General features: G+C 49.1%; 2 protein-coding genes across 4 annotated transcripts in view; one reads left to right on the top strand and one right to left on the bottom strand.

Annotated features, from left to right (window-relative positions):
* Positions 1-12629, top strand: part of ADRA1D (adrenoceptor alpha 1D) — a 47615-nt gene extending 34986 nt beyond the window's left edge. The window contains exon 2 of the mRNA XM_062640120.1: positions 10977-12629. Within this exon, the coding sequence (XP_062496104.1) occupies positions 10977-11545 (569 nt within the window). The 3' untranslated portion in view covers positions 11546-12629. The remainder of the gene's footprint in view (positions 1-10976) is intronic.
* Positions 12630-37409: 24780 nt separating this feature from the next.
* Positions 37410-97803, bottom strand: SMOX (spermine oxidase). Of its 3 annotated transcripts, none has more exons than XM_062640118.1 (7): positions 97694-97803; positions 64327-64561; positions 59143-59369; positions 50399-50572; positions 43881-44604; positions 38632-38792; positions 37410-37903 (listed from the first exon to the last, which is right to left on the bottom strand). In XM_062640118.1, the coding sequence occupies exons 2-7, from the start codon at positions 64532-64534 to the stop codon at positions 37766-37768; spliced, it is 1632 nt and encodes a 543-aa protein (XP_062496102.1). In that variant the 5' UTR covers positions 64535-64561; positions 97694-97803; the 3' UTR covers positions 37410-37765. The 3 variants fall into 3 exon arrangements, with proteins under 3 accessions (XP_062496102.1, XP_062496101.1, XP_062496103.1); XM_062640117.1 differs by lacking the exon at positions 97694-97803 and adding an exon at positions 93668-93828; XM_062640119.1 differs by lacking the exon at positions 97694-97803 and adding an exon at positions 93668-93828 and having other exon boundaries at positions 43905-44604.
* Between the last annotated feature and the right edge of the window lie 46376 nt (positions 97804-144179).

Here is a 144179-nt window from a genome sequence, read left to right as displayed (position 1 = left end):
CACTGGTGAGACAGGAATGCAAGCATCAGGAAGCTAAGAATATAGTCTCCTACTGCAAAGAGTTACTGTCAACTGAAAGAGAGCATTATCCAACCCAGCAGTAATGGACAAAGTTAACCAAGGCCAAGAACTTACATAGTTTGGTGTCATACCAGCAAGCTCACACAGGACTTGACTAAGCAACATAGAATCACAGAGTGGTTTGGGTTGGAAGGGTCCTTAAAGCTCCTCCAGCTCCAATCCCTGCCACGGGCAGGGACACCTTCCACTAGAGCAGCTTGCTCCAAGCCCCTGTGTCCAACCTGGCCTTGAACACTGCCAGGGATGGGGCAGCCACAGCTTCTCTGGGCACCCTGTGCCAGCGCCTCAGCACCCTCACAGGGAAGAGCTTCTGCCTTATCTCCAACCTGAAATTCCCCTGTTTCAGTTTAAACCCATCACCCCTTGTCCTATCACTACAGTCTCTAATGAAGAGTCCCTCTCCAGCCTCCTTGTAGCCCCCTTTAGATACTGGAAGCTGCTCTAGGGTCTCCACGCAGCTTCTCTTCTCCAGGCTGAGACCTGCAGTAAGCAAAACATCTTTGCTTACTATTATTTACAGCCTATGCCTATGGTTGGATTTCTGCCCATGAGAAGTTCTACCTATGGCTTACTCCTGCTGCAGGTAACAGCTAGCCAGCTTGCCCGTAAATGCTTCCCTTCCCCAAGAGCTGGTCATGCTGACTGCACTACCCAGCAGCATGCCTGAGATGCCATCATGCAGAGCAGACTCTCAGCCTCAGATTCAGTAGGACCTTCACGCTCAGGAAGCCATGGGAATGCTCCTCTCTGACTGACACGCTGCTTTGTGCATTGCTCTGGAGGGAACCTAGCAACCCCACAAGGCCATTGTGTTCATCCCCATCCCGAGCCAGATAGAACGTTTCTTTTCACAGCATGTTTCCTCTGTTGAACCATACAGGGAATAATCTCACTGTGGTCTCTGCTGTGCTTACTCTATAGTACATGGATTCCAGTCTCCCTGCTCACACAGCAAGACCAGAGCTCTTGACACGCGACTGGGATACCCTGACTTTTTCCTTCTCTCAGGAGACTCTTATTCTCCATTAGCATCTGGCAAATAAGAACCTTCCTGAGATGTTCCTTTGGATTCAACAGATTGGCCGATCTTCCAGGCATTATATTATTATTATTATTATTATTTTATTTATGTCCTTTTCCTGAGTCTCATGATCTACAGATTTGCTTTAAAATCCCCTTTGGGACTGGAGTCAGGCCCCAAATCTGGAGTCAGAGTCACAAAAATCTGTGAATTATTCAGGAATAGGCAGTTGGATGCATATACGTCTTTCCCAAACATAGGAAACCCTGCAAAAAATATTACCTTTAAGGGAATTTGTATTAAAAGCCAGATCAAAAAAGCCCACGTATTCATTTTGTGACTCCAAAGCCCACCTTACTGACCCTTGTGTGTTCAGCATTGTCCGTGGCCCTGAATCTACTTCATCTTGGAGGACGAACCAAGCAGCTAAAAAGGCAACCCCTGGGCAAGGCAGGGTTGCTTTTACAACATGCTTGTCTTTAGGGCATGGTGAAGGCAATGTCTAACACCAGGCTTGGACGTCCCAAGCCTCCTATGCAGTCTCCTGTCAACACTGAACCAGCCATGCTCTTCACCACAGAGTAAGAAGAGCACTCATGGTGATGAGTGGCCCACAGTTAATGGTCATTAGTAGTTCTTAGACAAAGCCCAGGTCCTGGCTTCACAACAGGCATGAGAAAGCTGATGTGCCAACATTGCCTTCCACAATGTGAAAAGGAGATACTTGGTCCTTCTCTTCATTCTCTCATGAAAGCATTGCCTTAACCATCTTCAAAACCTTGTCATTCACACCCACATGAAAGAGTAGCCATGGATAACTGTAGTCTATACCCTTGACAAGCTGTGGCACCCTCTCAGCAAGATCTCATACCGTAGCTCCTGGAAGGCAGCATGCCTACCATGACTCCGCATCAGGCCAGCAGATGCGCATCTCAGTGCCCATACAGAGTCACCCACTACCAGCACTCATTGTTCCCTTTGGTGGCATCAGTGTGTGCTGCTGGGGCAGTTTCTCCTTGAAGACCTTGCTCGTGGGGGTCTACAGCTTTTAACGTTTCATGTCTAGTTTTGGTACTAATGTTGGAGGGCAGAGACTGAAGCAGAGTCCTGCTTTCATGGGTTGCCAGGGTCCAAGGTGCCTCATTCTCTGTGGTGTTCACCACAGGAGCACGGTTGAAGGGAATCCATTCTTGGCCCTTCTACAGACCCAGAGCTCTATATATCTATACATCAACCCCTCTGCAGTAGCAGGCCACAATCCCTTAATTGTTCCTTTATTATCTTGAGCACAACTTTCTCCTTTATAGATCCTGAATGAAAGATATTCAGTATACCCAAGGCACTGAAGCTTTGTGTGTAGTGCTAACATGGGACATTGGGGTCCTTGGAAAGAGAACGCAAGAAATGTAATGACCTTCTGGGGATTTACCGCTGCTGCTTTCAGCACTGTGTTTCCTAATGAAAGGTCAATGCCCTCCCAAGAAACATGGCATATTTAACCTTCTATGGGTCCCCTCGCCCACCTACATAAGCACATTCCCAGTGGTATCCAGCAAATGAGTTTAGCTACAGCTTGCTCAGGAGCCAAGCTAACTTCTAGGGGTTATTTATATTGCTGAAACAACAGCAACAAGGAAATAGAGAACAAAAGAGCCAATTTATGGTCACAATCCCCCAGAGCAAGGGCTGCAGAGCAGACTGGCGCAGAATAAGTCCTTCATAGCTGTTGGCCTGAAGGCTTTCTTGGGCCCCATGCAGTCTCCCAATGGTCCTACAACATAATTACTCTCTGGTGGAGTTGTGAGTCTCTGGAAGAGCAGGGGGTGCTGTGTGGCAGCCCACCAGAGTGGATCTGTCCTCTGAAACACATGGTTTGCATTGCGCGTCCTGTGATGTGGCATGAGGGCATCTGGAGGTGATTAAGGATGCTGGGACAATGTCGGAGGGCTGCAGAGTCGGGTCCTTAAAGCTTTTTGGGAATGGTCTCTGAAGTGAACTGTTCCCTGGACCAAATTCATCTGGAGAGGTCTAGCTGGACCATACTAAGCTGTGCACAACCCAAGACTAGCTAGGTTTCTGTTAGGTATTAGTGTAGATGTACCTGTGTGGCTCTTCACTATGTCACTCTTCACCACTATGGCAGGCTCAGTGATGAAGCTCTTCCACTGATGAAAGTCCTATCCTGCACAGGAGAGAAACTGATGCATGAGAAGTTTTGACAACTCCTCCTAAGAGCGGAGACCAATGACATTAAGGGTGAAACCCATCAAGAGTAACTTTGGATGCCCGTGAGCCAGGACTCTGGCATCTTCTTAGATGCCTAAATTCAGTTTGGTGGTTCACAAAAGACCCACAGTTTTCAGGGTTTTGATACCTCAGAAACATCCCCATGGCAATGACTCCCATCAGAGGTCCAGATTCATGGGGTTGCTTTGAGAAAAGCTCTAAAGTGAGCTTTAATGGGAATGAAGTGCAGAGGAATGAAGAGCAATTTCAGTCAAGTCCTGCTGATGTGCTGCAACTTAGAGGAAAGCTTTGGAGACGTCACTAGGACTGTACTGCCTAGAGGTTAGGGGCCAGTTTGGTTTGGGGACCATGAATTAGACCAGTAGATGATCAAAACAAGGCTCTACTGCATTATCCTTCTGTTGCTGCCAGGCAAAGCCACATTCAGACCTCAGCTTTGAGATCCTGCTTGAGAGTGTTGGTGTTTTCCATAGCTCTTCACCCCCTCCCAGTCTGGTCTCTCCTGCCTTTGCAACCACACCACAGGCTGCCCTCATTCCCCACAGGGCCCATGCATTCCAGATAAGCACACCCTACCATGGACTTTGGCATGGCCAGGGAAAGCCTCTCCAACCATCAACTTAGGACAACACAACACTGCTGAGAAGGTCAGAAATAGGCAGGGAGGGGTGGTTTACCCCTGGTTTTGGCCAGTCAGGGTGCAGAAGTTGGATCAAGACAACTGGTAGGACAAGGGGTGATGGGTTCAAACTGAAACAGGGGAAGCTCAGGTTGGAGATAAGGAAGTTCTTCCATGTGAGGGTGCTGAGGTGCCGGAACAGGGTGTCCTATCCCTGGCAGTGTTCAAGGCCAGGTTGAAGGGGCTTGGAGCAAGCTGCTCTAGTGGAAGGTGTCCCTGCCCATAGCAGGAGGTTGGAACTGGATGAGCTTTAAGGTCCCTTCCAACCCAAACCATTCCATGATTCTATAATTCTATGGTTAAGCAGGCAGTCTGTGCACATTGGGGCACACAGGCAGCTCACTGCAGCTTTCATTGGCGTGATGGAAGCTGTCACTTAGCTGTGACACTGTTTATGCCGTCAGCTGAAAGGCTCACAGGCCTGAGGAATTCTGCCTAATATCCCAACACCATCGTCCCATGGGGAAAACGCTGGAGTCACTGTGAACATGCTGTCCTCCTCCCCACGCCAAGCAGCTCTTGGATCCGTCCTGGGAGGGCAGTGAACTCCCTCATTGCTCCAAGACACACCATTAGCTGCAAGGAGGTGTTAACCCTCTAGGGACCCTGAGATGTACAGTGGAGGTGGTCATAGAATCATGGAACGGTTTGGGTTGGAAGGAACCTTAAAGCTCCTCCAGCTCCATCCCCTGCCACGGGCAGGGACCCCTTCCACTAGAGCAGCTTGCTCCAAGCCCCTGTGTCCAACCTGGCCTTGAGCACTGCCAGGGATGAAGCTGGTTGACAGTGGATGGAGGAGAAGGTCAGGAAGGACTGGTCAGAAGCTCAGGCTCCCAGTCCCCCCCACAGGCAGAAATCAATGCTAATGTCCAGCCCATCCTCCCATAGCTTGGCAGCTGCATCAAGAAGCTTGTCCATCATGGGAGCCTGGGAAGGAGCTGGCAAGGCAGGATGCAAGCCAGATGATGACCGTAAAGTGGCAGCTTGTGATTACTTTGGACCAGATTTAATTATTTTTTGAGAACCAGAAGAAAAGAACAAAGAGAATGACTCTTTCTTTGGCCAGGAGAGCCCACAGTGAGCTTCGGCAGCTACAGTACCTCCTGCACCAGGGTTTTTCCTATACCAGCTGAAATTCTCTTAACTTATTGCTCTAATACATCCTGAGGGAGTCCTCAGAGCCCTCCTGACCTTTGAGGCCACATCCAGGAGAAGCTTGGGCGATGGAACACTTATGGCCTAATCCTACATATGGATTTCTGGAGCTTCCTCACTCAAGAACAGAATGGTTTGCACCTTGGGTAGATTTTCCTCTTTTCCATGAGTTTTGCCTATCATTTTTTAACATCAACAGTCATGCAGCAGCAGGGACATCCCCAGCTGAGCAACATGCTGCGAGATGAACTCCCTTTTCTTCTTTGCTTTTAACCTATAACCCTAGTCTCCATCTCCTGTGATGCTGCTTGCTGTGGAAAGGTAGTGAATGATAGATTTCTATTTACCTTCTCCATGGCATTCCAGCAACACCCGCAAGGTCCAGCTCTCCATAAGCTACTTTTGTCCAGGGGTTGATACAAAGCTATCCTGATAAGGATAAAGGGTTCCTGATACAAAGACCACCCCAAGCAACAGCAAAGCCCCTTGTCAGTGTGAACAATCCTGCTTGTCCTCACATTTCCCATATTCCTGATGGGACAGCACTGGGGCATGACTTTGGCACGTTGTTTTTCTCACCTGCTATCACGTCTGCAGCATTTCTGTGCCATGGACTCCAGTACATGCTCTAAAGCAGGGACCTTTTAAAACAAGGATGCCCTTGCCAACTGCAGCACAAAGCAAGCCTGCTCACAGATTCTGGCTGCGTACTGAGAGCCAGGGCCAGAATTTAGCTTGGACTGGGTCCATTTTCATTTGTGCATTTGCCTTTTCTTCTTGTTTTGCTTCATTTTTCGGAGGGCTGAACACTGGGACCAGCAACTCTCCAAGCAATCCAAGTGATATCACCTTCGAGTGAGTCATGGGGAGGGCAGGGTGGAGAAGGGCAGGCAAGGAAAGATCATGAGATTGTGCTAAGTCAAACAAGCTGAAAAATAAATGGGATGTGTGTTTGGATACGTGGAGGGGAGATTGCATCCTGCATCCATTCCCAGCCAGTGCAGGGTGCAACAGTGATGGGGACCATTTCCATGGCTTCAGAGATGTGTACCTGGATGGTTTTGCCCCAGATGTGAGTCGAGTGGTATTAACTAGGGGAAAAAATGCATAGGCACACACAGAGCGTATCAACACATATGTCCTGTGCACACACACGGTAAGGACAGCAAATAAATCACTCTTTTGCTTTCACTTCAGAGCACATACTTTATCGGCTCAGCTTTGGCATCACCAGGAGAATGAAATCCAATCTTCAGCTCATGTTTGGTCTGAGTCCAGTCTCTTTGCACAGTGCAGGATGGTTTTCCCTGAGCTCATCTGCAGCTTTCTTAATTTCTTAGTGATCCTGAGGGAAATTCTCTAGGGTTACAACAGGACCCGCAGCTGATGCTCAGACCAAGCTCTGTCACCAGGATTCAGGCTTTGAAAGATGTGGAATGAACTCCTATAAACTGATGAAAGTTATAAAGGCTCCAAATTGACTTTCAAGCCCCCAGCAGTATTAGAATCATAGAATCACAGAATAGTTAGAGTTGCAAAGGACCTTAAGATCATCCAGTTCCAATCCGCTGTCATGGGCAGGGACATCAAACACTAAACCATGTCATTTATAAGAAGACAAAGTCTTCAGCAGGATCTCATAAGCCAACATGGAGTCATCTCAATAAGGCAGTGGAGAATGTAAAGGATGAGGCTCTACATCCTATCCTACATGATAGTATTCTACGTTGAGATACAACCAGGATCCTCCATCCACCAGGAGAACAAGCATCACTAGGTGGTCAGTCAGGGTGGAGAAGGTTCACTTCTGAGGGTCTGTCCCTACTCCCCAGGCTGCCTCTGTGTTAAACATGTGGGTTTGATTAGGTTGGATGTTGAAGCAGAGCAAAGACAAGCCAAGTCTCTGTTGTCTTCTCCCTGTGAGGGCTCTGGGGTCCCAGATGCTCCAGCACGGCAGGGGGTTGTTGGATCCCAGCACATATACTGCATGTATTGTCAGTGCTCATCACACCAAGACCACCCCACGGATGTCCCCAAGGTGTGGGTCAGCATCTCCTCCTTTGGAGAGCACACAGAGCTTTGTCCACGTGTTGAGCTGGATGCTCAAGAGAGGCGTCCAGAGGGCTGATTATGAGTGAGCAGGAAGAGCTCCTCTTTGAAACAAGACCAGGTTTCACAAATCTCTTTGATGATCCCAAACAGCATCAAAGCCAGAACAGGGCAGTATCAAAGAACGGGAAGAACAAGTACTGTAGGACTGTGACATACAAAAGTGCTCTTACACTGAGATATCTAGTGCTGGTGCAACACTCTCTACTCCTGTACCTGAGGTTTTACTCATATTTTCTATTTCTGGACCTTGGACTCATCCAACTCCTCCTGAGCTCTTCAAGTGCCCATTACTCCACACAGTCTTTCATGAATCCTAATAATATCTATGCTGTAACATAATAACTGTTAAAAAGCCCAGCCCAAAACCTCTCCCTCTCTCAAAATGCTGTCACATAATTGTGTACATGAAATAAAAAGCTAATTTCTTCCATTCTTTACTCATCCCCTAAATAAGTCCCTTCAACTCTTCCTTACGTGCAGCCTCCCAGTGCCTATCAAGAGTCGGATGCTCCAGCATATACAAAGTTAGCAGCCAAGGACCTGTTCTGAGGCACCCCCTGCCTAGTTCTGTCCATCCCAGTGTGATCAAATGGCAAAACTATGGATGCACTCAGCACACGTCTCTTCCAAGGGGCACGCTTGTTTGCATGGTAATGAGGATGGCAATGAGCCCCTTGTCTTCAGATGAACACAAGGTTCTAGCCAGTGAAAACCAGCCAGAGCTGAACTTCAGAGAATACATAGAGTTGGGTTTTAATTCTTTTCAATTTGTGGGTTTTATCTGGACAAAGCTCGTACAACAGAAACTTCAAGGAGCTGCTAAACACTGGATGTGTTCTTAGTTTAGCAACCATCGGGCTGCTTAAGCAAGCACCAATCTCTTAAGTAGCCCGGCTCAAGCAGTAATCACCGGTCTCATTTCTAAAGGGACCCTTCTTTTATTTGCTTTGTTACCATCGCTTTTTGTTTTCTTTTCCTCGCTCTGAAAGTTGAAAAAATACTACATAAATCTGCAGCTCCTCTGAGAACCCAGTGTGCGCTGCAAGCAGGGCTCACAGCAGCGCTGCGAGAGGGGTTATGGTGATTAATACCCTTTTCCAGTGGGGAAACTGAGGCACAAAACCTCTCCCTGAGAAAGGAATGAAAAGGATTATGTGCTTAATGAAGTCCTTCACCTGCTTTGGCTCCAAACACACTGAGCTATGGAGGGGGTCAAGCTGGGACAACGCAATGTCAGGACTGAGAGACAGGGATTGCCTTGCAGAGAGCACAGAGTAGAGGCTGGTAGCAGGCAGGATGGAGAGGGGGAGTCTGAGCAGGGAAACAGACCCATTCGCTATTGCCAAGACCTGAGATAGAATCCCAGCCTGGTTTGTGTTGGAGGGGACTTTAAAGCCCATCCAGTTCCAACCCCACTGCCGTGGGCAGGGACACCTTCCACTAGAGCAGCTTGCTCCAAGCCCCTGTGTCCAACCTGGCCTTGAACACTGCCAGGGATGGAGAATTCAGTTTCATTGGGTACCCTGTTTCAGTGCCTCACCACCCTCACAATGGAGAGATGGAGGAAAGGAATTGATGTCAGGCTTGGAAAACCACCATTGGTCCTCATTGCCCAAAGCATCAGATGGTGCTTGTAGGTCCAGGGTGATGGGCTGGGGACAGTGCACAACGTGAGGAGGCTCAAAGCCATGGCTGGATGAAGAGCAGAGGAGATGCTATATGCAGCACAAAGGGGGATTATCCCTAGCGCCACTGGGGTGTTTAAAAGCTCCTGGTTAAACACTCAGGGGTGCTGTTTCTGCTTTGGATGTGGTGATCCAAGCAGCCTTGCACCAACCTATAAAGCTCATCACTGCACCAGAAAGAATAAACCCCTTTAATCAAACACAACCAAGGTGGGATCATTGCCTCTACAAAACCTAACCCCGGTGCTATTGCTTTGCTCATAACCACAGGCTACACCACCAGAGGCTGCTCATTTAACTGCAAATACCATTCATTTCCATGAAGACCCCAGGTCTTGCCAGCACAGAGACATCAGTCCTGCTTATTGTCTTTATCCAATGCCTCCTCAGCACATATTGACACCCAGTGTGTACTCCAGCCCTAAGACTTAGGTTGGCCTTCAACATTCTGCATGGCTCCATCTATGCTTTCTCTCCTAACCATCAGTAAATGCCAATATCTCTCTGTCTTCTCCCACATCCCCGTGATGGAGTAACCCACATACCTAATGCTGAGTCTGGCTGCAATTTGGCCACTTTTTAGGGACGAGTGTAAGGAAGCTCTGCTGGAACCAGTGCTCTGGGTTTCCTGGATGATGTTTTTCCCGCAGCAGTCAGCTTGGAGAGCTTTTATGCAGTGTCAGTCCCAAATTTCTTGTTCGTGGCACTTGTTTGACTGTTTTGACACCAGGCTTTTGAGCGCAGGGCAAATAATAACGATATCCAGAGCTAATGTTATTTACTAAAATACAAATTAACGCTCGGTCACATGGCGGCACGATTTGTCATCCAGCTAAAATTACAAGGAATTAAGGCTGAGTCAGAAAGTTGTTTCAGATGGGAGTGGGGAATGCTGAGAGCGATGGGGCCATGCGGGAGCAACACTGACATCTTCTGGCTGCAGGAAACACCTCCTGCTTTTCCATCAAGGAAAACCCACCGGGAACCTCCAGCGCTAAAGCATAAATAGGGGTTGGAGTGGATCAAGAGTTTACAAGCAGCAAGTACGAGTGGTGGATCTGAGCCCACTTTAACGGTATACATTACCATCCATATGGAATTTGAACAGAGGGTGTGTGACAGTGATGACCCAAAATACATATAGGAGGTGAAGAGGTGTTGCTCTTAGATCCATGAGGGTGACAGGGCTGTATCAACCTTTTTACATTGCAGGGTGAACTGTGCAGTGCAACAGGTAGGAAAAGCAGGTACCAAGAATTGATCCATGCAAAAAAGCCAAGCAACAATTTTCTGTCTTATCTGCAATGGGACGGGGCCTGTTGGCCTTGTGCTGATAATCCAGGGAAGTGTGGGGACCACTGAACCTGTTCCCCGATGTGATGCCCTCATCCCTGCTCTAAGGTCTCAGGAAGCAGCTGGCACACAGGCATGGAAGATACCTCTTGGGTACAAGCAACCTGCATCAGTTCAGAGCAGGATGGCTGAGCCCACGGTGATGCAAACAACTTTGGCTATGGGGCTGGTGGGTCCTGCACCAGGACCTTCTCCCCTGGAGTGGATCCCCTTCAAAACACAGTGTGTGCTGGACTGGGGAGGGCAGTAGCTGGATGGTTATCTGGAGAAGGTGTGAGAAAAGTCCTCCATCCCCACCCCTCATACTTGTGAAACAATTACCAGCCTCCCTCCAAGCTGCATGTGGTTGCCATGATGGCTCACAGATGTATTTGAGGGTGCTGGGTCCATTGCTAGCAGCCTTTTTACAGTGGGGACTAGGAGGCTCCTGCCAAAGACATAGTATTACCTGTTCTTATCACTTTAGGGTTGATGCCTTGCAGTCCTGCAGTGGCCAGCTCTTCACTGTGGTTGTAGGCAAGGAGCTAGTGTCAGAATCACATCTTTTTCACAGGCCTCTCCTCTTCCAGACTGCTCTGACCATACCCTGCACCGCCATCCCCTTCCCCTTCCTCTAACCGTATTTCTTGTCATCTCTTCCAAGGTTCTTTCTTCCCATCCCTGAAGCCCTCCGAAGTTGTCTTCAAGGTCATCTTCTGGTTGGGATACTTCAACAGCTGCGTGAACCCCATCATCTACCCGTGCTCCAGCAAAGAGTTCAAGCGAGCTTTCATCAGGCTGCTCAAGTGCCAGTGCCACCGCAGAAGAAGACCCATATGGCGCGTCTATGACCACCAATGGAGAGGAGCCTCCATGAACAGCTCAGTGCAAGACTCTGAGACAGACCTGAGGCCCAGGATTAACACCCTGAACAGCTCGTTCCTATTTAACTCCTCCTTGCAGGAGAGACCCAGTAAGAGGCGAACGCTCAGCTTCAAGGGCTGGAAAATGCTCACTCCTTTCCAGAAACCAGCGTCCACCCAACTGAAGGAGAAGATGAACAGCCTTTCCAACAAAATCCGGGGTGGCTCCAGCAAAGGGGGGGTGACAGCCACCTACAAAACAGAGGTGGAGTCTGTCTCCATTGGGATCCCTCATGACTTCACGGAAACCATTGACTATCAAACCTATGACTTAACAGACTGCTGCGGGCTGAGAGAAACAGATATTTGAAGCCACTGGGCCAGCTTTTGATGGTTTCTTTAGAGGTATCTAGCAGGAAGGTGAAGGGATACCATCTGTGGGTCTGCCAGGTGGACTGGAAGCAGCAATCAGGTATAAAATGCAGTTGCCCAAAGGTTATCAAAGCATCCCCCACGCAGAGGTCAGCTCCTTCTGTGGGATCATGGGCTCCTCAAGTAAGAGCCAGTGGCACATCCCATCTTAATGAGCTGCAGAGGGAGAGGAAGATGTGGGGTGGATATGGCCTTAGGACGAGAGCTGTTTCCTCCAGTGGATGGTTATCTTTGACTCTGGAAGAAGCTGCGTTATGAAGGGAAACCAGGATGTCTCCTTTGCCTTAAAAACACCACCATCAAATCTAATGGAAAGATCGAACCCCAAAAGACGCCAACCCTGCCTTAGTACATAGGGTCATGTTCCTACCCAGAGGCAGCACCCAGAAAGGACACTGCTGAGCAGAAGCTGGCAGCTCATCCTTTAGATAATGGGTTGGGAGCTTGCAGGTCTACGGGGTTGGATAGGACCTCCAGGAGAGGCCTTTGTTTTGGGGGACAAGAAGACTGTGGTATTCCCAAGCAGGATGGGGTATCCTGACTCTCTGCCCATCGTTGTTTGCAGTGACCACAGCTTTGCCCCTTACACGTAACCTGGTTTTAGGCCAGAGGAGCAGTCCAGATGTGTACACTGATGCCAATGGGTGTGCAGGTCTCTCTTCTGTAATTTCAACCTGTGATGCATTTCTCATTTCACTTCCAACTGAAACACTTGCAACCCATCTTGCTCTAGTGCACATCTGTCTGTGATACAGAGAGAAAGCAGCTCCTTTTGGTATTGGTCATCCCCAACCTTTTCTGTCCCCTTCTTGCTCTTGTTGTTGTTCCTCCCAGACAACACAGAATAAAGGTGTATCCCAGGGGCTTCTCTCAGGTCTGTAGTCAACCTGCTCTGTGGCTCAGGAATGGTGGGATGGCTCACTCTGAGCCCTCTACTGCCCATCTAAAATGGAGCTGAGGTGCACTTGGAGCTCCTTCATGTAGATGGATCTTTTCCCCCATCAGGGTCATGCTCATGACCCTTCTCCCATAGCTGATACATCAAAGCCTTTGGTGGCTGTCAACAATGGCCCTTGGTTATGGCCGTTAGCATGGTCAAAAGCAATGTCAATAAGGTGGGGTTTTGCCCTGCTCACAGCCCTAGAGTGTGAGTTGTCCTCAGGAGGACACCATGGTCTCCTGGGGGACCTCAGGGAGGTTGGAGCCATGACAGCCCCACCTCAGCCAGGCTCACACAAGTAGTGCTTTGCAATTCAGAAGATCATCCAAAATCGACTTGACCCTGTATTGCAGGCACTGGTTTTGTCACGTTCCATACATCAATGAGCCACAAAGAGTGATCATCAGATTAAGCTGTGAGCAGAGGCAGGAGGCATATAGGTGATGGAGGCAAAGTCTGGATGTGATGTGCAGTGTGTCAAGACAAGTGACTAAAGAACAGGAATATGAAGTTGAGGAGTGGAAACATGCAACTGAATGTGTCCTGGATGGAAACTCATCCACACTAGCACTTTCCCCAAACCGCATTAGGAGTCTTTCATGAACGTGCCTACAGCGCATCTAGCTAAGAGTGGCTATCAAAGGAGGATGAAAGGCTCCTAGGCACAGCACAGAGAATGACATCTTTCCTTTTTCTGCTTTAAAAGAAATCAAATCATAGGAAAAGTCAATCTTTGGTTTCTTACTTTTATGTACAGTGCATACTGAGACGTGACGTGTGGAGCTGGCCCTGTCTCAACACCCTTAACACCCTTCTGCCCTTTCCTCAAGGCAAGACTCCAAACTGGACAAATTACTGCACAAAGACCGGCAGAGTTTGTCCAAATATCTTCATCCCAGCAGCAAATCCCACCAAGGCACATGGGCAGCATTGCACTTACATTGAACCCAGACTCCTTACTGCCTGCATATTGCCCAGTGTCTGCAGAGGCTGCCAGCTAGACAGGTTCAACCCTACTAAAAGCAAAGGTCTGACACTCCATGGGAACCTCCATGGGGAAATGCATCTTACTTGTCCCTGTTACTTTGGATGCCAAGGGAAGTGAGACCCTACAGAGGTGAGGGGGTGACACAAAAGTCATTTTGCAGTGTAAAGACTGCAGATGCTGATGGTTTCCTGGGCTTTTTTGGGATCCTGATGGGAAAGCATGCTGCTGGCACTGGGGATGTAGCAGAGAAGGCATTAGGGAGAGAACAGAGATGCCTGGAAAGTCAAGGTGAAAGCATTACTTCTGCCTTCCACTCACCTCTCAGGGTGCTTGTGCACAGATGCCACTATCAGAGGGAGTAAATGCACCCAGATCTGCATGTCTGGACCCTGTTCTGGTGACAGTGCTTTGCAGGTCTAACACAGGCAAGTGCGCAGTGTAAGTGCTTTGGGGCAGAGTTTAGGACAAGCTGATGCAGGTATTATCAGAATTGAAAGTCTATTCAAGGGGGAAAGATGGACATTTGCCATTAAATGCTCTCTGATGCTCAGGAGTGGGTTTATCTGGTGTCTCTCCACAGCCAGATGTCCACAGCACATGGTAACATCTGCATCCATGACCATAAAGATACACACACACACTTTACTATATATATATGTCACCTCCAAAATAGCACATTCTCCTCTAGATGGGCAGACATCCTATAAAGGGAGAACTTGCAGGGGCTTTTAGCAATTGCTGGCAAGCAGTTCATTCCCATGAATGAGTTGACATGATTGCTTCCATTTACAGCCTCCAGCCCCTTGAAAGCAACCAGAAGGGAAATAAGGATTAGTCTGGAGGTTTACTGCCTCTCCATCTCAATTCCTTACAGACCTATGAGGGAGAAAATGAGGATAAAGGCAGTTTAAGCACACATGCATATGCACACATAAATGACCAAACTGGCTTATTTACTTACTGCATCTGATCTGGCACTGAGATATACCCTAGAAGATGCTGTAGGGAAGTCTTGAGCTCTGCTGTGCTGCATTCAGGCAAAATGCTTGTTTCTCACCTAAGGTAGAGCCCCCTCATTTAGCATCTTTCATCAGAAGAAGCAATGCCAAGACTAGACCCTGAGGCTGTTCATGTAGAGCTTCATTTAGAGTAGACAGGGTTGCCTTTGCTGGCAGGGAAGGAAGGACAGTGTTGTGTGAAGGATGACCCGAGCATCTAAAATTGTGCATTTCTCTTTGATTTTCTTTATCTCCAAACTCTCCAAGCTTGGAAAAATGGGCTCAGACTTTCAGGAGGTAAATCTGGTCTGATCCCACTCACTTCTCTGGGCCCACAGTGGTGTGACCAGCCAAGGGTATGGCCCCGTTTCTCCAGCTCTACCAAGCAGGCCATTCCCAAAGCCCGCATACCTTGGTTATCCAGCAGCTCCCACCACATTGCACTGGCTTTGTGTCACTAACATCACCATCAGACCTCGCTGCTTCAACAGACCAAGCGATGAGGATGGTGAACAGCAGCTTGTGTGTCAGTAGCCTCTCGCGAGTCCTATTTCAGGGGGAAGGAAGGTCCCTGTCAGCCTGAGCTGGACTGCTGTTGGGTTGCATTCCTATTGTTTACAGTGTGTATATAAGTGTACATTTTCTTTAGCAGACATTGGGATTTTTTATGTCTAGAGTTTTATTTTTCATCCCCAGATGTATTTATTAGCCGGCGTCTTTCTGTTTTGTGATTCAAGTCTTGTCAGATTGATGTAAGCTCTATGAACCAGAATGCACATATTTTTGTTCGTTTGTACCAAATACATGCACAAACCTGTCTAAAACCTTGCTGTGAGTTGTGGCCGTGTCTTATTTTCACAACAGAGGTTGTGGGGGATGAGGGAAGAAGGGAGAGAAACCTGCAAATTATCCAATATTGGTTTTCCTTAAAGACTTTTATGCAATTTCACAAGGATAATTGTTCCTACATGCAAGGACTTATGGTAAGAATACACCAGAAGAGGACACTTTCAGCTTTATGCTGTACAGGGATGAAGGGATGAAGCCACATCTTATCCCAGATGATTTATGGAGCAGGAAGAATCTGAATGCAGCCATGAGCAAGAAGGCAGAGAGAGGGGAAGCTTGTTGTGTAGTTGGTGGTCTGAAACAAGCTCTTGTGAAAGGATTTCCATGAAAGTAAGGGTTTTAGTTGAAAACTGAGATTTTAACTCATCGAACATTTCATTTTTCTTCTAACATTAAAATCTGAGCATCACTCACAAAACCACTACTCGTGGTGAAATGGAAATAACATTTCCTATTCACCCACCTCACTCTAAGTGATTCACAAGATGCAGCCTGATGGCACCTCTGGATACGGGCACTGGTGTCTCAGGGCTGGGTGTCAGGCAAAGGACTCAGAGTGGAAAGCCCAAAGGGGAGAATGGCAATAGAAGACAAATCACCTCTAGGATGCTAAAGCAATGTCATAAACTGCTTTAAGTAAGGGGAGAAACAGAGCTTTGGAAACATGCAAGTACCCATGAATATCTCTTTGCAAAACAAATGACACACACAGCCCAAGGCTGGCTCATCCTTCGGGGATGGCTCCAGGCAGAGGCAAAACATGCACCATATACAACTACAAATACATATACAAATATAACTCATCAGCTCCAGGGAAGATGATTGTCATGACTTCACCCTGCATTTTGTAATGCTCATATGTGGCTGAGTCAGACTGATGCTGGGGAAGGGGGATGGATGCTGTGTTCCCTGGTGAGCCCGCAGCAAAGGATGCTCCTGACGGATGCTGCTCATGTAAAAGGGATTTCTTTCCCTCCTGTATCACTGTCAAGCCAGGCTGCTGCCTCGCTTGGATGCCACGAGGAAAGCCTCAGGTGCTTTGCTGTTGAATTCTCCAAGGGTATGATTAGAAAGACCCATGCCATGGCCACAAGGACTGAATGAGCCTTTGGAGCAACACAGGCATGTTGTTCTTGGCATCCTTCCTTGTCCCAGGTTTAATGCATGAGAACATTGTGTGGCCTGAGCTATGCAGACAGGATGAGGGGCCATGGCTACACAGTTCTGGTGTCTGTCAGACCCTGGGCTGGTGCTGGGCTGGCTCAATCTCACCTCACAGCAGCCCCCAAAAGCCCATGCATCTGTTAATGCACCCATCCAACCTGGCCTTGAACACTGCCAGGGATGGGGCAGCCACAGCTTCCCTGGGCACCCTGTGCCAGTGCCTCAGCACCCTCATGTAATATATGTATTTATAATAATATGTATTTTTATGGTACATATCTGAGACAGAAAAGGGAAAGGCAAAAGGGAAAATCAAAAGGGGATATAATATGGAAACATTGGATCAGTATTTGATAACAGTCACAGACAAAAATTGCATGCTAGGGAATCTGGGAAACAAAACAGAGAATGGAAGAGGTGGACAATGACCTTGAAAATATCTTTGCATCTCTGAATATATCAAAGATGTAGATGCGATTTGACTGCTGTTTGCTTTTCTGATCAGCCCAGGTTAAAAATGATGGAATGGGCTTAGAAAGGGTTCAGAAAAGGCTGATGAAGATGACCAAAGATATGGGAGAGTTTCCATCCAAAGAACAATTAAATCAAAGGGCACTTTCCTGGAACACAGATGGCTGTAAAAGAACACGATGGAAGTCTATAAAACCTGGATTGTCAGGGAGAAGACAAACAGTGGATGATCATTCAGTTTCCCATAATACAAGAAGAAATGACATCAAATCCAATTATCAAAATGAACAAAGGGAGGTGATTCTTCACACGGCACATATTGAAACGGCAGAATGAGATACTACATCTGCCAAAAGTCTATAGAGGTTGGAAGAGCAATTAGGTGCCTTCATGACTGAAAGTTCTATATCATCTCTGAGCTGAGCCCCTGAGGCAACGGTTGTCAGATGGGAGAATATTCCAGGGGATATTCCACTGTAGGCTTTTTCTTTACTTCTATCCCTTCCTGATGTTTCCGTCATCAAGGAGCAGGGACTCAGATAGAAGGACCCAGGCTTTGCACTGGTACAGACCTTTGCACACCCTTCGTCTTCATGCTGGGTAGCCCATCCATGCCACAGCTACATCATTCAATTCTCTGCCCATAGGTTAAAATCTGAAAACCATAGAATCATAGAATAGCTTGGGCTGGAAAGGACCTTAAGGACATCCAGTTGCAACCATGCTGTGGGCAGGGGTGCCTCACACTAGACCGTGTCGCCCAAGACTCTACACAGACAGCCCAAAGTTAAGTCTCCAGTGCACATTAAATGAACGAGTTCACACCATTCTGCCATCACTGTGTGTCAATTCCTGCTACTGAACGCCACTCACCAATTGAAAACCATCTTCTCAACAGACTGACTTTTAAGATCTTTCCATAGCAATCTGGGAGCTGCCCAGAGATTTCCCAAGAAACTTCAGTCATCTTGCAAAGGTTTAATTTCTTTCCCACTTTCAGACCTCTAAATGACCCTCCATAGAGACACACATCATGAATGGTGGCATTAAGGCCGCTGACAAGTAGGTTTGCTCTTCCTAGGTACCTTTAGTGGGATTCAGCTCACAGACTGGGACATCTCTGTTCCGATAAGGTGTCCATGTATGAGCCAGGTGTTTAAACTCATTATGGAGCTCTAGGGCAAAAGAACACTGTTCCCTGATTATAGCTGTTTCATGCTGTTTGAGCCATCCTAGGCTATCCAAGACATCTGCACATGGCTAGGAAATAGGACAGAAAACCTCTTGTGCAAAATTTACTCAGGAATATGACAGAAAGACCCATCTGTACACTGGGAGCAGAAGTAAATGTTGGGCAAAGAACAGGCAGAAAGCGAAGGTCTGATCCCCCCTTTTCCCTAGGTGAAAAAGGACACGGGATATCTACTGTGGTTGAATAGATCATCAAAAGTCAGACCAAGGCTTGACTTGCAGGAAGGACCACACCACCCAGTCCCTCCGGCATCCTGGGAGACAGAGTCCTGCCAAGAGGGTGGGGAGATCAAGTCAGAGGCAGTGACCTATCCTGAAGCCCCATGGGGCCAGAAAGAAAAGGGTTTATAGCAAAATGTCCAGTTCTGTTCAGTTCAATAAACCAAACTTAGCCAGCTGTAAAGGCTTCCTGTGTGCCATGTTGGTGGATAACGGATGTCTTGGGGTTTGAAGGGCAGGGTGTAGGCATCGAAAATAATTTTAATGCATTTTCTGGAAACCTTCTCTTGCATTTATTATGCCCAGCTCTCCAGTTGAATTTTCACAACGCAGTCCCAATAGGGACATTTCACGCAGTTTGGAGATTGCTGGGCTTGCTGCACTTCTTTCCCTTCAAAAAGACTGAGGCAAGGAAGGGGCTTTGGCCATGGCAGGTCCAGTTGACCACTGTTAAGTATCTCACTAAGACCTTAAAGAAAGCATTTGGGTACTGCAGAATCAAAGCCCATCCCACCTCCTGTGCTGAATATTTACTCTCTAGATGGAAAAGTAAAATCTCTTAAGATCTATACTTATTTTAGTTATTATACTTATTTATATATACATATATTCAGAATAATATGTTTTTATAGAGATAAATAATATATCTAATATCTATTAGATATAACTGTATATAATATATATGTACTAATATCTAACAGTATCTGAAGGGGCCTACAAGGATGCTGGAGCTGGACTCTTCATCAGGGACTGTAGCAATAGGACAAGGGGTGATGGGTTCAAACTGAAACAGGGGAAGTTCAAGTTGGATATAAGGAAGAAGTTGTCCCCTGTTGGGGTGGTGAGGCACTGGAATGGGTTGCCCAGGGAGGTTGTGAATGCTCCATCCCTGGCAGTGTTCAAGGCCAGGTTGGACAGAGCCTTGGGTGACATGGTTTAGTGTGAGGTGTCCCTGCCCATGGCAGGGGGGTTGGAACTGAGTGATCTTAAGGTCCTTTCCAGCCCAAACCATTCTGTGATTCTATGATTCTATGAATATATATCTTCAGAAATCTCACTGAAACCTGACCATAACAAAGTAGCAGCATCACTGCTCAGAGAGCCAGTATTGCCTGTTCAAACCCTTCTGCTCTTTCCTAGCAGAGCTGTGGTTTTTTTTAAAGCCTGATAGAATAGCACATGGATCAGGAATCTGAGTTCTGCTACAGCAGGAGGGTGTTTTTGGAAAGTGAAGCTTCCCAAAGCCTCATCCACAGCCAAGAGGCTTCAGGTGGCATGGTTAGAAGTGGAACACCACTGCAAGAGCCTTTCTCCTTGTCAATAGAGACTTTCCAGTTCCAGAGTTCCCCAAAAGGTGTTTGAAATACAGAAACCTGATAGGAACCCAGGACAGAACAAGGGATGATGGGTTCAAACTGAAATAGGGGAAGTTTAGGTTAGCAATAAGGAAGAAGCTCTTTACTGTGAGGGTGGTGAGGCACTGGCAGAGGCTGCCCATGGAAGTGATAAATGTCCCATCCCTGGCAGTGTTCAAGGCCAGGTTGGACAGAGCCTTGGGTGACATGGTCTAGAATGAGGCATCCCTGTCCATGTCAGGGGGTTGGAACTGGATGATCTTAAGGTCCTTTCCAACCCAAACCATTCTGTGATTCTAAGAAAAGACCCCCAAAGCCCCAAAACCAAGCATACACCGATTAGAACACGCAAAGCAAAACTCCACTTCCATCGAGTTATCCCCAAAAGCTCTTTGCCATTTCCAAGTTGCCTTGACAGATTGGAACTTCTCCACAAATCCTTGAAATCATGGGAATGCCCTTGGGTAACCTTTGTTTTTACCACACAAGGTAGTTTTATGGATTTAAAACGTTTGCTACTTTGACAGCACTAATATTAATCCGCGAGTAAATTGCCACTAGTTTATGCATGGTTATTACTACAGCCTGCAAGAGATGATTCACAGCAGAAATCCAATTTAACTGTGATTGCTGCAGTGCTTTCATTTCTAGCCTGTTTTAGACTTGCAAGTTTAAATGACTTCTCAAAGCTTTATGTTATGGGGGGTTTGGCAGGGTATAAATACGGGTTTATGCAAGTGAATATTCATCTATATGCATTAATAGATATGGCTACATAGATCTATACAGACACACATACAAATATGCATAAATTTTATCCTTCAAATACTTTTTTGTGCTCTCTCCTGTTGTCTGTGGCTAACTTCATACCCAGGCTGTGTCCCATCTCCTCCAGAGCCAGAAGCTACTACCCCAAAGCTCACATGTGGAGTGCAGGTGCTGAATGACTTTATGGTGATGCAGAAATCAATAACTAGCTGTCTAATATTCCATTACTGAAATCAGTTACCCAGAACGGATGTGGCATTCCCATCACTGGTGTTCAGGCAAATATTTATCTTAGGCACCATTTTAGATACGGTACCTAAGCAGAATGTGTCCTGCTGCAGGTGGTGGGGCGATTTCATCCTTCTGAGGTTCCATAGAATAGTTTCAGTTGGAACGGACCTTAAGGTCATCCAGTTCCAACCCCCACCACCTCCAGCTTTTCAAACCAGGCAAAGATGAATAATTGCACTAACAAACTGCCTGCAAAAAGGAACAAATATTCCCCTGCTGATTCATTTGCTGGTAGACATGGTTTAGCTTTTCTTTCCAGTCTCCAATTTCTCCTATTAGCCTGAAAATGATCATCATAGCAGCCTTTCAATATCTGAAGAGGGCCTACAAGGATGCTGGGGAGGGACTCTTCATTAGGGACTGTAGTGATAGGACAAGGGGTAACGGGTTCAAACTGAAACAGGGGAAGGTCAGGTTAGATATAAGGAAGGAATTCTTCCCTGGGAGGGTGCTGAGGCGCTGGCACAGGGTGCCCAGAGAAGCTGTGGCTGCCCCATCCCTGGCAGTGTTCAAGGCCAGGTTGGACACAGGGGCTTGGAGCAAGCTGCTCTAGTGGAAGGGGTCCCTGCCCATGGCACAGGGCTGGGACAGGATGGGCTTTAAGGTCCCTTCCAATCCAAACCAGTCTGGGATTCTATGTTCTTTCCTCTGGCACAGTGCTATTCGTGACAGCCTCACATGCTTCAGTTGAGCCCCTCACTCTTGCAGAGCACACCTACAGCAGTGACCTCTTGGGATCTGGTTCAGCAGGTCTGTCATTCAAGGACAAGGAAATACACAGGCAAAGGACTGGGAAATCCACTGTCAGGAAGGTGAGATTGGGCAAATTGACATTAAAAGCAGAGTGAGCACGGGGAGCATTTAAAACATGGAGCAAGTGTTCTCCAAGATGTGAGGGGTTCCTGAAGTGCAGAACTTGGGAGAGATGAAAAGAGAGAATTGCTTTATAATGCATGATCTGGCTCAGGGAGAAGTAATGGGATCAATGTAAAAGTTTGCCCTCATGCCCTGCCTAGACAGGAGGTCAGCCCAAATTATCAAAATATGCTGTCTGCCAATGAAAATAAGTGGTTTCTTTCTGCCTGACTTGGCAAGTCCTGATGAGCTTAAAATACTGCCCAAAGAGTGTACCTGGTTTGCTGAAAGGAGAAAACACAGCATGCTGGATTGAAGGAACATGAATGGGAAACCATCTCCTCTTCTCTTATCCTCTCTTATCCTCTCTTCTTCTCTTCTCTTCTCTTCTCTTCTCTTCTCTTCTCTTCTCTTCTCTTCTCTTCTCTTCTCTTCTCTTCTCTTCTCTTCTCTTCTCTTCTCTTCCTCTTCTCTTCTCTTCTCTTCTCTTCTCTTCTCTCTTCTCTTTTCTCTTCTTCTCCTCTCCTCTCCTCTCCTCTCCTCTCCTCTCCTCTCCTCTCCTCTCTTCTCTCTTCTCTTTTTTTCTCCTCCCTTCTCTCTTCTTTCTCTTCTCTTCTTTCTCGTCTCTTCTCTTCCTTCTCTTCTCTTCTCTTCTCTTCTCTTCTCTTCTCTTCTCTTCTCTTCTCTTCTCTTCTCTTCACTTCCCTTCTCCTCTTTTCTCTTCTCCTCTCCTCTCCTCTCCTCTCCTCTCCTCTCCTCTCCTCTCCTCTCCTCTCCTCTCCTCTCAGTAATCTTTTATTCCTTACTTTATTTTTAGCATCCCTTTTGCTTGCATTACGTGTTTCTATCAAGGGCCCCTGCAGTCATTTTTAGCTGGTGGAGATTGGCCAGACAAGTTGTTTTTTCACTCTTTTCACATTCAGCTATTTGTTTTGGAGGGATATTTTACCTGACTGACGGCATGAGAGGTCTCTCTTTGTCCTCTCTTTAAGCCAAGGAATTGGATTGTGACACTCAGGGCATGTAAAGACGTGGTCACCAATGGGCATCAGATTGCTGGATTCTTCTAATTCCCTTTTTATCCCATGTCTATTTTCAGCTTCCAAGACACCCTCTGGCATTAACTTCTGCCAGTCATAGATGGGTTGCTCAGTGCTTCTCCACTCGTGACCTCTGACATGAGATGAATCACTGTTGCTGCCTGATGGCTATAGATGGGTGTAATTTCACTGTTTATACCATCATGTGCTTCCTCACCATCTCTTTTCTGATGAAGGACTGCTACCCTCTTCAGTCTATCAGAAAATGATCCAGATCTCTTGATGCTTTCCTTCCTTTCCTAGGTCTATCACATCCTTTTTGAGAGTGTGTGGCCAAAGTTAACCTGACTATTCCTCTTGTAGTCCCAACATGGATACCATTAGGTGCATACCATCATCACACATAGAGCATGCTGATATTTTCCTTTATTCTCAATTCTTTTCCTAGTAATTCCTAACATTTTATTGGCCTTTTTGACCACCGCTGTGCACATTTCTGCTATTCACAAAAATTCAGCATCTCTTTCCTGAATCCTGATGGCTTCTTTTATGAGTGCATGACCCCCTATGCATATTTTTTCCCTCATCTACATGATTTTGCATTCATCAGTATTAAATTCACCACCTGCTCATCCAATATCATGACGTCTCATCCACAAATACTCACATTGAGCATTAGCACTGACTGCTCTGGGTAATGAAGGTTTGACAGCAAAGTGTCACCAGCCTATTTACACCTTTCCCCAGATCCTTTTTGGAATACAGTGACCCAGCATCAGCATTGCATTAAGGAACTTCACAATAAACTGCCTTCACTCTGAGAAACAGCTGTTTAATCACACTTCTTTGGCTTTTTCCCTGTTTATTCCGTGAGGGTGCTGAGGCGCTGGCACAGGGTGCCCAGAGAAGCTGTGGCTGCCCCATCCCTGGCAGTGTTCAAGGCCAGGTTGGACACAGGGGCTTGGAGCAAGCTGCTCTAGTGGAAGGGGTCCCTGCCCGTGGCAGGGGTTGGAGCTGGAGGAGCTTTAAGGTCCCTTCCGACCCAAACCAGGCTGGGATTCCATGATTCTGTTCCACCCATTATTAAACCACAGGAATTTTTACCTTAGCCCATAAAAGCTTAGAGAGATAGGAAGTTTATCAGAATAGACTGCTAATAACAGATGCAAGACTAAACACTATGAAACCTTCATAAAAGAAGGCAATATTGACTGCATGGGAAAGAGAAGAGGAAGAGGAATGGATGATACCACTGGAGGGGAATGTGCAAAAGCCACTAGTGTGTGGATGCTGTGCACAGTACGTGCCACATGCCAATGTCACCAGAGCAAACACGTTTTTCCATGGGAGCGATGGACAGCCTAACAGCAAAAGTCAATGTGACAGGGAACTGCTAAGGAAAAGGGTCATGCATTGGTTTTAAGCAAGAAAATGGTGCTTGTGCCATTGTAGTCCCAAAAATACTGTTAGCAGCAGAGACATAAATAAGTCCTGAGCATTGAAGAGATGCAAGTCAGGCTTTGCATGAATTAGTTTATTCCTATTAATAATTCAGGCAAATATGAGATAACAAAATCCATAACAGCAATAGGTTAGAAATGCCTAATGTAGCTTAAAATAATTCCAACCCTTAGGACTCTTTAGGAGGTAATATCTAATGGGGAGATCAGGTACCAAAACAACTGAAACAGTACTTGGAAGTATCTCCAAATGCAACTGGAATCTCTCAGTTGAGTGCAGAACAGAGACAAAGCTTTCCTGCTCTATAGCTTACTATGAGAAAGGCTGAAAGAGGACTTGGATGAACCTCTTGCTTTGAAAGTCTTGGATCAAGCAGGGCAGTCAGAATGTCACCAGTAGTTGAAAAGAAAAGGGGAAAAAGTAAAAAGAGAGGACAAAAAGTGACCTTTGCACAGGCCATAAATAATTAATCAAGGAAAAGAACAGTTAAATAAGTATTGTGGTTCCTCATCCAGGGCAGAGAGTGATCCCGATGCATCAGCACATGTCTGGATGTCCCTGGGATCCATCAGTTAGGGGAGGGCTGTCAATTCACTGCCCTGCAAGGGGACCTGGGCAACAGAGACCAGGGGAGGCCACAGTAGTGGTCTGGGGTCTGGAGCAAGCACACAAGGAGATGCTGAGGGACCTGGGTTCATTCGGCCTAGAGCAAAGAAGGGTTTAGGTGGGCATCTGGTTGCTCTGCTCTAATGGGGTTGCAGAGAAGACAGAGCCAGGTTCTCCTTGGAGGATGCAAATTCCTCTACAGTGATAGCATCCATTCCTCTTCCTCTTCCCTTTTCCATAGAGTCAATATCCCATTAGATACCAAGTAAGAAAGATTTCCTCTAAGCACAGTGCATCCCTGGACCATGATCCAGGAAGGCTGTGCAGCCTCCATCCTTGGAGAGACTTGAAATTAGACTGAAGGAGACCCTGAGCAACCTTGAGGTTAACCCAATGTTGACCAAGAGGCTGAAACAGAAACTTCCAACCTTGGTTATTCCTCAAGTTCCTGCAGAAAACAGATCCTATATGTGTAAGGTTTCCAGCTGTCCCCTTCAGGAGATGCTTTTTTGGTGGGCTCCCATTTGTGCTGGGTTAAATTCCACTGAGGAATGTCATCCTGTTTTCCATGGCATGCAGAACACAGAGCTTTATAGCTGTCGTTTTGCTCAGGAGAGGAGCAACAGGAGGATGTGATTAGAGGCTCTGAACAGCCTTAGAAGAAACTGCTCCAGAGTAACCACAGGGACACCCCTCAAACAGCCTCCGAGTTGGCTGGGCACAGTTTTTAAAGACATCTCATTGGGAAACATTGAATATCCAGGATATTGAAAACATAATAAAACCTAAAAATGCTGGTTCAGGTTGGTTTGTACCAAGGGGAAAACACAGTCCCTGTTGTTTCATTTCAGATGTGCTCTGAACATCGGCACACCCTGCGCTCCCATGTTGCTCATCATCTTTAATGACCTAAGTTTTCATCACCCCGCCTTTGTTCTGGCTGATTACAGCTCTTCATTCCATCTGTCCTGTCATCAGAAGGGCCAGCAACAAAAGGGACACTGAGGTCAAGCCATGTACTTCCAAGGGAAATCCTTTGCCCATCCTGACACCCCAGGTTTTACTGGTTAAGTCTCACCAAGGGGGGTACCGGGAGAGAGGAGAGGAGGCAGTGATGCACAGCACAAGCTGGTTGTGACCCATATCTCCAGGACACCCCACATGGGTGACAGCCAACGTCTCCCAGAGCTCATGCTTTTAAGCTCAGCAGAGCCTGGGAGTCATTTGGTGGCATAAATAGCATTTACCCAGATAACAAAGTTAACCAAAAAAGCCAGTTTTTGCTGAACTCACTCCAAAAGTTGTGTAACTATCAGCAGTTAGGCAAAAATTGCTGATGACTGGAAGTGAAATTTGCCATTAAAAGGGGAAAATAAATGGGCTGTACTCACAAGAGTCACTTTTATGCTGATACACCTTCATCAGCCCTCCCCAGGGAATGTGCGCAAGGGTCTTACTCCTTGTCGCTGAAGTTTATGATAAAAGAGCTTTCATTTTCTTTGTGTACATAGCAATTCAGAGAAAAAAAAACTTGTTTTCTCCCCCTTTTTGTTCTCTGTGACCTCTCCTCATTCTTTTCCCTTTGGAAAGCGTTGCTCTCAAGCAAAGAAGAGATATCTGCTCAGCTGTAGAAAGGCAGAGGTTGGCCCAGGTGGGTACCACACCTCCATCTGCCTTGTCCCTGGTCACCTGGGTGACACTGATTGTGCCTCACTGCTGAAATGCACAACTCCATCTTCCATGGCTTTCTTCTCTTCATGCTCCTCTTAGTGACTCTGAGCAGAGAAGAAGAAAGTTGCAATTACTGCAAAGCTGTTACTCTCACATAAAACCAGTTCTGGTTTAATAAGGTTGAGGGCAAAATGCACCCAACTTCAAAACTCTGTGTTCCACAGTGGCAAAATCAGCTCCAAAGGAAATAGATATAAATCCCACAGGTGTTCTGACCTGCCTGGAGGGTTGCCTTGCGCATTCCCGTGTTGAAGTCCACTGATCCTGCAGCTGATCTCTCCTAATGCTTTACATCTCTTAGTTGTGGCTGGCTCAGATCCCCTTCTCACCAGGAGTGTTATGAACCCCATCAGCATCAATCCTCCCCTCTCTACCTCCTTTCAACAACCTTGACTGTGGTCAGAGTACCCTTGGGTCATGCGGGGATTGGGACAACCTCCCCACTCCCAAACCCCCTTCCCCACCATGTCATTTAACCGTCCCCTCCACCATAGCAAAGACATCTGCTCCAGGCCACCATCCCTGCCTAAGGACCACATTAATGACCTGGAATTCATTCAACCTTGACAGATTTATAGTCTCCTTGCACCACAGACCAAGCAACCCATGGGCAACTTGGATGAGCATGGAGACAACCGCCCTTCCAAGTCCCAAAGGTGTGTGTAATCCCACTGGGATTAGTAGGTCCAATGAGCCCTTCTGGGATCCTTCCTACCATGGGCATCACCCTTGGTGATGCACTCCCCATCATCATGCACATTGGGTATGTTCCCAGCTCAAGAGCAAAGATGTCCGAGCATCTCTGCTCTTGCCCTGGCACAGAGATGGGATGAAACCAGAGGATACAGCAGTGCCAGGACCTGGAAAGCTGTCTTGTGTCTCTGTTGGACACAAATGTCTCTCAAGGACCTGCTGAAGACCTAATGTGAGATGGACATCACAAAAAGGCACCAGATTAAGCCGGAACTGCTGCGTTCCCTGCCAAGCACGTGGGAGGGATTTCAACATTCTGATTGCACCCACATAGAATCATGGAATATTCATGTTGGAAAGGACCCATCAGGATCATCGAGCCCTGCCCAAATCCATCAGTGAAGGAAGCTAAATAATCACACATGAAGGGACAAAATCAAGAGCAGATCCACCACTAAGCGCCTACATCAGAGAGAAAGAGCCAGCAAAGTGCATTTTTATCCCTCTGGGAATGACTTTAAACATGCAGAGAAGCTGTTTCATATGGTTGTTCCTACCAGAGGTTCTGATTTTCTGGAAGAGGGACGTGGCTTACGGCCAAGCATTTCAAAATGGAACTTCTATGGCTCGTCTATGGCTTTGCAGCTGCCAGAAGCAAACAGGCTGGACCAAGGAGACATAGGGATCCACAGGGGTTGTCACCATCAGCGTTTGGAAGCTCTGAGACACCAAGTCCCAGCACTCCTGCGATCTTCAGCATCCTGTGACCCCAAGCAGTCTGCATTATTTCATCTGTGTTCACAAAATACCCCCTTATTTGTGCTGTAAATAACACAAATGCTTTTAGTCTCTCCCCGTGAGTTGTACCTAAGCCCTGCATTCCAGTTACCAAATCTGGGTGACTTTGCCATTACTTGTTTGAGGACCACACCGTGGTCCTCATGTGAAGGCACCATCACTATGAGGCAGCATCTCAGCATTTATGAAACATACTCTTCTGTTGGCTTTCTTGACTGCAGCTATAGAGTGGAAAGAGGTTTGGATTGAACTGTCTGTCCTGACACAGATGTCACTCTTGACCAATGTGCTGAGTTTGGTTGGGATAGAATCATAGAATCATAGAATAGTTAGGGATGGAAAGGACCTTAAGATCATCCAGTGCCAACCCCCCTGCCATGGGCAGGGACACCTCACACTAAACCATGGCACCCAAGGCCTCGTCCAACCTGGCCCTGAACACTGCCAGGGATGGAGCATTCACAACCTCCCTGGGCAACCAATTCCAGTGCCTCACCACCCTCACAGGAAAGAACTTCCTCCTTATATCCAATCTAAGATAGAGTTAATTTCCTTCACTGTAGCTGGCATGGGGCTCTGTTTGGATTTCCAAGGGATGCTCCATAGCATACAACGTCATGATCAGCATACAAAGCTGGGGAGGAAGGAGGAAGGGGGTACATTGGGAGTGATGGTGTTTGTCTTCCCAAGTCACCATTACTCGTGATGGATCCCTGCTGTGCTGGGTACGGCTGACCACCCGCCTGCAATGGGAAGTGCTGAATGAACTCCTTGGTTTGCTCTCTTTGTGCACAGCCTTTACTGGTTCAACTGGCTCCATCCCAACCCATGAGTTCTCTCTCTTTTACCCTTCCCATCCTCTTCCCCATCCCATTGGGGCAGAGTAAGTGAGCGGCTACACTGGGCTCAGCTCCAAGCTGGGGTTAAACCACAACAGCCAGGCACAGGTTATCTTTATCCCAGAACCCCATCCAGCTCAGGCTTTGCTTTATCTCTCCTCTCTTCTGTGCTGGTTTGCTTTCAGTGGTGCTTAATTTCCTCTGCTATGGTGATGCTAACTCCCATGGCTTGCTTAGGTGTCTCTGAAGCTCATCCTTGCCTTTGACTACCTACATTAGTGCTCTGTCATCAATGGATTCACCTGCCTCTATCTCCAAGCCACGTATCAGCACATCAACCAGTACAGCACGCATGGGACTAAGCACTGAACTGTGACCTTGTGCCATAATTGACCATTTAACCCTCTTTGCTTCTCCTCAGATAGCTGTAGACCCATGGCAACAGTTTCCCTCTCATCCCATGACCCCTGAGCCGCTGGACCCATGCTCTGTCAAGAGCCATCTCCCTGAAACATCATTATCCCGCTTTTAAATGCGATTTCCAACTGATTTCCCCAGGACATGTGTAGGGAAGGATGACCTCTAATTCTCCTAGTCTCACCTTAAGGCTCATTGAATATAAATGTAACCTTCCCTATATCCCGTCCCTGCTTCTTTTCCTTAAAATTCAATCAAATCCTATTTAAATTGCTTTAAAATGCCTGCCCAGACAATGCTGACCTTAGGAAAGGCCTCCTGGGATAATCTGGGGATGTTTGAAGCTCATGGCTGGGTTCCTCCCTGGTGGTCTAAAGGCAGGTCTACAGGGCAGATGTGTAACATACCCACTTCATCGACATTTAACCCCAAAATAAGACTGTCAGAGAGCCAAGAGTGAGCCAGCTCATCCCAGAAACCATGCTGGAATATTAGTATAGAGCAACGTTCCTATATTATCTTACTGTTTGGTCTGTCTTTCCCCTTACCCACAGAGAAACACCATTGGTTTCCCCTGGAATGACTGGCCACATCCATCCCAACCCATACCCTTTAGCACAAGGGAACCTACCGCAACCCAGGATGAATTGAGGTGGGTTGCTTTAGGATGAGAAGAGCACATCTCAGTTACCCTCAGAGCAGCAGCGATGGGTAATGAGCCTCACTTGGCTCAACAAAGCTCCTTCTCTCCCACTGCTGCCTTTCCCAATGGAAGTGTTTGTCCTGGAGCAGGCACGGCCGCAGTGATGCTGCCGCACTGCACAGTGCATGGGCTGGAGGGTGGGGAGTGCAGGGCTGGAGCTGGCGTGGGGAGGGATCCTCATGGACAATGAGTTCAGGGAGTTCTGATGGGTTCAAGGTCAGGCAGACACTTTAAAGTCTGTTGTGTGGGATAGACTCTGCTTAGGAGAGGCCTGGGAGTGAGGGTCATGGCAATTATATATATACATATTACACATATATATACACATTATCCAAATACATAATTACATAAATATATATGAAATAAAACAAATATTGATGAAAATATAAAGAAATATATATTAAAATGTAAAGATACATATAAAATACATAAGTTTATATGAAGACAGGCTGAGGAAGTTGGGGCTGTTCAGCCTGGAGAAGAGAAGGCTGCGTGGAGACCTCATAGCAGCCTTCCAGTATCTGAAGGGGGGCTATAGGGATGCTGGGGAGGGACTCTTCATTAGGGACTATAGGGACAGGACAAGGGGTAATGGGTTAAAACTGAAACAGGGGAAGTTTAGATTGGATGTAAGGAAGAAGTTCTTTACTGTAAGGGTGGTGAGGCACTGGAATGGGTTGCCCAGGGAGGTTGTGAATGCTCCATCCCTGGCAGTGTTCAAGGCCAGGTTGGACAGAGCCTTGGGTGCCATGGTTTAGTGTGAGGTGTCCCTGCCCACGGCAGGGGGGTTGGAACTGGATGATCTTAAGGTCCTTTCCAACCCAAACTATTCTATGAGTCTGTGATTCTATATGAATATATTCGGTCTTTATATGTGCATATATATACATAATACATATTTAATATATATATATTCATCAAGGTGATTTAGTTCAAGGAAATCCAACTGTGACTCAGCTGCAGTGACAACTGTGTGCAGGCCCAGATAACTTTAAGGGCATTTTACCCACATCCACCCTTTCCACCCACCTCTGACCTGTCTTTATCTATTCCATCCCTCTTCCTACCCTGCTGCTTCTTGTTCATGCACAGATCATCAGAGAGGACCATTCAGCTGAAGGCAAGCATCTTGTAGCAACTCTCTCATGGAGCGAGGCTTTGTGCAGTGTTCCAAATGCAGCTTTTCCACCTAAAAATGTGGCTCTGTGAGGTGCAGGCCAGAAATGGGTCTGCCCAAAGGAGCTGTTCCTTGCCACACACAATATAGCAACGGCACTGCCCCCAGACGTGACTCAGGCCTAAAATGAATCCTTGCCTGAAAAGGTGTTACAGGTAAAAGCTGTCATTCCTCTGTCCTGATTGTGCTGAAAGCCTGGCCCATTTAGAGCCAGCTGTGGCAATAGGCAGCTTGATGGTCCTATTGTTGGGGATGGGAAAGTTTTCTGCTGTTTAACTGTTATAGGAGAAGGGTTTCCTTGGGCTCAGCATCGCCAAATGACCCAGCCCTTCGCAGGAGCCTCATTGAAGGCAGCTACATGGGGATTAAATCAGTGTTTGAAGCGACAGGGCACTAGGAATTGGAGGAACAAACCTTTGTTTCTTTGTTTTTAAGCTGTAAAAAGGATGCTCTGCTTGGGAAGGGGGAGATGATGCACGAATGTTCCTGTTGGTGCATACATGAGTCCTGGCCCTGTAATGAAGGTGATGGGCCTGGGCATAGAAGGAAGGTATCAGGATCTGACAGAGCCATGATGAGAGGGTGATGGATGAGCAGGATGGGTGCAGCCCCATGCACTGGGCCCAACAGGCATCATTGTGTGGGCCCAACTCATGACAATGGCAGCCATGTGTCATGCTCAGACATGTGATGGGACATTCCTAAAAGGCAGGATCTGAGTGCAGCTCCTGTAGGATACAGCCCCTTCCTTCTCCATGCTGGATGGGGCAGCCACAGCTTCCCTGGGCACCCTGTGCCAGCGCCTCAGCACCCTCACAGGGAAGAGCTTCTGCCTAAGAGCTCATCTCAGTCTCCTCTCTGGCAGGTTCAAGCCATTCCCCTTGGCCTGTCCCTATGGATATGCTCAGGTTAGGAAGGAGCAGGCAGGTATGGTCCAGATCAGAGCAGGCAGCGATATGGGACTGAACAGGAGCACAGCTTCTGCTCCTCCCTTCCTACCACAGAAAACACAATGGTCGTCATCACAAAAGGAGGTAAAATTTCCACCCATTCACCTGGGATACAGCAGCATAACCAGGAATAAGCAGGCTGCTGCACAGACTATGAGCAATAGCAAGTCCGGCTGTTACCAAGGTGGTCTGAACATCCCCAGGTCAGGCAGAAAGCATCAGTTTGGGCTTTGGAGCCTGCTTAAGCGTGAGCAGTGAATTGAGGGTTTGCAGCCGTGCTGTAAACGCAGGGAGCCCGGGCAGGGAAGAGGCTTTGCACGGAACTCCTGGAGCCTGAAGGCCCTCAGCTGGTGAGCCTCAGCACAGCGCTGCTGCGGGCACCCACGCTCCCACCGCAGGCTGTGGGTCCGCTGCGTGCTCAGCTCCCACCTCCTGCATCCTCCCCTCAGCATCCACCAGCTCCTCCCGCGTTCCTGGTGCCCCTCCAGCTGCCCAAAGAGGGGAGACTGAGATGAGCTCTTAGGCAGAAGCTCTTCCCTGGGAGGGTGCTGAGGCGCTGGCACAGGGTGCCCAGAGAAGCTGTGGCTGCCCCATCCTGGCAGTGTTCAAGGCCAGGTTGGACACAGGGGCTTGGAGCAAGCTGCTCTAGTGGAAGGGGTCCCTGCTCGTGGCAGGGGATGGAGCTGGAGGAGCTTTAAGCTCCCTTCCAACCCAAACCGTTCTAGGGTTCTATGGATGTTTTAAGTTAACGTTTGAATGCCACAAGATGGCAGCAAAAAATCACCTTTCCCTGCTTTGTGTTCTGCTCGCAGCTCCCCTGACCTCGTGCTATGGAGAAGTCAGCAAACACCCAACCCCACCACGGCCAGCACCCACTCTTTTCATCACTTCACCATCTGCAATGACAGCGTCCGCTCATCGCAAGTCCTTTTGCTGTATGTCCATCACGCATTCAAGCACTCACCTAATACCTCCTCAGTGACTCTAAGCCTGGGTTGGACACCCAGAGACTCCTCATTCCACCCCACAGCACAGGTGCTGGAGGAGCCAGTTTGATGCGTTGAGGGGTGTGAGTCACTGCAGGTGAGGCAACCAAAGGCCAAGGGCATTACTGTGCATGGGCATTACTGTGCAGGACTTCATAGCATCACAGAATCAACTGGGTTGGAAAAGACCTTTAACATCATCGAGTCCAACCATTACCCCAGTGCTAAGTCCACAGCTAAGCCATGCAGATCAGCCCTGAGGACACCCCAGGAAAGCTGCAGCTTCCACCATGCTGGGTTTGTCCTTCTTTTTTTTTCCAGTTTTCCATCTTCATGCAGGAAAAAAGCCTCCAAAAGGGGATTTGGGGGCTCAGAAAGAGGAGGTGAAGGCTGCAGCAAGCCCTGAGCAGCCACATATACATGAGGCAAGGTCACACACAGGGGATCACACCACCCCCTCCCACTGCAACAGAAGCTTTGAGCACTCCAACTGCTCAAACAACCCCTTCTGAAGTGTTGCTTGCCACCGAGTTCAAGGACCAGCAGGGAATGGGCAGCCTGGGGTAGATGTGCACATCCCTCCACGGCATCATCACTTGTGGGGCTATGGAGACATCTCCACCAGCACCCTGCCCTTCCCACCACTGCATTCCTGACTTGTAATTACTGCTGGGAAAGTAGAACCCATGAATCCCAGCGGAAAGGACCTCAAGGATCATCTCATCCAACCTTTCCAGGCAAAGCATCGCCTACACTAGACGGCCCAGCACCTTGTGCAGCCCAGTCCCAACAGTGTCCAATGTTGGGGAGCCACCACTTCCCTGGGGAGATGATTCCAACGGTTGTCCTCACTGGGAAGCATTTTCCTCTTGTGTCCAGTTGGAATCTCCCCAGGAGGAACTTGTGCCCATCACCCCCCATCTTTTCCATGGGACTCCAAAGGGAGTCTCCATCTTCTTTGTAGCCACCCTTTAGATACAGAACAGCATTTATTAGGTCTCTTACCATCGCAGCACCACGTCTGTTTTGTACCAGCCTGCATCCTGATGATGTTCCCAGTGGATGCTCTGGAGACATGATGCAGGCTTTGGAGAAGGGAGAGAAGGGACCAGCCACAGGGGGTGTCACAGAGCCCTGTGGTGATGCCAGCTCCCCTCATCACATGCTCCAGTGGCCTCTGCTGCTGATTTTAAGCATCCCTTAGCAAACAGCTGCTGAATTTAGAGCATCTGTGAAAAACAGGAGCCTCATGTAAAGGCTGGGGTGGTGGTGGTGATGGAGGCAGAGGTGGAATTGTCCTGCAAGGTTGATCCTGAGACACCAGGCAAAGGTGGGTCCATAGAACCGGGTGCTAAGAGCAGCACAACACCCATGGGGTGAGTGTTGCTCACGGGGTGTACACCAGGACCCAGAGCTCAACGGCACAGAGGGAAACAAGCCACGGAGGGAAAACCCTGTATAAAAAGCCATGGCCCAAGGACATTTGACTCTGGGTGTTTGAGGTGCATCAGTTGAGTGAGCACTGACATAGATCCCTCCTTAGCGAACCCAGGCACCACCATCATCATATTGTAGGCACAGAGTGGAAATAGGAGCTTTGAAACCCTTACCAGCACAGCAGCTTGTCTGGGATATATCCATGACAAAGAAGCCATAGGAGAAGGCAACCCTTTGGCTTGTCCTTACAGGCCCAGAAGGTTTGGTTTCCTCCTGTGCTTCCACTCTGCAATAGATCTGGCTGCTGCGACACCAACTCTGGCCACGGGCAGGGACACCCTCCACTAGACCAGGTTGCTCCAAGCCTCATCCAACCTGGCACATATGGCAGTGCACGAGGCCAAGAGCTTGTTGGTGGTGGTTCCTTCCAACCCCAACCGTTCCATGATCCTATCACCCGGAGAAGCACACTCTGCGTCTGCTGTGGCTGCTAAACAGGGCAGTGCCTCAGAGGCAGAAGGAGTTATCCAAAGCTTTCTCTCTCATCCCACACAGCTCAGGGGCTCCCACCCCTGATGATGTGGGAAGTCTGTGAGTTTCCCAGCTCCTCCTCCTCAGGACACATTGGGAATTGGCTGCCATTGGGCTTACGGTTTATCAAAGGAACATATGTCTTAGGAAATACGTGCCTACACAACTGGGGAACTCTCTGAAGGAGGCAAACCCTACACACACACACACATATGTGCTTCAGTGACTAACAACTAGAGCAAGTTAGCTTCAGGAAGCCTATTTGGGTCAATGGGGAATTCTGCCACTAAACCGAGGTGTGGCGTGAACACAGCACACGGTGGTTTCCCATTCAACACAGTCCCATCAGCCCTGCATTAAGCAGTGCTCTGTGGTCCAGAGCATCCTGCTGGAACAGGAGAGCTCCAGCTCTGAGAGATTCTGCCATACAAACACCATTTATGTGATGGAGTTCAAGACCGGGTTGGATGGGGTTTGAAGCAACTTGCTCTAGTGGAAGGTGTCCCTGCCTGTGGCAGGGGTTGGAACTGGATGAGCTTTAAGGTCCTTTCCAACCCAAACCATTCTATGATTCTATGACCTCAATTCATTCACCCCAAGATAATTCTCAATGATTTTTCCTGTTAATTTCCCCTTTTTCATCCATTTTATTCCTAGCCACTTCTTCAAGCAACTCCGAAGGCATTTTCAAGCAGTTCTCAGCCATTGCAAGTGGTGTCACTGCCAGAGATGCTCTTCAGATGAAGATGTGCTCTCCAGTTCACACAAGGAGAAGCTGGAAGGCTCATGAACAGACCTTGACAAGTATTCCTTACCCTTGGCACTGGTGTTTAGTCCTCTTGTGGTTCGTCCCAACGAATACGCCCAAAACATGGATGAGAAGCTGCTTCCACCCAAGCAAAGGAAGCAAGGACACCAACTCAATGAGCCTGCAGTGTCCCCCAGCCTTTCCCTTTACTGCAGAAATAGTTTAACGTAAGAACGAACCTTGCTGATAAACCAAGCACATTTATACATATCTAGGCCCAATCTGGACATAAAGGAAGGGACACTGGGATACACAGCGTGTATGAGAGGTTCTGGGGTGTTACCTCCCCCCAGACAAAGTAGAAATCCTTTTAGTGTGAGATGCAGCATCCCACAGGGAAACTGAGCTTTCCAAGCTGTATCCTAATGTCTCAACTCTTCAGGGACAACACAGCTTCTATCTGGACTAAGAATAAATGAGGGATACCTGCATTTAGGCAGTTTCAACTGAAGGCCATGTCAGGTACTACAGGTAGGCTCCATGGAAACGTACTTTTTACTCACATGTAGTATGACTGAGTCCAGCTTTCACATTCCTTCAGAATTCCTTATTAATGGGAATGGTTTTGATCTCCCTGTGGAAACTCTTCAATATCAGTGGTGATGTTGGACCTTCTTTTCTGGAAGCAGGGGGTGAAAACCTCACCTGTTTTGGGTCCTGATGTCCAAAAGATGGAGTTTCATCACAGAGGCAGTTCAAGAAGGCTGCTTCATGATTCTCCTTCTTGCCCACACTCCCACATCACTCTGCATGCTTTCTCCACGTGGATTGGCTGCCCCAATTCCAGTGTAGAGTCCACTACAGCTCTACCTGCATTACCAAGGCAGTTTGGGGCTTTATTTTGCACTTCGATCTTGTGCATAGACATGAACACTCCTTCCACAATGTGGCTGTGGCTGAAGGATGGTTGGAATTTGATGTTCCCTTCAGAGACCGCACCAGCTCCCAGAGAAGCTCTCCTGGCTTAGCTTCCTTAAAGAAGCTTAATTCCCACACATCCAAACCATGCTGTGACCCAAACCAAGCTTTAAAAAGCAGGAGTGACTGGGGCACTCCCTTCAAATCCAAGATACTATCCCAGACCAGACAGGGACAGTTTCCAGTGCTGCTTTCATCAAGGCTGTTTTATCTCTCTGCTTTGCAGCGCTGTGATTCCTTTGACAACTTCCCATGGATTGAGAGAGCCCAGAGGGAAGATAAATTCCTCCATGAAATCATAAGCAGACTTCCTGAAGCGCTAAGGCCCACAGGAGCTGACAGGCAGGTGACACACAGAGTTAAAGATAGCGTGAGACACGTTTCTGGGAGGATCTGGACAAGGGAAATGACTGTGGCTTTAAGGCAGAATTCTTGGTGTGAACCAAGATCAAGCAGAACATTGAGTACCCACATTTACCTTAAGATTCTCCTACTCCAAATGTTCTAGGAAGGGAGAAAATCCCTGTTGTTATAATGGGTGAAAGAGTTGCAAGTCACTGAGTGAAGGGTCCAGGAAGTACCAAAGCACCCAGTGTTTTTATGACAACATTTATTTTAGTATAGAAGGCACTTACAATACAGAAAGAAAACAAAACATAAACTAGGATAGGCACCAAAAGTGAAGTTAGAATTCAAATGACAAAGAAACAGTTTACCAGACAAAAGGAGCACCCTTCCCTGTTAACAACAGAGCACACAGAAATGAAGCTATTGATGACTAACTCTTTAAACAGATAGGACTTTAATAGAAAAAGATAAAGACTGTTCTACTGAAATTAAAAAGGAATCCCTCCACACCTGCACAAGGGACTGGGAGGTGGTGGTGGTGGCAGTGGTCACAAACATGGGGCTTTTCAGCTCTGGCACTGCAGGAGGTCCTGGTACATCTCGATGAGGTGAGCGGCCTCTCTCTGCCCAGAAAGCACAGCACCGTGGGTAGTGGAATAGTACTTCCTGTGAGTGGCCTCCCCTGAAAACATCACCTGCATTGGCTGCAGAGGGGAAGAGAAGCAGAAAGCTCAGCAGTGCCCATGGGAAAGCTAAAAGGAGACAAAACTTTGTCTCCTCCCACATCCCCATGAGCTGACGGCGGTGTTTTAGAGCGCTGGCTCCTGACATCCCAACGTGGTGCACTAAGAGCACAGCGCACCTCTACCTGTGTCATAGAACACAGAACACTTTGGGTTGGAAGAGAGCTTAAAGCTCCTCCAGCTCCAACCCCTGCCACGGGCAGGGACCCCTTCCACTAGAGCAGCTTGCTCCAAGCCCCTGTGTCCAGCCTGGCCTTGAACACTGCCAGGGATGGGGCAGCCACAGCTTCTCTGGGCACCCTGTGCCAGCGCCTCAGCACCCTCCCAGGGAAGAGCTTCTGCCTAAGAGCTCATCTCAGTCTCCCCTCTGGCAGGTTAAAGCCATTCCCCTTGCCCTGTCCCTACAGGCTAATGGTTATTAAATGCAGAGATCACAAAGATTCCAAAGCCACGTGGATGAGCAGCTCTTGATAACTTCAGAGATAGAGGGATCCCTGAGATGTTGGCATTCCAAACAATTGAAGAGGTAAAATCCTACACACATCATTTGTCCAGATATTACAAAACCTGGAAAACACATTATTGGAGGCCTAACCACAGATTGTCTCTTTTGCCCTCCCTCCCTGAGAACCCACCACCCAACACCACGTTACCCTTATTGCCACAGAACTGATTTGGGCCATACTTACAGTAGTTTTGGAGCTTTCAGCGTAAGGCAGTGGTTTAGCAAGTTTCTCTACATCAGCCCCACTAGACCCAACTTGGGTGTAAGAGTAGGATCCCCGGAAGTAGGGATTGCTGCCCCAGGAGGACCGCAGGATCCGGCGAGGTTTCGGAATGTTTGGATTTCCTGGGTGGAAAGCAGAAGACAAGAAATAAGACCATGTCCAGAAGAAAACACAGCAATGCCTCTGCAAGGTGTGGGTGGCACGATTTCAGCCTGGTTTATTGAGAATACAACCTAGCAGAGCCCGCAGGCTACAGGGAAAAGGCTCTAAACCACAACTCTTTCCTATTACTGAGGATCTATACAACAGAAACAGCATCCCTTTAACCTTAGCTGCTGTCTTCCACTGTGGGGAAGATCATTAGCCTGGTGTGAAGTGTGCCTCCAAAGAGGAACAGAGATAAGGGGTGTTAGAAGGCAAATCCTCATTATGCAGGGGGACAGGAAAACGTGTCAGGAAGTTCTCAGAACCTGTATTATTCACTCCAATTGCTACCCACTAGCCCCCCAGACGAACCTAAAATCCAACAAACCCATTCTGTGCAATGCCCATGGCACAGAAATAAGGCTTTTGAGGCTAGAAGGGGGATTTCAAGATTGCTGTAGGATTTCCACTGCTAAGAGGATGGAGGACCTAGAGGTGAGCAGCACTGGAGTGCACCAGTGGTAGGGCTGCTGTCCCCATCCTAAAGAGTACAGGGGCAACCTCACATATCCAGGCAAGGTTCAGCTACTTGGGTCGAGCCTAAGTCTTCTTCACTGAAAGGGTTGTCAAGCATTGGAACAGGCTGCCCAGGGCAGTGGTGGAGTCACAGTCCCTGGAGGTACTTAGAAGACATGAAGATGAGGTACTTCGAAGACATGAAGATGAGGTACTTAGAAGACATGAAGATGAGGTACTTAGAAGACATGAAGATGAGATACTTAGAAGACATGAAGATGAGGTACTTAGAAGACATGAAGATGAGGTACTTAGAAGACATGAAGATGAGGTACTTAGAAGACATGAAGATGTGGCTCTCTGGGACATGGTTTAGTGGTGGCCTTGGCAGTGCTGGGGTAATGGTTGGACTCGACGATCTTCAAGGCCTTTTCCAACCTAAATGACTGTGATTCTAAGTCTGTAAGAGACTGTCAGCACAAGAAACAAGAGTACTGAGAAGTGTCTGCATCTTGCACAGCCCACGTGCCAGCTTCAGGGCCTGACTGTAACCCTTGCAAGCTATGAAGATGATCCAAATTCCCTCACAGCTTGGAGAGGGAGACACCCAACTGTAAAGACTCGTCAGGCACTACATCACTTACTTCTGCTCCACAATCATTTAGTCATGCCTTCAATTCCTTCAAACCAGGAGCAGGCTACTCCTCTGGGTCAGCTATTGCTTTCAGGAACATCCTGTCTCAACCACAACTATGAAGTCCAAGGCTGAAGCAGAGCAAAGGCACCTGGATGACTCAAACAACACTGTGAGCACTGTGTAACCACTAACCCCAGCTCAAAATAGCAGTGGCACAGAACAGCAAATAAATACACCCTGCAAACAAAACACATCCTACAACTGAATGCTGTTTCAGGAATAACAACTTAGCATAACAAAGGCTCTAAATACCCTCCTGCAAGGATCTTCAAAGCCTAGGATGGAAGTGAAAAGCCCAAGGGAGTGTGAGAAAAAGGAGCTCTCAGATATGGCAAGGAAGTAAGTTATCACGTTTTAGTTTGAAGGGCTGTGGGAAAGCCCAGGAGAACACACCATGAAAGCTGTCAGATAACACAGCACCAACCAGGGATGGAGCAGTCATCCATCACATCGCATCGCATGACACAAAACCAAAGGCACAATGATGTCTTTGCACATAAAAGAAGTCTCTGCAGTGGGCTGGTGGGGCCTCTTCCGTGGCTGGTGCCTGTTCTCATGTTCCTGTGTCAAGGAACCCTGAAGATTTTCAATACAGGAGACAACAAGATGTTGATAAAAAGGGGATTAACATTAGGAACTCACAGTGTTACAAGCAATGAGATGAGGGCTTGTCAGCCTGTAAGGCCACAGATCTGCTAAAAGACTGGTATTTGTTAACAAAAGGGGCTTGTGGAGTCATTACCCAATCAACAGTTGTATAAATCCAGCTATCCTTCATATCTATCTATAATAAAATCAGCTCACAGATCTAAATTAGACACCCGAATCCAGCTGCCTACCTGAGAGCAGGGTATCTAAGACCCCATCCAGGCAAAGAGAGATCTGTGGTACTACACACGCATTAGTCTCCAGCCACTAGAGACATTAGGGTACCCCAGGCATCCCATGGGGCTGGTAGATGTGATGCAGGACCTAATAGAGAGCCATTCCCCTCCAGAGAAATAGCTGGGGTATGGGGAGGACAACTACTGCCTCCTAACACTTGAGCTCAGCCAACAAAGAGAGCAGAGCAAGGCTTGTAATTGTGCACAGCCAGCCCATTTGATCAGATTTAGAAGACACCACTTTTCAGTTGTGAAAAGCAGCTGTTGTCAATGGTCCTTAGGGTAGAACAATCCTCAGAGCTTTCCACAGCAAAGCCAGATCCACAGCACTGACCTGCGTGTGAAATGTAAGTCACCTCTCAGTGGGAGTCTAAAGAATGGATTTCACGTAGGATTTAACATCTTCTGAGGCCAGAGCAAAGGCCTCCATGAGCAATGGACTAGAAGAACAGAGCTGAAGATGGGAACCCACCTGGTAATGAATTAATTCTTTAATAGAAGAAGAAGAAATAAGAACCTGGGGGACTTTAGATGCAGAACACGGAAGCTACAAAAGGCAAAGTGAACACTAAAAGGTTCATACTACCTGCTTTCATTACTGAATATGAAGCTCTCTTTAGACTTCATAGAAAAAGCTGCTTCAGAAGATGTCACAGAGCACCAAGCGAGGTGTGGAAGATCCAAACTGCCTTATGGAAGAGTCTTTCCAGTCAGCTTAGAACCCTAGGTTCTAAGGACTGGTTTCCCAACAGAACCTACATGAAGTTGGGTACTGGGAAATGCTTCAAAAGCTGGGTTTGAAGACAGAAGATTGCTTTGTGTCCCCCCCCAGCCATCCCCTGGCTGGATTAACCCACTCTCCCACTCCCAATGAAACAGATGAGTGGAGAAGACATTAGGTGCATGGAAAGCTTCTGTTCTTTCAGCCTGCCTGGCACTTGGCCCAGGTTAGCCACGTATTGCTTCTTCTGTGAGCCTGCTAGGGAAAACAGGAGCAAGGGCAACAGGATAAACCCAAGCACCTTAGCAAGGCCATCCTGGAAGATCTATGGAAAGGTTTTCTATAAACTAGCAAGTTTTGGGGGGCAGAAAGTGGAACGTGTTGTGTAATGGCTGCTCCAAGAACAGGTTTTTGTCTCGCAGTTTCGGGGCCACCTCTCAGCTTATGTACAAAATGATTACTGCAGGGCAAGGCCTTGGGAAGTTCAGTCTAGAATTCTCTGGGGTTAGATAACCAGGATTAGCAGAGGGCTGAGGCAGAGCCCATAGTGTTGCTGAGTCTGATGGACAGTGATCAGGTGCAGCATCAGCTGGAACAGCAACTGTAGCACATACCCATGACCCGGTGCCAACAGATTTCCATCCTCGGAGGAAGAGAGGAACATCCAACACATGCAAACAATAACAATAATGAAGGAGCCCAAAAAGGAAGAAGGAGATTATGTTCCATCTGCCACAGAAAGACCCAAAGAGCCAAATTCCCACTAATGAATCAAGATGGCTTAAAAAAACAAAGGTCTTGAGCAAGAAGAGCTGCACAAACCAAGTTGTTTATACGTTCTGAGAGACGTCAGCACTGGAAAAACTTGGCCTTGAAGAGAGGAGCCTCCTGTTCTGCTTGTGTGAAGCAGCTGGGCTGCTGAGGTCAGGAGGAAAGAGCTATGTACGGACAGTGCAACGTGACGTAGGGACACCAAACACCACTGAAAACAAACAAGCTGCCCCAGTCCAGTATTCACTGTTTCATTCTACTTGTCTGTGAGCTGCAGGACAGCCACAGGTTCATCATCCAACACTGAACACGATTCAGTTTTGGTCACTGCACTGAGGCTTCTGAACCTAGTGCCTATCCTATGGACTCTGAAGGGAGTAATAAAACCTTTGTTGGCAGTAGCCAGCCACGTAGGTGGTCCTTAGCTTCCAGAGCCCCCTCTCTAGATCTTCACGTTGCATTCAGCAAATGGTCTGTAAGGACAGGGGAAAGATACACTTGTGAAGGCAAACTTCTTCAGTGGACAAGAAGTAAGGCTGGAAACCCACTGAGTGTTGAGATTTGTTTAGCACGAGGCAGCAGGCAGATATAAATAGCTTAATCACAGGACTCGTCTCTAGAATAGCTTCAAATACATCTAGTCTAGGATGATGCTGCTCTTATAATTGCTTATAACTATGTGCAAGTTCAAAGTCCTTATTTCCAGGCTGAGTCAACCACTGTTTCTTTCAGCATTGCTACCTGACAGTTGTGCTTGTACAGTGCCTTCCATAAGGGGATCTCAAAGACTCCATAGATACAAAAACCCCTTTCCATGGGAAGATGTGCAACTCTAGGGCAGTGACTGGAGGCAAACTAAGGCCCCGCATTACAACTTTTAGTGATTTCATCTTGGATTTTCTCAGTGCAAGACACCTAAGATCTGCCTTGCTCCAACTGCTGCCCTTAATGTGATGCATGCCCAGTGAATGTGAAACCTGTGAAGTCCAGAAGGTTTAAATGAGGTAACCAGAATGTGGGAACTCTTAAGATCAATGGATTCTTTGAGAATTAGGCCAGAGAGATTTCCATATAGCCTCGGGTTCAACAGAAGTCGGGGATGTGATTCAACCACCACATCTCAGCTGATCTAAATTAGTTCAACTCCACTGGCTCTGAAAGTGCTGCTTTCCACCCCTGAGATCAGCCCTCAGGAGTACTGAGCCTGACAGCTCCAGCTGCTGAAGAGTTACTTGTGATTAAATAGAGCAGAGGATGTGGAATCCTCAAGCACTTCTGCCCCCCACTTCCTGAGCTGGTTATCAGCCCCTCTATAAATAGCTTTCAGGCACACCCGAGCAGGAGGGATGCTGGAAGCAACAAACACAGCCTATTCAAAGGGATACAGAATGCCAAAGAACTAAAATTGACTTGCATGCATTTCCTTCCTAGTGGCTATTCAACACCCTGGCCCCATCTCCCTCCCCTCTCCACTCACCACAGGAACCAGAGCATGGCTGACCTGTGAATTTACGTAGCATTTCGGTGCAGGTTTCTGCCACAGTTTCATCATCACACTTCTCCATGATGAGTGCCTCCTCTCCACAGATCCAGCCACTCAGGACATGGCCATACCTCTCCGGTGGGTAGAGTACATCGAAGCTGCAGATCTTCTTGTACCACAGCTCCTCAGGGTAAGTCAAGCTCTCACTCTCTGCCTCATCTTCCCAGACAAACTGGATGCTGTTGCATTCAGAGCTCCAGAAAGGCTCTTCAAACTCCAGGAATATCTTGTCAGTCGTATTGATTCCCAGTTTCTCAATGGCCATCACCTTCTCCTCTGGCAAGCGGGGATGGAACAGGCTTTCATGGCGCTTCTTCAAGACTCCCAGGGACACGGTCACAATGACGTGGTCAGCTGGGATGAACTCACAGTCCTCGCACTCTACGAAGACATTGGAGCCCTTGTCCTCCTCGGGGAGGTCACTGTTGTGGTCAGCCACCCTCTCGATCTCCTTGCTGACCGACTGGTTCCAGTGGATGCACTTGACCGGCTTGCGGAGCTGAATGACAGACTCGGGGATGGAGCGGGCCAGGAGCTCCACGATTTTAATGAAACCACAAGGAATGATGTGATGAGCTCCAGGGATTTCGGTCCATTCCCCAAATTCACTGAGTGACACTTCATCCATGCTGTGGGAGCTGCTCTCGCAACTCTCTACCTGAGGGAAAAGCAACACAAAAGCAACGTTGCCACAGAGCAACTCATTTTGCCTCAGGACAGCATCACAAGGAACACAGAGCTGCTGCTGGGAGTCCTGAATCCCACTCTTACTCCACATTATGCAGAGAAGAGATTCAGAGCAGCCCTGCAGAGAAGGACTTGGGGGTGTTGGTTGATGAGAAAATGAAAAGGAGCCAGCAGTGTGAGCTTTCAGCCCAGAAAGCAACCGTATCCTGGGCTGCATCAAAAGGAACATGAGCAGCAGGTTGAAGGAGGTGATCCTCCCCCTCTACTCAGCTCTCATGAGAACTCACTTGGAGCATTGTGTGCAGTTCTGGTGTCCTCAACATAAAAAGGACATGGAACTGCTGGAACAAGTCCAGAGGAGGCCATGAGGATGATCAGGGGCTGGAGCACCTCCTGTATGAAGACAGGCTGAGAAAGTTGGGGCTGTTCACCCTGGAGAAGAGAAGGCTGCGTGGAGACCTCATAGCAACCTCCCAGTACCTGAAGGGGGGGCATAGGGATGCTGGGGAGGGACTGTCGTGATAGGACATGGGGTAACGGGTTAAAACTTAAACGGGGGAAGTTTAGATTGGATATAAGGAAGAAATTCTTTACTGTTAGGGTGGTGAGGCACTGGAATGGGTTGCCCAGGGAGGCTGTGAATGCTCCATCCCTGGCAGTGTTCAAGGCCAGGTTGGATGGAGTCTTGGGTGATATGGTTTAGTGTGAGGTGTCCCTGCCCATGGCAGGGGGGTTGGAACTGGATGATCTTAAGGTCCTTTCTAACCCTAACTATTCTATGATTCTATGATTATTTTTGCTACTAAAGGAGTGTTTGGCCATAGGACCTTACACAATCAATCCTCAGCCTTCTTTCCAACCAGAGAAAGCATTTTGTCATGGTAAGAAGCTGCATCAGCTTCAGTTGCACTGGCCAAGTGTCCTGGGTTCGGCAGTAGCAGTCATTTTTCCCCTTCTTGGTAGCTGGTGCAGTGCAGTGTTTTGACCTTCAGCTCTGGAACAGAGCTGATAACAAGCGATGTTTTGGTTTGGCCAAGGACTTTGTGAGCCTCATGCTCTGCCAGGGAGGAGGGGAAGCCAGGAGGAAGCAGAGACAGGACACCTGACCCAAACTGACCAAAGAGGTATTCCATACCACAGCACGTCATGCCCAGGATGTAATTGGGAGTTAGCTGGAAGGGCTGGGAGACTGCAGGGTTGGAGGAGGTATCGGTCAGAGCTTGGTCGGGCTGGGGGGGCGATTTATCAGTCGGCTGGTGGTTAGATGATGTATTCTCTTCCCTTGTTATTTCCTTTATCATTATTATCATTGGTGGTAGCAGTAGTGATTTGTGTTATACCTTAGTTACTAAACTGTTCTTATCTCAACCCGTGGGAGTTGCATTCTTTTCGATTCTCCTCTCCGTCCCTCCGAGAGCAGGGGGAGGGCAAGAAAGGGGGGGAAGTGAGCGAACGAATTACCTGACTGGGTTTAAACCACGACAGTTCTTTTTGGCGCCCAACGTGGGGCACGAAGGGTTGAGATAACGACAGATCTGACCAGATTAATAGTCACTCGTCACAATGCTGATTTATTGGCTCTCAGAGTTGTTTTGCTTGATCTCACAGCTTCAGAATGTTGTAACTTACGTAGAGCCGGTATTTGCTGTGATAGTGTTTATCAAGTGTGGGGCCTGGGCTAAGGTTCTTGTCTCACTGTGCTTTATGGCAATGGCTTGTAATACGGGCGGGCTCCAGCAGCAGGGCGGGACGGACGTGGCCGTGGACTTGTACCTGGCCGTCCGGCTGCTCTTCACCGTCCTGGCCCTCACCCTACTCTCCATCTTCGTGAGGCTGCGGGGAGCCGAGGGGGAGCGGCCCCGGGAGCCGGCGGCAGCCGAACCGGCCCGGGAGAGCGGCCCCGGGGACCAAGCGGCGGCGGGAGCGGGGCCGGAGGCCGCGAGGGGACGGCTGCCGGTGGAGGAGGTCGGGGCGGTCGAGGAGAGGAAGGAAGCGGCTGCCGAGCAGCGGGAGAAGGCGGCGGAGGAGCCGAGCCCCGCGGAGGCGCCGAGCCCCGCGGCCGAGCCCAGCCCCGCGACGGCCGATGGCATTTCTCGGAAGCCGCCCGCCGAGCCCCAGGAGGATGCAGGAGGTCACGCAGCATTTCCCAGCAAGGCAGAGGAGGAAGAGCTGGACTCAGGAAAAGAGAAGCTGGTGGTGGGAGAGCCGGCAAGCACAGCGGCTACACCAGCCCCAGTGACAAGTACAGCAGCATCAACTGAGAGTTCTGAAGGTTGTGAATGGCCTTTGGGTGTCCTTGGGACCTGCCTGCTGATTGTGATGGGGATCAGCATGTTGGCACACACACAGACTGTGTTCTACCCGCAACCATTTTGTCTGATCTCAAAAGTTAAGCAGAGTCAGGTTTGGGTCTTGTCTGGGGTTAGACGAGGATATGGGGGGACCAAGAGGTTTTCCCCAAGGCTGGACAGTCATGAGTGGCAGGGTGTGTGGGACAGTATGGGCAACTATCTAGTCCACTGGGCCCCTCCAGTGCTTTGGAAGCGTCGGAGATGGAAGGCAGTTGTATGGAGTCCCCAGCAACAAGCTGCAGAAACTGCTTAAGGGGACAGTGAATTATTTTAAGCCTGGTGGGCCCATGGCACTTCAGGCCATCAGAACAGAGATGCAACATGGAGATGGACTCATGATCGAGGGGTGGACTTAGCAATGGACACTATTGCCCAGGTTATTCACGAGTGTGAACACTGCACACAGTCTCTCCTGCTCTGGAAGACTGTTACAAGAGATGGAGCCTGACATGGACCAGATGGACTCAGCAGCTTTATAGGGACTGGTCCATGCACTAAGATAAGAGTGCACTGAGATAAGAGTGATGGTATATTGAAAATGTGGGATCTGAGCATGACGTGAATGGTATGGAATAAGGGGTGGATAATGTCCTGGGTTCAGCAGTAGCAGTCATTTTTCCCCTTCTTGGTAGCTGGTGCAGTGCAGTGTTTTGACCTTCAGCTCTGGAACAGAGCTGATAACAAGCGATGTTTTGGTTTGGCCAAGGACTTTGTGAGCCTCATGCTCTGCCAGGGAGGAGGGGAAGCCAGGAGGAAGCAGAGACAGGACACCTGACCCAAACTGACCAAAGAGGTATTCCATACCACAGCACGTCATGCCCAGGAGGTAATTGGGAGTTAGCCGGAAGGGCTGTGGGACTGCAGGGTTGAAGGAGGTATCGGTCAGAGCTTGGTCAGGCTGGGGGGGCGAGTTATCGGTCGGCTGGTGGTTAGATGATGTATTCTCTTCCCTTGTTATTTCCTTTATCATTATTATCATTGGTGGTAGCAGTAGTGATTTGTGTTATACCTTAGTTACTAAACTGTTCTTATCTCAACCCGTGGGAGTTGCATTCTTTTCGATTCTCCTCTCCGTCCCTCCGAGAGCAGGGGGAGGGCAAGAAAGGGGGGGAAGTGAGCGAACGAATTACCTGACTGGGTTTAAACCACGACACCAAGGTTGCATCATCCAGAGTTCAGAGATGACATCTTTGCTTCTGCATGATTTGTGGTTAAAGCTCTGACTGGTTTCTATCATCTAAACCCCCCTTCACTGGCTGGAGACTGGCCTCTTGGTGCTCCTACAACACAGGCTGGAGCTGTGTTAATCAGATGCTTTTTCCAATGTTAATAAATGTTCCCATGAGGAGCCATGGAAAACTTTTGGCAGCTATTCCTGCTGTCTGCAGCTTTCAGCAAGCTGTCATACAGCAATCAGCAAGCAAACAATCTGCCAGAGGCGAGAGGACTCAACAGAGAAGGAACTGAAGGAGACAGAAAAGGGAAATGCCAAGATATGAGAGACCTGTGTTTGATTCACTTGATGCGATTACCAAAGCTTTAGATTCAGGACTTGTTGGTTAATGTTTGTAGGAGTATCAGGCATAGCTGCAGCTTCCAACAATCACTGGAACAAAGGCAGGATGTTTGGCCTGTCCTGTGATAAGTTTCTAATGATAATACTGATGCATGGGACACAGTGATCTTAAAATCTTCGAATCACCGGAGTCATGATGATTTGCACGCTCCAATTCTTTAAGCATTTTAGGCTTAAATTACATTACATTACAATTCCTTGCCTTCCCCTTTGGCCAGTTTTCCAGGCCTTTCCACACTTTAATGACCACATTTTGGAAGCCTGGCAAGCTTAGACCCCTCTCCCTGTGGGGCGTCTTGGTGCAGGGCAGGAATCTCTGTGCTGGGCTAAGCAAACAAGTCAGAGCTGTTCTAGGAGTTCACAGGCTGTGACTGTACTGACAAACAGGGGCTGCCCCTTCCTGGTTGTTGCCCCCTGACTCCAGGCACAGCTCTTGGGCCACATCCCTTCTTGAAGACCTATTCTCTGAATCTGCTGTGGTTGCACCCCATCTGATGGCTGAGCAAGCACTCACAGCACTCGCCCAAGATCATTTTGGCTGGTCCACAGCACAAACCCTGCACCTTGGGTCTTGCAACAGGCCATTCATCCCGCCTGGATGCTCCAACAGGACACTCCACATGCTGAACACAACAAACAGTGGTCGCTATTTGATTCAACCACAAAGGACAAAAGCCAGGAAGAAAATCAGGGAACTACCAAGACCATACTTTGCCTGAGACACCAGTTAATCCTCATGCTCTCAGCAGCTCCAATCTGATAGTCTTAAGCACCAGAAGCTTTGTTGTTCTCAGGTATTTACACATGAGAAGGGATTTACCAGGCCTGCAGAAAAGTCTCTGGCTGTGGCAACCTATAGCAACCACAGAAGAAACCACCAGGAAAACCAGAGCTATACCAGACTAACATCATCTGCATGGGTGATGCTCCGTGGATAACACAATCGCTAGTCCATGTGGCAGCTGTGGAGACTCCCAAGCTCTTGGGTTAGACACTGAGATACCAGAACAGCACTCAGGATGCCTGAGCTCGTATCTCAGCTTTATCACAACCCCCTGTGAGGATCTTTAGATCTTTCTCTTTATTTCAGCTTCCTACCTGTATGTAGTGAATATCATACACTTCCTCACATCACAGCATGCTCCTTGCCTCCCCTGCCTCATTTCATAAACCTTTAAGTCATTATAATTGAAATAGGAATGACTGTTACACTTTACTTGTGGAGTGCTTGATGGAGCATTAAGTCCTCATCCCACAGAGATCTCATTTAGGCCAAAGCATCAAGGAGATAAAAAGAACTAGGGAAGCTGTGAGGAAAAATGATTACGACATGGGTTGATACAATCAACCTTTGATTTTATTGCTTTACCTTCAAACTGCTTTCTAGGGATTCCTTCAGCAAATTACCAGTATCAAAGTTACATTTCTTCTGGCCTCTGAGATATGGACAGATGTGGAAGGGAATGAAAAACACTCAGGAAGGATTATGGTGTCCCTGGTGTAAGGCACAAGACATTACTAAAAGAACCTGACAGTCAAGTTAGCTTCAGGTAGTAAGAAAACATTAAATCACACCAGAAAATTTAACAGGGCCTAGGAAAGCCCCTTCTAGGTAGAAAGCTGGAAGTTTAAGGTAAGAAGATAAAAGAATAAAGGTATTATTTCTTGCAGGACACTCTGCATATGCCTCATGAGGAAAAGTTGTCCCATCTAAACACAACCTGCCCCAGCTGCAAGAGACGACAGTGATTCCCCAGTGATGGGCAAGGCTTAGCAAGGTGTCTGAGGTTCTAGAACTGTCTGTTCTTAGTTAAAACAAAATGTGCACTCACACATACCTTAAGGTACTGCTGGATCATGGCTAGTTTCAGCCTCTTGATGGCCTCTGTGTCATCCGGGTCGGCCTTGACGCGCTTGCGCACTACATCCCGTGTGAAGACACCCACACTGTTCTGGCTCTCAGCGTTGACTGGTTTACCTCGTTGGAAGAACTCCTGAGTCAGGTTATAGACCTGCCAGAGACAGGGCAGAGAAATGGACAACGTGATTCACAGCAGAACCCAAGCAGGATGCTTTTTCCTCCATCCAAACCCAGCACATTCATCACCTCCTCTTGCCAACTCTAATAGCACACTCTTGCCTCAACACCATGTCAAGTTGCACCCACAGCTATGGTGATAAGAAGGCAGGAAGCAACATTTCCCTGCAGGCAAAGATAACCACCCTTACTTACCTGCAATAGCCCAGTTACTATTGTTAAGTTGCTATTAACTTACTATGAGTTATTTTTTAACTCAAGCATGTCCATCCTATCACTTGCAGAACACCAAGACCTTCATTCCATTCCCAGTAGCTAAACCATGTTGTTCAACCAAATGTTTAGATGCTGCAGCTGCATTTGCAAGGCAAGTTAAGTGCAGACTGCAGAGCACCTCTGCAGAACAGCTTTGGGTTTGCTCTGCGTGATTCTGGGCTCTGCTGAACAGTATCACAGCCACCAGTCTCTATCCAAAGCCTACTGGGAGTTGAACTCAAGCAGTAGGAGCCATGTGCTTCCTCGCATCTGGCAACCAGCACCAGCTCTTCTCACAGCTCAAAGTCTCAGATGCAATCCCAGCCCATACATTTGACTGCTCTAACCTGGAACCAGCCCTTCCACCCTCTCCATTATTTAGGAATAATGCCCAGGAACCCACCAGGAATTCAGTTTTATAGCTGCTTTTCTCTTGTCCACTGAAAATTAGGAAGCAACCCACACAGGCTTAGCAAAGGAATGATGTATGCACACAGGTTTTACTTGTTGAGTAAAAGACAGGGACAGGCATAGATTCATGGAAAACCATGACGTATCCCACTACTCTGAGAAGGGCCCACAAGGAAAATCCCCTTCTAAGAAATCAATGCTCTTTGGAGATCTTCCTGACATATTTTTAACCCCAGTTTTCCACCCTAAAAGCTACTTAAAAGCAAGAAAACCACCATCCACCTTGACCACCTGCTTGTGGCTGTCTGAAGCAATCACTGTTTCTGCCTGTGATATCACCAGAAGAGCCCGAGATGGAACCACGGCCTTTCATTTCCATGGAAAAACTCTGAGGAATCTTTTAACACAGGAAAGCTTTTAAAAGATGCCTCTCAGAAGTACAACTCATGCCATTAGTGACCAGAATGAGTCAACTTCCCATTTATATCATGGCACTTGGGTGCACAGTACTCTTTGTACAAAGAGAGAGGCAATATCCCTGCTTGGGGAGTTTTTCCTATCAAAGATGGTTTGATTACAGCTTATGATCCTTTCTGTGGAGACAGATTAGTTGGGCATACTGAGTTCAACTCAAAAGTAAATGCCTGGTAGGAAGCTGTGGGAGCCTCTCCCACAAATGCTCCCAGGGCTTCCCATTCTCTGCTGATACAGATAATCCATCATGGGTTAGTTTCTTCCTGTTCTGATGCTCCCCAGAAGCTTGATTTTCTCTTGGGTTTTAGCAATAACGTGAATTTGAGGAGGCAAAAGAGAGGGATGATGAGGAAAGGAGGTGCTGAGGAAAAATGCATGGCAGTGGTAGGAGTAAGAGGAAACAGGTCTGTAAGGGAAGGAGGAAGGTGAGTAGAAAGGGACAAGTAAGGCATGAAGAGGAAACTGAAGAAGACAATAAGTGAAACAATGAAAATAAAAGGGGAAAACTACAAAACCAAGTAAATAATCACAAGGAAAATGAACAGAAGTGGTGAACAGAATTGCACACACTGACTGGGACACAGCCTTTCCAAGGAGATTTCCAGACAAGAAAGGTGGAGACCAATGCCCTACATGAAAGGAAGGAAAGGATATAGAACCTTCTCTGTTCCCCAGTGCCAAGGGCTCTTTGGCAATTTTAATATCTCACAGCTCTCAGGCCCACCAATTTATGAGGCTCAAACCACTTGCTGCAGGCACAAGGCGCACAGACCCTTGCGTCAGCACAATGCAGTTCAGCTTCCATAAGCTGATTGCATGCTATAAGCAGATAACAAATTCACAAGACAAGCAAAGCTGTGTTAAAATCCAGCTCCCATTTGGCAAAAGGTTAAGTGAGCCTTTTGGTTTTATTAACCACTGTATTCCTCATTGCCCAACAGAGAAAAGAGCAGCAATGCAGAGTTATCCATGCTGTAAACATCAGGTAAAGCCTTTCCTCTGTATGTCATCCCATTGATCAGCCAGCAGGTAAGTATAATCACCATTAGGATTTAGTATTTTCTCTCGGAATCCCTGTCACTTCATTACTTTTTCTCTTCTTGGGGGTGCTGAACCATCTGATGAGGAACAGAAGGCAAAGCTGTTGTAGGCAAGAAGCAGAAGGAGAAACAACAGCAAGTCCTACATTAAGAGATACATCGGCATAATGAAAGAATCAAAAAGACACTCCATATGTATTAATATGCACATGCAGCAAACACATCCTATGTAAGAAACTGTGGGAAAGGTTCACTGGAAGCCTTGATTTAAGGTAGGTTTCCAATGAAGCAGGAGCAGAATTGCACTGTCTGGAGCTGGGGTTACCTAGGCTTTCCTTCCCTAGGTGGGAAACTGCTCACATAACAGAAGCCTTCATCACACCTATGGACCATCTCTGAAGTCACTGGAAACAGCATTTGTGAGGTCTGAAAACACCTTCTCCTTCCATCATCTCATCATGATGTGATGACAGAAGGGATCCCAAGAGTGTTCAAGTGGGCTTTATCTCAACGATCCTGCTGAAAGTAGCATTGAGAATGACCTGAAAGATGGCGCTGATCTTCCAGTTAACCCTGCAAATACCCATGCATCCAAACTGAGAGTGCTGTGCCCATCAGCAAGGAAACCTACACCATAGAATCACAAAATTATAGAACAGTTAGGGTTGGAAAGGACCTGAACATCATCCAGTTCCAACCCCCCTGCCATGGGCAGGGACACCTCACACTAAACCATGTCACCCAAGGCCTCATTCAACCTGGTCTTCAACACTGCCAGGGATGGAGCATTCACAACTTCCCTGGGCAACCCATTCCAGTGCCATGTACAGCCCTGACTCATCTCCCTTTCCTAGTATCACAGACCTGACACAAGAAGGAAGGAAGGAAAAAAAGGACAGACTCCATCACCTCCCAGCTGCCACCACTGGCAAACACATCCAAGCACAATGATCTGACTGCTTCTCACCCTAAAGCTCCTCTGGGTTTGGGCAAAACAACTGCCCTTAGAAGCCTCTCTGAAAGAACTACCCGCAGAAGCAAAAGACACAGAACATCTCAAATGACTATTCATTCCAAGCAGACTTCCTTCCCTAATTCTGAGGGTTCACATACAGTCCTTTTGGGAAATAGGACTGAAGGTCAGGAATTCAAAGGAGTTAATCGCATCCTTCATCTTCTTTCTGACCAACTCTGGGGCATCCCACAACCAGGCTGTCTGCAGAGAACATAGGTTCCACCCGCATTATCCTCTCTGCTACCTACAGGCTTCCACCTACAACGTCTTTACTACATACGTGCTCCTCCACCATGGGACGAGGCAGGCTCTTAGGAAGAGCAAATCTAAATAAAGCAGTTTCTCAGCTCTGAAGGAGGTCAGGAAAGCACATCCCAATCCACACTCCTTCCTGTCAGCGCCGCTGACGAGCCACAGCATTGTCTTTTTCACACTTGGCTTAAAAACTGCAGTGACTTAATCCCTGGTCAGTACAAAAGCCCTGTTGGACATAGGTCCGTGCTGTTACCAGGCCAGACATCTGTCAGTGCAATAGAGGGACAGGGAAGGAACAGTGACACTCGGTGGCCCTTTGGTCCTGCTTTCGATGATAACACAAGGCGCTGGAGCTTAATTGGGGATGGCACAAAGCCCAGCACAGGGTGGGGGTGAGAAGGGTGGAAAACTTTGTCATGCTTTGGCTGCATCCCTGCCCCCAGAAGCTGTGCAAGTACACAGGAGTAAGCTGATTGTTCAAGGGAGGGTTCCTGTGAAGCAGGTCTTTAGGGACCAGATCCTTACTGGAAAGCCCAAGTAAAAATAGGCAGGTTTTGGTTATCAGGCTGGCTGATGGACTGTGACATTCCTGGGTAGGCAAAGAAGGAGGATTTTTCACTGCATTTAACTTATCCAGCTCACCACTTCCCTCCCACACTTCACTAATACCTGGGCTTTAAATACCTCTTTGGGGGGAGACGTGAGGACTTAGCAGGGACAGAAGAGCAACCCTGAGATGGATCATCCCTATTCACATTTTCCCAGTAGTTATCTGCACACACAGACACTGATGTCTGTGCAGATGCTACCCTCAAAGATAACATTTCCATCACTTTGAGGGGTTGTGCAGATGTGGCGTAAGCAGGCTCATCCAGTTCCACTAGAGCAGGATGCTCCAAGCCCCGTCCAACCTGGCCTTGAACACCGCCAGGGATGGGGCAGCCACAGCTTCTCTGGGCACTCCCCCAGTTATCTGAGCAGGAGTGATGAGGAGCATGGGGATATGATGAATACATGGCATGGACATCACTGTAGAACCTTCCAGTGGTGGTGCCCCCTTCCTTTGAGAGACTAACTAAACAAACCGATGGGGACCCTGATCAGTGCCAGCTCCACACAGCACACAGCCTAAGGATCATCTTAAAACAGCAGTGGATGGAGAGCTGTCCTGCCAACAGAAGGCTCGATGCTGTTTCTCATACTGCATCACTTGCCAACGTGTGGTTGGAAACCCAGGTAGCAGTTCTGCAGGACTGGAGACCTTCTTTACAGGCACTGCTCACTTTGCTGGTGCTCTCATATGGAGGAGGAATAGTCACCTCATACACAAGCTCTTGATAGATCTTGACTGACTTCAGTGCAGTGCAACAGCCTCTTGTAGAGCACTTCCCGCTACAGAAAAGCAGAGCTGAACACTTACACTGCTCAGCTTCCATGTAACCAAATAAAGGCTCCTGTGAGGCATCCCTACAGCTATTAACATTCAGGCTACGGCAAACAAAAAGAAGCCAAACTTGAAGTAGAAGAAGCAGCCAAAAAAGATTGGACACGTGCCTGGAAAAAGCACAAGGACTCCAAATGAACTAGTGAGGCAAAGAGATGGAGGTACTGGGGAGCTCTGCCCTTCACACCAGGAAAACTCAGCACACATCGAGACCTCTCCTGGCTCCCGCATCAGCAACTTCACATACCCAAGTGAAACACTCAAGGGAGACCCTCTGCACTTGGCACTCACTGAAGGTGGTGTCCAGGTGACAAAATAACTGGGGCTAGAAACAGACTGAAGACTAAATTCCTACTGTTACTGCCCAGCACCCATTTCATCACCAGTTAAAGAAAGAGCATTTGCCAGCTAGGGTGAAACATGAAATGATGGAATGGACTCAAATGAAAATGCAAGAAGAAATGCTGGGGAAGTGAGGGACAACAAAACACAAACCAAAAATGCACCAGGCAGACTCAGCCTGTGTAAAAAGAAACATTCCCTGCACTTTATGCCAGAGGAAAATGGCCCCAAAGCCACATGTGTCTGCAGCACATGCTCCTGACTAGTACCCATGGGTACTTGTGAACTGGAGATGTTCAGATCATGTAGCTCACCTTAATCCCCACTTTTCTTATGCAGCACAGGGAAGAAACTACCACCACCTGTTTTAATCAATAAAGACAGTCTAATCTGACACCCCAAAGAGGCTGGGACGAGAAACTCAATCGCTCTTGCAACCAGCACACTTGGAAGGAAGACAGTGAATGCACCTCCTAACAACTACAGTTAGGAACTGGCTGATGTCCTCTTCTTGGCTTAAGCTGTCCCTTACATATTTTTTATGACAGACAGTAGCTGCAGACATCTTTACAACCCACAAATGTGAAAGCCTTTTCTATCTCCTAGTGATAGAGACACCCAATGATAAGCTAACAGTGTGCTGCGTAAAGAAGATTAACTTTCAGTGTGGTGTTCTCTCCTGTTGCTGGCTGCCCCCCTTTTCTCTTGCTTTAAAAGAAAGGGCAGATTTACCAAATTCATAATTTCTCAAAAACTGGGCACCTTGTTATAGCCTTTATCACATCAGTTGCATCTCAAAGCTACTTAGCGCTCATCTTTGTGTCCCCGTTTCAGTCTACTTGCCTCTACAACTTCCCTTTGCTGGAGATTTTCCTACCCTCTTTGAGGCAGGATGCTTACCAAGCAGCACATGCGGCTTGGTGGTGTTCCACTTACATAAATAATGCTGCCCACTGCAGTATTTTCGCTTACTCCTTCTCTCCTCTTTACTCTCAGTTGCTGTTCATCTTGCTCCCTGTAGCCTGGAGAAGAGAAGGCTGCATGGAGACCTCAGGGCAGCCTTCCAGTATCTGAAGGGGGGCTATAGGGATGGTGGAGAGGGACTCTTCATTAGGGACTGTAGTGACAGGACAAGGGGTAACGGGTTAAAACTGAAACAGGGGAAGTTTAGATTGGATATAAGGCAGAAGTTCTTTCCTGTTAGGGTGGTGAGGCACTGGAATGGGTTGTCCAGGGAGGTTGTGAATGCTCCATCCCTGCTGGTGTTCAAGGCCAGGTTGGACAGAGCCTTGAGTGCCATGGTTTAGTGTGAGGTGTCCCTGCCCACGGCAGGAGGGTTGGAACTGGATGATCTTAAGGTCTGTTCCAGCCCTAAGTATTCTATGTGTCTATGATTCTGTATCTCCCCTGGCTTTATCTGGCTCTGTCTTCAGTCAGATGTTCAGATGAATTCTCTCCACCTTTGTCCAAGAAGAATTCCCTCCCTGCCATGGGTTGCTAAATTCCTTCCATAATGAGGTTTCTTTGAAATTCCTATAAGCCTTCTCTCAAACTGGAATAATTCTGTGCCATCCCATTACAGATTCCAGTTCAGAGACCCCGGACAGCATCAAAAGTCTTTTCAAACAAACAAAAAAGCCATTTCTGCTCCCTATTCAATTCTTGGTAATCCCTTACAGGCTACAGTGACTTTTTGGTGGCTTTCCAAATGCTCATAGGCATATTTTTAAACATAAAGTATGCAAGAGTAACCTGAATCTAGGGCGTGCTTAGCCAAGCATTAGATACTGGTGAAGTTCCAGCCCTAACTATTCTACGATTCTATGATTCCAAGTTCACTCTCAGATGAAAATCTGAAGGTTTTAGGCATGGCTACAGCATGATGAAAATCACAGAGTTTTGTTCTATTTTATACCTGCTTTATAACCAACCAACATTATAATCAACTGACAGATCCCATTACCTGGAGGACTAAACATTCTGCATCGAACCCCTACAGGTATTTCATAAGAGACATGAATAAAAGGTAGGAAACAGTTATCATGGAATCATGGCATGGTTTGTGTTGGAAGGGACCTTCAAGCTCATCCAGTTCCACCCCCTGCCACAGGCAGGGACACCTTCCACTAGAGCAGCTTGCTCCAAGCCCCTGTGCCCAACCTGACCTTCAACACTGCCAGGGATGGGGCAGCCACAGCTTCTCTGGGCACCCTGTGCCAGCGCCTCAGCACCCTCACAGGGAAGAGCTTCTGCCTAGGAGCTCATCTCAGTCTCCCCTGGCAGGTTCAAGCCATTCCCCTTGGCCTGGCCCTACAGGCCCTTGTCCAGAGCCCCTCTCCAGGTTTCCTGTAGCCCCTTTAGGCACTGGGAGCTGCCCTAAGGTTAATTGTAATTAACTTTGGCAAGCCTCTCTCCACCACTCTACCTAATGCCAAATCTTCCTAGTGAAAGCAGACAGAACTAATACCAGCCTTTCATATGTGTTTAACACTTAAATCAGTAAGAAACCCCATGTTTCCTCGGAAAGAACTACCAGGATGACAGCAGCAGGGCCAAGCTACATGAAAGTAAATTTGGCCTTTTTTTGCCTAATATTGAGCAGAGGTTAATCTTTCCACTCCCCATGCATTTTAATTTCCATATTGTCAGCTTCTATTTAGTATTTTTAGGCTCTGTACTTGTACTTGTTTGGTTTTCCTTTTCCATTTGGCTCTTCTGTCACATTCTGAAGCCCTTATCTACACTGAACTGAAGAGGACGTCACTGAATGTTGATCAGAAGATGTTAAAATAACCTTAAACTGAAGCCCACACTGGCCTGAATCTACCAGAAAACATGTTCCTTTCCTTCTGATGCAACTAAACTTGCAATTCCTCTGACACAGCACTGCCTTTGGCACACTTCACAGCACACTATGGTATTTATAACATCAATAACATGTCAGAGGGCTACAATATTTAGCTGGCTGTTGCTAAGGTTTTGCGTTCTACTTTGTTTAGTAAGTTGATCCCTCCTCTGCTCTTCTAATTGGGTAGCAACTTTCTAGAGTAAATGACTGGATCTCCCCAACAATAGTTGTTGGAAGTGATTAAACTGATGACAAATGTGGAAAGACTGCTCTTCCTAACAACAGTTAATCCCATATCACAACCAAATCGGGTACAGTTAAGCAGATGAGAGCAAACTAAGTGTGGATTGAAGGCATTGCTGGTTTTCTACCTTTGGCCAGTACCTGGAACGTTGTAACTCTCAAGGATTCCTACTGTTTCAGGCAAATCTACAACCTGACAAAGCAGGTGAACACCAACCTCGTTGTATAAATCACTGAATTCTTCAACCACATCTTTCGGGATCCTTTGCCCATTGTTGGTAAGGTGATAAGCCACCCCATTCTTGGAGTAAAGACTGATCCGGCCAACACTCCTCTCGCCATCAGTGGTCTCTTCAAGTAAACCATTGTCTTCTGCTAGATGATAGACTGGGTTTCCATGTGAACCATGAATCCACGTAGCTCCCAGTTCAAAAGTGGCGTGCCCTGCAGAAGAGTAAAGCAAGCAAAGCAGTTAGTGAAGCCCAGCTGCCTGAAAGCTGGTCACACTCAACCCTGGATGTCCCTGTGCAATAGCAGACCGATTGCTCGAGGACAACACAAGTCTGAACATCATTTGAGTGAGCTTCCTCTGTTAGACATGTTAGACATATCTAAAACATGAAGTGTTCTTCACACCTTTCCTTCAGGATACTAGAAGGTGCTAGAAGGATGGGATGTTTTCAATAAAGATAGATCACAGTGACACATCTCTGATACTTAAGGCAGAATCCAGAATCTCCTACTTGCCAGTGCTTAGCATGGACGTTGCTAACTGCTTTATCCTTGCTACTTGGCCTTTCTAAGTCATCGTCTCCAAACCTGCACTTTAGAACATGATCAGACAGCAGAGGATGAACTGATCATGTTGCAGCACAAGCCCTGTACTAGTGGGAAGGAAAAGAAACCTCACTGCACTGCTGCAAAAAGGACATACAAGAATATTTACATAAATACTACAGCTGTAGGGAAAGAACAGAGTACCTAAAGACTCCACACACTGTATTCAAGAGGAGGGGATGGATACCAGGACACAGGAAGAAAAGCATCTATAGCAGGGAGATGTAGGAAAATTTGGGTTACCCATCATTGGCCTGCACACTGAAACTTGTCCTGTGATTAAAAATGGATGTTATTTACAAGCATACCTCAGATTAACGGCAATACAAAAATGCATTTCCATTCCCCACATAAGTAAATGGGTTCTGTTTTATTATTTATGCCTTCGAAAACTTAAATCAGGTTCTTTAGAAAGATGCACTGTCAGGATGAACACCAAAGGCATTTAGCCTTCATCACCTACACTCTCTGCCTGCAAAACACAGGCAGTTTGGTCAGCCCCACTCTCTCCCTTTGGGCATGTAAGAATAGGACAAGGAGCATGGCTTTATCTTGCCAGAGGGGAGACTGAGATGAGCTCTTAGGCAGAAGCTCCTCCCTGTGAAGCTGCTGAGGCACTGGCACAGGGTGCCCAGAGAAGCTGTGTCTGCCCCATCCGTGGCAGTGTCCAAGGCCAGGCTGTACAGGGACATGTTGAGGAGCACAAAGGAGGTGCTAAAACTAAGCCTGGGTCATGTCCTCCACCCACAGTTTTACAGATTCTCAGAACTCCAAAGCTGATTTCAAGTCTACAGAAGCTGAGCTCTCCCAGCATCCCAGCCAGCACCACGCTGTGCCGCTCACTGCCCATGTGTGTGAATGCCTGATTGTAGTTAATAGAATCCTACTCGATGAAGAAAGGATCATGCAGTTACCAGTCATCACATACTGCTTAACATGTAAATACATGCTCAGGCAGAACGACACTGCAGCACTCTGCTGTAATGCAGTCAAGTAATGGGTGAGAGCTCCAGGAAATGCTGCTCTAAGATATTGCCTCCAAGGGAAGCTCCATGTGTCTTGTTTTTCAAGCACACAACCACCTCCCCATTAAGGAACACACTGATCTCCCTTCAAAATATGCATCATAGGTCAGGGGAGCACAAGATTTCTACGTGTCCCTAAAACAAAGCATGTGCTTCAGAGCAAACAGCATCGAGTGTGAGCATTTAAGGTACCACAAACTCCACTACACTCCCACAGCACCCAGCCCAGTGGAAACAACTGCTGTGCCCTGGCAGCCAAAGGTAGAAAGCTCATAAATACTGCATTTGGCAGCCACTTGTTAATGCAATCCTCCTGCGAGTCCTCACATGCCAGATCAGCAGCAGCAATGCTGCTTTATGTCAACTTGCTCTCCTTCTCTTTATCTATGGGGCACCTGAGCTTTGGAAGTAAGAAATCTTCCTCTCACTGTCTTGGTGCTTGGTAACAACCATGCTGCATTCAGAGTTCTCCTGTTTTCAGTGAGGAATACAAGCAAATAGCAATAAATTAGGAATAATCATTCTTAGCTGTGAGACTTAGAAGCTCACTATCGTTGCTAGCAAGCAGATAAGCCACTTGGACCCGGTGTAAGTTACACGCTGAATTATTGAAGTGTAAAACTAAATAACATCTTTTAAAATAGAGATAACTAATTTACTTTCAGGGCCTTAAAAGGCTTTGGTCTCAATGCAAATCTACTTGTAATGAATCTTTCAATACCACAAGGAAAGGAAAAAACCCTGCTTCCTATTAATCCTCACACAAAACAGGCAGTTTTCCTATTAATCCTTACACAACAATATACCATGCCAGCAGTTTTCCAAAGGAACACAGAGATTGTGTATTAGGACTTGGGAATTTTCCCATTTCACTTTGCAGCCCTGACTAATCCTTGAGCATCCTGTCATGAAATATCATGGATACAGGTGTTCTATCTCATGTACAAGAAATACACTTAGAACCCACAAACACACGAATCCTCTGCCTCACCTAAGCTAGAAATGATGAAGCAAAACTTGAAAATTCCCCTGTGCTGAATGGATCCAGTTGGAACTGGAGGAGCTTTAAGGTCCTTTCCAACCTAAACCATCCTGTGATTCTATGAGTCTCGTAACTAATGGGGTTTGCACCAGGGCTCTGCCTCCCCTAAACCAATGCTGCCACGACTGGGCTGGTAGCACAAGGAGATAGATGCTCTGTGCAGCTGAGGCGAACTCCTGTTCCTTGCAAGACATAGCATGGCTCAGTGAGAGTGGAAATGTCAAGATACAACCCCAAGAAGGTGCTACCATAGCTCTGTTGAAGATTTAAATCAGTTCTTTAGTCAAGTGTGCAAACAGGGGAATGGCCAGAAAAGTTTAACGTTTAAATGTTTAACGTTTAAGTTTAACATTTGGGGGTTGGAACTGGATGATCTTAAGGTCCTTTCCAACCCTAACTGTTCTATGATTCCAAATGATATTTAGAGAGGCTGGGTTTGTTCAGCCTGGAGAAGAGAAGGCTCATGGAGACCTTGTCATCATGCTCCAGTATTTAAAGGGTAGCTACAAAGATGGAGAATCCCTTTCTACACGGAGTCCCATGGAAAGGACAAGGGGTGATGGGCACAAGTTACTCCTAGGGAGACTGCAACTGGAACCAAGAGGAATATTTTTTCCCAATGAGAACAATCAGTCATTGGAATCACCTCCCCAGGGAAGTGGTGACTCCCCAGCATTGGACACTGTTAAGACTGGGCTGGACAGCGTGCTGGGACATCTGGTCTAGGTCATGCTTTGCCTAAAAAGGTTGGACCAGATGATCCTTGAGGTTTCTTCCAACCTGGGATTCTAGTATCCCAGACAAACAGATTCAAATGGTCCTATGCTGAAGACCTGGAAGAACCACTTCTATAAAAGGATTTTGTAAGCTTGAGCCAGTTGTGAGAAATGAGCAGGTAGCACAGAAGAGAACACAGCACAGGACCATGCTGCCCTTTTTGCCCTTGCACCAGGGAACAAGGAAGTTCTGAGTCTATGCTGCTTGTGTAGATCACCACCCACCACAGCTTCAAGACTGTTTAACTGAAGGACATATGAAGCTGCGAAGCACTCAAGGGGCCATAACACAGACCCACCTCGGGAGAGAACTGCAGTCCATACCCACAGTGTCACTGACAGTTTGTAGAGGATAAGACATATGGGAAAGACATTAAAAGATCAAGACTTTGGATTCCAGTCCTTTGCTCTGCAAATCGCATCTACAAACTGCCAGATCTCCACCAGGCTGCTCTTGCCTCGTATTAGTTAACAAACAGGAGGTATGTTCCCAGCAAAGACATGAGTTACACGTGAGGGTGTGCAAAGGTGAGACAATTGGTCTCAAAACCACTACAACACCACTATTTCCACAAGTGCACTGACAACATGATTTATTCCTCCCTCAAGATTCCCGGTCTTCAACACTTCCCTCCTCCTGCAGACACGATCCAGGATATTTTTAATCCAGAGTATTGTGAGTAAAGGACACACTTCCCATTCCAACCTCTATGCCAAGTCTCGGCAGCATGGAGAGTGCCCTATTCCAACCCTGGAGGTTAGATTTGTCCAACTGCCTTCACATTCATTTCCCTTCTGCAAGTTCATAGGACACAGCTGTTTATTACCGAGCAATACAGGGTCAGTGATGCAAGCACCTACACATAAATAGAAAGAAGGGCAGCAAGAGGCCAGAGTTAACAACACAGAGAGTGGGATCAGAAACAGAACCAGGTAATTGAAATCAGGAAGGCAACTCAGTAGAAGTGAAGAGCTTTTTGCCTCCTGCAGAGAAGAGACAGGCAAGACCCTTCTAGATAGCACGGAAAGTCTCCTTGAGTGCAACTTTTGTCCCAGTAGTTTTGCATTTAGAGATTTGACAAACCCAACTGATGCTGGATTAAAACATCCAGTGTCTGCACCTTTATTACATGCCGAGAAAGGAAGCTCCAGAAGTAGGAAAGCTGCAAATCAGGATGAAAGGGTACACTGAAGAGGTTTTTCCAGCAGCCTGATTCACAGTGGGTGGTGCCCTACATACAAAATTAGTCCTAGGGAAATAATGGGGCTATTTGTGAAACAGAATAGGCTGGAGCTTGCTCCTGTGGAAGTGATAGAAGTCACAGAGAACCAGCCCTTCACCAGCCAGATTCACTGATGGCTCTTCATCAAGTCAAGCTCAAAAACATTGGTGAAAACTCTCTCAATACAGTTAATCACAGCCCTGTTAAACAGAGCACTCCCTGTACCAGTGATAAGTCACTGACAGCTTTATTTCACAGGGTCTGGAGCAGCCCTCCCTCCAAAGAGATGCACAAACTGAAGGGATGCACAAACCTCCAAAGAGATGCATGGCTCAGATTCACCACCCACCTCCAAAAGCACCAACATCCCACCTCAACCAACCTTCTTCTGGCCGGAAAAGCACACTGCTAAAGTGAGTTTAACCTCATGACAGCACTAAACCCTGTGAGCAGAGCAAAGCAAACCCCCCCCAAGGGCTCCCCGAAGGCTGCTCTTACCAAGTTTCACACTCTGCACGCGGCCTCCGATGCGGTCAGTCGCCTCAAGGACAGTTACATCCGTGAAGCCGCTTTCCAGGAGCGCTTTGGCTGCTGAGAGGCCTGCAAGCCCAGCACCAATGATCACTATTCGAGGCTGTCGCTTTCTCCGTAGGCCACTACTGAGAGGATCATCCGTGCTGTCTGCAGATATGTCACAACTTTGCATGCCGTCCAAGCTCTCTTTCTAAGGAACCTGAAGGGGAAGAAGCACACGAGGGCTTTGTTCAGGGCAAAACACTTCTCCTCTGCAGTTCAAAATCAAAGAAGAGGAGCAGAAAAGAAAGGGAACGTGTGAATTAAACCCAGCCGTCAAAGTGGGATGCGTAAGGATAACTGAGGTCAAATAGGGATGCAACAACATTTTAGACTGGAGCAACAGCACTGGAGGCTCCAGACATCTCCACCCTCTTGTACCATGTAGACTATTTGAGGAGAAGTCAAAGGATTTTCTACCTCCCATCTCTTTATATAACCTCCAAAAGTGGCAATTTTGTGGTAAAGACAAAGACAAAGCAAACCACATGCCCAGTGCTGACAAGTCCCACAACACAGAGATGAAGCTTCACTTTGCCTCTGTGGCAACCACAAAGCATAAGCTGCAGATCAGATAACTAGGGCACTAGGTAAAGAGGATTTAGCTCAAAGCACGGAGATCAGAGATCAAACCAGCCATTATAGAAATGGTACAGATAGAAATGTTTCAACTGATGAAAGCCAACAAGGGCCAGCTCAAAAACTCAGCCACGGGAGGTAACCCCTGTCCTGCCACATCAGGATCAGCCTCAGGCTTTGATGAAGAGCAGTTCAAACCCATACCAGCCCTCACTATTCCAATTCTATGTCCACCTACCCAATGTGTCTGACTGCTATTCCAAGCAGTATCCTATTGTTCATGTACATCCTTAGCTCTTAGGTCCCATCACATTATTTAAGCTCATGGCCTGAGCCCATGGTTAAGGTTAAACCTTAATCAGGGACCAGCAGTATAGGATGTCTTTATATAGAGAAGCACAGAATCAACCAGGTTGGAAAAGCCCTTCAAGCTCATCCAGTCCAACCATTCCCCAGCACAGCCAAGGCCACCACTAACCCATGGCACTGAGGCCTCGTCTCCACAGTGTGTGAACACTTGCAGGGCCTGTGCCTGCAGCCCTGCCCTGGGCAGCCTGTTCCAATGCCTGAGCACCCTTTGGGGCAGCAATTGTTCCCCAGCTGCATCTAACCTGCCCTGGTGCAGCTTGAGGCCGGTTCCTCTTGTCCCATCCCTTGTTCCTTGGCAGCAGAGCCCAGCCCCTCCTGGCTCCATCCTCCTGTCAGGCACTTGTAGGGAGCCACCAGGTCCCCCCTGAGCCTTCTCTTCTCCACACTGAACCCCCCAGGTCCCTCAGCCCTTCCCCATCACACTTGTGCTCCAGGCCCTGCACCGGCTCCAGTGCCCTTCTCTGGCCCTGCTCCAGCTCCTCAATGTCTCTCTTGCAGTGCAGGGCCCAGTAACTAACTCTGCTCCTGCCAACACAGTTCCAACTGCCACTGAACAACACAACAAGTGACACTGAGCCAGCTCTGGCTGCAGTTGAGATATAAACTTCTACCTGCGATTGCATCAATCATCTCCCTGTTTTCTTCTCCTGACCAACACATCCCAGCTAGCAGATCCTTGCCATAGGGAGCCAGACATTAGCATTTGGAGAGTTATTTCCAAGCTCAAGTCAAACACATCAAGCATCTGATGCTTTCTAGTCCATGGGGAAAGAGTCACAACTCCTGTCAGCTTGACAAGCAGAAAAGCTGTGAGCAGCCAAACCCAGCCACTGGTCTTCTGAGCAAGCTGGATTTGAAAGCAACACAACAAGAGGCAGGAGTGAATGATTTCCTCCCTGTTCCACAAGAAATAGTGACAATCTGGAGCAGGCAGAGAGGTGGAGGATGCAAAGCTTCCTCCCTATAGCAAGCTGGTCAAGTTTCCAGCTGGAGACACTTCAAGACTTGCCTCTACTTGGCTTTGATGCCGATTCATTCCTCTTGAGGACTTTGCTTGAGCCCTGTCCATCACTGGTCCTTTACCTCCCTTTCCAAGCATGTCCATTTATTGACTTTTAATCTAACAAGTTAGGAAGTGATGTTTCTCTGGGTTCAGATCTTTAACATGGGCCCCAAATATTGGGGTCTTGCTATTCGGAGCTTCAGGGAAGTCCACCACCAGGATATGAAGGGTAAAGCAGCACAGTTATTAACTGGTACCTAGGAAATGCCACATTAAGTCCTACTGAAGAGCCTGGGGTTGGTTCAAAGAGGAATGACCCTCTTCTGGCAGTACCAGCTTCCAGCAGTAAGGGATCCAATATGGATGCTGTAAGGTAGCACTAATGTCTGGACCTCTGAGCCTGAGAAACCCATGGACTTCTCCCCCATGCATTTGCCGACTCCCTTCTGCATCCCTCTGTACTTTTGGCCTTCACAACCATTTTTGGTGAGAAGCTCCACAGCCTGTTACCCTAATGCAAACATTCATGTTCTTTTGGTGGTTTCAACACTGCTATGCGATGAAAACTGAGGATAGCCCCCAAAACTATGGTGGAAGAAACACTGAACACTCATTCTCTGTTCATATTCTCCGTGGTGCTAAGGACTTTCATATATAATCCTAGTCATCTCTATTTCAGGAAGAAATAAATCTTAACCTGGCTAGTCCTTTGTGAGCCATTACAAACCCACAGCTGAAACGACTCTTACTAAAATCACAGCATGGTTAGGGTTAGAAAGGACCCTAAGATCATCTAGTTCATCTCTTCAGGACTTATTACAACCCATAGACATTCTACGACACTCTCCACTTCTCAGCCAGTCTCCAGGAAACACACTGATCCGTGTATTTTAATTGACAAAGCAAAGAAACATCTTTTCTGCCATCTATATCCTATAGAACGGAATTGGTTTAGCTCAGGTCTTTAAGCACAGCTTTCCTAATCCTGGCTTCAGCGAACTTGTGTGAATTCATCACACGAAAGCTTCAATTTCTTGTCCTCCCCTCCTGTTTCAGTGTTTTAATAGTGGATTAGGTGGCTCATCCAGATGGATGAGACAATGCCAGGGTGTTGTGTGTGTACAGAGTCCTGGTTTAGAACCCACCCTTGATGAGCCAACAACCTGCACTGTACAATCAGCAGGGGAAGGCAATTAAAACTGATCAAAAGCTTGAGCTTTCCAACCAGGATCCATGCTCCATGTGGAAAGAACAGATGAGATAATTATATGAATCCCCACTACACTTGATTTCAGTATCAATTATACACTCTGTTAGGCTTATAAGACAAGCACATAAAACACATTAGATGCAATGCTCTACCTCAATACTTGCCAAGCCACCAGCCAGGGCTTGAGCCAGTATTACTGGGTCCTCTGACACACAGCTAGTTTGGCTTTTGACTTTCTGATTGCCAAAAAGGGGTTGCTTCTTCTCTTTCTGAAAGAGTGTGTGAGTTGTTGTACAGTGAATCTCCCTGAGGCTGTGATTTGACTTTGGGTCCAAGAGCTAAGTCACAGTTGCACTAAAACTCCCCCTCACTTTGTCTTGCTCACAACTTTCATGTGAGACAACTAACAGGCACTGGTGGTCAAAGCCAGGCTGGACAGAGCCTTGGGTGCCATGGTTTAGTGTGAGGTGTCCCTGCCCATGGCAGGGGGGTTGGAACTGGATGATCTTAAGGTCCTTTTCAACCCTAACTATTCTGTGATTCTATCGTTACCCACAAGAAAGAAATACCCAAATACACATATTCTTTCTGTCTTAAAAATATAGCTTTGAGCCTCTTACCTCTTGTACATCAGTGACTCATTGTATTTTAATCACTTCTTCCAGATCTGCTCCCTTTTCTCCGTCTTTATCACCACCCTGCCCTTGCCTCCCCCTCATTCATCCCTTCTCACTACTGTTCATTCCCTTGATTCAAAAAATACCTTTAAAAAGTCCTTCAAAACAACCTTTGCCCAAAAAAGCCCTTGAGCACAACAGGTTTCCAGCAGACAAATCTTTGCAGAGATATATTTTCTATGGTGGGCACCATTCTACCAACCCAGCATCATGGGTTTCCATTCCTGGCATTTGTACGCTTCAATCCTATGAGCTCCCCATCCCTTCCTCTCTGCTGATCTTAGTTACCCTCCAAAGGAAATGGCTCTTTTCCTCAGCATCTGTGAAGAGGACTTAACACCAGCACTACCCTGCCAATAACTGAGAGATAATGTTGAACAGACTCTTGTGTTTCATCCTATTATTAAAGATACATTCTGCATATATTCCTTTATATAGAGTGCCTTTACTTATGTCAATGGCAACGTAGAAACAGCATGAATGCAAATGCTACCCTACCCTTCCCTACCTTTAAAGCAGCAGAAACAGTAATAAAGCTCAGAGGAATGTCCACTTCATGGTATTTTCCTCTCATCTTGTCAACAAAGCCTTGCAGGGCACAAGGAAGAAGCCAGAGAATTTAGGCAGTTCACAGCTCTTCTCTGCATTACAATACTCTCAGACCAGGCTATTCTTTGAGGACCTTTCAGGAAAAGGTCACCAAGGCTCCAGCAACTTAAAAATACAAAACCAAAATAAACAAGACCATTTCTCAAGGAAATCTGCTATTCTTAGCTCAAACACTCTTGCAGTACTATCCTTTGGGATGACACAAAGACTCAGGGAAAGCAACATACTGAAAACAATGCTTGCCTGGGTAAAGGCTTGTCTAGTTTGATTGGGGTTTGTCTGGAGTATTTTCCATCAGGATTGGCTTGTCTTACAAAAAAGCATCCTTCCTCACCCCTTGTGCTTCATATCACACTCTGGATTACCTTATAGCCAGGAGCCATGGCTGTGAGTTCCCACTATTCAACAGCCCACAAACATAGTCATATCTGATGGGACCCACCTTCACCCCAGTTCATCACAGCATCACAGACTGGTTTGGATTGGAAGGGACCTTAGAGATCATCCAGTTGCACCCCTCTGGCAATGGTCATCCCTTCAGGGTAATCTCTCAGACAGGCTGAGAGAGCTGGGCTGGGTCAACCTGGACAAGAGAAGGCTCCTGAAGGGGAGACCTGAGAGCAGCTCCAGTGCCCAAAGGGGCTGCAGGAAAGCTGGAGAGGGGCTTGGGACAACGGCCTGGAGGGACAGGCCAAGGGGAATGGCTTGAACCTGCCAGAGGGGAGACTGAGATGAGCTCTGAGGCAGAAGCTCTTCCCTGGGAGGGTGCTGAGGCACTGGCACAGGGTGCCCAGAGAAGCTGTGGCTGCCCCATCCCTGGCAGTGTTCAAGGCCAGGTTGGACACAGGGGCTTGGAGCAAGCTGCTCTAGTGGAAGGGGTCCCTGCCCGTGGCAGGGGTTGGAGCTGGAGGAGCTTTAAGGTCCTTCCAACCCAACCCATTCTACGATTCCCATGCCTTCATTCATGCTCTGCAGTGGTATCAAAGCAACCAGTTTCATTCCTTGCAGATGAAACTAAACTAGAAGATGCACTCCAGGAGAACCAAAACGCATGCCGTCCACTAATGAGTATTCATTATGGGACCAGAGCACAGCAAGTCCAACTTGGAGGCTCCAGGGACTCACAGTTGCAGACTGGGAACCTCAGAACTCTTTCACTTGACATATCACCTCATAATACCATGATATACTGATCTAGAAAAGGCTTTTTACACCTAAAATGAGGTTGAGACAAGCTGCACCTCCAGAAGGGGCTGTATTTCCACATGCTCTTCTGAGACTCCTGTACAAGATCCCAGTTTTCTTTCCTAACCACACTGTTTGCCTGAATGCTTTAGTCCTTGTGCAGAGTGCTGAGTTGACAGTCTTCACATCAACAGCCAGCCTGGAGGGTAAGAAACGCATCAACACAAACACCCTGCTGACCACACAGACCAAGCAGCTCCAACACAAACCAGCCAAAAGTCACCACGATCACTTTATTCCCTCTAGGTTTTCAATTGATGGGGATTACTCATCATCCTTAACCAGAAACCAAAACAATACTGTGCGTGCTTGAAAGGAAGTGGGGCAAAAAGAAGCCTTCATTTCAGCTGAAAGACTAAATGGATGCACAAGAAATAAACACACTACTTTCTTATTATTGTTTTAAGAGTGCTATTCAAGATACTATCAACACATGAAGGGGCACTGCACACACATGTGTTTATAACGCAGGTTTGGCATCACAGCCTCCGAGTGTTTGCAAACAGGGAGTCCTTGACACCAAAGATTAATTCAATCTAAGCAGAGACAAAGGGAGATTGAGCAACCAAGGGCAGAAGCTGGAAGAATTCAGAGCAGAAATGTCTATTTTTAACAGTGGCACTAATCAGCTGTTGAAATGCTTCTCACTACACACAGAGAGGATGCTGCTTGAAGCCTTTAAATCAGGATCCAATCTCTCATGGACATTTATGAGTCCCCAGGAGACATGGCTGTGGTGGTGGGAATGCTCCTGCCTGTCCGATAGACATGGGCAGATTGTCACAATGGAACTTTGTGGCCTTTGCACCTCAGGGATCTCCCGCAATACGGATCTGCCTGTGAGCACATGTGGTATTATCATAGTGTCTCAAGTCTCTACATAGTGTTCTAGCGATGGAGCACAATAGATGTAATTATCTCTGAACCTAAGTCATGGCAATCCCCAAGCACAAACACAGGCTGAGTGGACAAGGACTTGGGGTGTTGGGTGGAGAGAAGCTCCCCATGAGCCAGCTTCAGTGAGCGCTTGAGCCCAGAAACACCCCGTGTGCTGGATGCACCCCCAGAGCGGGAGCAGCAGCTCAGGGAGGGGATCCTGCCCCTCTGCTGTGCTCTGGGGAGATCCCCCCTGCAGTCCTGATCCAGCTCTGGGGCAGCAGCACAAGAGGGATGTGGAGCTGTTGGAGCGAGGCCAGAGGAGGCCATGGAGATGCTGCGAGGGCTGGAGCAGCTCTGCTCTGGAGCCAGGCTGAGAGAGCTGGGCTGGGGCAGCCTGGACAAGAGAAGGCTCCTGAAGGGGAGACCTGAGAGCAGCTCCAGTGCCTAAAGGGGCTGCAGGAAAGCTGGAGGGGCTTGGGACAAGGGATGTAGGGCCAGGCCAAGGGGAATGGCTTTAACCTGACAGAGGGGAGACTGAGATGAGCTCTTAGGCAGAAGCTCTTCCCTGGGAGGGTGCTGAGGCGCTGGCACAGGGTGCCCAGAGAAGCTGTGGCTGCCCCATCCCTGGCAGTGTTCAAGGCCAGGTTGGACACAGGGGCTTGGAGCAAGCTGCTCTAGTGGAAGGGGTCCCTGCCCGTGGCAGGGGTTGGAGCTGGAGAAGGCTTAAGGTCCCTTCCAACCCAAACCAGGCTGGGATTCTGGGATTCTCTTATTTCATCCACTGCACACATATGAAAGCACTGTCAGTAGAGCCCATATGCAAAAGCTCCACACCAGAAGGGAGATTTACTTAGCAGATGTGAAGACACTCCAGTACTCAGGTCGTTACCTCATTACTCAGTCTGGCACTACTTGTACTAGTGCACGGCTTAATGAGTAACCTTTAGCTGAGCAACTGCAGCAACAACAGTTTCAATCATCATCTCTAATGCACTCTTCTTCTTCAGCTGAGGGAGAAGTGCCTGGGAGGATTAATCACGCTGGAGCAATTTTATCTCCTTTAACACCTTTGCAGGCTTCAGACTCAGGCTGTCCACTGAGCACAGGACAGAGCAGGTCCTATCTCTGAGTAGTTACAGAAGGGAAGAGGAAGGAGATGTCTGTCACCAGTGCCTCCCATTGCTGTGTTTCTCTCCAGCTCCTGGCACAACAAACAAGCATGTTGTAACTTCTCCCTCTTTTCCCTTTTCATCAGCCTTCTCGGAAGCAAGCACATTAATTCTTAGTGTTGTTACTTCAAGATGCTCTTTCCAAGCTCTCCAGGCTGTAAACACATCAAAGGGGAAGATACGTCTCTTCCTATCCTTGTCTACCTCCTTTTTAATCCAGCAGGTTGCACTCCAAAATCCTTTTTAGCATCCCTGTTTCCACCAGCACGGGTTAAGCATGGATGCCCTTTCCACAGAAGGCCGGAGTGTTACTAATGGAACTAAGTGCTCCACGTCAGTCAGCGAGTGAACCAAACCTGCTGTTATAAAGTGCCTTTGTGCAGTAGCTGTGCAAACACCAGCGAGGTTTATGGCATCAGAAGCAGACACACCTCATTTACCCAGCTACATGGAAAGCTGCAGGAGCAGGATAATGGTCTGCAGCCATCTACTACATACCAGGGCCCTTCCCAAGCTCATAAACGTGTCAGTGACAGCACATGCAGCACTGAGATCAAGGTTAACCAGTGCTATGCCTTGTGGGAACTCGCCTTCAGTGGCTGGGATGCCACCTGGAGAGTGGCATTTCATCCTTATCCTCATGTTTAGGCTTTATCCAGCTCAGTGTTTCAGTCTAAATGGGTTTGGCAGCTGGATGTGGGCAACTGGAACATGTCACTGAGCCCCACACCAGTTCTGCTGCCCTCTTTTGCAGGCATGGGCAGGCAGCAGGTCTTGGTGGTGGTGACCTGTTCTGACAGCTCACAGACAGCCCCTGAAATTATCTACCGCATCCTGGTTCAAGGAGGACCATCACCAGCATGGTCTCCATGAATCCAGTGTTTTATAGTACTTAAAATAAGTAAGATAGATCCCAAATCCCTGCTTTTCCCATCAGTGTGATGCCATTTCCTTGCTCCTCATCACCTCTTCATGCTTGACCAGAGGCAGGACCTTTGCCAACACCGCATGGGGACAGGAGAGCCCAAGTGAGCAATTCTCCCTGGACCACAACATGTTTTGAGTGGAGCATCTCCGTCACCTCTGCAGCACCCTCTCTACTGCATCCCACACCACCAGTACAACCCAGTTATCCCCTGTGCCACACCTTGACCCACCAGCCCTGACAACAGAGAGATGACCATGCTCACCTTGCTCATCATGCCCCATCCCTGGCAGTGTTCAAGGCCAGGTTAACAGAGCTTGGAGCAAGCTGCTCTAGTGGAAGGTGTCCCTACCCGTGGCAGGGGGTTGGAACTGGATGAGCTCTAAGGTTCCTTCCTACCCAAACCGGCCTGTGATGTTTTGCCTTGTTACACCCACACCCCTGCACCCCAACATTCAGTTTGCAAGTGATCCATTAACACACCAAGTAGCTCCATAAGCCCCCTCCACATTCCCAAGTCACCAAAAACATGCTAACTGGGAAAAAAATCTGTCCTTTTGGATGTTTATAGAGGAGATTAAAACAAAAACATAACAAGAAAGGGGGGTGCTTTTGATGAGGAAACCACTGCACATTTACGGCAGCGATCCAAGTTGGTTTAATGCCTGCAAACATCCCTCGAGTCAAATGAACTTGTTCAAAGCTGATTCACACCAAGGCTACTTTTTCAACTGGGTAGTTGTTGACAAGTAGAATATATTTAACAAGCCCCAAGCATCTTGGCACAGAGTACAAAGACTTCCTATTCCGAGTGGGGTCTTTTAAAAGCTAACATACGGGTTGAGCAGGTTGTCTGCCACAGGGTACATCCATACAGTGCTTGACACTAACAGAACGCAAGGATATCCAAAAAAGAAAGCAAAGAACATCCTGCCAAGATCACAGGGGATGAATCACCCCATTTCAAACTGATAGAATGCACCATTATGTGGTTTTCAAGTCCTCATCTGAAGGAAACGAAAATGAATCAAAATAATTGGCTGATTCTCAAGTGTGTTCCTCTACCATGACAATCATACAGTCATAGAATGGTTTGGGGTGGAAATGACCTTCTAAGGTCATCTAGTCCAAGCTCCCTGAAAGGAGCAGGGAAAGTCTCTCCCCATCTTTCCTATAGGTCCCTCTGAAGTGCTAAAAGGCCACAATAAGGTCTTATTGGAGGCTTCTCCAGGCTGTCTCCATAGAAGAGGTGCTTCATCCCCCGCATCATTTTTGCGTCCCTCCTCTGGACCCTCTTCAACAGGTCCGTATCTTCCCTGTACTGAAGCAACATCTTTGTCATCCTGCTGGCATACACCTTGGCCAGTGGGTCAGCATCTTGATTTGCAGTGTAAAATTACAGACTAAGATGATTTCCTTCACCTCCAGAAGCTCCCATGGAAGTGCTGGGAGGCAGCCACCATCCCCATGTGATTCCCAGAGGAATGGGCTGAGAATGAAGTCAAAGGCCTTTCACAAACACGCAGCAAGGCCACCCTTGATAAAATCATGGTCAGACTGAGCTTTCGGGATGGTCTTGGAGGCACCAAGTCTCTTCCTTGCCCTTTTTCTTCTGGTCACACAAAGCTGGTTAGTTCTGCTGCTGAGACAATGACCTCCCTGTGCCATGCAGTCTGGGCTATGGAGCTTCTCTTTGCCCACGCAGCTAGTTGAGATCAGACCACTGTCATGTGGTTCATTGTGCCAGAGGCTACAGCATTACACAGGACACAGTTAAAAGGAGTTTCAGAGCAGTGACAAAGAGCAGAGCTTTGGCATGTTCCTTGCACAACAGAGAAGCAAATCCAGTAAATCTGCTGCTCTACACATCCCCTGAAGACAGGATGAGTATACACTGCAGCATCCCCTTTGATTTGGAAGGTTAGCTACAAGACCCACAACATCTACCTACTCCATCACCAGAGGCAGCTTACACTGCCAGAACACTCCTCTAATGCACCAGAAAAAGCTGGAGAGAACAGGGACACCAGGGTGGTATTCACCCTGCTGCAGAGAATGGGATATTCATATCTTAACCCTGGTGACAGAGATTGTGATCCAGCCAAAAGTGCTAACACCTTTGGTTTCCACATCCTGTTGACCATCACAGACTTGAGAATCCAGAGGAGGCCATGGAGGTGCTGCGAGGGCTGGAGCAGCTCTGCTCTGGAGCCAGGCTGAGAGAGCTGGGCTGGGGCAGCCTGGGCAAGAGAAGGCTCCTGAAGGGGAGACCTGAGAGCAGCTCCAGTGCCTAAAGGGGCTGCAGGAAAGCTGGAGAGGGGCTTGGGACAAGGGCCTGTAGGGACACAGGCCAAGGGGAATGGCTTGAACCTGCCCGAGGGGAGGCTGAGATGAGCTCTTAGGCAGGAGCTCTTCCTTCCAATAGCTCAGGCACAGAGCTGTTGCAGACCCAAGGTGGCCTGCTGTCCCACATCTTTGCAAGCTTTCCAAGCTCTGGTTGCCCCCAGGGTGGGAATCTTCCCCTTATTTCCAGCTCCTCGCTCACATTCAGTATTCAGAGATACCTGCTAAGTTTCTCATGAAAGCAAAGCTTTCAGGACTGTAAAAGGAAGGAGATACAGACAGTAAACTATGGGGGGAAAAAAAAAAAGGTTATAAACTGAAAACACCAGCATAATGGCTAGAACAATGCTGCAAACAAGCTTCCTGAAGAACTTGTGTTCTTAGTGCCAAAAAGAGCCGTATCCTGTCCCATCTGCATAACTGGGTGATCTTATCTTCACTACCCTCCTTCTTGCTCCAATTGTTTGGGCAACTTAATGGATAAAAGCAGCTGAATTAAATAGGATCCATGCCCATGTTTGCACAACTCCGAAGACAATCAGGTCTCAGTCAAATAAACACTGGGATCCATATTACATTTGGGAATTCTCTGTGGTTTGGGGTTTTAAATTCACTGCAGCAAGCTTTGGGAGCAAAGTTCCAACAGGCATCTTTTCTTCTCCTCCCATCTTCTGTAATAGGAGGGTGAGACAGGGAATGGATCCACATGCAGAGAGGCTCAGTACTGCTTCCAAGGCAATGTGCACATGAGGAGCATTTCAGGACACACCATATGAGACACGCTAGCCCGAAAGCAATTAGTTTTTCCTCACCACTTCTTAGAAGCCAGACCTAACAAACTGCCCTGAAATAGCAGCACCACTCTCTAAATAGCATCAGTTCTCTCTTTGAAAGCAACACCCATACTGAATCTTTGATTTCAAGCCATGCCCGAGCACTTACCACATCTTTACCATTCAAGCCACGGGGAAAATCCTTAAAGACAACAGAAACATTATTAAGGGATGAGAAGCAGAATTAGGAACACCACATGGATTTACTCCCACAGTCACTGGGTTGGGCTTCAGCCTGGAACAGACTAGACAGGACTCCAGGAAAAGGATATAGGAAGAGTATTAGGTTGCCCAGAAAAGCTGTGGCTGCCCCATCCCTGGCAGTGTTCAAGGCCAGGTTGGACACAGGGGCTTGGAGCAAGCTGCTCTAGTGGAAGGTGTCCCTGCCCGTGGCACAGGGCTGGAGCTGGATGAGCTTCAAGGTTCTATCCAACCCATTCTATGACTCTATGATCCATTCTATGTCTCTCCAGGAGGAGCTGTGTTGAGGGGACTTCTCCTGGGTTCGTGCTTTCCGCATTAAAGACAAACCACATGTTCCAGTCTTAAGGCAGTAGACCCATAACCAGGGCACACTGCCATACACACACCTTTTTCCACCCCACTACACCTCACACGAGAGCCCAAGGCAGGGGAATTCAGCTTGGGAAGCATGTCTTTAGATCTCTATGGAGTCTGGATCATGGTTGGCAGACTGGCTTTCTGAGCCTTTTACCCACCAGAAGCTCTTCTTGAAGGAGACAGATGTTTGCCCCAAGGTGCTTAAGGTATGGTGTTATATATACATTCTCCTAACTGATCACTGTCTGCATTCAGGTCATCTAGAGATACCCAGATGGTATCAGCAACTGCTACAAACAATGTCTTGTACAGGAAGACCCTGTATAGGATACCCTTACATATATATATGTATATATATATATACACACACCCATCTATATATGTATAAAAATACAATACCCCTGCAGTAAGGCAACAGAAGCAATTCATTCTGCTGAGTGATCCTCCTCCTCCTCAGTGCTAGGGACACAGAGGCAGAGAGGAGAACAGAAATAGCTCAGGAAAGATGAAAAAGAGAAGGGTGGGAGAGGATGGAGATGAAAACACCATGGTGACACCTTCAGCTTTGTTTCTCCCTTGTTGCAACCTTCAAAACAAAGCCCAAGGAGCTTTTGTCTGGAGATTCCAGCATAAAACCTCCTCCAGTTGACTTCTTGTGCTTTGAGGTTGCTAAGAACAGCCTGGAGTGCCACAGGACGCATACTACTGATGGACTATCACTTCTGCAAGGTGCCTTTCACTCCTCCTCAATGCAAAACCATCTCTTCTCTGTGACAATCAAGCCATTTTACTGAAACAAAGGGATGTTCACTTTGCATTGCTCCTCTTCAGGAAACTGTGGCTCCAACAGCTTCACAGGATGGAGCTAAAACACTGCTCGGAAAGAGAAAAATTAAATAGCACAGGCTGAAAGGGGGGAAAAAGAGAGAGATTTTAGATCTAAGAGATTTTTCACAAGCAGGAAAACCTGCCATGTGGTAAACAGCAGAAAGGAGGAACTGTGACAGTGGTGATTTATCTGCTCTTCCACAGCCTTCCCATGTGACTGGGGGTAAAAGAATGACAACTCTATCCATAACTCGCTAAAAATACAGCACAATTGTGATGTGCTGCACAAAATGAGCTCCCATCTAAACACATCACGCTTTATCCTTTCAATACTTCAGCTTTGCCATATGTAGAGCAGCATTAGCACCCACCTGTGCCAGAAAAGCAGATTGATTAATGCCCTCAGCTGAAAAGGAGTCAGTGTGAAGTATTAGATACCCACCAGGACTGAGCTCTGGGGAAGAAAGAAGAGATAAGGAAGGAACTCTGAACTCACTGCTTGCATTCATCCTATGCATGCTGAAATCCATAGAGCAAGAAAAATGTCACCTCTAAATATAGCAGACACATCAGTTATTGTATGATGCTTCAAAAGCAACAGAGAGATAAAGTGGAGTTTATAGGACAACCATTTAAACTTAAATGAGAGCAAAGACTCGCTGAGCAAAGTCTTTTCTGAATTCCCTTCCTGTTTGGACAGTTTGATCCACTTCTTTTTTCCCCTGCAAGCACAAGGGTCTGTCCTGCAGTGAATGGAAAGGCTTTTTTCTTTTCTGGGATAACTTCCAGGTTAAAGAGAAAGGATTTACACTTGAATGAAGCATAGGCTGTGTATTTGGACAACGTGTTGTGAAAACTTGGGAAGGAAGCAAAGCCTCCTCCAGTGAAAAAGGGACTCAATTAACATTCTCCAACCAGGCTTCCTAGCGAAAGGACAGGACTTGCTGGGGGACATGTGATGTGAAACTTGTTCTCCTCCTCACAATGGCCCTTTCTGAAACACAGGTCACTGGGTGTTGACAGACACGAGGGTCTTTGCACAGCTTTCCAAAGGGCTGCTTGCCACAGTCAATGCCTTGACTCCAGACAGAAGATGTCAAGTGTAAGGCCTAGGACTTAGGCTCAGGCAACTTAAAACAGTGCTTAAAGACCCTAATGGAGGCATGCGGTGACACATTCATCCTGTGAACACTGTGGATCCATGCTCAGCCACAACCTCAAGATGAATCCTCCCCAAGAGCCAAGAAGCATCACAGACCTCTCCACTTTATCTTAAGCCCCATCTGGTCTGGGGCTTAAAACACATTGTAAAGACACTAATGCCCAACCAAGCAGTGCTCATGGGCTTGATCTGCAGCAGGCAGGGACAAGACCACCACAAGGGTGGTCTTGGTTTTGAAAAGCAATCTCAAGTGCACGTCTAGCTATCACCCACATGGGAGGAGGGAAACAACCTCTTTCCAGCTAAAGGGAAAAAAAGGCCACTGGCAATTTAATGTGTCCTTTTATTTCTGACTTCCCCTATCAACTGCATATGACAGAGCATTCTTCACCCGTTAATACAAGTTCATGTCTAGCCCAACTCAAAGTTGATGATGGATTGACTATGGGAGGTTACTTCAATACACAGCAGATTGAGATGGGAGATAGAAGTATTATCAGTTGCTATTATATATATATATATATATATATATACACATATATTTTGCTACAGCAAGCATGCAAACACCACCTCATTTAACACCTTGGGGAGACCATCTGTAACAGAGCACTCTCTGCATGCCTCAAACTGAAATGTGACCAAGACACACAGCAACAGAAGGGAACACTTACCTGGAGCTACCCACCACCAGCGCCTCAGCTAGGAGGACAGGCTCTGTTTTTAGTGAAACCAAGGACACAGACCCTCTCCAGAGCCTGCCCCAGTAATTTAGACACTGAATGTGAAAGACCCTTTGGAAAAAAAAAACAGGATTTTCCCTGCTGGCCATGCTCTTAGTTCAGGTACTAAATCACGTGTGGGTAAACTATAGAATCAGACTGGTTTGATAGCTTCTCTGGGCACCCTGTGCCAGCGCCTCAGCACCCTCCCAGGGAAGAGCTTCTGCCTAAGAGCTCATCTCAGTCTCCCCTCTGGCAGGTTAAAGCCATTCCCCTTCGCCTGGCCCTACAGGCCCTTGTAATAAGCTATAAAAACTCTTCTGCATTCAACAGCTATTCTCTAGTTCATCTAAAATAAATTGGTGGTTTGGAAGTTTGTCTACACTGAAATGGACCAAACCAGCTCCCCTGCAATCTTTTCTTGTCATCCAATATAAAAGTGATTTAAGGGGTTTTGTTATTCAATCAGATTTTCCATGGGAAAGTCAGCATGCTTTAAATTCACACCCCACTTCACAGTGGAATCAGTTCCTCCCATGGACTCTTAACCCTTGCTGGCCTCAAAATCACAGATGTCAAGACAGAAAGCATCAGAGAATCCTCTAAACTTCCCATATAAATGAGCTGCTCAGTGACAAACACACTTAATAGAGTATACATTTGCTTAAGACACTTAAAGATTAAGAGGTCTACTACCGTCTTTGCTTACTACCAGAGCCAGAGGTTAGATAGCATGACAAGCTGAAGATGCTTTTTAGATGAGGTAAGCAGGCTATAAGTGAAAGACCCAAGAGGCCAAAGGTTGGGCTCAACTTGAGCCTTCTGTCAAACCCCTCCATCAATCCCAAGGGACCCCACACAGCATTTGGAAAGGGTATGTTTCACATAGACACCCATTACCTTGAGCTAAAGATCCCCTTGGCAGAGGCAGCTTTTGTACCCAGCAATGTCCCTTGCTGATACCTTCTCCTGAGAATATAATGGGTGGGGACAAGTCATAAACTGTGGATTTGAGCACATGGCTGTCAATAACAAGCTGGCTGATGGGAAAATATAAACACCCATCCGCAAGAGTCTGACTTGGTTTTCATTAGGTCTTTGGAAAGAGTCAGTCCCCTCCAAATGTTTTAAGATGGGTAAATGCAGTAACTGCATCTTCCCAGGAAAGAAAGGGGAGGACGTTTCAATAGTCATAGAATGGTTTGGGCGGGAAAGGACCTGAAGATCATCCAGTTCCAAACAGCTTCTTCCTTCCATGTACAGAACTGGTCACACCAAGCCCTGTGCAAGCTTTCTGATCCTGTCCACTGGGCATCTTCACTCTACTGGAAACAAGCTTTAAGATTAGGAACCTACTGCAAAATCCAGGTGTAACACACACAGGATGTCCCTCTCTGCTGTATCATAGAATGGCTTGGGTTGGAAGGGAGCTTAAAGCTCATCCACTTCCAATCCCCTGCCATGGGCAGGAACACTTTCTACTAGAGCAGCTTGCTCCAAGCCCCTGTGTCCAGCCTGGCCTTGAACACTGCCAGGGATGGAGCATTTACCACTTCTCTGAGCAACCTGTTCCAGTGCCTCAGCACCCTCACAGGGAAGAACCTCTGCCTTATATCGAACCTGAATTTCCCCTGTTTAAGTTTAAACCCATCATCCCTTGTCCTATCACTATAGTCCCATGCTAGATTGAAAACCAGGGATAAAGTTATCCTGCATGTTCTATTAAAAGACACCTCTGAAAGATTTAACCACTAGAAAAACTACTTGTAAAAGTGGAATTGCCTGGCTAACACAGGCAAAGCCTGAAAGTGCTGCAGCGCCCTGCTCTGGGACTCACGTATTAGTGTAAATGCTGCAGACACCGACCCTCAGCCTCAGAAAGTTCCTGAAGTGATGAGGACACAGCACCCTATTTACACCACTGCTCCACTGCACATCATCTGTGTCCATTTGTCACCAAGCACATCTTCCCCTCCCTGCTCCAAAGCAGATTAAGCTTAATCTACTTATGTAGTTGTGAAGCGTACTGCCTATTATCCACTTAGACAGCTAACAAGATCTGAGTAACAGCACGTAGGCACCGATAACCACTGCCTGATACCTGGTACAGATTAGACACGTTCTTTATCTTCCAGCCCTTGCAGAAGAAGGGGTTGGGATTCGTTCAAAGGCTGCTCAGAAGGCTGGATCCAGGTAATTGTTTAATATTGTTTGGGACCCATAAACACATCACGTTTGTTTCCTCTTGATCTCCTGGCGCTGTCCTATCGCAACCGTCCCGTTATGAAACTCCTGATAGACCTGGTGTGCACTGAAACCCTCAGTGGGGACAGGGGCAGCTCCCATCACCTTTCAGACCCCTTCTAGCTTCCAGATCCTATGGAACAATAAAGGATGCATGTATCAGCAGGAAATGGAACGTATGCCTGCCCAGAAGTGATAAGGCTATTCAGAAATGCAATCTTTATTAGCTCTGACACTGTTCCACATCACATTCCTATAAGATCCAGCTATGAAAACAAACTAGATGTAATCAGCATCAAGTGGCTGCTTGACAACATAGTTCCTGGAGCATATTATCAAGGGTTTCTTATCTAACTGGGAGAGCACTGAAAGCGGGCGCAGCCAGGCAGGAGAGCTGTGCAATATTTCCATTACCAGTATGGATGACAGACTGGAATGTATGGCCAGGAATCCATCAGATGATTCAGCTGGGAGGATCTGCAGTGTTATGGTATTCAGGTTTACATTTCCAAATGATTTTGATACACTGATTCAACATCAACATGAGGGAATAGTTAAGAAAGAGAAGTCACAGGTACAAGTGCAAAAATGGGGAGCAATTTCCTATAGGGACTCCAGAAAAAGCTCTGACATTTTAGAGGGTCAAGGTATAATTGGAGGTTCAATATCCCACAGCTGCATAAAGGCAAACTCAGCCTGCAGGGATGATCCATGGGGAGTTTAGCTCTTCTGAGTTGAACACTGAGGCTTTAGCATCTGTTTTAAGCACACACTGCTTAAAAACAAGCTAATGGCCATCAGTGTGGCTGGAAAGAGCAAGAGTCCATGGGTTTATCAATACACTGGGCTATACTGAGAAGGACAAGAGCCAAGAGCTTAGGGAAGTGGCTCCTCTTCTTAGCACCAAGGAGGTTATATCTGGAGCACCATCCAGTTTAACTGCACTCCCAAGAACACACTGACAACTGGACAGAGTTCAGTGGAGCACTACTAAGGTGGTCTGGTCACTGGAATACATGATGGAAGAGAATGAGGGAATGGGGTTTCTGTAACTTTGAGAAGAAGTAGAGGCTAGTGGAGGATTTAATTCCTGTTTTCAACTACCTAACTGTAGCGTTACAGAGAAGATGGAGCCAGACTCTTCTCAGTGAACAGGAAGAGAAGGGCAGAAGCACTAGGCTTAATTGACAGCAAGGGAAACGCTTATCATAGAATGGTTTGTGTGAGAAAGGAGCATAAAGCTCATCCAGTCCCAACCCCTGCCACGGGCAGGGACACCTTTCACTAGAGCAGCTTGCTCCAAGCCCCTGTGTCCAACCTGGCCTTGAACACTGCCAGGGATGGGGCAGCCACAGCTTCTCTGGGCACCTCAGCACCCTCACAGGGAAGAGCTTCTTGCTTTACATCTAACCTCAATCTCCCCTCTTTCAGCTTAAAATCACACAAGAGGATAATATTCCTCACGGTGAGAGCACCAAGCATGGCATAAACCTGCCACACTGCCTGGAAAAGGTCTGAAACATGATCAGAAGCATTCATAAGAAACCTACCCTTGATTCTGGCCCTGCTTAGAGCAGGAGGTCAAACGAGAGCGCCAGATATCCTATGCAAACCATATTACTCCTCAGTTCTAAGAGACTGTTATCTAGAAAAACTGAGGAAGGGATTTTGCCCAGTAACCTACAGCACTCTATACCTGTTCAGTGATAACAAGAACTTTAGACTCAAAAGCTGCCAACAGAATACTTTCCGCATGACTAGAGATCCCTGCAGCTGGAATTAAGGGAGAAAAAATGCAAGCAACACTAAAGCTTTCACTGCCATTTGAAACAAGAGAAACTAGAGATTCACATCACACAAGTTATCACACAAAAGCTCTGCAAGGAAACTGTGAGGAATTCAAAGGAGATACATGCTGATAGTTCAAACACAATCCAGACTGCTCCTCCCACCACAGTAAACAGGAGTCGATGCCAAGAGGTGTTTCAAACCTGTCCAGGCCAGCCTTCATTTTGATGCTAGCTTCTCCAGTTGTCACAGGACAAAGGCTCTCTGTATGCAGACATGCCTTTCACACACACTTCCCACTCTCTCCCACTGAAAGAGTGTAAGAGGTGTTAACAGATCTGCAGGAAATGCCTGTAACAACACAGACAAGTGGGTAGTGTCCCGTCCCCCCTCCCCGCCCCAAGATAAAGTGATGTACTTAAATACAGTCCAAATTAAACTTTCCCCAAGCATACTGTAAAATGACCCATCTAAAACCTGCCAACACAGAAAACAAGGTATGAGAAGGTCAGTGAATGCAAACTGTGGTGCTTTGTGCAACATGGACACCTATCCACCTGGCAGCAGCAGTACCCAAATTCACTGCCCCCACAGACCAGCAGCACTCAGACCTGTCCCTATTACTCCACAGCCATTTGGGATAATCTTCCTGAAGTTACAACAATCACCTTCAAGCAAATGGTCAAATGCTCTTCTAATGCTGGCTGGGTTCTTACCCAGTTTGCTTCAGCATGTAATGTTTCTAATGCTTATCTGCTGCATTTTCTACCCTGTTTCATGTTTAAACGCTACCTCTCCTCCCAGAATCAGCTTCACCAGCTTCAGAAATGCAGGAATAACTGTATCCTTCACAAAAACCAATAGTAGTACGTACAAATCAGATGCACAGAGCATACCCAGTGCAGGGAGGTGGAAGGTCACTTGTGAACTACAGCTGGAAGGTCAGCTCAGGAAAGCGTAACTGCCCAAGCAGGTCCTGGGGAAAGCCTTGGTGAGAGCAGCTGGCAAAGACCTTCACCTTGTTCTGTTCTGGAACAGCCTGTGAAGATCCATAACACATCCCTGTGGGAAAGGGCACTTGAAGAGCTCATACCTTGTTTTTCTAGGGGGTAAAGAGACAAAGCCTCAATGAAACCTGCCATGACAAACACACTGTGCTGCTGTAGGAAGAAAAGACGTGGATCCATCATACCCCAAAGTCAGTCATACAATTGTGTCTGAGAGCTCAGTAGAGGAAGGTACTAGATGGAGCACTGCAGGCAAGTCTGGGGCTCTGCAGCTCAAGAGAGCCCTGAGGAGAAGGACTTGGGGGTGCTGGGTGAAGAGAAGCTCCCCATGACCCGGCTTCAGTGAGCACTTGAGCCCAGAACCACCCCGTGTGCTGGGTGCACCCCCAGAGCGTGAGCAGCAGCTCAGGGAGGGGATCCTGCCCCTCTGCTGTGCTCTGGGGAGATCCCCCCCTGCAGCCCTGATCCAGCTCTGGGGCAGCAGCACAAGAGGGATGTGGAGCTGCTGGAGCAAGGCCAGAGGAGGCCATGGAGATGCTGCGAGGGCTGGAGCAGCTCTGCTCTGGAGCCAGGCTGAGAGAGCTGGGCTGGGGCAGCCTGGACAAGAGAAAGCTCCTGAAGGGGAGACCTTAGAGCAGCTCCAGTGCCTAAAGGGGCTGCAGGAAAGCTGGAGAGGGGCTTGGGACAAGGGCCTGTAGGGACAGGCCAAGGGGAATGGCTTGAGCCTGCCAGAGGGGAGACTGAGATGAGCTCTTAGGCAGAAGCTCTTCCCTGGGAGGGTGCTGAGGCGCTGGCACAGGGTGCCCAGAGAAGCTGTGGCTGCCCCATCCCTGGCAGTGTTCAAGGCCAGGTTGGACACAGGGGCTTGGAGCAAGCTGCTCCAGTGGAAGGGGTCCCTGCCCGTGGCAGGGGTTGGAGCTGGAGGAGCTTTAAGCTCCTTTGCAACACAACCCAGGCTGGGATTCTATCAAAGACGGGGCCCAAGCATTCCCAAAGTCTGCTGCAGGGCACTGAACCGCACTCTCTGTACAGTAAGAAAAGGACAAGGGGTCAGCAATTTTCAACTGCAGCACAAAAATGGAAGTCAGAAACTAGGAAAATCCTGGCAATGGTTAAGAACAATAAAGGACTTCACAGGATCATCCACGGAGGATGGGGAAAATCCATCACTGGAGGCTTTTAACAACTGTACTGGGCAAATACCTGCTGGGAAAGGTTAGATAGAGCTGACCCAGTCTTGGGGCAGGAGGTCTGATTAGACAATTTACGAAGGACCCTTCTGGCCTTACTTGTAGCAGCAACGTGACACAGAACATCTCAGGAGCAGCCCCAGAGCACAGAAGCTTCCCTAGTACTTCTGTAACCTGCCAGCGCAATGCTGTAAGATCCATCCACATAGAGATGACACAACCAACCAGCCTGGCAAAACAGGAGCTCCCCAGCACGGCTTCCCACTGGGATAGTCCCTCTCACGTCCCACAGCACAGGGATGGTTGTTAACAGGAGCCCACCTGCACTTTTACTCCCATTTTACCTCCTTCACATCTCACCCTGCAGCCACTCTCTCTTTTCTTCTCTTCAGGCCTTTCTTCTGCTCCTGCCTGGAACATTTCCATGTGTAAGATCTTCAGAAGTGGATCCCTTTCATGTTTTGGGGAAGCCCTGAGCAAAACGTCTGTGCTTCTCTAACAACAAAGCTCGCAAATCCAGACTCCCACCTCCCCTCCAGCACTGCCTGGCCCTCTGCTCCACCAGGAGCCTGGTGTGGGAAACCCCACCTCCATAAAGCCTTCATGCAGAAAAGCCAAGTTAGCATCGACCAAGACCTGCAGCCTCTCCAAGCGCTTCCCATCACCTTGCCCAGCTGCTGAGAGCAAAGCTGACTTTATGCAGTGCTTTCATCAAAACTTGGAACACCTTCCTAACAATCCCTATCCCCCAGGGAGCCCGCCACACTCCCAAATCCCACACCAAGGGGATCAGGGAATAAAAAGGATAATGACCCAGTGCTTAGCTCTGAAGGCCAGGGTCACATTCAGCCCTTTGTCAAGTTCTCTTTCAAGTCCAAACAGAGGCACCAGATACTATTGTATAACTGGAGCAATGGTGTGACTATAAAGGGGACATTTGATTTAGCTACTACACATCTAGTCTACTACAGTATTGGAAGCTTTGTGCTTCTATAAGCATTAAGGGTACACAGTGTTCTGCAAGTTCAGACCATCCAAGTGGCAGAGCGTAAACTGCAAGCCTCAAATACTAACCTTTATCTCTGGGTTAACACTTGACCTATCAGCTTCAGCAGCAAAGGGGTGTTAGGAGCTTCTGCTTCCTTGTGTGCCCCCCCACAGTTCCTCCTGGCTCATCCTTGTAAATCTCCTTGCTCTCAGTTACATCTGTCCATGGAATGCATTGATTCTATGGAAGCACACAGTGAGCAAGGTGACAGAAGTGCTCCAAGGCAGAAACACTCACTCATGTGTGTATGTCTGTGTGGCTTTTTAAGTACACATCTAGAGGCATAGTTTTGTAATCCCAGGAAACTTAGATCCAAGATCACACTGTCCTTAAGGAGGACAGCCCCGGCTGTGTGGGGAGTGCTGACAGCAGCAGCCACGGGACCAGCCAGGGCTTGGATCCAACTGAAAAATAACCCTAGGAAAACAAGTCATAATGTGCTGCCAGGAGTGTGGGCTGCCTGATCAAGATCGCTCACCCGCACTCACACCACAGCATACATGAGAACAGGACAAACCTTCTCACCAGGAGCCTAAGTCACCAGTAAGGCTATGCCCCGATGCGGGTGAGGAGTTAATGCAAGAGAGGAAACAGCAGTCGGAGATAGGATGGAACAGGGAAAATATCTCACAGTTTCACTGCTGAAGCCAGTGCCTTGTAAAGAGATGCTCCTTCCAGTGCCCCAGGCTTTCCAAAAGGATCTAGGACTTTCAGGAGTTCAACCAAAGGCTTACCAGACAGGCTAATGATGCACATCTGCCTGGCAGCCATAGAATCCCAGCCTGGTCTGGGTTGGAAGGGACCTTAAAGCTCACCCAGTCCCAACTCGTGCCACGGGCAGGGACACCTTCCACTAGAGCAGCTTGTTCCAAGCCCCTGTGTCCAGCCTGGCCTTGAACACTGCCAGGGATGGGGCAGCCACAGCTTCTCTGGGCACCCTGTGCCAGCACCTCAGCACCCTCCCAGGGAAGAGCTTCTGCCCAAGAGCTCATCTCAGTCTCCCCTCTGGCAGGTTCAAGCCATTCCCCTTGGCCTGGCCCTACAGGCCCTTGTCCAAAGCCCCTCTCCAGCTTTCCTGCAGCCCCTTTACGCACTGAAGCTGCTCTAAGGTCTCCCCTTCAGGAGCTTTCCCTTCCCCAGGCTGAACCAGCCCAGCTCTCTCCCTGTCAGTGCTCTGGGATCACAACTGCGACCGATTCCAAAAGAGAAAATCCTGTCGGAAGAAGACTGCAGATCAAAGCAGGAGGTTACACCTACATCCTGGAACACACATGCCCATGGGACAGAAGAACTTTGAATTCAGCTTCAGACTAAATGCATGTCTGTCCAACAGAAACTTTGGGTTAACGTGCTCCAATTCTGTGTAATCTCTTTGGGAGAAAAAAACATTCCCCATCTGCCCTTGAAAATCAATCAATTGAATAGCGGTCTTATAAAGGCAAAGAAACTCCCTTCTTATGCAATTCCCAGTTTAGGGGTGGGCCAGGACTACCTGCTTAGCTTAGTGCAAGGTATTTTCTGGATCCATTAACTACAAGGTAGCTCAGGTAGGTACTTCAGAGCAGAAATGATCCAAATCAAAGTGGTTTTCTTCCCCTCTCTCCTCAGTGTGCAAAGATCATCATATCCTGTCCAATACTTCAGTCATTCCAAGCATGCCACAACCTACACTGTGAAATGCCACCCAGCTAAACCTAGAGGAGGCACTGCAGAAGAAGCTGGCATTATGCAGAGTAATGAATGATGAAGAAATGAATAACTCTCCATTCTTCAGAAGTTACCCACCTCCATTTAGTTCTCTGCCAGGAAAACAAATACTGTCTTAATGCTTTAAAAGGTAGTTCCTGCCTTTGAACTCAGGAGGTACAACCCGATTTTAATGACATTTTTAAGCCATTATAAAGTCTTTACAGCCCTTTAAACAGAAAGAAATGCAAGTGACCTACCCCCTAAGCTTTATTGTCTTTTTTTATGTCAGTTCAAGTCTCTCATAGCTGAGAATCTGCCTCTCTTACTGCAACCTCTATGCTGTCACTGGTCTGCTACAGGGACCTCCAGCTCTCTCCCCCTCCATCCCTTTGCATCAGGACATAAACGTGGGCTCAGAGGACGATGTGGAAAAGAGCTCTGAAGAGGAATATGTCACACCCAAAGCCCTGTGTAAATCACTACTCCGGGGCTGCAAATCTGTTTCCCTCAGGCCCTGCGAGCTCCAGCCACCACCAATAGTTTGGAGCTATTTGAGAGCACTAACAATAGCTGTCTTGTTTTACTGAGACTTAAAGCACGGCCTCTTAGCAGAGAACTACCCTGAAATAGCTCAGGGATCAAACTCCAGTGTGAGCAGCAGGGAGGGGCTTTTTGACCCCTCTTGCACTACATTTCTGCTGAGGAGCTTAACTCACCGCCTTGAGAGCAGCCCAGGAGTTCCCTCAGTGCCAAATCCATCCTGACAGCCTCCTGTTCCTGGGCCCAGGATGCCACAGAACAGAAACTCCAGTGGCCACAAGGACAAAACACATAAATTGCACTTAAAAGCAAGGACATGGTTAAAACTCACCAAAGCAACACCATGTTTTAGAAATCTATTGCACTTGAAGATCTCCAGAGGGAAAGGTCAGCAACGTATTCCAGTGCCCAAAGGGACTATAAGAAACCTGGAGAGGGGCTTGGGACAAGGGCCTGTAGGGACAGGCCAAGGGGAATGGCTTGAACCTGCCAGAGGGGAGACTGAGATGAGCTCTTAGGCAGAAGCTCTTCCCTGGGAGGGTGCTGAGGCACTGGCACAGGGTGCCCAGAGAAGCTGTGGCTGCCCCATCCCTGGCAGTGTTCAAGGCCAGGTTGGACACAGGGGCTTGGAGCAAGCTGCTCTAGTGGAAGGGGTCCCTGCCTGTGGCAGGGGATGGAGCTGGAGGAGCTTTAAGCTCCCTTCCAACCCAACCCTCTCTGGGATTGCAGGATATACAGTGCACCTCCCAAAGCAAAGTCTGTGTCACGCTGCTGTCAGGCTCAGCCTGTGAACAGGTTGTTACAAAAGCCCTGAAGAAACCACTGCCACAGCAACGGAGGAGATCCTAGTTGTACGTGCCAAGCTTAACCTCACGAGGCTTTATTACAGACTCTAAGAGGTACAGGGAGGAGCTGAACCCCACAAGCTCCCCGAAACATGTTCAGAGCTGTACACGGACACCAACACAGGACCTCAAACTCGGGTTCTTACAAAGCCACTCTCCAGAGCATCACATGGAACTACCGCACCACAGCAACACGCTCTTCAGGTGCCACGATGCACCTCAACTGGAGTCTATGCAAGTGCCATAATGCACTCTAACTGGAATCACCACAATGATTTTATTTTCCAAGTAGTTCATATTCCCACCCATACTATTTCTGGAATCTTTTGTTACAATAAAAAGAAACCACGGAAATATCAGATTTAAAAAACAAGCAAAGATTTGGAACCAATTTCCATGGCGACTACTCTAAACTCAAGCGGTGTTACTACGCATACATGTGCCCTCTACACAGAGCAGGCTACACTTGGACACATCAAGAACTGGTGAGAATGGGACACATCATCAAGGTAGCTGAAAGTGTTCCATGTTCCTTCAACAGGAACACTGCGAGGATGATAACATGGTTTGGAAACACGTTAAACATGCAGTTGTTAAACTATGTGCTTCTTATGAGTCCATAACACACGGGATCAGTTGCATTTATTAGTATTTTATATGGCTATGCTGCTATTCCCTCATCACAGACCTGGTAGCATACTTGGTGCGCAAGAGGAACTGAACCCCAGCTTCTACCAGCTAGGATACAGCACCTGGTTCACTGCTGTGGTGGGATACTGCCCCTCTCCCACATCACTGATATGCTATAGATTCATTTTTCCACCCAAGCAGAGCAGGAGAGACCCTTAAGCCAGAGGTTTAGACTCTGCCTTGAGAAGAGTTCAAACCCACTCTTCACCCACTTCACTTCCAAGGGGTAACCTTTATACCCCTTTATCATTTACCAACCTAACACAACGCTTTGGCTCACCAACAGAGCTAAAAAGAATCAGTTATTTAGTTTCCATAGACTTGGCTTCATTAACTTCTGGAGAGGACTAATGTTTGTGGCCACTGGGAAAGGGTATTTCTACATTTTTCCATTTTCTGGTCTCTTAATTATGGTTCCTGAGAGAAGGAGACAGCAGTTTGCTTTGTGAAATACAACTGTATTTTACTGTTTGTCAAAGGCACAGAGAAAATAGCTTCTTTTTTACATAACCCAGTCATACAAAGTAAGTAAATCCACATACTTCAGAAGCCAGCATGGCCATTCTCCTCAGACCCTCATTTAGGCCAGCAGGAAATTAGTTGGAGAATCTCAAATTTCATTAAAAGAGCTTATTTTTCTGTGGGATGACAGTCACAGAAAACACGAAGCAATGGAACTAGGGCTGAGGCAGCTACACTTTGAGAGTCACAGACTGGTTGAGGTTGGAAGGGACCTTAAACCTCATCCAGTTCCAACCCCTGCCACAGGCAGGGACCCCTTCCACTAGAGCAGCTTGCTCCAAGCCCCTGTGTCCAACCTGGCCTTGAACACTGCCAGGGATGGGGCAGCCACAGCTTCTCTGGGCACCCTGTGCCAGCGCCTCAGCACCCTCCCAGGGAAGAGCTTCTGCCTAAGAGCTCATCTCAGTCTCCCCTCTGGCAGGGTAGAAACCCCTTCTGTAGCAGGAACACACTATCTGCAGGAACACTCCTCCAAGGTTCTGAGGTCGAGCAGGAGACCACTACCTTTTGAGGATGGAGGATTGTGAAAGACCCAACTGATACTGCTTGCCTATGTGGAGACCTGTAAAAGAGCACCATCACACCTTTTAGACCAAAGGGTCCCATAGGGAGCCCCTAAAGCATTAAGCTCCTGTTTGTGAGGAATGTTAGTGATTTGACAGAGCTTTCCCAACTCCACCTTAACCCCTCCATCCCCACGAACTCAGTTGCGATTCCCCCACCCCAGGAAAAGGCTGTGTTTCAAAGACACCACAGTCGTGACAGCAACTGAGCACATTTTGGTGTGAGAGACACAACAGAGCCTTCAAGGGAAAACCTGAGAGGGTAACGCATGAGTGCCTTCAGCAACAGCAGAGATGAGGAGAGGGGATCCCAGGACACGAGCGCTGTGTTTGTGGTGTTCCAACCCACTCTGCTGGTTCAAGAAAGGGTGGCACAAAGCAGTACAGCTGCTCCAAAGGACTGAGAAGGATAAGCAGCAACAGGGCCATCAGCCAGCATTTTCAGGACTCAAACACCCAGACCTCTCTGCCTAACTCCACATACAGCTTGGCCACTACACCAGCCAGATGTTCCTCTAAACCTAAAGTTACCCAGTTAAACATCTGAGCAGCAGTGCAACGATTTGGATGCAGGAACTGAGTCAGACCCAAGAGTGCTGGTGTTTTGCCAGCTCAGTAGCCATCCAAATCAGTTTCCCAGTCCAGCTACCCACTCCATGACCGGGGTACAAGGGAAAGGCAGAACTGGGTGGTTTAGAGGCAAAGCCAGCTGAAACTACAGACCTTGCTACTCACTGCAGTGCACCGTACATCTGTTCCACAGCAGTGCCATAAAAGATTAGTAAGTGCTAGGCTAACCTGGAAAGGGAAAAGGAGCTCGGAGAGAATGTTATCACTAAGTCAATAAAACAACAGTTGTTACAGGCTGAAAACACACAGCATTCTTGCACAACATGCAGAAAACACTCCTAGGCTGATTCCTCATCCTCCGCTAAACCTGTCTGGTAACTGGGAACAGGACCCTGCTGTAGAGGCTAAAGGAAAAGTGGATCAACAGGGTGAGCTGAGGACAGAGCTCCGGGCTCCATTGTGCAGGATCGCAGCGTGGACGCGCATCAGCTTATACATACGGTTTCACTTTCATGTAAAGCTCGTGTTTACATCTGATGTACAGGGCAATTACAGCTGGTCCCAGCCATGGATTGGAGACAGCACGCCTATACACCCCGCAAAGGATATTTAGGGGCGGTCAGAGAGTAAGGAACCTGTGGATCAGCTGTATTCCTATGGCTGAGGATACCGGAAAGCTTCAGCTTGAGGTCAGGCTTGGTAACCGGCAATTGGTTCTTGTGCGTTTGGCTACCCCAGATCTAATCCCTCACCCACTGCAGGGGTTTTAAAGGCAATTCTAGAGGAGTCAATGGAAGCACGGGATGGGGCTGAGCTGCCGAAGCCCCCGGGACTGTAACAGCTTGATATAAACAAGCAGCACCAACACCCGAACCACCCGCGCGGCATCCTGCCTCCCGGACCAGGTTAGGGGGACTTTTCCCTACTTAAACCTTCCTTCTTGACGGCATCGCCTGCAAACGCTGAGGCGGTACGCTGATAGAAACACCTGGGAGGACGGGAAAGCACAACCCAGAGCAGCCGCACACATCACCCTGCACCGAGGTGCTGTCCTTATCCCCCCAAAACCACCGTTAGGGACGGCTAACCCCATCCTCCCGCTGCCCGCCTGAGCTCGCCATGGGTTCATCGGAGCCGAGCAAGGAGGTTTAGCGCGGATCTGAGGTGATTGATGAAAGCGGGGGCACGGCACGGGGCACAAACACCCCCCCATGGCGCCCGCCCGCTCCTCCCCGCAGGGCAGGAGCCCTCCTCGGCCGTGCCCTGAGCTGGAGCCGAGCTGCCCGCCGGCCTCTCCATGCTGGCGGGGGGCCGGGGCGCGGCAGGTGCCGCTGAGGAGAGGCGGCGAGGAGCCGAGGGGAGCCCTCGCTGTGCCCGCCCATGGAAGGGAGAGCCCCGGCAGCGGGGCCGCCGCGTCCCGTCCGTCCGTCCGTCCGCTCCCCCCCCGCCCGCCCCGTACCTCTCTCTGCGGTGGCCGGAGGGGACGGGGTCTGGCCGCCCGCCCGGCTCGCCTCAGCGCCTCGCTGCCCTCCCTCCCTCCCTGAGCGGCTCCCGGCGCGGCTGCGGCGGCTGCTGGCACTGCGGGGACAGAACCAGCGCCGGCCTGTTTTCCAGCCGCCTCCCCTTCGGCCCGCCCCGGCTCCGCCTCAAGGATCCCCCCGCCTCCTCCTCCTCCTCCTCCTGCGGCCGCTTCGGGCCTGCGGGGTTGGCGGAGCGCCTGCCCCCGGAGCTGCCGGGGCCTGCCCGGGCAAGGGGTGGCCACGGTGGGCCCCGAGGCGGCGGAGGCCCCGGGCCGGGGGTGAAGCCTCGGCAGGGCCTTTAGGCCAGGCCTGGTAGGGGAAGGCAATGGGGATGTCAGGGTTAGCCCGCAGCGCCCCTCGGACGTACGTAACACCTGGTGATGGGGAATAGATACTGATAAATGAGTTAAATACTAATGAACAAGTACTGATAAATATAAATAAATGCTAATAAGTAAATTAAATACTAGTAGATGGTAATAAATTCGATTAAATACAAATGAATACTGACTAAATGCTGAGAAATTGATTAAATACTGGTAAGTTACCAATATAATAATACTAACAAATACCAATGGTACTAAATGGTACTAATAAACACCAATAAATACTGATAACACAAATAAATACTAATATATTAAATGCTAATAAAGGCTGATGATACTAAGAAGTAAGTACTAATATATTACATTAAATACTAATAAATACTAAGAAAGAAATCAAATTGGAGAGGGTCTTGGGACAAGGGCCTGTAGGGCCAGGCCAAGGGGAATGGCTTGAACCTGCCAGAGGGGAGACTGAGATGAGCTCTTAGGCAGAAGCTCTTCCCTGGGAGGGTGCTGAGGCGCTGGCACAGGGTGCCCAGAGAAGCTGTGGCTGCCCCATCCCTGGCAGTGTTCAAGGCCAGGTTGGACACAGGGGCTTGGAGCAAGCTGCTCTAGTGGAAGGGGTCCCTGCCCGTGGCAGTGGTTGGGACTTGAAGAGCTTCAATGTCCCTTCCAACACAAACCACTGTGTTCCTATGAAATACGTCTGGGTTCTGAGCCTTTGGCAATGAAGGCCTCTCCCAAAGGCAGGGAAAAGCAAAACCAGAACTCGTTACAAGCTGCTAGACAGCGTTCAGAGCCCTAAAGCAGAGGGAACAGGTTCTGCTTCTCAATTTGATGCCTTTCCCCCAGCTGCAGGGTAAAAGTCTTGTCCAAGCAGCAGCCCCATGAGCAGTGTGCTTTATTAACTGTATACTCTTTCCAAACCAAGGTTTGCGACAAGGAAGGAGCAACGTAAAACACACAGGATGAGGATCCACTCCAAACCACTGGGATGTGTCCCCCAGCCTTCCCACTCAACGCCGGCTGGAATTGCTTTTGCATGTCTGGAGAAAAGACTGAGCCTTTCATGGGAATAACTGGTGCCTGTACATTGCCTTCAAGTGCTTTCAGGTTACACAGCCCATGCTCAGCTGCATGCCCGAGGTTCTCACCTGCACGGCTGGGGTGAGGCTGCTGAGCCAGCCAAAACATCTGGAGACAAGAGTGAGAACAACATGGGGAGGGAGGGTGGGTTTCCCCACGTCAAGCAGGTGCTAAATAATAACTGTGCAGACTTTTCAGATATACCGTGTGCAGGCTGCTTTCTTCCAGACTTTCTGGCTGCCCTTTCCTGCTGGATTCAATACCTGAAAAGCACCTCAGAGTATGCAGATGATGAAGCCATAGTAGGGTTTATGTCCAGCTGTGGGGGCAACAGCACAAGAGGGACGTGGAGCTGTTGGAGCGAGGCCAGAGGAGGCCATGGAGATGCTGCGAGGGCTGGAGCAGCTCTGCTCTGGAGCCAGGCTGAGAGAGCTGGGCTGGGGCAGCCTGGACAAGAGAATGCTCCTGAAGGGGAGACCTGAGAGCAGCTCCAGTGCCTAAAGGGGCTGCAGGAAAGCTGGAGAGGGGCTTGGGCCAAGGGCCTGTAGGGCCAGGCCAAGGGGAATGGCTTGAACCTGACAGAGGGGAGACTGAGATGAGCTCTTAGGCAGAAGCTCTTCCCTGGGAGGGTGCTGAGGCGCTGGCACAGGGTGCCCAGAGAAGCTGTGGCTGCCCCATCCCTGGCAGTGTTCAAGGGCAGGTTGGACACAGGGGCTTGGAGCAAGCTGCTCTAGTGGAAGGGGTCCCTGCCCGTGGCAGGGGTTGGAATTGGATCAGCTTTAAGCTCCCTTCCAACAAAACCACTGTGTTTGAAACGTGGTTCCCAGTCCTGCACGCCCTAAGGATGGCTCTTCCCATCCGGCATGCTGCAGGATCCAGCCAGCAGTGCTGGGCCAGACTGGGCATGGTGAGGTGCCAACAGGGAAGAAGCAGCAGCACTGCCCTGTCACACATACCCCACAGTCTTAGCTCACAGTCTCCACCAAGCCTACAGATGGAAGCAGAGCTTTGCAAACTAAAGGACTTTAGGGAAAAGAGCCATATCCCTTGTAAACCAGCTATATCTGGAAAGAGAGGAGTTGGCATTGAGGTTGGTTATGTTGGCTGGGATGAGCAGCCATTCCCACCGGACCGGACAGAGTCTGAGATGCTGAGGAAATAGGTTCAGTTTGATGGTGCAGCTTGAAAGTACCTATCTGGAGGGGATGGACGGGAATCTGTGATTTCCTGCCTGTATTCCTCAGCATCTCACAGGGCAATACCTGCCCCCGGGGCTGCCTCTAATCAAGGCCATATCTGTCCGTAGCCAAAGAGGAGCCACGGTGAATTACAGACTGGTGCTCCCTGTTCCCACAGAGAAGCTGACCCATGAGAGATGCTAGTCATGCAGCAGCTGGGAAAGCTGGAGAGCCAATTCCTACTGAATGGCACTTCTATTTCCTCCGTAGCAAATAACCGTGCTCCAGGACTGCGCTAACTCCTTGCTTGCTTGGCTGCAGTTTGAAGGGTTTGAACTAAATCTAGAAAGCTCTGAGTAACTGGGGTCCCCTGGGCTCTACCCTCTTTCTGCAGTTTAAATTTGGCAACAGAGCCTAGCCAGCCCAAAGGCATCCTTGCAAGGCATTTGGAGGCTACATAGAAATGCAATTACCTGTGGGAGAATAAAGCTGAAATGTATCACAAGCACATGTTTAATGCAGTGTTCAGTGCATTAAGAAAGAGGAAATGACAGGTAAGGCTGATGTGGGTGCCAGACTTGGAGAGTGGTTGCAAGGAAATGCAGTTAAATCCTAAAATGAGCACTTTTTGTGCCTCTGACGCTTGTTTTGTTGGCTCGTGGTCCGTGAAGAGCTGGCCTTCACGGTGAATAGAGCATCTTCCTGGGAAGAAGCCATGAATGACAGGTTTATGAATGAAACATAAAGTGAATGATAAAAGTCCAGAGGGCATAACGTAAAAGCTGGGGGGAAGATGTCCTTGTGCAGCCCACTTGAGAAGATTGCCATGAGCTGCAAGGCAGAGATGCAGCCAGCATGAAGAAAAAGGGTATCATTGCTTGAACATCTCTTTCTGAAGGGGCTGCTGTGTTTATTGCACTACAGCAAGATCTCCCAGGGCCAGACAGAAATAGCTCACACACATTCAAGTGGGGAAGGGGGGCTAGTAAACAGGTCAGGAGAGCTCATGGTGGGCACAAGGAGGGCAGAAGGGTACAATCACACTGTATTAAGCTGTACTTATGGGTTGGGGGGCTTGCCAAGGGGATATGTTGGATGGCTTGATCCTTCTTTCTGCCAAGCAAAATAATGATTTAAAGCCATTAAGCGACTGTCCTCTAGATTCCTAATGACCAATATAATGCCCCCTTCCTAGGAGTGTCAGACAAGATGAGGATCAACCCTGGCATGAAGGGGTTTTTATAGGAAAATAAAGATCCAGCTGCCTGGAAAAGAGAGCAGGAATGGGAATGAAAACCAGGCAGCGTGCAGTGCCCCTCCATGCTCCAAAACACCCTATTCCTGACATCCAGTACCAAAAGGCTTTGCCTCTTACCGTTCTCATGCAGCGGTTTTCATCCTCAGAGTTAAAAACCCTGGTAAAAGAGCACTGTGATCCACGTGAAGTCAGCACTCCTTCAGTGCAGAGCCATCTGATCCAAGCTGCAGGGTGAGCTGTGCTTTACAGACTGCCCGCTCCTGCTCAGGTTCGGAGCTGGCGTTAGCAGTGTGTCTGCAGCCAAAAGGCCTCTTTGAATGTCAGAAGTCTGGCACACGCTCAGAGCTTTGGGGGATCTGCTCACACAATGGTATCTAGCAGGACCCGTGTTAAGGTAAAATTGAAACCAGAAGCAAACACAAGCTATGAAGCTTAGTAGAAGGGTTTTCACTGAATCCCAGCCTGGTTTGTGTTGGAAGGGAGCTTAAAGCTCCTCCAGTTCCAACCCCTGCCACGGGCAGGGACCCCTTCCACTAGAGCAGCTTGCTCCAAGCCCCTGTGTCCAACCTGGCCTTGAACACTGCCAGGGATGGGGCAGCCACAGCTTCTCTGGGCACCCTGTGCCAGCGCCTCAGCACCCTCCCAGGGAAGAGCTTCTGCCTAAGAGCTCATCTCAGTCTCCCCTCTGGCAGGTTCAAGCCATTCCCCTTGGCCTGTCCCTCCAGGCCCTTGTCCCAAGCCCCTCTCCAGCTTTCCTGCAGCCCCTTTAGGCACTGGAGCTGCTCTAAGATCTCCCCTGATTTTCTAACCCAGGAATCACTACCATAAGGGCACCCGGGTGCTGATTTTGGCTCCTGCTCTGGGCTGGGTGACACACGATGCCAGAGCCACTCATGTTACCCCAAGCAGTACACTAAGTACAGTTTGGGAATACCAGTGTCAAGTCATTCCATCCCAACAGCTTCAGACAGCCCAGCTGACTTTTCCATCCTCCACACTGTTTGTTTGCTAGAGAGTGACTAATCCATTTTACCTGCAAGGCAGAAAAGCAAGCATGCCACGAGGGCTCAGCTATAACGCTGTGCCACCATCCCCTCCCTACGTCATCCGGAATTTCCACGATTTACTCGCCCACTTGAGAAGCCCTCCAACAGTCAAACAAAACCATACGTTCCCAGGAGGAAAAGCGAAACCACAACCGGTGCAGGAGGGAGAAACCTCCTGACATAAACCTAGAGCAAAGATAGAAGTGCAGGTTCTATCTGAAGCAAAACTACTGATCATAAACACAGCAAGAAAGGGAAAAGATCAAAGAGGATCACTTCTTGTCAGTGTTTTCCCCCTTTTCCTCCCTGACCCTAAGGCAATAAAAGGGTTCACCAAAGGGAAACTGGAAGCCCAGCAGCCTCCCTTTGAACGTATACTCAGGCTACAGGTGGTTTCAAAGGGCACTTCAAGGAGTCTGCCCTTTAACTAAAAGGCCTTGTGACCTCCCATTCATGCCAGTGGCACTGCAGTAACTCATAGGAATGGGTAATAACAATGTTTGCGATTCAGTCATCATTTGACAAGCTGCCTGACAGGGAGATCTATCATAAATATTGCCCTGTCACCATAACCAATTGAGATACAGAGCAAGCATCCAGCTCACCTTTCTGGTCAGAAACAAAACAAGCCCAGGTGAAATCCCCCTCACGGGTTGTTTCTTCCTTATTCCCTTCTAGGAAGGTGATTTCCAGCATGATGCAGCTCAATATCCTGAGATAATAGCTTCTAATAGCTTGTATTTAATAGCTTCTAATATCCTGAGAGCTACAGGCTCTAACACTTCCCTATGTGGATTCCTGGAAGGATGCAGCTGCTGCAAGAAGTATCCAATCTCAGCAATGGAAAAACTAAAGCTCCCTGTGGAAGATCCATTCCACTCCTCAATAAATTGCTGCAGGGAGCACGCACCCGGAATGCCTGAGATGTGTCGCTATTCCTAGCTTGTATCCATCAAGCTTCGAGTCCCAAAGACTTGTTCTTGCCTTCTTATCCTTCTTAAAGAATACTTATTCTTACCTTGTTCTTGCCTTCTCTCTGCTAAATTTAAACATCCATGATTCCATTTCTGCAAGTTCACGTAGCTGAAGTACCCCTTTGGTTCCATTTGGAAAGGGAATATTGGAGATACATCCCCTGGAGGACAGGCAGGGAGCAGGTTCAAAGATAGCACTGTCTCATACACAGACACACATCTGTGTGCTGGCAGGGATTGTCCTGTCCTGCAGCTGGGATATCTCCCAGTGCCTCCTTGTACACAGCATCTGGGTGGTTTGGGAAGGAGCTTGGATAACTGCAGTGCCTTACATGGGCTATGTGAATGCTGCAAGACTCTGGGGTGTATGGTGCAACAACGTGAGCGGGTACAGCCAAAGCTGTTGTCTGTCCGTACTGGAGGACAGAAAGTGCACAGGAGGTAATTGCTTCCTGGATCTTCATCCCTGCCATCATCAGGTGGGCAAGGCTATGAGTGCATAGAGCCTGCTTTGGCTTGTCATGCTTTTATTGCCCTCTTTTCCCTTGCTATGTCTCTCAAAAACCCTGGAGAAAGTCCTCTTCAGGAGACAGCAGGAGGGGCAGCAGTACCTGGCCACAGCACAGAGCAGAAGCCTTGGGAAAAGGGTTAAAAAGAAAAAGGAAGAGAAATTGGGCTGGCAAAGAACTGCAGACCTGTGCTGGGTAAGAGCTGTCTGCTGTCTTGCCTGCTGTCTCCACAAGTGGAAGAAGAAGACTCACCTCTCTTAGCTCCCAGTTATTTTCTGCTCAGGGACTCCATGAGATAGACATGGTTCCTTTGTATTTGGTAACCTTCTATGGGGCTTGTTTTCCTGAGCTTGTCCACTCTACCTGAGTAAATACTGATGACCCCAATACCCTGCAGCAAGGAGTTCCACCAAGGAACCGTATCCGTGACATCCTTTGATTTAATTGGAGCTTGTTTTCTTCATTTGATGCCTGCATCTTCTTATATTGGAAGAGAAGAGCTGATGTGTCTGCAAGCATCCTTCCAGTATCTGAAGGGGGCTACAAAGATGCTGGAGAGGGACTCTTGATCAAGGGCTGTAGTGACAGGACAAGGGGTGATGGGTTCAAACTGAAAAAAGGGAAGTTCAGGTTGGAGATAAGGGAGAAGTTCTTCCCTGTGAGGGTGTTGAGGCGCTGGCACAGGGTGCCCAGAGAAGCTGTGGCTGCCCCATCCCTGGCAGTGTTCAAGGCCAGGTTGGACACAGGGGCTTGGAGCAAGCTGCTCTAGTGGAAGGGGTCCCTGCCCGTGGCAGAGGGTTGGGACTGGATGAGCTTTAAGCTCCCTTCAACCCAAACCATTCTGTGATTCTATGATACGTTATCCCCAGGCGAGACAGAACTAGCTCACTGAATGTACCTTCTTATGAAAGCAGTTATGGACCTTTCCTCCACTTTGACACCATTTCAGCATAGGTTGCATGAAACCACAATCACTTCAACTATTCTGAACACAAAGGCTCCAGGAAATGAAAAATTGCCAGGTGCAAAGGACCAGGGTTTAATGTGGAAATCTGGGAGGAGGCTTTGCTGATGACAGAGCCACAGCTCCTGCCTGATCTCCCTGCAGATAGCAGAGGAAAGGGCAAGCAGCAGCGACCACAATGAGAACAGTGGCAAAATGCAAACTAGTCCTACGAGTCTTGTTTCAATCCCTAGCACTGGCCAGGTGACAGCAGTAATTCCAGCTGATAGATCTCTCTTCCAGTCAATATCTTGCTGATTTGGAATTTCCCCCATTAAAGGCCAAGGGCTGATACCTGCAAAGGCCACTGAATGGCTCCAAGAGCATCCAGTCTCAGCAGCCCTGACTGCCTTTGCTCTGGTCACTGATACCCACAGATGGCTGATCCCAGTCTACAGCCATTCTCACTGACCAAAACAGCCCCATTGTTTTCTGTGCCCCGTTCTCTCTCCGTGCCTGTCTCTAGCTCCTAGTGATGCTGAGTTCATGAGCCATCCAGTACAGAGGCTGCCTTTGTGTTGTGCACGTGTACAGTGCCATAGGCTATGAGCCATCCTGGTACTGCATCTCCTAAAAATAGCTCACCCCACAGATAACCTGCAGCCTCTAAAAGTCACAGGTCTTGAAGATAAGCCCCTATGTAAAACAAAATGAGAAGCAAACACTCCATGGGTGAAGGCAAAAGCACTGAAGGAATAGAGTATAATAAAGAATACAGGCTCGGTACACTCACAAGCAGCAGAGGAAACCAGTGCCAAGGGGCCCAGGGAGCAAGTATTATGTATAACCTGCACACAGACATAATGTGACAACTGCTGAGCCACAGGGTTTGGTTTTCACAGGCAGCCTCCGAGTTCTGTGCATGAAGATCCAGCACCGCTAGCAAAAGTAACCCAAAAGAATAAGGATCCATCCCATAATGCTGAAAAAGCACTCAAATTCAGCCCTTTCTTTACATATTTTGGCTACAAAACATAGCCAGAGAGCATTTTACCCTCCCACAATGTGCAGCATACCCATTTAATCTTTCACATTTCACTTTAATAACAGGGGAGTCGAGCGAGCTCGGCTGATGGGCTGGTTCCCAGGGAAACATGAGCAACTTATTTCTCTTAAATAGCAGGCACAAATGTTTCCTGTGCTAAAGCCTGCAGCCTACTGTGACATTCAGATCTCTAGGATATAATCCCTAAAGGACAGAATGCCTGGATCTGAGGTGGGGATGGAGAAAGGCAGCAGCACACGATGCCTGGTGATGGGCACTAGCACCCGAATCACTCCTGTGGAAGCAGATCCTTTGTCCTAATTCCCAAAGAAAAAGCAAAACAAATGGAAGGAGGGAATTGGGAATAGAAAGACATCAAAACATTAATCAAAGAGGGGGTTGGCTGCTTGGTGTTGCTGGGACACAGTAAGAGCATATAAGCAGCCACACTGCTCGAGCCCATGGAAGCAGCTTTGGTGGGTGCATATAAGGGTGGGAAGGGACCTGGAGAAGGAAATGCAAGACAAAGCTGAGAATCCCCATAAGGTGCTCTCTGATAGCATTCAGGGCACCTCAAAACCTGAGATTACCTACACAGAGACCTGTGGAGAACGTGCTCCTGCTGCATGTGGCCAAGGATGCTATTCCCCACTCCCATCACACGCCATGAGCTGTGGTGGCTTTGGTGGCTAAACTCATTTGGTTTCCTGCAGTTTTGAGTGAATAAGATGAAGGAGATGACAGAGAACACCAGTGGCCATGAGCAGATCAAACACATAGCATGCTTCTCCCCAAAACTCTCCCTGCCTCCTCTATATTCAGCTCAAGGGATGTCTTGAGCCTGATGGGATTTGTCTACTTAGTAAATCCCAGCAGATCTCTCTTCCATTTGCCCATTTACCTTTGGAACCTTCTTGTATCCACAATATCCTTCAGCAAGAAGTTTATAGCTCAGCTACCCATCGCATGAGGACCCACCTCCATGGGTTTGCTTGGTGTCCCTATCCCCCTAACTTCATTTGCTAGCCATTAGTTCTTGTAGTGACGAGACACTGGACATCTTTGCCACCCCATCCCTGGTTTTCCAGACCTCCTTTATGTGCTCCTTCAATATCTAGGCCCACATTCTGCTTCCACCTATCTCATCTGAGCCAATATTCAAGTGGGTTTTAGGTGATAATTTGGCCTCAGGACAATTTCCACCCCTCCTCACACAATTTGCTCTTTTGTTAAATAGAACAGAAACGTAAAACTTCTATTTTCCTCAGTTGCTTTAGGATTCAGAAGCAAAGACAAAGGGAATGCTCTAGCAGTTCTGTGTGCCAGAGCTTCCAGGTGCCCAATGTCCTGTTACTGAACAAACAGCCTGCAAACACCATCCCTGCCTTTGCTCTGCCAGCTGAAACCACAGGTCACCCTGCACCCAACCACCACCATGGAGCAGAGCCTCACAAGGAGGTGATATTCAAGGAGCAAAACGCTCCTTCCATCCTACAAAGGGTACCCAAACCAGACCTGGGGTTCTTTACTGAATTGATGGGGTTTTTTGTTCACCAAGGAACATTTTGTATGAAAAGGGCTCTGTCCGTGCAAGTGACTCAGCTCAACAAACAGCATCAGTGATTCAGCACTCCCAAGTGTCCCAGCAGTGGCTGGTGACCTGTGTGGTGCTATGGCTCTTCCTCATCCATGTTCAGCCTTAACAAATGACATCAGGAGTGTGATTCAGCCCTTTGGACCACAGGCTGTAAGTCTCCCGTTTGGATGCTTATTCCCGATTTCCGTTCCCCAGCCAGGTTTTTCTCCCCTGTTAACTCCCCATGCAAGGACGGGCTCTTGCTGCACACCTGAATGGTGCTCAGCACAGTGGGACCACTAAGTCGGGCTGTAATTCAACCACCAAAGTGCCTGGATTCACTCAAACAGAGTTCAAACCATGTCCCTGAACTTCTATGGATACACGTTAATGAAAAGGTTACCAAAAGGAAATTAAATGGGCAACCATTGAAGGTAAAGGATGATTCTTCATGGAATTACTTGCTCACAGACACACATCCTGGGTCATTACGTATCCCGAGTCATATATCCCAGTCCAGCTCCAAGTGGAAACTTCTTAGCAGGTCATTAAACCAAGACTAAATAGGAGGTGAGGCAGATTAATGTGATCTGAGAAATGCTGAGAGTCCATTCAAAAAGTCATTGCTCTTCTCTGCATTCAAGCCAAATACCCAACTATTCAAACACCCAAATACCCAACAGCTCTCCAAGCCCTAAGGTTTCAGCTTTGTTGGAATCTTGCAGATCATTTCCACACAAAATTGTGCCAATTGTGATCTTACACAGCTTAAACATAAAGCCTTAAAAATAAGAGCTTCTTTTGGATGAAACAAGCACATTATGTCCACTTGTCTTCCTGAAAACGAGGGGTTTAGTGATGGACACTGGACTTCAAGGCTGCTGTGATATTCCTGCTACCAAAGCGTTGTACAAGCCACAGAACAGACCCAATGTGGAAAGGTGCTTAATTCATGTACAATTATTCCCTATTCCCATCCAGATAACGGAATTAATCCCATCAGAGTCCACCTCACAGCTAAAGCCCAGCCTGCGGACCAGAAGCCCACTACAATCCTATCCAAACACTGCCAGGTTTCTTATCTCCCAACATCCCTTTTTCCCCCTCTGCCACTCAGTCCTATCAGTGTTCATACACTTGCAAAGGCACTGTGATATACAGCAGAATGATGCTATATAAGTGCAGAAATAGGTGTAGCATTAAACTGCTTTTCAGCTCAAAGACCCCTAAAAGCTAGTGGAAGATCAGCTCCCTCTTGCGCATAGTTCAGCCTACAGCCCATGGTTCTCAGTTACCTTCTACTTGGTGACAGAGCTGGATGAGACCTGGTCCCTTTAAATCCTTTTGCTGTGCTTGCACAAGTGGAAAACAGCTCTTACAAAAAAAAAAGAAGGAAAAGAAATCCTTTCTGTTTGCCAAGCCATGTGTAGAGATGATGAATCACTGAATGGCAGCCACGTGGCAGCAAAAGTAGCAGGAAGTGTCTTGCGTTTGACCTTTATTTATAGTAGCAAGAGCATTTTGCAGCATATACTAACAAGGATCTGATTGTCCTTGCTCACCAAGAAACATCGGATCAATGGCCTGCATAATATGGTTATTCCATTAAAAGAAAATAGTAATATCTGGGTAATAGTTTCTGCCTGGAGGAGCTCAGAGGAAGCCCTTTCAGTCTGCTGCCGTGGTGTGTTTGGGAGGCAGAGGCCTTCATCGAATGGTGATAGGACAACAGGGAATGGTTTTAACCTGCCAGAGGGGAGACTGAGATGAGCTCTTAGGCGGAAGCTCTTCCCTGGGAGGGTGCTGAGGCGCTGGCACAGGGTGCCCAGAGAAGCTGTGGCTGCCCCATCCCTGGCAGTGTTCAAGGCCAGGTTGGACACAGGGGCTTGGAGCAAGCTGCTCTAGTGGAAGGGGTCCCTGCCCGTGGCAGGGGTTGGAGCTGAAATGAGCTTTAAGCTCCCTTCCAACCCAAACCAGGGTGGGTTTCTATGATTCTTAGGAGGTTTTCCTCTGGGAACCCAGTGGAATGGGGGACTCGAAATCAAGGTTCTTGACTCATCTCTTGGCACACGTCTCTTGTTCAATCTACACCCCTGTTTCACAGAATGCAGCTGTGAGTTCAGGAAGCAACAAAGGGCTTTACCCTGTCCTTGTTGTACACAGGCTATTTGACAGATACGCTTGTATTTTACTAAATCCCTCACATCTGACAGCATTACTTGAAGACAAAGCACCTCTGGGATGCTGTCCAGTGGGGAGCCTGGATGTATTTGAATTATGCCTGGTTGTTCCTTCTATGCAAAAGAACATATTGGTACATTTTCAGATTAAGAGGCAAGTCATAGAATCATAGAATCATAGAATCATAGAACAGTTTGGGTTGGAAAGGACCTTAAGATCATCCAGTTCCAACCCCCCTGCCATGGGCAGGGACACCTCACACTAAACCATGGCACCCATGGCTCTGTCCAACCTGGCCACCAGATGTGGTGAGTTAACAGCTCCCTGCATTAGGAGTAGGGTCTTTATTTCCCCCCATCCTCTTTGCCCCTGGACTGTGGGACAGTGCCACACTAGGGAGTTAAATCTGCTCTCAGAAAGGTCTGATGCAGTGGAAAGAGGAGACCTGCATGGCCATGGGTAAGGGTGAAGGTGAGAAACAAGGCTGAGGTGTTCTCTATGTAAAGTCAGTGCAGCCCAAGCAATGGCCATGCTTCTAGCATGGGCATCTAAGAGCCACACGCTGGGTCACGCAACAAGGTATGGAGAGGTGCATGTTGGAACACATCAGAAGCACCCCAGCACATCCAGCCATGTGCCACCATGCTGGGCATCCCTCCTTCACCTTATTTTAATTAAGGCTCTTTTTATGAGATATAGGCCTCCATTCTGCTTTAGACATCACTCAGGGATGCAGGAGCAGCAACTTCTGCCACTGGGTCTCCCTATCCGGTCAGACCAACTCATCAAGATACTGAACGCTTGATGGTCAAATGCCACTGATTCCTGGGTTAGTTGTTGGCCACTCCCAGAGGTGGCATTTAGCAGCAAGATCAGGCCTTTAATCACACTGTCCTTCATGGATTCCATTGTTCCCCTCAGATTCCTTTGAGGCTCTTCACCACACTTCTCCTCCTCCTGCTTTGTCTGATTTAAAACCATCCTAATCCCCACGTCTGGTTCTCCAGGACAAGGCTGGACCCTTGCAGAGCTCCAATCACTGCCCATCACACTCAGCTCTTCCCTGGAAATCCCCTCACCCGTGGCCCCAGCAGTGCACTGGAAGGAGTCACCCTGTACGCCAGGCACACTCCCGCCTGGCCCCAGCATCCAGACAAGCCCCAGCATCATCTGGATCTCACCCAGCCTGTCTGAGGGCTCCATCTATGACTCCACGGCAGGTCCACCCCACAACTGCATTCTTGGAAAGGGAGCACGCACCCTGACGTTGGGATCCTGCTGCAGCCACGCTTGACATCACCTTTCCCCACGTCCACACTGACACGCAAGAGGTTGTGAAAGCCTCTTTGGCACGTTTCAATGGCTGGGGAGGGGACTGCTCTGCAAACCCAGGCGTGTGAGGAGCAGATGTGTCATGTCGCCACAAGAGCAGGGTCAGAGGACAGGGCAGTCTGCTTAGCACAGCATCCAACGTGGAGCCACAAAGCAAAACAAGCAAGGAAATGAAAGCCATAGTCCCGTAGGGATCAGGAGAAGAACTGGCTTGGCAGCACCAGGACGTGGTCCAAAGACATCCCTGGCTCTCTGCACGGGGGATTGCTATCCATTACACAATCCCTCTTCCCTGCAGGACTCCAGGAAGCAGCTGGGAGCAGAGTCACCCCTCAGCCCACGTAGTGCCAGCAGGGCCGAGCTCCGTATGGACTTCCATCCTCAAATGACTTTGGCATCCCTACGGGAGGTGAGTCCTGGAGCTCTGCAGCTATGGACAACACATGACTCTTACTTCTGGTGGTAACTGTGGTCATGTCACAAGCAGGGCAGAGTCTGGATGCCAGCATTCAAAGGTGCCAGGAAACATGTCATTTCTGAGCTGATGCCTCTTACAGCCACCTGAGGTGGTTCAAGGACAAGGGCCATTGCCAGCTCACACCTTGTCATCAGGAGTGTCCTGATCTTTGTATCCCTCCTAAACCCCATCCTTCCAGTTGCTCAACTAAAGGGAAAACCCAGGTTTTATGATGCCACTTCCACACCAGAATCCCTTGAATTTGCCAGCCTCCAGCCTGGTGGAGTGTGAAGGACTGGTTTACACATGTGTGAGCTGGTTGCACTTGGAGCTTCCCTGCAATTCCTCAAGGAACACATGAATTTCAAGCAGGAACTTTTGTTATTTCCACAGGGTAGGCTTCTGGCTAGCTAAGGGGGTGCTTCGTTAACAGGGAACATTAACCGCTCCTTCTGTAAAGCAGTAGGATCCCAGAGGGGTTTGGAGGCTAACAGAGGATCTGGAGGGCAGTTATCACCAGGTCTCTGCTCTGCAGAGCAATATCCAAAGGAAAGAAGGGCTCAGCCTGACTCTCAGTTGGGGAGAGCTACAGGAGGCAAAAGGGAGACAACCCTGCACCTTCCTTCCTCCGGCCATAGGTGCATCCTTTCCTAACACTTTCAGACTCATCCTGCAGGGACAGGAAAAGAAGGGCAGCAAGAATGAGCAGTTCAATATACAACAGAGCGGATAATGCCCAGTGATTCCACATGGATTTGAGCCTTGTGATCCCACTGTGGTACAAGTTGACTCTTCTGCCATGAGAGGTGGACAAACTCTTCAAGAGGAGTTGAAGCAGAGAAGGTCGCAGATAATTCCATACACATGCAGTCTGCTCACAGAAATTATCCCCTTAGGAGAGCAAGATGAAGCTCTCTCCATGAAGCCATCCACGGATACAAGCTCAGTAGAGAGGGGGAGGCAGAAGCAGGGGTAGAAAGCCAGAACCCTTAGCCAGGAGTGACAGGTTATTCAGGTCTGGGATGTGGTTACACCCAAGAGATGGGATGGACAGCATGACACAGTCATGTTTCTTAACACCACCCCATCCCAGGCCTGCTTCACACCATGCAGACCCAGTCAGGCTGCTTGGGGATCTTCCAGGGAAGCGTTTTTCCCATCAGATCGTGCAGCTTTGTGGAACACGGAACGTTCCACGCAGAGCACATTGCATTTGGTGACCCTCTGGTGGAGCACAGGCAGGGAGAGGTTTCCGAGACACGTTTCCATCAGGAACCTGACTGCCAGTCTGTGTGATGGTGCGAGGAACTCCTTACAAACCAACTTGTCCATACTGCCAGGGAGCCAGGTCTGTGGATTTGCCATCAGGATCCCAGGTTGATGATTTGCCTTGGGTGACATGGGCTAATGTGAGGTGTCCCTGCCCGTGGCAGGGGGTTGGAATTGGATCCTTTAAGGTCCTTTCCAACACAAACCATTGATGATTCTATGATTCAATGAGCTTAAAGCTTCTACAAAGTCTCTCGTATAGCTCCTAGTCAAATACAGGGATAAGCTGAGCAGCTCATGGCCCTGGGGCAGGTCCAATCCCTACTCATGTTAGCAGTGCTGGACTTTGTGGAGCTCCGCAGCAGCCCAAGGAGCCATCCACCCGAATGACCTCAATCGACCTAAATCTGTTTGGATTGCTTGAGGTTCCTTTTACCCCTAGAAATCCCTGCAGCCACCATCTGGAACCAGCACAGAAAGCATCTTGAAACAGCAGCTTGAAAGCTGGCTCAAATCACAGCAGCTCCAGTCCTCGTTGCTGCGCCCTGGGGCCCACGTTTGAGTCTGGAAGCACTCGGATTTGGCACAGCTTCAGACAAAACTCTTATGAGATTTCCATTTGGAAGGGGAAAACCGTATTTCTGCAGCCAGTGAGGACACAAATGAAATTTAACCTTCCAAGAAATTTCTGGTGCTGGCTACACTTGTGCTCTGACAGCCCAGAACCCTTCAATCGCATCTGCTAGCCGTGCCTTGAGACATGTCTTCTTCCACATGTCTCTTCCGTTGAGACGTATGATCCCACCAAAGCTATGTTTCTAACATGCTGTAAATCCATTGTTTTCCTGATCTCAGGGCCAAGGATTAGCAATTCTGGTCACAATTTAATGCATACATATGAAGCATAGGTGAGGGGACAGAGACCTGCAACCATGAGCTGTGGGAAGCCCAAGATCCCATCTCAGTCTCCCCTCTGGCAAGTTAAAGCCATTCCCCTTGTCCTGTCCTCGTCCAGGCTCTTGTCCAAAGCCCCTCTCCAGGTTTCTTGTTGGTGTTTCCTTTGCATTGGAGAACATGTTCAATAACATCATCCTGCAGAGTTTTAACTGCAAACCCCACAGGGAAGCTGAGCCAGGCATATCAAAACCCCCCTATAGAGCAGTTATGGCCATACAGCTCAGTTATGTCTGATATCCCGAGCTGACTCTTCAGGAATCAGGGATTCCCAAGGGAGGAAGGAGCCCAGCTCCCTGCACCAAACAAACAACAGACTTTATCCTGATGTGGAGACTGGCAAAGGATCTTCATAGGCTTGGAAGAGCATTTGGTGCCAATGGGTAAAGGGTTTTGCATGTGCAGATTGAAACACAGAGGATTGGTGGTGCCTTGCAGCTGGGGCATGCTCAGAGCTTCTCTCATAGGATGAAGGGTTGGTGCCTCAAAAGAGTAGAAGTGAATGGAGATGGGACAAAGGAGTGGAGCAGAGTCCAGGAGAGCCAGGCCTGCTCCTCCTGCTGCTGTTGCTGCAGGGGAAGGAATTGCCAACAGAGCTGGCTGTCACTTCCCTTCTTTTTCCCCCTCCAAATCGCTTGGTTGCTGTGCTGGATAAGAGCTCATGCTTGAATAGGCTGGTGACCCAGTTTAAGAGGCCCAGGAGGGACACAGCAACGTTTCAGATTTTAGGTTAGTCAGAACAAGAGAACAATCAAAACCAGTAAAGGAGCATTAAAGGAGCAATGGGACACGAGGTGAAATCCGCTGTTTGGGGATGCCATCCCGGAAGCTGTGACTCCCGTGGGTCACTCACTCCCACATATTCTGCTTTTGCTAATGGATCAGGGAATACTGAGCAGTGATGCCATTATGGCTATGTTATGTCTATATCCATCTCTAAACCAAACCCAGGGTGGTTGTGGCTACTCCCTGGAGAGGGAGTCAGGGACCCTTCCCATTCTCCCCCTGGGAAATGCCCTTCACAGTCACTGCTCCCACTGCAAGCCAACACACAGAAACCCCCAAACAAAGCCAATTACTCTGTTTCACCCCTCTTTGCAACCAAGGGCCTTACAGGTCAGCTATCCATATGGCCAGCCACATCTGTTGAGTGTAAGTACTTTCTCAAGGGCTTCGACCTTCCCGTTTTTACTCTGTAAAACAAGGCTTTTTCATTACAAAAGGTCAAAGGGATCTTTCACACCACTTGGACAAGCTGAACATGATCAAATTGACTAGGACCACCTCCATAGGACCAAAGTCACCCTCTCCAGGAAACAGTTTCTGGTCTCCAGGCTAAATGCTGTGGGCTCTTGTCTGCGCTGTTTGCCTGGAACAGATTGACCGCATCCATCCTGAACTGTGTTTGCTGCGAGTCTCTTTTGGGTCCCCTGGTCCTTTTGTGCACAAAATGAAATTAATCTTCATAATTTTCAGTCCAAAGACCTTGCAAGGGCTGTATCATAACCCACCAGGGTGATGTCCGGGGTGCATGTAGACTGCCCTGAGACAAAACTGTTGGCATATGGGCATGGCAGATGGCGTAAGACATGCTGGGATAGTGCTAGAGGAGACTGTATAGCTTGGACAGAGCCAGTCTACAACTTGAACGCTTTAAGCCATGATGGCCTAAAGCAAGGCAGCAAAGTATATGGAATGAAGTCACACACTACCCCCAGCCACAGGTTCCTCATCTCCAGCAGGCTGACAAATATGGGCCAGGACAGCAATTCCCTATGATCAGGTTATTATAGAATCATAGAATCATGGAATAGTTTGGGTTGGAAAGGACCTTAACATCATCTGGTTCCAACCCCCTGCCATGGGCAGGGACACCTCACACTAAACCATGGCACCCAAGGCTCTGTCCAACCTGGCCTTGAACACTGCCAGGGATGGAGCATTCACAACTTCCCTGGGCAACCCATTCCAGTGCCTCACCACCCTCACAGGAAAGAATTTCCTCCTTAGATCCAATCTAAATTTCCCCTGTTTCAGTTTTAACCCGTTACCCCTTGTCCTGTCACTACAGTCCCTAATGAAGAGTCCCTCCACAGCATCCCTATAGGCCCCCTTCAGATACTGGAAGCTGCTCTGAGGTCTCCACACAGCTTCTCTTCTCCAGCCTGAACAGCCCCAACTTTCTCAGCCTGTCTTCATACAGGAGGTGCTCCAGCCCCTGATCATCCTCGTGGCCTCCTCTGGACTTGTTCCAACAGTTCCATGTCCTTTTTATGTTGAGGACCCCAGAACTGCACACAATGCTCCAGGTGAGGTCTCACGAGAGCAGAGCAGAGGGGCACGATCACCTCCTTCGACCTGCTGGTCACGCTCCTTTGGATGCAGCCCAGGGTACGGTTGGTTTCTGGGCTGTGAGCACACACTGAAGCCAGCTCCTGTTCATCTTCTCATTCTGTCAGTGCCCATTATAACCTGCAGCTCACAGTTATCACCATCTCAGTGTGGTGTTGGCGTCACTCCAGGGACCAGTTCCCAACCCCTAGGGCAGCCTCAGTAGCTACATCTACTGCTGGGACATCAGCCCCCAGCCTGGCTGCCCCAGAGGTCCTGGCAATGCACACACATAGGGCACATACATGCTCTACACACCATTACTTGTCCCGTCACCACGTGGAGTGGAGCTATACCTGGTCTGCTAAACAGTTGGACATCTGCTCCTCACCTCTTCTGCAAGCCAAACCATTCCCTCCCACACAGGGGTAAAGCCTCAGCCTATCCTCTGAGCTTGGGCAGCATTTAGATTCCATACCTGACTTTGGTATGGTCAAAAGTAAGGGAAATTAATCCCAATGGAAAGTCTTTGCATGCATGTATGAAATACCTACCACAAAATACCATTTATACCAACTTCTTTATGCATATTCACCCTTTGCTGAAGCCTTTCTGCTGCCTTCTACATAGGACCTGTTAAGCTTTATATCATGTCAGCATAAGCCCAGAGGTTCAGGTAAAGGTTTGGAAGGGTCAGGAGGGAAACCCTCATATTTGGATTGGCTTTGGTTTGGTAGACCAGTAGCTGGGGATACTGAATGGTTCCGAAGACCTTCTAAGTGAACAGAAGGAGCAGAATACACAGCCCAGCAAGACTCATCCCCTTCGTGCCATGGATGAGAGAGCAGTCACATATTGTGGGGCTGCCTCGGGGAGGCTTTTCCTGGCAGGTATCATCAAATGAATCAGAGAATCACAGAATAGTTAAGAGCAAGAGTATGTCTCTTTGCCCAAAGACATTTATGAAGCAGCTGATGAAAATGGAAGTGACTGAAGAAGGCCAAATGGTACCATCTGCCTTGGCAGAGCCTGGCAGGACTCAGGGTGGTGCAGTCTGGCTTCTCCTACGATGTGAAAACAAACCCTTCTCTAGTCTCTTGACAGAAAACAAGGGGGAATGAGCATCCTTCAGCTCCATCCCAGTCCAGCTGGATTTGTGAGGACTCAATATCGAACCCTGGATAGATGTGCACGTGCACACAGATACACACAGATACACACACAGTCACACGCGGATGCCTGCGGTGTTCAGATCTCACTTCGGCACCAAAGCAGAGCACAGATTTTGAGCACAGTGCATAGCAAAGGTGAGAACTGCAAACCATGACAGCCTTTGGACCGCATTTCGGAGCAAATCAGAGCCCTTCCCACCCTCCACAGACCTCTCTTGTCAATGTGGCTTCTTGTTTTGGTACCTAATAGGAAAATGTGGCATCAGAAGAAGTGGATCTTTTGCAACCATTCAGCCTGCAGAGCATTGACCAAGCAGCACAACCGAACCAGAGTAAAATCAAGGGGTGGTTTAACTCTTGATGTGAGAACTAAACCAGCCTCAGGTGCCTTCTTTGTGCAGTTGGACAGGATGCATTATAGATGCTATAGAGAAGCCACGTTACGATCGCAGGGCTGGATCCTGGACTCCCAAATCTTCCGTTCTTGGTGCCCATCTCCCAGTAAAGCAGAACAAACTCCAGTCTAAAAGAATTAGATATAAGGCAGAAGCTCTTCCCTGGGAGGGTGCTGAGGCGCTGGCACAGGGTGCCCAGAGAAGCTGTGGCTGCCCCATCCCTGGCAGTGTTCAAGGCCAGGTTGGACACAGGGGCTTGGAGCAACCTCATCTACTGTAAGGCATTCCTGCCCGTGGCATTGGGTTGGAACTGGATGAGGTTTAAGCTCCCTTCCAATCCACACCATTCCATGATTCCCAGGGTCAGGCCTCCTTCTACAAAGGCTCCTGAGATCTCAGCATTAAAGCACATTATGTGCTGCACTGTTTGTTGCAGTCTGCAGCTGTTCAAAACCTCTGTGTGTTATTAGTCCATGAAGTTCATGCCTCTGAATCCCAGTGATGTCCTTTAGCTCAGGACAGGCTAATGAACACCACATGTGCACAAGCAGCTCCTACAGGAGCCCTGCCTCAAAGGTTAATGGGTTGGGAACTTGCAGGGGTTTCAGATCTGAGCAGCAGAGGAGACAGCTCAAGACTTTGGGGTAAAAATGCTGCCTTTTAGCTCTTGGGAGGGTAAATGTGAAGGTAACTGCTGAATCCAAGTGTTTCATTGTCAGCCCATGAGACAGGAGGTCTCCACTGATCTGGAGCTGCTGGGTCCCAGTGGAGTGCTTGGGATTGGCCTCTACATGTAAGAAACACCTTTAGTGTTGCTCAGTTGCAGCTTCCCTGTTGATGCTCTAATGGTTGGCCTTGATCATCTTAAAGGTCTTTTCCAACCTAGTTGGTTCTGTGGTTGCCAGAGGCAGAACAGAGACTCGCAGCACCCAATAGGATGATGTTGATGATATGGACACCAAGGACTGAGAAAAATACTTCTTGCCTTCTAAATTCCAGCCTCATTTCAAGCCTTCAGACCCTCAGCTGGGAACGTGTGAGCAGTGTCACAACAACCAGGCTCTGCATGAGGAAACTCAACTGCCTGGAGCATCCCTGCGTCTTTCTTTGCCTCGGTAGGTCAGATACCTCGATTGGTAGCCAAAGGGAATGTGCTATGCATTTAAAGGTCACCAAGTTGAACTGGGCTAGCATGGACCACAGAGAGCACACAGCATAGTTCATAGACTCATAGAATCAACCAGGTTGGAAAAGACCTTCAAGATCATCAAGTCCAACCTTAACCCCAGCACTGCCATGGCACTACCAGCTTGCTTTGGTCACATCCATAAATGAGGGTGGCAGTTTCCATCCCTGCTCTTTCCCCCATATTCCCCACTGAGAAACCAGTTTTACAAGGAGACCAGAGCTTACCTCAAGGCCTCATTCTTCTTGACCAAAGCATGAGGCCTGTTTGAAGACACTTGAAACCAGAGATCAACACAACCTGCCTTAAAACCCACCTCACTTGCGCGTGGCGTTGTGCAAACACCAACGTGCTTTGTGTCTGGTTCACAGCACCAAGTCCTTGCAGATAAACCTGCTGAAGGGGTTGCTGCTTCATCCTTCCCCACCCATCACCGCACACTGCAACTGCCTCAACCTCTTCATTGCAGCCAGCACAGCTTCCAAACCACCCACGTTTGCTGTTGCTTTCATAGGATCACGGAATCAACCAGGTTGGGAAAGCCCTTTAAGCTCACCCAGTCCAACCATTCCCAGCACTGCCAAGGCCACCACTGCCCCATGGCACTGAGGCCTCATCTCCACGCTGTGTGAACACTTGCAGGGACGGTGACTGCAGCCCTGCCCTGGGCAGCCTGTTCCAATGCCTGAGCACCCTCTGGGGCAGGAATTGGTCCTCAGCTCCATCTAAACCTGCCCTGGGGCAGCTTGAGGCTGCTTCGTTGGTGTTTACCAGCACCCATAACCACATCTCTGCCTGGCTGGACAGGCAGAAGACAGAGAGGAGATGGCATGGATAGAACTGGAGGTGGGCAATGGGAAGGGAGTGCATATTTATGACACACTAGTGCTTAGGCACTCAGGCTAAGCAAACAAGAGGGCATGAACATGCCTTCAGGTCCCAAAGGTCTTTGGGTCTGATCTGCCTGATGCTGCTGGTCCACACAGGGCTGAGGAGGAAGGCAACAACATCTTCTCTTACAGGCCTCAGCTATAAAACAAGCACATGCTCAGAACTACAAACAGAGGAATAACAAAGCTGGGTCTCAGCCTTGCTGAGATCGCTGTTGTGGATGAGGATCAGGAACGCAATGAAATGTTCCTCATAGCCAGCCTTGCTGCAGGGGAGCAAACACTCCTATAGACACACTGAAGCCTATGGATACTGGGATTGTTCCCACTGAGCCCCCTGTAAGGGAGCCATGGCTGCTCTGCATAGTCAGGCTAAAAAAGCACTTGGACATGGTATTAGAGGGTTTGGAGAGCATGGTGAGCATGGAATATGAAGCACACGGGGATGGAGAAGCCATTTTCTATATGGTCTTTGTGGCGGGGACTTACCCCCTACCTGCACAAAGCCTCTGTAGTAACTGATCTCAGCATCATGTTCACAGGAGGAAGAGACCTAAAAGTCCTGGGGGCCGTAATCTACCATCAAGAATGCAGGTAGAAAATATGGGGCCTTCAGAACAGCCATCCAAGTCTGTTCATCCCAATGCCTTGTCTTTGGCCATGGCCAAGGGTAGATGTCTACACGAGAGAGTCAGAATGCAGCAAACACCTTGAGTTTCTTCCCAAAACATCCAGTCAGCTTCCAGCAATGCGTGGCTTCCTGTGCCACAGTGGCTGTTTTCATACTTAATTACCCATAGGGAATTTTTCTCCCCTGAATTTATCGGGTTGCTTTATGACCCCTCCATCAGTTTTCACCATCTGCAACATGCTGTTGTGAGGAGTTCCACAGATTAATTATACACTGGGAGAAGAAACACCTCCTCTTGTTTGCTTTGGACTTGCAGTTTCTGGTTTCACTTGATGTCCTGTAATCCTTGGACAGATATGGATGGCAAACACACTCTCTCTGTCCACCCTTCCCATACCACTCTGTGATTTATAGCCCTCTGTCATCACCCTTTTCATACGTCTCCCTTCCAGCCTGATGACTCCTCATCTACCCAATGATATGGGAGCCACTATGGAGCATCTTGGTGTCCTGAGTCCTTTCCAGCTTTACATTCACTTGCCTTTAGAGGCCAGGGATCCATGTTCCAGATACTCCCTAAGAGACCACAGGCAGCTGAGGCCCCATCCCATGAGGTGTGTACCCCATATGGGGTACGGTTGCTCCAAGCCCCTGTGTCCAACCTGGCCTTGAACACTGCCAGGGATGGGGCAGCCACAGCTTCTCTGGGCACCCTGTGCCAGCGCCTCAGCACCCTCACAGGGAAGAGCTTCTGCCTAAGAGCTCATCTCAGTCTCCCCTCTGGCAGGTTCAAGCCATTCCCCTTGGCCTGTCCCTACATCCCTTGTCCCAAGCCCCTCTCCAGCTTTCCTGCAGCCCCTTTAGGCACCGGAGCTGCTCTCAGGTCTCCCCTTCAGGAGCCTTCTCTTGTCCAGACTGCCCCAGCCCAGCTCTCTCAGCCTGGCTCCAGAGCAGAGCTGCTCCAGCCCTCGCAGCATCTCCATGGCCTCCTCTGGCCTCGCTCCAGCAGCTCCACGTCCCTCTTGTGCTGCTGCCCCAGAGCTGGATCAGGACTGCAGGGGGGTCTCCCCAGAGCACAGCAGAGGGGCAGGATCCCCTCCCTGAGCTGCTGCTCACGCTCTGGGGGTGCACCCAGCACACGGGGGGGTTCTGGGCTCAAGCGCTCACTGAAGCCGGGTCATGGGGAGCTTCTCCTCACCCAACACCCCCAAGTCCTTCTCCTCAGAGCTGTTTTCAATCCATTCCCCACCCAAGCTGTAGCTGTGCCCACCACTGTGGGTGCAGGACCTTTCTGTGAATGGAAGCCAGAGGATGGCTGACTCGGTAAATAGAGATCTCTGAGCGCTGGTACCCTCCATGAGCCTCTCCCTGCTCCCTTCCTACCTGCGTTACACAGGAGCTGTGGAGCTGCAGCTCCCACACTGCTGAGGATGCAACGCCCGCCCTGCTCCGAGCAGGGCACAGCTCATCTCACACGTGCTCCCTGGGCACACATCCATGTCTGCCTGATGCCTGCCAAGTCAGCAGAGATGGGACCCGGCCCCAGAGGGCCAGGCTCATTCTGCAGGCAGGGACACACAAGGAACCTCTCGCAGCCAAGGCAGGAGGGCCTTGGGAAGTGCTGCTGAGTGCCTAAATCCTTGGGAAGCCTGGGAAATGGGAAGTGCAAGAGGACTTGTGGAGCGTTTTCTGCCTCTGAGCAATGGTATGACAAACCTGCAGGGCCGGTGTGAGACCGTTCCACCCCTCTCATAGAACCCCAGCCTGGTTTGGGTTGGAAGGGACCTTAAAGCTCATCCAGCTCTAACCCCTTCCCATGAGCAAGGACACCTTCCACTGGAGCAGCTTGCTCCAAGCCCCATGCAAAGCCCATCTCCCTGCTGCTTTGTTATCAGAGCATCCAAAGAGATGATGAGAGCACAGAGCTGCAGTGTGCTCAAGGCCGTACAACACCAGCAGCCCTTCCTATGAACACAGCTAAGCCCTTAGGAGGCTCAAACTGAGCTGCAGCATCACCAGCAGGTCCTGTTTGAGAGCAGTTGGTGCTGGCTGGCAATAGCAGCCTGCCTGCCATGCAAACAGCCATCTGCCTCCCCAGCACCTACGTGTCCTCCCTAGGCCTGTCTGGGATACCCATTGGAGCCAGACTCAGTTCTGCTCATAGCACGACCCCAGCAAAAGAGATGTGTAAATTAGAGATACTTCCTAAGTCCAGGTTCATTCACATTCATGTTCATGCAAATCCCTTAAGGCCAGGACTCAGGAATATATGGTCAGAGACCATCTGTAGTCACCACCATGAACGGAATGAGCATAAAGAAGAAAAAGGATAAGTTTGGGTCTTCCCAAACCTTCAATTTTGTAGCCATCACAGCACTGTGAATCATAGAACCCTCAAATCCCAGACTGGAAGGGACCTCAAGGATCATCTGGTCCAACCTTTCCAAGCAAAGCATGGCCTAGACTGGATGTCCCAGCACCCTGTCCAGCCCAATCTTAACAGTGCCCGATACTGGGGAGTCACTTGGGGAGATTATTCCAATGGTTGTTCTCATTGGGAAATATTTTCCTCTTGTATCCACCTGGAATCTCCCCAGCAGTAACTTGTGGTGTATTAAGATACTTGAAGGAGAACAAGGGCTGCAGAAGGCTGCAGGGACCAGGGACCAGCCACTCAGTACAGAAAGGCAGCCATCAGCCACACATCCATGTAGCGATGAAGGTACCAGATGCCAAGGGAGGTGGATGAGACCCGAAGCTGTGCAGAGGGGTGGGAAGGACACAGCACACAAAGCATCAGCAGGACTTTGACACAACACAGTTTCCAGGGGCTGGGATAAGATGAATGTGAGCAGGAGGGGACAAATTCACTGTGTCAGCACATGCAGTGGTGTCCTCAGGCGTCAAGGAAAGACATCAAGTCAGCACAGGAGGAACGAATTAGCTATGCTGGGCACAACCCCAAAGCCTTGAGGTCTTGTCAGACACGAGCCAAGGTTTTAGTGAAGACATGAGCTGGGCCTTGGCATAGAGCGTGCACAGAAGTGGCGATCGCATGGAGCTGGAGGGGGAATCAGAGCCAAGGGAGAGTTGTTTCAGATGGGAGAGATTAAAACGTGTTTGGGCTGCAAGGAGGGGAAACAGAAGCCGGTGGAAGGGTAAGCAAAAAAGAGAGCCAAAGCAGAAGGGAGCATCAGGTGACGGAGCGAGGAGGATGGAGGGGACAGTCCAGGCAGGAAGGGGGCTGCTAAAGGGAAAGGAACAAACGTGTTCGTTGCCAAAGCCTCCTTGGAAGAGAACAGAGAGCTCCTGTTCGGAGCCAAAGCAGGGAGGAGGGGAGGATGAAGGGGGAAATCAGCTTTAGCACGAGGTATCCCGCAGCAGGAGAGCAGAGGAGGGGAAGTGGAGGCTGGAAGGGATGTCCTAAGGGAGCTGCAGGGAGCCAGGCACTGAGGAGAGCATGTGCTGTGTCCTTTTTCAGCCATAGTCCATACCATGCCTCAACCCAGGGCCACTTCCAGCCAAGGAATTCCTTATGCAATGTATTCCCAGGTAGCAGTACGAGTCCTGCCACCAGAACCTGCAATAACAGGAGGGGTGGAGGACTCATTATGTTCTGTGACAGTACTGTGGCTTTCAAGGCTTTCAAGCAATAACCCAGAAAGCCAATGTTTGCATTGGCTTGGGTGTGAAGTCAGGTCATGATGCAAGGAGGTAAACACTGGGGCTTGAAAAACTGGCATTGCAGTTGTGGGTCATAGAATCATGGAATCCCAGGGTGGATGAGACCTTCAGGATCATCTGGTCCAACCTTTCCAGGCACAGCATGACCCTGACTAGATGGCCCAGCCCAATCTTAGCAGTGTCCAACCCTGGGAGATTATTCCAATGGCTGATTGCTCTCTTTGGGAAGATGTTCCTCTTGTGTCCAGTTGGAATTTCCCCAGGAGCAACTTGTGCCCATCACCCCTTGTATATTGCATTGGTACCCCTATCTTGATAGGATCAGGAGGGTCATGGCAAGTAGCCATGACATTACTGCTATCCATCAACCATGGATAGGTTGGGTATCTATCTATGGATATCCATGGATATCTGTGGATAAGTAGAATCATAGAATCATAGAATGGTTAGGGTTGGAAAGGACCTTTAGATCATCTAGTTCCAACCCCCATGACATTACTGCCTATCCATCAACCATGGATGGATTGGGTATCTATCCATGGATATCCATGGCTATCCGTGGATAAGTAGCCATGACATTACTGCCTATCCATCAGCCATGGATGGGTTGGGTATCTATCCATGGATATCCATGGCTATCCATGGATAAGTAGCCATGACATTACTGCCTATCCATCAGCCATGGATGGGTTGGGTATCTATCCATGGATCTCCATGGCTATCCGTGGATAAGTAGCCATGACATTACTGCCTATCCATCAGCCATGGATGGGTTGGGTATCTATCCATGGATATCCATGGCTATCCACAGATAAGTAGCCACGACATTACTGCCTATCCATCAGCCATGGATGGGTTGGGTATCTATCCATGGATATCTATGTCTATCCATGGATAAGTAACCATGACATTACTGCCTATCCATCAGCCATGGATGGGTTGGGTATCTATCCATGGATCTCCATGGCTATCCATGGATAAGTAGCCATGACATTACTGCCTATCCATCAGCCATGGACGGGTTGGGTATCTATCCATGGATATCCATGGCTATCCACAGATAAGTAGCCATGACATTACTGCCTATCCATCAGCCATGGACGGGTTGGGTATCTATCCATGGATCTCCATGGCTATCCATGGATAAGTAACCATGACATTACTGCCTATCCATCAGCCATGGATGGGTTGGGTATCTATCCATGGATATCCATGGCTATCCGTGGATAAGTAGCCATGACATTACTGCCTATCCATCAGCCATGGATGGGTTGGGTATCTATCCATGGATCTCCATGGCTATCTGTGGATAAGTAGCCATGACATTACTGCCTATCCATCAGCCACCAGAGCATACAAAACCTCATTCAGACCAGAAACGCTGTACCTGAGCAGGTCGCATACCCAAAGCCAAACATCAGCACAGAGCTGCCCCATAAAGACACTGTCCCCAAGGCCAGCACTAGCTATGACATGGCCACCCTCTAGTGGCCACCACTCCTCTCACAGGGACTCCCCATCTACATGAACATCCATGGCTTGTTTCTCCTTGGTAAGATATTACCTCAGGCACACAAAGAAACCACTGTGGAGCATCCTGCTCCCCACTGCCAACCATTTGCAGCTGCGTTGCAAAGAGTCCACCAACTGGGTGTTAGAATGTAGTAGAAAACAGAGAGATCAAGGTGCCCACAACGATCACATCACATCACTGCAGTCCAATGGAATATCAGAGGGCTGGAGCAGCTCTGCTCTGGAGCCAGGCTGAGAGAGCTGGCCTGGGGCAGCCTGGAGAAGAGAAGGCTCAGAACAAGCTGCTCAGGAACAAGAGCTCCTGTCCTTTCCTTCCTCGGGATAATGGCCATATAAAACACTACATCTCTCCCTCTGGGGTCTGTGAGGGCATCTTGGGCAGCCCATGGAACCATAGCCATGAGTACTTGAAGGCTTCACATCATAATTCACACTGGCCTCCAGGATACCACGACGGTTGCCTGGTGGGGTGCAAGTGGAGAACTGCTGGGTTGGGACCATAATCTAAAGCCAATCAACCAGGAAAAGAAGTATCAATGTGTTTGAACACAATAACCTGCAGCGATGCTAAAGAGCAAACCCATGCTGCTCCTGTGCGAGCAGGCAAAGGAGAACCAGAACCTGAATGGGAAGTGGGAAGGAAGTGATTGACCCAATGGGTGGCAAGGAACCCAGATTTCTTGCATCATGCAGGATTCAGTCCTGTTCAGAACGCTGTGGAGTTTGATCCCTCCTTCACCAGCAGTCTCCTCAGCCATGAGTTACTGCACAGGGCAGCCCAACCATCCCTGTGGTCACCATTCTGATCTCACTCTAATAGCTAACAAGAGACCAAAACACAACCAAAGCACGGAAGGTGAAGGGATCATCTCCTGGATTCCCTGAGGCTGAAAGTGTTTGTCCTTCCAGCTTCACTTGATGAGCCCTGGGCCTGGAGATGTAGGAGACACAGACGAGGTAGTCCTCATCCACAGCCTCCAGATCACTCACGAGTTTCTAGACCTCTCTTGTGTCCTCCCAGTTATCCCCTTTCACAGCTGAGAAGTCCCTACCTGGCTGATCCTCACGGGAATGTCACTCCACACCTCCTGGCTGCTCTTCTCTGGACCTTTCCCAGCTCCAGCTCCTCTCGTACAGGGAGCTTTATCCATGGTGCAGCACGGAGCTATTGTGACGTTTTCTGTGTTCTAAATTCCATGGCACCTCACCCGTGCTGGAGACTGCTTCCCCCGAGAGTCAATATATCTGAGCAGGAGAGGCATGGAGAAGGAGACTCAGTGAATGGGAATGTGCCTGTTATGGAGAGACAAGGAGGATGGAGATGGAGAGGCTTAAAGCATCCTCCCTCCAGTCCCCATAGGCTCATTGGAAGGGGTAAATGAGCGTGGCCACATCTCCCTTGCAATGAGACAGGCCGACAGCAAGACATCAAGGACCTGTCAGGAGCTTGGGGAGGTACTGACAGTGCAGGGGGGGGCAGGAAAGTGCTTGGGCATACACAGAGATGCTCAGGGACAAGTGTGTGATGCAACACAAGCTGTGGTGAGCATCCAGTGTGAGCTTATGGCAGTAGGAGAAGTGGCTTACTTATCCAAGAGGAATGGAAAAGCAAGAGAGCTCAATTCCTGTGTTATTCTTCCTTGGGATATATCAGCTTCCACCTTCATTTCTCCGTGATGCTGTACTTGGGACAAGCACAATCACAGCCAGCCCTTGGCTCTGCAGAGTGATGGGGGCACGGGGATGGGCTTGTCCCTTGGATGACCAGGGCTGTTCACCTCCATCCCCTTACCAGGATCTGTTACTGATCTTTCCTGCTCACATCCCCTTTGTCTCCTGGGCTGATGAAGCTGATTTGGGATCACGTGTTGCTTAGCAACATTCATTATCCCTGACAACATCCAAGTTTACTCCGGCTGTCAAAAGGAGCCAGAATGAAGCAAGATTCCCCCCCGCAAGCTCTGGCATAGAGAATTTACATCTACTACTACCCTCTCAGCACACAGATATCATAATGGCAGCCCATGGTCCTTGTCTTTCCCCTCCATCATTGTCCAAAGCCCTTTTGTCTCTAGCAGGGCAGGTCCCAAATCTCATTTCTGCTCAGTGAAGCTAACAGGGATGGAGCCAACACCAGGCTCACCTGATGGGTGAAAAGAGGCTTTGGACCAGGGAGCAGCATCTCTCTTCTGGGCTGTTTCCGTCTTACACACAGCTGTGGGATGCTCAGAGCCACTGATTCCAACAACACACCATACACAAACCCATCCTATAGGGAGGATGGTACCTGCCATACCTCCTGCTGCTGGTTGTTGCACCATAGCAAGCCAAAAGTGCATTCAGGCATTGGTATCTCCTGGGACAACGCACGAAGGGATGCAGCTTGTGAATGAGCTGGGAGATCATCCTCCATGCAACGACAGTATGGACCATGAAGGGGAGGAAGGAGCCTCTTGCTGATGTGTCTGCATGCCAGTGATTCCTCTCCTTCAGGACTTGGGGTGGTCAACGTCTTTTTGCATCAGGAATGGGGTTCAATTCATAGATGAAAACCCCAGTAGCATTGTGTCTATCCAGAACCTAGAGGAAGGAGCTACCCAAATGTAGCCATCTATTTCCCACCCTTGGGTATCCCACCCACCTCTCTGGAAATGCACCCTGTGCATCCTATGCCATACCTGCCAAGCCTTGCAAGTGTCCTGGGCATTGAAGAACATCTCTCAATACACCTGAAGAGTCTCCACTGGGACAACTGAATTTAGCCAGAGGTGTCCAAGGGCCTGTTATGGTTCACAGAGGCTTAATCAAGGGACCCTAGAGAGCTGTTCACCTCCATAGAAAGTGCCTGTATGTGGTCAGGTGAATTAACTATAGATGCCATTGCCTATATTAGCAAGAGACACGATGTGGTTGCTAAAACGTAGATGTCCAGTGTTACCTGAGACCTTCTGTGGTGTTTGGGACATCCTACAGGGATGTGGCACAGGCTCTTCAAGGATGGAGATATGGCCATGGAACCAGTGGATGGAGGGTTATGTAGACCAGAGGTATGCCACTAAGGAGACCCTGGGTATCTAACTCAGAACTGGAAACCTGTGTTTAGGCAACTGAACCATTGCCCAGGTGTCTCTATGAGGCCAGAGGTGCATCCATCCCATAAAGAGCACAGAACAACTGGATGATGATAAGGTTTGGCTGTGCTAGCTCCGGGCTGAGAGAACACTGGCATCCAGCGTGCTGATTCAGCAGGTTCCTGACAGTGCCAGCTTCCCTTCCCAAGGAACAGGCTTCACCCACGGAGGCACGGAATGCTCATAGCTCTGTTCTGCAGCCCTGCACTGAACAAAAGCTGTGTTAGAGCCCGTTCCAGCAAGGAGGCACAGGGTAACAAACTGCCTGAGAAAATGCAAGGAATTTCCTGGCATGATCCACGCTTACAAGCTGGAAACTCGAATCCCTGCATTGCTGGCTAAGAGGGGATGGAAAATCATGTATAAGCAGCAGCAGCACCAACGAGCAGGGCTGTAGGGTGGTGATGCCTGGCATCAGAGATGTGCTCAGAGGGGGTTTCTGAGGGAGTTTCCTTGGGAGAAACCAAGGTGATGGAGAAGGGAAGATACTGAAGTGGTGACTGTGGGCTATGAGGAGCTTGCTTTGTAGTACAGAACAGAGCAAAAGCCACAGTGCTGGGTGAAACACTGCTTTGGATGGCAGGGCTTCTGTGTGTTAACGCTCCTCTGGAGGTAAAGGCACGTTGTAACCTCTGTTTCGTAATAGAGGAGAAAGCAAAGACTTGAAGGACAAGCAAGAGGAAGAGCATGGATTACAGAATGACACCTTCTCCTTGACCTGGCCATGAGGACGAGCTGATGTTCATCTCTCGCTGATCCCTGCCTCTTGCTGATGTTCTTCTGGCTAAAAATCAAAGCATTCAAGAAGGGTTCCTGGAGGTGCATCCAGGACTTCCTGAAGGTGGCCACAAACCATGGATAAAGGCCAAAATCATCTCCTGAGCAGAAAAGGAAATGCAGGCAATGTGCAAAATCCCTCTTAATGCTGTGGGGACATCACCCCATAGCTTCATCCCTGTGTGGGACCCAGGCAGCATCCCCAGGGCATGGAGGTGAGCTGAAAACCTCATGTGGTTTTGGAGCTGGTGAGCCCTTATTACTTAACCAGCCCCTTGGGGCTGCTGTGTCCTGCATCTGACCTACATCAGGTTGTGTCTCCCTCCTGGTCCTAATGGTCTGCTGACCTGATGTTTCTGCTGGTTGCAGTCTGGCATAGATGAGCAGCCTGAGGTGGGTTTGCTGAGGTCTCCTGGGTGCACTCAGCATCCCTCTGGACCAGGGTTTGATCAGGGCATCAGCATCATCATAGAGAGGGAGAGGATCTCATTTTAGGGCTTCCTGCACTGCATCAATTGGTGAAACATGCATCACCCCAGTGAGGCAGCAATAAGGTTGAAAGGAAACTGAGGCACAGCTAAGCTGCGCATCCCAAGGAGAGGGTCCTAAGCCATGCCTTCCTCCAAAGAATCCATGCTCCCTGGCAGATGAGGATGGCACATACAGCAGTAGGTGGTTCCCAAACCATGGTTAGGCTCTGGAGTCAGTCTGGCCAAGCCCAGATCCATATGAACAGCTCAGATGCAAGGTTTCTGTGCTGGAACTGAACGTGGATGAACAGCTTGGCTTCAACTTGCAAACTGAGCCAAAGCCCTGATAGGAGGAAGCTGAGCAGACTCTAGGATGTCCTCCCATCCACTTCTCCCTATTTGCTGCAGCAAAAAGAACCAGGGATGAGTCGGACTGGGACGTGCCCTGATTACCCTGCTCTGGAAAACACTTTGCCACTGTCGCTTCCTGCCCACCTACAACCAGTGGCTTCAGTGTCTGTGTTCTTGGCACAGCACGATGGACCCGGGAGCTAAGGAAACACGCAGAGGGCTCGAATGAGTAGCAGCCCTGTGTTTGGGCTGAATAGCAAAAGGAGCTTGTGTGGGCTTCCCTTTCAGAGGCAGCAGAGAAAAGGTTTTGTTACGACTCCCGGGCCAGAAGCGCTGGGGACTCTTGGATGCTGATCCCTGTGCTTGTTTGTGCCTATTTCACTCCATTATTTACTCTTTAACTGCTCTAAAGCCAGAAGCAGCTCAGAGCTATTGCAGAGGGGACTCATGCTGGGCCCAGCAAGGAAAGGTCGGGGTCTGTTGCTGGGATTGGAGCCCCCCCAGGAGCCAAACACCTTCCCATGTAGAACACCATTGCTATGGGAATGGTCCTGTGATGTAGCCCCTGTCCTGGCCCTGATAGGGTGCTAAGAGGGTCCTCTTCCAGCCCAAACACAGCGGGAGGAAGAGAGGCAGAGACAAGAGTGTGAATGGAGCTGTAGCCACTGGAGATCTACCCCGCGTCCTGCCCCTCTGCCCTCACACCATCACATCATCCCACAGCTCCTGTGTCCTCTTCAATTCCCCCAAGCACTCCAGCAGCATTCCCTGTGATGGGAAAGACATGCTCCCTCCCAGCTAGCTCTGACCTTAATCTGGCACCTCATCATCTCTCTCATCCTTGGACCTGGATGCAGTTTCCCACAGATCAGAGATCCATAGGCTCGATGGTTGTAACTCGCTTTGCCTTGGAGAGAGGACACAACACATTGCTTGGAAACAGCCATGCCATCAAAATTCACCTCCTCAGGGGACCAGCACCATGGGAAGCCACGTCTGCAATGGCCCTGGTGCTGGCTGTCACACGTCCCTTGGTGCCTTCTGAGTGCACCTCTATGACCCCCGTGATGCAAAGATTAAATAGGGTTTAGATTAATGGATTACCCTCAGCCATGCATGGTCTTCTCCAACCTGAAGGTATCAGCCATAAATTGAACCTGCAAAGTGGCCCTCGTGGATTGGAGACTGCAGCAGTCACGGTCCCCATGGAGAGCACATGCTTTTGGCTGAGCCACCTTTGTGCCCATTCTTGGTACACATCCTCCAGACCATGTGTTCCTCCCATTAGACCAACTGGGAGAGCATCTTGATTTCTGCTATTAAAGTCTATCAGGTGCTTTGAAATATAGATATCAACTTATTCCAGGTAAGCTGCAAAGCAGGGAGCTCCAGGAAGGCTTTGGATGACACTGATGGGATGGATGCATCTTGAGTTACTGAAGGAGGAGCAGCAAAAAGAAGGAGAAAGTGGAATGGAAGAGGATAAGGATAAAAATTACTCAATGAGTATTACTGTTTAATAGGCAGGACCTCAGCCTTTGGGTAGATATAAAGCTGTTGGAAGGGCTTGGTGGGATTTTTGTGCCTCACATATATATATTGCACTCATAGGTGCCAAGTAATTAGACGAGACAGCCTGAAATGCCAGACACTGGGATGAAGCAGCATAAGCAAAACCAGTCTGTATGAAGAGGAAATTAACATTGATGAATAATTCAGACCAAACACAGAAGGCCCAACTGAGCCAAACCTCACAGGGGGAAATATGGATCTAAGATGGGGTTTTTATGAGTGAATTTGGAGTTGAAGTTCAACTTTGGAGCTGCAGACGTGGGAATTATAACTGTTGGGCATCCTCCCTCCCTGCCTCGTGCCTGTATTGGACGTGCTGCATCTTTATCGATGGAGACACGTGGATTCAGCCATGTAGGTAGGAAGCCACTGTCTGCTGGCCGCCGTCACCACGCACATCAGATGTCCCTGGGGATGTCATTCTTCCTGCTCCTGGAAACCCAACCTCATCCAGGCGAGGCTCCAGCCAAGGGAACATCCTGGCCCTGGCTCTGTGCTCACCCGGGTTGACATCAGGATAACTCCATCGGTGTCCAGGGAGCGCCTCCTGCTCCACACGCGTGTGACCAGGAGGGAGGTGAGCCCAGTGTGCTCCTGGAGCTGGAAGTCTCCTTGGAGAGGGCTTGGAATCTCGGCCCGCAGCACTGAGGATGTGTTTGCTGCCTGCAGGGTCTCCCATCAGCTCCTCTGGATGATGCAGCCCAAAGGAGGACATGGAGGGAGACGATCCTGCCCTGGCAGTGAGGGGAAACCTTTCCTGCACGTAGACATGTTCACACATCACCTTCCATTGCCTCTTCAGCTCTAAGCCCACAGGGTCATAGCTCAGCACATAAAAAGCCCATTCCCTCGCTGGCTCTTGCAGACTGTAGAATCCCAGCCTGGTTTGGGTTGGAAGGGAGCTTAAAGCTCCTCCAGCTCCAACCCCTGCCACGGGCAGGGACCCCTTCCACTAGAGCAGCTTGTTCCAAGCCCTTGTGTCCAACCTGGCCTTGAACACTGCCAGGGATGGGGCAGCCACAGCTTCTCTGGGCACCCTGTGCCAGCGCCTCAGCACCCTCACAGGGAAGAATTCCTTCCTTATATCCAACCTGCACTTCCACCGTTCCAGGTTCCCTGTTTAACCCCTTGGGATTTCTCCACCTGGAAGCACTGGAGTGTTTCTCACCCATCCATGAGGAGAGCCCTTCGCCCACTCTCAAGCCACGCTCTGGCATTACCCTAAGGGATGTCTCCCAGCTCTCCCTGGAGCTCACATATCCCAAGATGACAGCACAGATGCTTCAGACACCATGGCTGGAAGGATGGGGCCCCAGGCTCATTGCAGGGTACCCAGCTTCCTAGTCCAATCCCTCCCTGGCAGCACAGTGCACCTCTCCCTGGGATGCTGGGCATGCTCCTTCCCCGGGAAGGGGGAACTTGGCACCCCTGGGTTGCTCAGCTGGATGAAGTCTGGAATGGGGAAGTTCTACAGTGCCTCAGAGAGGTCTGGTCCCTGTCCCTGTAATCACAGTTTGCAATGATAACCAATGTCAAACCCTGTTTGAACACTGAGTGCTTCAAAAAGACAGGCTGAGGAAGTTGGGGCTGTTCAGCCTGGAGAAGAGAAGGCTGCGTGGAGACCTCAGAGCAGCTTCCAGTATCTGAAGGGGGCCTATAGGGATGGTGGGGAGGGACTCTTCATTAGGGACTGTAGTGACAGAACAAGGGGTAATGGGTTAAAACTTAAACAGGGGAAGTTTAGATTGGATCTAAGGAGGAAATTCTTTCCTGTGAGGGTGGTGAGGCACTGGAATGGGTTGCCCAGGGAGGTTGTGAATGCTCCATCCCTGGCAGTGTTCAAGGCCAGGTTGGACGAGGCCTTGGGTGCCATGGTTTAGTGTGAGGCGTCCCTGCCCATGGCAGGGGGTTGGAACTGGATGATCTTAAGGTCCTTTCCAACCCTAACTATTCTGTGATTCTATGATTCAAAAAAGAGCCACTGCTGCAGCAGAGGGAATATGCTCCTGCCTTCCTCTCCCCTCCCCACAGGGAAAATCTCTGTCTTCCTACTCATTGCCTTAAGGAAGAAGGAGAAGGGGGGAAGGGAAGCAAATCTCAACACCAGGCTCATGCATTTTCACCCATCAGAAAGCAATTTTAGGTGATTACAGAGCTTTCTACTCTGCTCTGCAATTGCAAGTTTAGTAGTTAAGAGCACACCACTAACTTTGAATTGTGACTGCATTAGGAGAAGCACTCAAGCCTCATCATCTCCTGAGTAAGACACTTAAGGAAACATCCACAGCAGTTATAAATTCTGATGGATCTCTGCCTGAGCCATGAATGAATGTGCTGATGGTGGGGATAAGGAGAGGAGATGGGGAATGGGATGATGAAGCTTCCAGCACAGACAGAGGCAGCGTGGCAGCAAATCACAGCCATGCTCATGGAGGAGGTTCATGAGACATCGACCTGCTTCCGTTGTTACAGCCCAGGAAGGGAATCCAGTTCAAGCACAAGAAAAGCCTTGTCTGAAAGCACAGATGTTGTGAAAGACGTGCAGGAAACAGCGCAGGCAGGAGCTGGCTGGAGGCTTCCATGAGCATCCACCGCACAGCAAGATCCATGCTGGGAACCTCTTTGCCAAGCCACGTCCCCCTCCCCTGGGAGATGGGGCAGCAGGATACATCACAGGGTACCCAAACCGCTCGGTGACTCTAAGGCACAAGGTGTAACAGCCACATCAGGGGATGTGACCAAGCGGATGCCCTAAACACATGGCCTTGCTGCTTATGGGAGCTCCAGCAACCCCTGAGCATCTCCAGCAGGCAGAGAATCATGGAATCATAGAATCACAGAATGGTTTGGGTTGGAAAGGACCTTAAGATCATTCAGTTCCAACCCCCCTGCCATGGGCAGGGACACCTCACACTAAACCATGGCACCCAAGCCCTGTGTCCAACCTGGCCTTGAACACTGCCAGGGATGGAGCATTCACAGCCTCCCTGGGCAACCCATTCCAATGCCTCACCACCCTCACAGGAAAGAATTTCCTCCTTATATCCAATCTAAACTTCCCCTGTTTCAGTTTTAACCCGTTACCCCTTGTCCTGTCACTACAGTCCCTAATGAAGAGTCCCTCTCCAGCATCCCTATAGGCCCCCTTCAGGTACTGGAAGGCTGCTATGAGGTCTCCACACAGCTTCTCTTCTCCAGGCTGAACAGCCCCAACTTCCTCAGCCTGTCTTCATACAGGAGGTGCTCCAGCCCCTGATCATCCTCGTGGCCTTCTCTGGACTTGTTCCAACAGTTCCATGTCCTTTTTATGTTGAGGACACCAGAACTGCACACAATGCTCCAGGTGAGGTCTCACGAGAGCAGAGTAGAGGGGCAGGATCACCTCCTTCCACCTGCTGGTCACGCTCCTTTTGATGCAGCCCAGGATACGGTTGCTTTCTGGGCTGTGAGCGCACCTGAAGCCGGCTCATGTTCATTTTCTCATCAACCAACACCCCCAATAGAACCACAGACTCATACACAGGTTGGTTTGGGTTGGAAGGGAGCTTAAAGCTCATCCAGTTCCAACCCCCATGAGGCAAGGACAGATTTAGACCCAAATCCTCAAGAGCCTGTTGGCCCCTGACCAATGTCTCTTTGTTCACCGCCCATAAACCTGAAGAGACGACCAGTGAGTACTAAATATTAACCAAGATCACTCAGATTTACAGCAGAAGCAGGGGACTGAATGTTTTGTTCTTCCCGAGCCACAAACGTCTTCCCCAGTTGTGGAGCAATCCTTGGCTTCTGTGATTCCAAGTGATTAAAGGGAAACAGAACAAGAACGAAATCAAAGCAAATTTCAATGACATGAAATTACAGCTGCTGTCAACATCTGCTCTACGAAAAGGGGAGGGACAGACTGGAAAAGATGCTGCTTGCAAAGAGGGGGGCATCTTCAGCTTGAATGCGTTTTCAGTGAAGTAGAACAAAAGCCCAGTCTAGAGGAGCTTAAGCGACCTTCTCCTTCACAGAGACAAAACCCACTTGCTGGGAGACCCAGCTAATGTGGGTTGGTGGGGTTGGATTCCCCATGGGGGGACCAGAACGTTGCTTCACCCAGACCCAAGAAGCTAAATAAGGCAGAAACAAAATCACTTCCCATGTCTGATGCTCCTTTCCCTCTAACAAGCCCTGGTTTATCCCGAATGCTGGTAGTGCAGCTCCAAGGTTGCCCTGTGGTGGGACACTGTGGGATCATGGAATGGTTTGGGTTGGAAGGGAGCTTAAAGCTCCTCCAGCTCCAACCCCAACACCTTCCACTGGAGCAGCTTGCTCCAAGCCCCTGTGTCCAACCTGGCCTTGAGCACTGCCAGGGATGGGGCAGCCACAGCTTCTCTGGGCACCCTGTGCCAGCGCCTCAGCACCCTCACAGGGAAGAATTTCCTCCTTATCTCCAACCTGAACTTCCCCTGTTTCAGTTTGAACCCATTACCCCTTGTCCTGTCCCTACAGTCCCTAATGAAGAGTCCCTCCCCAGCATCCTTGTAGCCCCCTTCAGACACTGGAAGCTGCTCTGAGGTCTCCACGCAGCCTTCTCTTCTCCAGGCTGAGCAGCCCCAATGTTCCCAGCCTGGCTCCACACAGGAGCTGCTCCAGCCCCTGAGCATCCTCGTGGCCTCCTCTGGACTTGCTCCAACAGCTCCACGTCCTTCTTACGCTGAGGACACCAGCCCTGGGATGGGGTTTATTTACCCAGCACAGGCTCTGCTGACGCACTTGCACTGATGGAGCACAGCCCAGCGTTTGCTGCCTTCAAGCCGCTCCTGGATCAGACTCCGCAATCCCTCCGCCAGCTCCCGGGTTTATTTGCAGGGACACAAGGTCATTTTCCAGGTCCCCACAGCCAAGGGACAGCAGCAGGGTGCAGCGTTTCCAGGCCAGCTCCTGCTCAGCGGGACAAGAACACTGTTTAATGCAATGATATCCACCCATCCACTGGCCGAGCAGCTCCCTCTGCTGCTGCTGCTTCCCACTTGACCCAAAGTACATTGGCAGGGAGGATAAGCCACCAAAAGCACCTGATGGATTTGGCACATCCCTTGGCTGGCAAGGTACAGTGCTGGGGATTAAGGGGTCACTTGGCTCCCTGTAAGAGCCTGGTGCCATACAGCATGCTGTGGGACACCTTAAACATCTGCATATGGCCCTGTAGGTGCTGTAGGAGACCCACCGCAGCAGGGCATAGGGCACCTCCAACAGACCATGGATGCTGGACCAGACTGCGGCCTGCTATCCATGGGAACAGATTACACACTGATTCAAGTGCTTGGTTTATTTTCCATCCTTGCAGGGCTGTTTTTATTCAAAAGGCAAGGGGTTTGTACCAAGATCAAACAAATGCCCACAGCAGGGGTTGGAACTAGATGTTCCTAAGGTCCTTCCCAAGCCCAACTATTCTATGGTCCTATGAAATGCTTTCACCAAGTGCAGGAAGATCATCGGAGACCTCTCTCCCTGATGCTCCCTTGCTGTCCCTATGTTCACCTCCCTCAGCGGGACAACACCCAGAGCAGACAAGCAGCAGTCATGGGCAGGGGGTACCACAGCAGCCTTGTCCTGGTTTATTTTATGCCTTCATAGCACCACAGGATGGTTTGGGTTGGAAGGGACCTTAAGGTCCAACCCCTTCCACTAGAGCAGCTTGCTCCAAGCCCCTGTGTCCAACCTGGCCTTGAACACAGCCAGGGATGGGGCAGCCACAGCTTCTCTGGGCACCACAACTGCCATAGGGATGGCAATCCTACAGCCACCCCTTGTCCCCAGGGGACCCAAGTCCCCCAGGATGCTTAGCAGGAGACCATGGTCTGAAGAGCACAGGGGTGAAATCACCTCCACCTCTGATCCACACATGGGGAAACTGAGGCACACAGTAGCTGGGATGGGCATGTGATTGCTTAGTGACTTAGTGGTAAACTGGGAATGTCATATCCAGGCTCTGCCATGAGGATGAAGCTGCTATAGAGGGGTGGGAGTGTGGTTGGGTTCAATACATGTGTAGAAGTGAGTGAGGTGATGCCCAGAGGCTCTGGCTGTGGCAGGGACAAGCTGCTCCCTCGTCAGCCCTTAATTCCCCTGCAGGGACCAGCAGCGATGACACCATGAGGTAGAGATACAATAGGGGTGTCCTATCCATCCATCACACACGTGGAGGAACCACCACATTCCAGCCACCCAACAGATGCCGGACATGACCATGTCCAGGTTATCTCCCATCCAGGGCCAGGTTGGACCTGATAACTTCAGGCTGTTTGAAGCAGTGACCCAGGGGTGAATGGCAGCGAGATTTATCTTCTCTCCAAAGGTTTCTTTTGACAAGGGTGGCCGCCCTGGAAAGAAAACAGCTCTCATCCTGTTCTGGAGCATCCATGCACAATCAGCTCCCGGTGGGAGCGGGACAGCAAAGCCTTTGCTAATAGGTGATGATTTTCCTTGCCTTGCTGCTGCTGATCCCCATCTTTGCCAGCTCAGGTGGTGGCTGGCGACCCCACATCTCCAAGGGGCAGCAATGCAAGTGCTGGGATGATAAACCAGCTTGGATGGATAGAAGCCATTGAGATGCGTGCTCCAACTGAGCTGTGGTGTAAATCCAGGACTGGAAAGCCCAGAGGAGGCCATGGAGATGCTGCGAGGGCTGGAGCAGCTCTGCTCTGGAGCCAGGCTGAGAGAGCTGGGCTGGGGCAGCCTGGACAAGAGAAGGCTCCTGAAGGGGAGACCTGAGAGCAGCTCCAGTGCCTAAAGGGGCCCTGTCCCACTGTTGGGGAACTGGATGAGCTTTAAGGTCCCTTCCAACCCAAACCATGCTGTGATTCCATGACACAGGTAAAGAGACAATACAGCAGAAGCTGTGCAACCTCCCTGAACAAGGCGTGAAGCACTGCAGGAGAGCAGCCCAGGGAAGGGAGGAGGATGCACCCGCTTTGAAAGCAGCATCCTCCCGGTTGCTTTCCCTCTTGGCAGGCCCAGAAACCCTGCTCTGATGCCACGGAGCCATGTTCCTCTGCTGGAACCCCAGATGGATGAATGTTGCCGGCAGCTCACAGAGCAATGAGAGCCTCAGACCTGCCTGTCCGGGTCTGCCCGACCTGGCCCCATTCCATCTGGGGACCAGAAGGAGGATTCAGATGGCAAATGAAGGTGACCCCAGCGGCTGCAGGCACTGCAGACATCTGGGCTTGTATGGACGAGCTTCCAGCTCAACCATGACGTGCATCCACCAGGACACCAAAGGGAAAGGGGTCTGTGGAAAGGAGAGGAGGAGAGGCAGAAGAGTGGAATGAGACACGTTGACCAGATGGGTATTTCCAAGTGCTTGCCCAGCCCTGATCCTACCAGGGCCCTTCTCCATCTTCTCAGGTCAATGACATTGGCAAAGACTTGCTTCAGAGGGTATTCCAGCTCCAGGAGGAAGCGTTCTGGGAGATGATACCAAATGGGAAAGGAAGAATGATTGAAGCAAGTGCAAAACCACCAGAGACCTTCCTACAAGACAGCTTCATGGTCCTGGATGGGGCAGAGAGCCAGAGGAGCAGAGATTCGGGACGATGAAGGTAAAGCAAGATCTGCTCTGCACAGCAACCACAGAGGTGCAGAAAGGTGCCAATTTTAGGATGCTCCACTTCTTGCTCACATCCTGGGGGCTCTCATCTGCTGGAGGCATCTGATCTTACAGGCATCATGTGGCTACTTGCTTCTTGTCTTTCTCATCCATCGGAAACCACTGATGGTGAAGCACAAGTTCACCCTCCACCAGCAGAGCTTGGAAGAGGAAGGAATGGGTGAGAAAACTCAACCACTGCATTTCACACCATGGCCATCACAGCAGATCCTGCCTGGAGCAGTAGCAACTAGTTGGGATCACTTATCTGTGGGCTCTGCCTGCTCTTCAGTGGAGTAATTCGATGATGTCAATCCCATAACCCTGGCAATGGCTTAAGAGGAGTCATAAATCACTGGCAGGCAGTCAATCGCTGGAGCTAATAGCTGAGACAAGGACTGCATTGTTCTAAAATGAAGCAGAAATTACCAGAGACAAAACAATCTATTCTTCCCCATCGCTTTCTGCTGCTGCTGTTGACAGGAGAGCGATCCTGAAAGAGATTTGCTATGAAATCACTGTTTCCCTCTCAACTGGGCAGGGGGGGGAGACTAAAGCAGCTCTTAAGGTAATTCCAAATGTAAGGTTTTAGGTTATTCAGGAGGAAGGTTTGTAAGAGAAGACGTAAAAGTCATCCTTGTTTCTCCCATCGCTTTGCAGCCTTGTGTCAGCTTTCACCCAAGGATGCTGTAAATGCAGCAGGATGCTGAACCTCCTGCGGCCCCTTCTCTCCTGGAGGAGCATGGAGTTACCCCTCTTCCAAAGGAATACAATAGGATGCTTCTCTTCCAAGTACATACCTGCACAAAACACATTGCATCAGCTTCCTCCTTCCTCCTGCTTTGAAGCCTGATGGGGCTGACAGAGAGTTTACAGCCTGGGAATGGCTTTGGAAATCACCGTTTTCCATGATGGGAAGGTGAAGGTTGCTTTGCTCTTGCAGCAGCACACGCAACCCTCTCCAGCAATGCAGAATGCACAGATCTGGGGTAGGTGTCCATGAATCCCCCTCAAACTTGGGCCAAAATTCCTCCAAGAAATTGCTTCTCAGTGAAGCAATTCCCTCCCACCTCTCCGTATCATGCTGGATTTGATGGATCTGCTGTGCTTCCCTTCTCTCCCAAACTAAGACATCCTGACCTGCCTGCCCGCTCCTCTTACAGAAGTCCTTTGCCATCTTCATAGGGCTATAGGGATGTGAGATGCCCGACAGAGAACCTGCAAGAGACCCGTGTGCTTCTGGATCACAACCAGAGGATGGATGGAAGATCCCAGGTCACATCAAACAGCACTTGGCACTTATACTTGGGTAGCTGAAATGAGCTGGGTGGGATGGGGATCATAAAGATAAGCCAAGGGGAAGAGGGATGGTGGGAGCCTTGGTGGGACACCCGGTTGTCTTGCAGATGATGTGATTTTCCTCCATAGGAGTGCATAGCACTGGATTAATTCCTTATGGATCTGTTCTAAAATCTAGATGGACTGCTCGCCATAGTTCATACAATGGTTTGGGTTGGAAGGGACCTTAAAGCTCATCCAGTTCCAACCCCCTGTTGTGTTGCTCATCCTCTCCTGCAAACAATCCCCCTTTCAAAGCAAAATAAAGCCAAGGACCACCTAACTTGGCACATCAGGACAACTCCACCTCTCTGAAGCCAGCCAGCCTGTAAGCAGGAGCTCAGTGATAACACTGACTGAGAGGAGCTTGTGCCTCCAACCCAACTCCATAGCTGTTGGGCAATGACCAAACACTGAGCTGCATGAAGCCAAAGAAATTCCATCACGGAAAGAATGGGAAAACACCCTGAGCTGTTTGTGATTTTCTCCCATACTTTCCCACTGTGGACCCCTGGCCAATGGCAGAGGCACAGCCTGAAGCCAGCACAGGAGAGGGAGCAGCATTCCCTGCTCCCAGCCCTCAGCAGGAACCACGGTCGAGGGGGTCAGTGTAAAATAAAAGGTTTCATGGTGTGAACTTCCCATAGGAAGCAAGTTTTCCCCTGGAAAGAACAGCAAAGTGTGTGTGTGGCAGGAGCCAGCGGCTCCTTGGGGCTGCCTGAGCAGGAAGGGAGACGCTTTGATTTATTCTAGGTGTGAAACTTGCCCAGGGAAGCTTGCCAGCTGTTTGTGTTGGCTCCCCCCCATCACCAGGCTGTGCTTCCAGTGGGAACACTGCTTCTTCAACCTGGCCTCCTTAATACCCATAAGGAGGAGAAGAGGGGATGGCCAGCAACAAGGTCTGGCTTACCAGGGGTGAGGTTGGTGGGAGGGCTCAGGTTACAAACATGGAATGGTTTGGGTTGGAAGGGACCTTAAAGCTCACCCACTCCCAACCTGTGCCACGGGCAGGGACCCCTTCCACTAGAGCAGCTTGCTCCAAGCCCGTGTCCAACCTGGCCTTGAACACTGCCAGGGATGGGGCAGCCACAGCTTCTCTGGGCACCCTGTGCCAGCGCCTCAGCACCCTCACAGGGAAGAGCTTCTGCCTTATCTCCAACCTGAGCTTCCCCTGTTTCAGTTTGAACCCATCACCCCTTGTCCTGTGCCTACAGTCCCTGATGAGTCCAGCTCCAGCATCCTTGTAGGCTCCCAAGGGCTGAGCACTGGGAAGTATGGAAAAAGCAGAGAGGAGAAAGAGGCAAAAGGAAAGAAATGGACTGCCAGGATTTAGAGGTTATAGGAAAGCAGAGCAGGAACAGCTTTCTTCACCCTTTCCTTTATCCCACATATCAGGAGGCATAAGGACAAAGCAACACAAGCAGAGGGTGGAGGTGATGCTATTGGGCCACTCGCCTTGATGAGACCTATGCAAAAAGATACAGGGAAGAGTTAAACCAGCAGAAGTTGTGCCTTCAGACCATAGAGGGGAAGGAAGCCCTTTGCATTCATGGAAGCATGAGTACTGAGCCAGAGAGGGGCCAGAACACAATCTCCTTGCTCCCCCATTGCCTACACGGATGTACCGTGGCTGGGTTTGTTGGCAATGAGCATCACCATCAGGGCGAGGGGTGTGAAATAGAGCTTCCTCTGTTTGCTTTAAGCCTGCTGCCAGGCTATCACAGGACATCCCAGTTCCTGCAGCCTGGGAAGGCCATCGGCCACCCAGAAGCATAAAGGCTTGATCTCAATCAGCCCCATCTGCGGGAAGCTGTCGTGTTGCAGTTGTCCAAAGGCCGGTCACCCAATGCCTTAAATCAGATCTGGCTTCTCACGCCCTGTTGTAGGTGTTTGCTTTGATCTGCTCCACTGGGAAAGTCATCCCAAAGTGCTGGTGCTAAGGCCAAGGGAATCAACAAGGAAGCTGGAGAAAGGCTTTGGATAAGGGCCTGTAGGGACAACGTGTTTGAGAGGAAAACTGGGCAAGATTGGGCTAAGTTTGGTTAAAAACCCCACTGGGAACTCGAGCTGCTTTGAGGCTGGGGGGATTTTGCCCTTTCAGGGCTGTTTTCAGCTGTGAGATTTAATGTCCCATTTTCTTTGCTGTCAAACTTTGTGCCTGTGTTTGAGGTTAACCCCTACAAACCATCACCCATCACCCTGAGCCATGCACAAGGGCATGCTCAGACAGGGCCCATTGGAAGCAGTGTTTAAGCTCTTGGTCAGGAGCTCTGGTTTGAAGATGAGGTGGATGCGGGTGGACAGGCAGCTCCTGACCTGGGGATGTAGCTGGTGATGAGGGGGCAGCTCTGGCTCCAGGGGGTGATTTAGGGGCAGATCCAGCTTTAGCCAACGGGACCCCCATGAGGACGCTGGTTTGGGAATGCCATAGTGCAAATCAGAGTGATGGGAGCTCATGAGGAAGATGTAGCATTTTGATTTGCAGGGAGGTGCCACCCAAGGGCTTTCCACAGCCAGCTCCCATTGCCTCTTTCCCTCCCTTGGTGTAGATAGGCTGGTGAGGATTCACAGGAGCCCTGCAAACAGAGAATCATGGAAAGGTTTGGGTTGGAAGGGAGCTTAAAGCTCATCCAGCTCCAACCCCTGCCACGGGCAGGGACCACTTCCAGTGGAGCAGCTTGCTCCAAGCCCCTGTGTCCAACCTGGCCTTGAACACTGCCAGGGATGGGAGACCCCAGAGGAGCCTCGCATGCCTCCAGGTGCCTGTTTTCAAAGCCAGGATGCCAGCTTTCAGAGGAGCCTCTCCAGCTGCACCCAAGAGCTCTCCACCCCATCCGCTGCTCCAGCGCAAGCCTTGTGTCAGCGCTGGGTGTGAGCCATGTTTGGTCTGGATCATGTCTTACCCAAGATCAACACTCCCCACAGACAGCCTCTGCACCAGCTGCAGCAACATCACATCACGTCCAGGTGACCTCCCGGGGGTGGCTCTGCTGGGAAAACAAACACCCTGTGTTTAAATGGAGTTTTTAGACGGGTGGCAATGAATCCCCAGACACCACACATGGACCTCAGAGCATGCATGGAAAGACCTTCACCTGGAAACCGTTCCCATCCCCAACTCCCTTTAGGCTGTACTGTGGGTTTATGCACCCAGAGAAGCTGTGGCTGCCCCATCCCTGGCAGTGTTCAAGGCCAGGTTGGACACAGGGGCTTGGAGCAAGCTGCTCTAGTGGAAGGGGTCCCTGCCTGTGGCAGGGGTTGGAGCTGGGTCAGCTTTAAGCTCCATTCCAACATAAACCATTCTATGACTCCATGTTTCCTCTGCAAAGAGGAATTCCCATCCCAAACATCTGTGGAGGCAGATAGGAGCTGTTTATCCCAGGAGATGGGTCTTTATGGACAGATGGGCACCACCTTACACAAACAGCCCATGTCAGTCCCCACCTGCAATGCTGCTTTTTCCTGGGAAAACGGCCACATCCCTTGGAAAACGCAACAAAAATGATTAAATAGGAATAACAGAACACAAGGAACGTGCACAGAAGAGCAGAGATTGAGACATGAGCTTTTCCTAGGATCCCTCACTCGGGATGCACAGGGAAGAGCTCCAGACCCAACACAGCACTCGGTACCAAAGCCTGCTGTGGCCCATAGTGATCTTATTGTCCCTCTGCATTATGGCTATGAAGAAACACAACCAGGACATAAAACCCACCAAATGCCACCAGTTGCCCAAGAAAAGGACGAATAAGGTAGAGCTCAAAGAGGGAAGACACCAGTGCACCAAGCCCTGGCTTTCCACCCCACTTCCAGCACAGGTGAGGAGCCATCCAGGTGGTATCAGTTAAATCCCGGTCTCCAACTAAAGCCCCACCTGCAGGCATGAGCAGTGCTCAGTGCAGGCTTGCTCCATACCCAACACACGTGGGAAAGTGGAGCCAGCAACAGCTCATCCAGAGGTGAAAACTGGGGGATTTCATTGGCACCGGTGTAGCAGAAAGACCTGATCCAACAAGCACAGGAAAAGCCAGAGCCAGCAATGAGAGCCTGCAGGGTGCTGCAGCCGGGAAAGGAAGACTTGATCCATAAACCCCCTGCTGCGGTCCTGATCCAGCAGCACAAGAGGGACATGGAGCTGCTGGAGCAAGGCCAGAGGAGGCCATGGAGATGCTGCGAGGGCTGGAGCAGCTCTGCTCTGGAGCCAGGCTGAGAGAGCTGGGCTGGGGCAGCCTGGACAAGAGAAGGCTCCTGAAGGGGAGACCTGAGAGCAGCTCCAGTGCCTGAAGGGGCTGCAGGAAAGCTGGAGAGGGGCTTGGGACAAGGGCCTGGAGGGCCAGGCCAAGGGGAATGGCTTTAACCTGCCAGAGGGGAGACTGAGATGAGCTCTTAGGCAAAAGCTCTTCCCTGGGAGGGTGCTGAGGCGCTGGCCCAGGGTGCCCAGAGAAGCTGTGGCTGCCCCATCCCTGGCAGTGTTCAAGGCCAGGTTGGACACAGGGGCTTGGAGCAAGCTGCTCTAGTGGAAGGGGTCCCTGCCCGTGGCAGGGGTTGGAGCTGGAGGAGCTTTGAGGTCCTTTCCAACATAAACCACTCTGTGGTCCTCTAATTAAGGTAATGCAAAGGTCACAAGAGAATCAGTAAGGAGAAGTGCCCTGAAGTTAAAAAAACCAACTGGGAGGCGCATTCCAGAAACCAACATTGCTTATTGTGGCTCAAAGGAGCCAAGAGCCAGTTTCTCTCCCAAAGGGAATTATCTGGGCTCTGCCAGAGGCAGGGGATCTGCTGTGAGGACTCCAGTGGCCCCCGACTTCCACAGCACAGGGCATTTCCAGAGATGAAAAGCTCCGTGCTGTGTTCCATGATCGTCCCCTGCCAGCAGCTTCCCTTCATCCCTGGTTTCATCCCGACACCTTCACTGCGCCCCTTTGATCTCCTCCTCCACAGTGACACCGCGGATGGCTTCAGTGCAGGATTCACCCTTCTGATGTCCCCACAAGCAGCAGCTGCTGCACCTCACCGCCCTCATGCTTCAGGGCAGAGGAAGCCCATCGCCAGCTTTGTCTTTGCTATCTCAGCTGATGAGGCCTGAGATCACAAGCACGTTTCATCCTGAAGCCAACAACACACGCAGCTATGCAAGGAGAGTTGACATCCCATCCATTGCTGCTCCTGCACCTTGCTAATCCTCAACACAGCAGTCTCCCTGCTCCTCGTAGGCTCTGTATGTGTTGTGAATGCTCCATCCCTGGTGGTGTTCAAGGCCAGGCTGGACAGAGGCTTGGGTGCCATGGTTTAGTGTGAGATGTCCCTGCCCATGGCAGGGGGTTGGAACTGGATGATCTTAAGGTCCTTTCCAACCCTGACCATTCTATGTGGTGGGTTTGGCCCTGTGGAAGTCCAGCCTGCAAGAGCACCGTGGATCTCCATCACCTGAGGGCACCTCTTGTTTTAGAGACAAGGTTAATGTTCAAGCTGAACCCATCCCTTCTGCCTGCGGGATGCTGGGGGGTGATACAGGGTGCTGCCCGCATCACCTAGGTTGGAAAAGCCCTTTAAGCTCATCCAGTCCAACCATTCCCAGCACTGCCAAGGCCACCACTGCCCCATGGCACTGAGGCCTCATCTCCATGTTGTGTGAACACTTACAGGGACGGTGCCTGCAGCCCTGCCCTGGGCAGCCTGTTCCAATGCCTGAGCACCCTCTGGGGCAGGAATTGTTCCTCAGCTCCATCTAAACCTCCCCTGGTGCAGCTTGAGGCCGGTTCCTCTTGTCCCATCCCTTGTTCCTTGGGAGCAGAGCCCAGCCTGCAAACACCTAACTCAGTGCTCCCACCAACAGCTTTAGGTTGAGCTGTGGCACTTAGCCCCAGAGCAGGCTGAATCCCACTGGGCTGGCTTACACAGCAAACCCTGAGCTGAAACCATCATCTTAGGGAGCCCCTGGGGCCCCCACAAGCTGTACCAGGGCACTGGTGACAGGAGCATGGCCCCAGGTCAGCTTTGAGAAGACAGCTGCCAAGTCACAGTCCTTCTAATCCCACCCCATAGTGCAAGGTCTTCTGGCCAGCTCCGTTGGCTCTTCTCTTGCTTCAGGACCCAGTGGGCCACACATCAGACCAGGCAGATGGATTTTACAACGCTTGGGATGATGGAGCAGAATGAAGACCTCAATAGGATCCTGATCAATCTCAGCTACAAGGAGCAAGATGGGATGGCCCCCAACATGAGAGGGACGTGGAGCTGTTGGAGTGAGGCCAAGGGAGGCCATGGAGATGCTGCGAGGGCTGGAGCAGCTCTGCTCTGGAGCCAGGCTGGAGAAGCAAGGTCAACCTTGCCCCAGCCAAACACCCTGTGGAAGCCTGGGGTACCCTCAAGCATCCCAAACAGGAGCACACGTACCTTGAGACATCCAACCCCAGCGTGCTGACACCTCTGCCCATTGGCATCCCAGTCCACGAGGCAAATCCCACACACAGCTTCTGGCTCCTGCATGCAGATGCTCAGAGACCTGCTTGTAGCCAGCAAGCAAGGACCAGGAGATGCTGTAGGCTCTCGTGCTTCAGTCAAGGCTTGTGTACATTCAGGACACACAAAACACACAAACCTCAACACAGCTTAAAAGCTGCTCATGGGCAAGCTAAAGAGCAGAGCATCACCCTTCCAAAACACCTCAAACAGAGTGTGAATACCCCCGGCTGAGCTTAAATAGAGCTCCAGGGACCATGGGTGGAGGTGGAGGCCACAGGTGAGGCTGGTCATGGCCATTAAGGCTTATTAGAGCCCTGACACCAGGGATGTCTCTGATGGCAGAAGACACTTGTGTGTATTATTTTGCATAGAACAGGTTGGATTGAAGGGACCTCAAAGCTCCTCCAGCTCCAACCCCTGCCACGGGCAGGGACCCCTTCCACTAGAGCAGCTTGCTCCAAGCCCCTGTGTCCAACCTGGCCTTGAACACTGCCAGGGATGGGGCAGCCACAGCTTCTCTGGGCACCCTGTGCCAGTGCCTCAGCACCCTCACAGGGAAGAGCTTCTGCCTAAGAGCTCATCTCAGTCTCCCCTGTTTCAGTTTGAACCCATCACCCCTTGTCCTTTCCCTACAATCCCTGATGAAGAGTCTCTCCCCAGCATCCCTGTAGCCCCCTTCACACACTGGAGCTGCTCTGAGGTCTCCAAGCAGCTTCTCCTCTCCAGGCTGAACAGCCCCAATGTTCTCAGCCTGT

The sequence above is a fragment of the Pezoporus occidentalis genome, unplaced genomic scaffold (genome assembly GCF_034315485.1).
Source record: "Pezoporus occidentalis ecotype Australia unplaced genomic scaffold, CSIRO_AGI_Poc_V1 ctg63, whole genome shotgun sequence".
NCBI classification, from domain to species: Eukaryota; Metazoa; Chordata; class Aves; order Psittaciformes; family Psittacidae; genus Pezoporus; species Pezoporus occidentalis.
This window is presented reverse-complemented; position numbering and strand designations above follow the sequence as displayed.

Coding starts and splice junctions, on each gene's coding strand:
- SMOX (XM_062640118.1), bottom strand. CDS start 64,534: ATGCAAAGTTGTGACATATCTGCAGACAGCACGGATGATCCTCTCAGT. Junction 59,370..64,326: donor CGTGCAGAGTGTGAAACTTG/GTAAGAGCAGCC, acceptor ACTCTTCTGCAG/GGCACGCCACTTTTGAACTG. Junction 37,904..38,631: donor CTGAAAGCTCCAAAACTACT/GTAAGTATGGCC, acceptor TCCCCTCTGCAG/CCAATGCAGGTGATGTTTTC.